This window comes from Euwallacea similis, chromosome 14, assembly GCF_039881205.1.
Source record: "Euwallacea similis isolate ESF13 chromosome 14, ESF131.1, whole genome shotgun sequence".
NCBI lineage: Eukaryota > Metazoa > Arthropoda > Insecta > Coleoptera > Curculionidae > Euwallacea > Euwallacea similis.
The window spans coordinates 3,398,443-3,542,621 of NC_089622.1; the positions used below are offsets into that span (position 1 = coordinate 3,398,443).

General features: G+C 35.0%; 9 protein-coding genes, 1 long non-coding RNA gene and 1 pseudogene across 16 annotated transcripts in view; 7 read left to right on the top strand and 4 right to left on the bottom strand.

The window, feature by feature from the left end:
- Nucleotides 1-4,564: 4,564 nt before the first annotated feature.
- Nucleotides 4,565-12,575, bottom strand: LOC136413402 (uncharacterized). 3 transcript variants are annotated; one of them, XM_066396933.1, is made up of 5 exons: nt 11,661-12,575; nt 5,323-8,307; nt 4,958-5,105; nt 4,756-4,904; nt 4,565-4,692 (listed from the first exon to the last, which is right to left on the bottom strand). In XM_066396933.1, the coding sequence occupies exons 1-5, from the start codon at nt 12,573-12,575 to the stop codon at nt 4,624-4,626; spliced, it is 4,266 nt and encodes a 1,421-aa protein (XP_066253030.1). In that variant the 3' UTR covers nt 4,565-4,623. The 3 variants fall into 3 exon arrangements, 2 of the variants coding, with proteins under 2 accessions (XP_066253030.1, XP_066253031.1); XM_066396934.1 differs by lacking the exon at nt 4,565-4,692 and having other exon boundaries at nt 4,806-4,911; XR_010752470.1 differs by lacking the exons at nt 4,565-4,692; nt 4,756-4,904 and adding an exon at nt 5,197-5,263 and having other exon boundaries at nt 4,954-5,105.
- A 617-nt stretch (nt 12,576-13,192) lies between these two features.
- On the top strand, nt 13,193-17,865 carry Mitofilin (inner membrane mitochondrial protein mitofilin). 2 transcript variants are annotated; one of them, XM_066396920.1, is made up of 11 exons: nt 13,193-13,488; nt 13,683-13,857; nt 13,914-14,153; nt 15,192-15,308; nt 15,388-15,746; nt 15,797-16,027; nt 16,082-16,463; nt 16,514-16,672; nt 16,758-16,904; nt 17,304-17,448; nt 17,543-17,865. In XM_066396920.1, exons 1-11 carry the CDS (start codon nt 13,438-13,440, stop codon nt 17,718-17,720), a joined length of 2,184 nt encoding a protein of 727 aa, XP_066253017.1. In that variant the 5' UTR covers nt 13,193-13,437; the 3' UTR covers nt 17,721-17,865. The 2 variants fall into 2 exon arrangements, with proteins under 2 accessions (XP_066253017.1, XP_066253018.1); XM_066396921.1 differs by lacking the exon at nt 15,192-15,308 and having other exon boundaries at nt 13,194-13,488.
- A 2,195-nt stretch (nt 17,866-20,060) lies between these two features.
- Nucleotides 20,061-21,738, top strand: LOC136413492 (fumarylacetoacetate hydrolase domain-containing protein 2). Its single transcript, XM_066397077.1, has 4 exons — nt 20,061-20,806; nt 20,890-21,106; nt 21,168-21,496; nt 21,545-21,738. Exons 1-4 carry the CDS (start codon nt 20,526-20,528, stop codon nt 21,696-21,698), a joined length of 981 nt encoding a protein of 326 aa, XP_066253174.1. The 5' UTR covers nt 20,061-20,525; the 3' UTR covers nt 21,699-21,738.
- A 1,569-nt stretch (nt 21,739-23,307) lies between these two features.
- Nucleotides 23,308-26,171, top strand: Slbp (Stem-loop binding protein). Of its 2 annotated transcripts, XM_066396863.1 has the most exons (5): nt 23,363-23,500; nt 23,768-23,797; nt 23,860-24,411; nt 24,662-24,796; nt 25,602-26,171. In XM_066396863.1, exons 2-5 carry the CDS (start codon nt 23,778-23,780, stop codon nt 25,750-25,752), a joined length of 858 nt encoding a protein of 285 aa, XP_066252960.1. In that variant the 5' UTR covers nt 23,363-23,500; nt 23,768-23,777; the 3' UTR covers nt 25,753-26,171. The 2 variants fall into 2 exon arrangements, with proteins under 2 accessions (XP_066252959.1, XP_066252960.1); XM_066396862.1 differs by having other exon boundaries at nt 23,308-23,500; nt 23,768-24,411.
- A 787-nt stretch (nt 26,172-26,958) lies between these two features.
- On the bottom strand, nt 26,959-34,417 carry LOC136413353 (4-hydroxybutyrate coenzyme A transferase). Its single transcript, XM_066396861.1, has 8 exons — nt 34,017-34,417; nt 30,508-30,670; nt 30,091-30,229; nt 29,755-29,845; nt 29,509-29,697; nt 28,914-29,162; nt 28,623-28,856; nt 26,959-27,893 (listed from the first exon to the last, which is right to left on the bottom strand). Exons 1-8 carry the CDS (start codon nt 34,189-34,191, stop codon nt 27,709-27,711), a joined length of 1,425 nt encoding a protein of 474 aa, XP_066252958.1. The 5' UTR covers nt 34,192-34,417; the 3' UTR covers nt 26,959-27,708.
- Nucleotides 34,418-35,389: 972 nt separating this feature from the next.
- Nucleotides 35,390-38,620, top strand: Vha55 (V-type proton ATPase subunit Vha55). The gene is made up of 6 exons (XM_066396860.1): nt 35,390-35,621; nt 35,852-36,139; nt 36,798-37,303; nt 37,359-37,554; nt 37,608-37,750; nt 37,805-38,620. Exons 1-6 carry the CDS (start codon nt 35,543-35,545, stop codon nt 38,069-38,071), a joined length of 1,479 nt encoding a protein of 492 aa, XP_066252957.1. The 5' UTR covers nt 35,390-35,542; the 3' UTR covers nt 38,072-38,620.
- Nucleotides 38,621-38,971: 351 nt separating this feature from the next.
- mino (glycerol-3-phosphate acyltransferase mino) lies at nt 38,972-51,247 on the top strand. Of its 3 annotated transcripts, none has more exons than XM_066396991.1 (12): nt 38,972-39,055; nt 45,950-46,115; nt 46,189-46,299; nt 46,566-46,897; nt 48,062-48,295; nt 48,350-48,516; nt 48,568-48,824; nt 49,498-49,657; nt 49,711-49,895; nt 49,948-50,289; nt 50,346-50,625; nt 50,682-51,246. In XM_066396991.1, exons 2-12 carry the CDS (start codon nt 45,960-45,962, stop codon nt 50,882-50,884), a joined length of 2,427 nt encoding a protein of 808 aa, XP_066253088.1. In that variant the 5' UTR covers nt 38,972-39,055; nt 45,950-45,959; the 3' UTR covers nt 50,885-51,246. The 3 variants fall into 3 exon arrangements, with proteins under 3 accessions (XP_066253088.1, XP_066253086.1, XP_066253087.1); XM_066396989.1 differs by lacking the exon at nt 38,972-39,055 and adding an exon at nt 44,257-44,500 and having other exon boundaries at nt 50,682-51,247; XM_066396990.1 differs by lacking the exon at nt 38,972-39,055 and adding an exon at nt 44,920-45,076 and having other exon boundaries at nt 50,682-51,247.
- On the bottom strand, nt 44,227-44,730 carry LOC136413435 (uncharacterized). Its single transcript, XR_010752471.1, has 3 exons — nt 44,596-44,730; nt 44,404-44,542; nt 44,227-44,354 (listed from the first exon to the last, which is right to left on the bottom strand). It is a non-coding gene; the product is annotated as an uncharacterized lncRNA (long non-coding RNA).
- A 35,526-nt stretch (nt 51,248-86,773) lies between the features above and the next one.
- Nucleotides 86,774-93,564, bottom strand: slou (slouch). The gene is made up of 3 exons (XM_066396975.1): nt 93,466-93,564; nt 92,891-93,405; nt 86,774-87,467 (listed from the first exon to the last, which is right to left on the bottom strand). The coding sequence occupies exons 1-3, from the start codon at nt 93,537-93,539 to the stop codon at nt 86,953-86,955; spliced, it is 1,104 nt and encodes a 367-aa protein (XP_066253072.1). The 5' UTR covers nt 93,540-93,564; the 3' UTR covers nt 86,774-86,952.
- Nucleotides 93,565-115,638: 22,074 nt separating this feature from the next.
- Nucleotides 115,639-117,185, top strand: LOC136413642 (cytochrome b5 domain-containing protein 1-like; annotated as a pseudogene).
- Nucleotides 117,186-134,203: 17,018 nt separating this feature from the next.
- Hmx (H6-like-homeobox) overlaps nt 134,204-144,179 on the top strand; it is a 10,345-nt gene continuing 369 nt past the window's right edge. Inside the window, exons 1-4 of the mRNA XM_066396892.1 lie at nt 134,204-134,634; nt 141,710-141,861; nt 143,003-143,426; nt 143,485-144,179. The exon at nt 143,485-144,179 is cut by the window's right edge and continues 369 nt beyond it. Coding sequence (XP_066252989.1) covers nt 134,291-134,634; nt 141,710-141,861; nt 143,003-143,426; nt 143,485-143,896 — 1,332 coding nt within the window. The 5' untranslated portion in view covers nt 134,204-134,290 and the 3' untranslated portion in view covers nt 143,897-144,179. The remainder of the gene's footprint in view (nt 134,635-141,709; nt 141,862-143,002; nt 143,427-143,484) is intronic.

The following is a 144,179-nucleotide window of genomic DNA, read 5'->3' on the forward strand; positions in this document are numbered from 1 at the left end:
ACTTCTCAAAAAAAAAAAAATAAAGTAATAGGAGATGATATAATTTCAAGGACAAAGGCACCTTTTACCTTCGAACTTTTTTGTGAGACGCCACTGTCCGTTAAAAAAATTAATTCTTTTCCAAAAACCGGGTTTTTAAAATGGTCTAATAGGCCGTAACTATAACACGAATAATTTGTTTTTGTTTTGATAATTCGTTAATTATACCTGAACTTGTGTCTACATGTGATTATGAAAATAAATAAAACGAAAATAGAAAAATTCTTAAAAATTAATCACGTCAACAAATTAATCGGATAACGAGGTATTCACGAATATATGTTTATGTGAACTATTTTGCTAATCATGCATAGATTCACCCCCTTAAATACATACTATTATGAAACACTCTGTACAATGTAGTGAATGAGCAAAATTTTTTAATAAAAGTTGGTAGAGAATTTCTTAATTTTGCTATTTGTAGTAAATTTGTGGAATATTATGTCAAACCATGGCAAAAGTCAGTCATAGATTAAGCAGTAAATTTCATTAAAAGTTTATGCTCATCCACTCTTTTTGCTGTTTCTTTTAAAGTAGTTGAAATATCAAACAAATTTTTATACAAAAGTTATTAACAATTTATCGAACTTCAAAATTCTGAAAAGAAAAAGAATATTTCTGAGAAAAATATTCTGCGGGCGTCGCGACGCCCAGCGTCGTTTGCTAAATTTAACTGTATAGATCATCCGTTTTGCCTTATGCACTAATGTACACATGTGCAACTAAGATCTTTTTCCCCCATACTGTCAGTCACAAAACGTTGTGCAGGCTCTAGAGCATTGCTTAGTATACAGGGTGTCCCAAATTCAAAGCACATCTCAGAGTACTTTGTGGGGTAACAAATTGCATAATTCTCTTGTAATTTAATTCACAGACTGAACACTTATGGTTCAGAGATTCCAATATGGCATGAGTTCTGAAACGCACTTCATGTACGCTTTTTTGCTCTTCATGTACGCTGTATGTACAGGGTGGCGCTTTTTCGATTAATTTATGGGGCGTTGGCAAATTGACAATAGATAGATGAAACACGATTGCACGTTCTCGGGTCCAGTTTCACGACTAACTTTATTCGTTTTTGATATACAGGGACTTTTGAGATATTTTTCACTTGGAAATGGCGCCGTTTCAGTTATTATAGAAGATAGAGCAAACATATATTATGGGATATTTTGAACGATCTTGGCAATAGCTTTCACGAGCAAATAAATGTATATTGTTTATATTTGCTTCGATGATTTACATATGTTGTTTATTGTGGCTTTTCGGTTTTCAGAATTGATGTTTACTAAAGAAATTATTTGCAGATTTAGATATTTAAACCACGTTTTCAATTTTTTTTCTGTGTAAAAATCTACCTCAGAGGATTTATAAATCATGAAAATCTACATTATACTTTTTTCTTAGGCCTTCTTTTCTACCGCTACAAACCTTTCTACACTATGCCACTGGCCGCTAACTTCCCGTTTTTCTCTTTAATATGTTTTTTATCCCTGTTACTCTTTTCAAGCAACTTGGAAAAAACTTGGAAATACTCCATAAATGCCTCAAATGGCATGGAGGATTCATGTTGCATGAAATCAGCTAACAATAGCGTACTCTAAAAGAGTTTGGGCTAGAAAACCATTTTTAACAAAACGTCGTTAAGTATTGCAAATTTTCATAAGCTCATAATGCGTGATTATTGACAATAACCTCGCAGCAGGCGGTGAACCATAAACGTAGGGCGTTGATTAGGCTATTTGCTATTTATCATGAAACGTCTGACTGACTACAGATAGGAGATGAAGTGATCCCAGACATGCCTGTGATATTATAACGCCTCCTTGGTTTTTTTTAATGGTCACACTTTATTAGTTACTTTTCCTATCGATAGTAACAATCCTCTTACACAAAGTTCCTTTAATTTAACTTCATCCCGTGGTTTCTTTAAGCCATATTTAAACCTTAAATGCACATAATTTTCATAACTAAACAGATGAACTAAACAACGAGAACATAAATATAATATCTCGTCGGATTTCATTCAATTAAGCAAAAGCCGGAAATTAAATTAAGACATAATACCAATAGACATACAGACTTCATGTGCTAAATATGTTTTAAATCAGGCATTGTATGGTAGTACCCGCATCATAACTGAGTTTAATGGGGATTTCCGAAATACTTTTTTGTATTTTTATGGGAAAATAATATTGAGCGGTTTATAAGGACGTATTTACAAAATTAAAGACCCCGATATAAGCAATCTTCGAGTTTTGGATAAAAATGTTTGTGTATTGACTGTTATAGCCATGTTTAAACAACTGGAACAATCATAAGATAGTTAACGTCGTTGCTCAACTGATATTTTTGAAAGATAAAGTGGTTTGTTTCATGAACTGATATGGTAAAGGGCGCATGCCAATCTATTTGAAGAAAATTTATACACTTTTGCTATCTCTTTGCCATTTTCAATCTGGGCGTGTTTAACAATATTATATTATTATTAACTGCTAATTAAAAAGTGAACATTTCTCTGTAGATACCCAGAATATATTCTTTTATTCAACGACGTTCAATAAGTAATTACATCGGCGCCCATGCTATCAGTTGACCCTCGACCCCGCTGATACCCTGACCCCCAATATGGTAGACATAGCATACACATGCCAGTAAGTGGATGTTTACTGTGAACCACTTTCAGTGTGGGGCTTTTCTGGCAATTCGGAAAAATTCATCCAGACATCTTGCAGGTTCCCCGATGCGCAATCATTTGGACAGCAGGTAGTACCACATACCGAATAAGCAGATGTTCTAAACGATCCTTTTATTAGTTGGCCGTTAATGAACTACATGCTTTCGTCACTGAAAAGGCATGTGAGTCGTTATTTATTGAGCTTTCTGGAAAATGCAAACAACCAGTGGCGCAGGAGAAATAACGTTGTTAAGGTGAGTATTTTATTAATGAAATTGTATATATAGATATTCACTTATGTTAACTAATACTTGATTTTTGCACTCACTTTTGTATAGGGTTCTTAACCTGTGAGGAAAAAAAATTACCGGTAAGATTAAAGTCAAGACGTCCGTTCATTAATTCATATCAGGGTCGACTTAGTTGACCTCTTTTAATAAACCGAAAGTGTTAATGGAACCCAGTGGGATACTAATAAACGTTCGGTTTTTGTATAGTCTTTGATTAAATTTTCGGTGATGAAGTCATTTTTCTTGGTTGGGCTTTATTAGGGGAAAGCGAAATCTATATTCAAACCTTATCGTAAAAAAATCTTAAAGCAGAAACAATGATTTTAAATAATCTACCCCTAACGAAGGGAGGCAAAAAAAAATGCCAAAGGGGAGATTAGAATTAGTCAAAAGTCTTTCAAATCTTGAGGTGGGACATTCAATCTCTGCATACTACAAAAAGTAGATGTACATTCCAATTAGATTTAAAAAATGATATAACGTTTTGTGTACCTCACCGCTCCAAAAGATCCCCAAATCTAAAATATAATTTTTTAGTTCCAATAGAGATAGATAAATCTTTTTAGATTAAGGGATATTTTGTAGTATTCAAAGATTGTATTTCATTCTTTAGAATTTTTAAGGGTTTTTCCCTAAATCCCCCTTTGCCCTATGTCCAGTTGTATGAAAATCGATATTACGGATTATTTAAAAAATAAAGGAAATAAAGTGCTAGTGCTGATTTAAATTAATCATGAATTAAATAATAATAATAGTAATAATATAATAAAACAATAATGATAATATAAAAATAATAAAATTTACGTAAAAAAATAGAATCTAAAGTCATTTTTCAGTTTTCCTTTCAACCAAGGAAGAAATCGGATTTTTTTGTATTTCAAACTTATCGTTCAGCATTATCAGCACACCTTTGCATTCATTTAACCATCTCCCTATCTTTTATAGTTATAAACATGGTATGCTAGTTCAATCAATGTATACTGTATGTAACGAAAGATTTGAAAGAATCTTCACCGAACTGTATTTGGGGTTGTAACATTATGTGTCGTTAAAAAATTGTATTTTATGTAACTCGTATTATAATGCGGGATTTCGTTTCGCTTATTTGACCATGTAATAGTTCTCAGCAGCTCAATAGTGCACCAATACACTATAATAATGCTGAATTAAAAATAAGCGAAAACGAGGAGAAAATGAGAAATCTAAGTGAAGTTCAAAACAGAAAACTATTAACAGAATTAAGTAAAAGAAAAGAAAATCAAGTAAAATTTATATTCATGTCGATGAAATGGAGCATTCCCATTATTTGGGTTATTGCCTGTGATAACTGCACATTTATATATATTTTTTATTTTATTTTTAGGTACTATTACACATCTCAATTCTATCCTGTTACTAAGTACTAGTGCCGCAGGAGGGTATTTGATCTCCTGCTGCTCAAGTGCTTATCAATAGGTATTGAAACTTGTCAGAAGGACGTTCCAAAAAGACTTAGCCGCAATAAGAACAAATCAACTAATATAGAAAATAGTGACTATATTTTTTTATTAAAAATGATTCACAATATAATAAATAATAAAACAAGTAAACCTTACAAGATTAAAGTCAGCCTTTATCTTACAAGTTTGTCACTGGCCTATCGATTGGAAAATTGCCTTTCCCTTTCAGCACCGACTTTTGTACTTTCTAAAAACAATAAATAAAAATAAATCAGCTTTTAATGTGTTTAACTGTATTTATTTAGATTACCTTCGCAAATACATTGCTAATTACCCTATCTGCTTGTCTCAATTGATTATTTCGCTGCATTAAGGCTTTATCCTGAACCTCTGGCAACTTTTTATAGTTTCGTTTGGTTATTTCCTTCATCTGCCGTCCAGTAAAAAGTTTGTATTTATCTAGAAACTTCACAATTAGCAAAATTTAAGTAATAAAAAAAACATGAAATTACCTCCAGCAGTTTGCTCAAAATTATTTTCCAAAAAACGTATTTTCAAACTATCCTTCTTTCTCTCCCTTAAAATTCTAGAATTTAGAAGCATTTGTCGTCGGTATTCTGCCGAATATACAAATCCCGGTTTGTTTTTTATTAGATATTCCTTGAAATAATAAGAAACAATATAATTTCAACCCTACTTATTACATCCTTTATCACAAATAAAATTTGAAAAGATCTATAAAATGTCTTACATAATGTTAACATGCAAAGCCAATATTAACTTGGTCATATTGTAAAATGAAGAAAACCATGCTAATTCTGAAAATGACATCACCGCAAAAGCTACCGTTATTAAGTATTACAAAAATGGAACTTACCGTCAGCGTATATTGAAGATCGTTCTCCTTCACTCCATTTCTCCCATTTCCATTCATATTCATAACACTATTCCCCTCTTCCTCCAAACCATTCTTCTTCTTCTTTTCCTTTCTCAGCGAATTCGTCCTATCAATACCCTCCTTTCTATCATAATTCTCCTTATCCTTAACACCCTTCCTACTCCAGCCATCTTTCACTTTCACACCATGAGATTGGGAATTCCTCCCATTCTTGCCTTCACGATTTTCCTTTCCCTGCAATGTTACCGTGTACTTTAGTCCTGCGAGTCTTCTAAGGCACTGTGAAACCTCTACACCACAACACTGACAAAACCTCATGCCATCTACAGGTTGCTTTCTTGATTGGCAAAAATTCCAGCATCGACACATAAACCTGCAATTATGGCTGCAGTAGCGAGGACGAGAAAAATAGCATCTACTGCAAACCACCAAAGAATCGTCGCCCTCTTGTACATAACTAATTTCGGCCAGAAATGCTTTTTGCTTGCAGCAGTAGCAAGTTACACGAGAAGACCCGTTTGTGTTGGTCTCGGATGAAGCTGTAGTGGAGTCTTGTTTAAGGCTTAAATTTGGTTTTGGTGCCTCTGTTTGTACCGTTCGAGATATTATTGGTTTTTGCTCCTCAGGCATCACTTTATCATCCAAGTCGCCTGAAGAGTGCATTAAAGGCTTTGCCTGAACTTGGACGTTGGTGCTTCTTGCCGATGTCTTCCATGCGTTTGTTGCAGTGTCACCATTAAAGTAAATTTCATCAGTTTGTATACACTGAGAGACCCTTTCTAGTGCTGTCTGCACTGCAGTTTCACTCACATCAACTCCGGTTTGAAGTTTGTGATCAGCCTTATTAACTTGAGTTTGAGCACTACCCAGCAAAGTTTGTTTAGTGGTTGCCACAGGAGTTGAATCAATAATTGCTTGTACTGCGATGGCTTTTTGGCCATTGCCTTCAGACTGCACTCCGTTTAAATCCTGTATTTTTAAAGTCTGCAGCTCCGGATGCTGACCATTAGTCTCTACTTGGAGTTTTTCACTTTGAATTTGTGGCCTAAGACTTTGAATCTCAGACCCATGGCAAACGTGTTTAGTTTGATTTGTAAATGCCGCATCCAATGATGCACTTTTGGACTCACAAATCAATTTGTCATGACACAAACTGTCGGTTTGCACGCATTCACTAATACCTTCAGCTTTCGTCAATTTCACTTGGAACTTGTCCAATAACTTCCGAACAAAACCACATCCGCAATTCGAATTTTTTGTGGTGCACTCACAATTTTTAAAAATTTTCTGTAAGGAATTATAGTCTTCAGGAGAAACTATGTCAAAGTCCGATAATAGAGAGGATACTCGATCTTTTACCGTGCTCTCCATATCTTCAGAGGACTTACTAGAAGCCGCAGCACTACACGCCTCCAAATCACTTTTTTTCTTGCAAATACACTCAATCATATTACATCCAAAGCACGGTTCTGGGTCCACATACTCTGTCAAAGATGGAGACTTGGATTGATTGATCCTCTCAGCAACACATATGCAAACCACCTTCCTACACTTTGAGCACAGGGTCCTTACTTTGATGTTTGTGTGATTATCATCTGAACTAACCTTAATGTCAGCTATAACGACCTTCTCCCCTTCACTGGAGGTTTTCTGAGAATCTGAAACTACATATTCCTTACCATCTATAAGGTAATTAATGTTGGATTGTGGAGGGAGGTTTAAGCCAGTTTCAATGACAAAATTTCGTTTTATTGCTTTGTTTTCATCGCTCTTCTGGGCCACATTGTATGTATTTGTGCGAAAAAGAGGGAATGGTTGACATCTTGGTTGAGATTGTTGCGAGTCCCTGTCTTTTAATTCTAGAATGTTCTTAAGCTTCGAGAGATGGGAAATTTCGTTTTTGATCCAATTTAGCTGATAAGCTCTTTCATTTTCTGCGAATCGCAGTAAAATATCATCAGAACTTGAACCTATATGTGTTTTAAGTGCTATGAATGTATCTACATTTGAAGAGGCGATATTTTTTGTGAACGTTTCAGGTGCAGATGCCGATTTATCACAGCTTATTGTTTCCTTAATCTCAGTATCGCTCCTCAAATTTGCACCTCTCCCTTCATGTTCTTCTGCCATTTCAATTAACCCACTGTTAATACTCGGAGAATCAGGGTTACTCCCTACTGCAGGTGCTTCATAATTTATTTTACCGGGAATCGTTTCCTTGCTCCCCTTGAAAGCCACCTCATGTTTTACTTTACACTGCACATTTTCTTTTGACGAATCCCTCTTGGGGATAAATAAGTCAGAACTACTGGTGGTTGAGTCACTATTATTACACGTGGCATCCAATTCCTTTAGTTCTTTAAGAAGTTTCTTTATATAACGCTTCTTAGTGCTGGAGTTGAACTTCTTAGTTTTAAACAGCTTATGAAGTATCTCCAAGTGTCTGTCAATATCCTCAGAACTGGCCTTTGATATATGGCTGGAATCTGTACTGGTCCTCATTAAGGAGATTTCTTTTAAAACCCCGGAAATTCCCGTTTTAGATTTAGTGTGTTGAATCTTTGCTTGCACTAAACTTCTATCATTGGCTAGAGCACCTTTGCGAAGTGATATATACTCGAAACTTGAAGCAGAATCAGCTAAAGCATCGGAACTATTCGTCTTTTCTTTACGTGAAGCTTTATCGAAAGATTTAGCATCAAAATTAAACTGAGTTTCTATATGTCTGTAGTTAACAGTTTCAGTTTGAACAGCTCTAGGAGTAAGTGAGACTATTTTTGGTGGCTTCTCAGCAGGGCCAAAAGAGGAGCAGTTAACATTAATAGGAGTCGAGATGCTCAGTTCGACAACTTTGATGCCTTTGCTGCGGTCTTTTGGGGCTGGTTGAAGAGGCGGCGAAGGGGTTTGTGAGCGGATTAATAAAGGTGGTTTGTGAGTTGATCTTCGTTTATAATGCCTTGTATCCTATAAATGAATGAAATCTCACCAACATTTCAATTAATTGGAAAACTTGTTTTTGTGAAATCAATTTTTTACTTACTTTAGGTACGCAATTTGAAAACTGTTGTAATATGTTAACTACATTTTTAATTTTTAGCAAATTTAGGCAAATAAAAATTTTTAATCTAAAATTTGACTGTTCAATTAATAACCCTGAGTATTGAATTTATGAAGTCAAGTCGTCAATCGCGATGCCACCGCTAAATGGCACCATGTCCTAAATAAAGTTTACCTTTACTCACAAACTTGTTTTAGGTGGTGTTGCCATCGAGAGTAGGTAACTTTATTCAAGGCAAAACTTAAGCTGACGCTACACCGTTTTATGTTAAATAAACCTACGATTTGAAAACTAGATTTCTTTCTAAGAGAATCATTTTTTTTAGAATGGGAGTCGTGTTCTCTGAAAATTTGACCCTTGCAAGTTGATTAGGCTTTTGCCTACAAAATAATGTTTTTTCACACTAACTAGAAAGGTTTCTTTAATGTTATAGATATATATGATCGGCAAAGAACCGGCTGAGCCAAAATCATTGACTAAACCACTTATATAAATACATATTATGTTATTTAACGAACCAACGGTAAATGGATTGAAGATACGGGTTGAATAAACATTTTAAAGCATTAATAACGAAGAAAAACAAATCAATTGATAATTTATAGCTGCGCAGATTTGGAATCATTTTTTTAAACGAAATATTTTGAGGTGCGTCGTTTTCCAGGCCGGCTATAATTCCGTATATTTATTTCATTTTTCAAAATTTTCTGAATTAATGGAATCTTGGAAATCCCCACTTTTCTCCCACCGTTTAAAGATCAAAACGGCATTTGGAACAAAGTGGTCTTCACGTCCAGGATGTAAAATGGTCTAACCCCTTTTCCGCGCTTCATTTGCACAGTGATTAATGCTGCACCATTCCAACTGTGCTGGAATTATTCTTTGCTATAAATTCCAAGTTTCATCTAGAAACACTGATTTTAATAATCATTGACCGTTATGAAGTCACTGATATTCCCTTTCAAAGGTAAGTCTGTTTTGAGATAACTTAGCTCCATAAAAAATGACCTATTCGATCTTACAGATTTCTAACTTTATAAATTTGCGATGATTGTTATAAAGCAGTAAAAAAATGTTCAATCTCGTCAATACCTATTAATTTTAAATGTAAATAGCGAGTAGTCACTTCTTCATCTAAAATATAATAATTGCTTTAATGATAATGAAAAGACTGTCTTAGATCCAACTAAAATTAAGTTCTAAAAATCTCATTCAAGATATATATGGCATAGATGTGAGACCTTATTATATGCCCATGCACTTGCACGCAGGAACAAAAAATGCTAGATTTTCTGCATAGTATGGAGACGTTCCCCCAAATTTAAAAGCTTATTTTTTGAATCATACTGGGAAATAGTGAGTAAAATTTATTTTATTATTATTTTAATATACACGTTGCATTGTACACGAACAGAAAATTTATATATGTGCTAAAGCCTAGATGGCCTTGAAGATCCCAGTACTGAGCTTTCTTTATACAAATCAGAGATAGTAATTTAACACATAAACATTTAAGTAAATGACATAATAGGCAAGCATGAAATACTTACTTTAGGCACTGCAGTTACAGGTAAGGGTAGTTGTCTTACATCTTTTTTTAAATTAAAATAATGAATTAGGTTTAAAATAAGCTTCCTCTCATTTTCAGAAAACTTAGTTCCCATTTAAATACGATTTTAATGAAGTGACAAATTGAGCACGAGTGGATGTCATAAATTATTATATTTTTTAGTATTTTTGATATTACTAAATTACAAATATTTTACCAACCCACAACATATGTACATAGGTTTATAGAATTAGTTTTCCGTTTTGTCAAGTAAATAGATGTACATACATATATTAGTGAGAATGGCAAACCTTTAACTCCACTTCACAAGTTAAATACTCTGACTTTACATATTATCCTGTGACACTAAGAATTAAGTCCATTTCACACTTTGGAATTCACTGAGGAATAAGCATGTTTCCTGAGTGCATCAGTAATAAGTAAATATTGTCAATTATCACTATGAGGGAGATTTTGCACAATTATTTATACAGGGTGGTCACTTTTACGACGCATTCTATGGGGATTTTCGAAACGGTTAAAGATACAAGGTTGGTTAAATGGAGAAAAAGTTTCGTATTTTTATGCTCTGCAAAAAGCTGAAAGCAAAATTGGAATATCTTATGTAATTACTAAGATATCAAAGAAATACCAAAAAAGTCGATTTTCTTTTTTTGTCTATAACTTGTTTATTTTTCATACAATCATTTTGAAACTTGGGTGTTCTATATTTTCCAGTTATTAAAAGTTGTATTATGAGCTACTTGACTTATGTGTCAAAGACAGTCAGTAACTTGGAAACCAATTATGACCTTGACAAATCCAGTGCTACTTGATTTTTTCATCAAATATTTAAATATTTTAATTTTTATTGTAAAATAGTTCAGAAGACCCTTGTATTGCACCTCGCCGAAACGGAAATCTTTCGTGTTTTTCAAAAATGCGAAAATCCAATATGGCACCCATAAGAAAATCGAAAGTTGGTATTATTTTCACGTAAACTAGTAGGCCTAGGATATTTTGACCTTTCCATATTGAAGACAGTAGCGGAAAATATAGAACACCCAAGTTTCAAAATGATTGTATGAAAAATAAATAAGTTATAGACAAAAAAAGAAAATCGACTCTTTTGGTATTTCTTTGATATCTTAGTAATTACATAAGATATTCCAATTTTGCTTTCAGCTTTTTGCAGAGCATAAAAATACGAAACTTTTTCTCCATTTAACCAACCTTGTATCTTTAACCGTTTCGAAAATCCCTCATAGAATGCGTCGTACAAGCGACCACCCTGTATAGATAATTAATAGTAATAATGAATTGTGCTCAAAAAGAAAACAAAGGATCTTATGCATTGGAAAATAAATAAATGTGTTGAAGCTTAAGTTGTGGATAGCTACGGTGCATATTTTACAATAAAAAAGTAACTTTTAATAAGTCAATCGCGTGCATATCAGCAAGTCATTGAATATTTTTTAAAGAAAAATGATAAGCCACTGGTTCCTTGGAAAATAAAAGTTATTTCTATTCCCTCTGTTCATTACTGATGCAAAAAATTCTCTTCTGGTTCTTCTTATCAAGGACCATTTTTAGGGCAACAAAGTATTAATATCTTTTTAAAATATGGGATTAAAGTTTGTGCATTTCTTACTGAAACATCCTGTATAAAAGTATGTGCCTACAAAAAAATTAATAAAGGCTGGAACTTACCTTTGCCAGTTTATAATCCTTTTTATCCACTACTGCAACATCTTTTTCCCGCAACTGCCATATTCTTTTTCCACTGTTTGAATCTATGCTCGACCCTTGTGAAGAGGCAAGACTTTGACCCATACTTTCAACTGATGACTGTGAAGTCCTGCATGTTCTATCATTCAAGTTCACTTTGAGATCTGCATTAGGAGTGGAATGAGCATCAGGTAAACCAATTTTCTTTTTCAAAAATTCAAGGTTTTTCTGTGCGTCTATGACCTCAGATTCATCATTGTTTGATGAACTACTCCTGGCTTCACTTTTTAATATATCATTGGAAGTTAGGCTGATATTTCTTGAGCAAACTTGCTTATTTTTCCTGTCTGGAGATGTTGAGTTTGCTGAGGAAGAAATTCTATCTTTTGGAGATTCATGTTTAGAAGAACTGGAGCTAAATACTGATATTTCAACGTTTTCCACACTGTTTAATTGAGTTGCAACTGTGGAGGGTACTGTCATGGGCACAGTATTAGAGTTACCTTGTTCAATAGTTTTTAGTTTGTGCAGAATAGGCAGAGAGGAAGTTTTTTTAATGATTTCAGCACTTTTTCTGGCAGAATCATAACCAATATCAGCCCCGTTATCCCATTCAAGCTTTTTATGCCCTGAAGGGCTTTCTGACAAGCTTGAGTGAGCTGAACTTTCATCAAGTTCAGCTTTTGCAATTGAAATTTTAACAACCTCAGAAATGAGAATAGGGTCATTGTGAATCATGGAAGAAGCTGCAGTTTGGACATCGGCTTCAGGGACTATTGAAGGTAAATAAGATACAGAAGTGCCAGAAAAGTATTTGGGAAGGTGTCGGTTTTGGGAATATCTCTGATAATACTCAAGGACTCGCTCTGTTGATTTATCATTTTCGTCGGAACTCATGTCAGCTTTATAATCAGATGGTGTCCCTATATATCGACACAACAATTACAAACTTAAATTTAAAAGAACAGAAAAGGAATTCTTACCAAGGAGTTAGAGTTAATTTTTCGTACTAAACTGCATTCGTAAATGTCACCTCTTGGACGTATAAAATTTACGTTCAGAGCACTCTTAAATACCTCTTTATTTCCTTATTATTTAATATGAAAAATTTGACTATATCAGTCAAAACTTTATCATTTAAACATTAAAATTTTTAAAAAGTTGTTTGTTTTGATTACTTTTGTCAGTTGGCCTAATGTCAAATTTCAAAATTACCGCCATCTGTTACACGTATATATAAGATTAAAAGCATAGGTCGTTAAACAAATGTCCCCAATGTCTATAATTGATTAAATTATGACTAAAAATATTTTTAGCCCTTTTTATTTATTTACATTTTGTCTTTAAAAAGGTAAAAACAATACCTAAATAAAACTTAAAATGTTGAAGTCCTTTTTGGATATTAAATTTTAATGGCAAAATACAATGTATATACATATCTTTGCATGGCCAGAGGGCACTGACCACACTCGCATCTGACCTGGCAAAAACATAACCTCAAACTCTCCTCTCCTGGTCAAAAAAAACTACAAAAATTCTAAAATTTAAAAATTTTTCAATTGATTACCATTATTTTTAACGTTTCCTTATTAATTCTCTTTGCCGTTAATCATATTGTAGATTCATACATCAAAATTTACCATAATCAGGTTAAAATACCCGTTCAAATTCGATGACTTCGACATTAGTGAATTGAGCCAGGAGAGGTTTCCAGAGTCAGAGGTCCATTTTTTAAATCCCAAGTTGCTTTTAAGGTACAATGTTGATGCTAAGAATTTTAGGAAGGCTTCTGAACAAACGAATTTCATGGGTAAGTTAAATTCTTTAAGCTAAAGCTATATATCATACAAAATCCTGGTCAAGGTTACTGTTATGAGTGTTATGTCATCTTTATTTTGTATTGAAACTTCAAACTTTTACTACAATTTTTTGGACATAAAAGTATCAATAAGTTTTGCGCTGCGAGATTTTAAGTATTTTATGTCACACATCGTCCTGTGACAGAAACTTCTGAATGCACCACAAGCAAAATGCCAAAGTTTAACAACCCCTACGAGTTATACAACTGTTAGCAGCCCTGGGATTCGGCAATACAGCAATAAGTCTATATATCCTCCAAATCAACCACCAAAACATGAAGAAAGTGGAGGAAGAGGAGGAAAATTGCTCTTAACTTTAGGTACATTTTGCCATTTTTATAATTACAAGAAATACCAAAGGTTTGAACTATTTCAGGAGCATTGACACTGGCCGGAGGTGCAACTCTAGCATATGCTAAATATGATGAGAACTTTAAAAAAACCTTAACTACATATTTGCCATTTACTGAGCCAGTATTGGAGTCAATTGACATCTTATCTCCTTCAGTTCTGTATGAAAACACTAAGAAATCTCTCATGAGTACTTTTTCTAGTGATGTTCAGACTGGTTTGCCTGCTGGTAAGCAGGTAATTCCAGATCCTAAAGAATACAAAGGTAATTTTTATGCCAATATAGGGATACATACAAACATAGTCTGAAAACTATGTTGAAATTTTAATTATTGAATTTTTTGTTGTGTTAAATGTTTTCATTTAATATATTCAAACACCTGCTCTAATATGCTATAAGTGTGAATCTTCCTACTGTCAAACATATTTTTCTGTTGAGGATGCATTGTTTTCTGCTATTGCTGTTTTTCTTGTGATCAGCAGGTCTTAATACAATTTTACAGAGTTCGCAATTTTTGCAGTTAATATGTTGGCAGTACTATTTGAAGGATTTAGAGTGAATAACACCATGCTCTGAACTTTACATGCATGATCAGGACTGACAAAAACCCATTTTCTTTTTGTTAAAAAAATTAAAATGAACCATTTTCTCTAGGGCAAGGATAATCACATTTTTTTTAATTCAAAAGGTTCAACCCAAGTAAGTTTTTGCTTTGGGTTCTTAATAGATTTAACCATTTAATCTAAAGCCTATCCTGCGCTTAATCAACTTGACATATTATGCCATATGGTAAATTTCATGGGTTAACAACTCTGCTGTCTACTTACTGCTATTCTGCACTTTATATCTTGCTTACTGGTAGACATAAATCTGCACAAATTAAGTAATTTTGACATTGAACATTTGATCATTTACCAACAAAACATAAAATACCCAAACATGTTTATATATAGGATTATCCAAATTCATTGCTCGTCATTGGGAAGTTAAAAATCGTAAAAGATATGAAGTTGAGTAAATAGAGGCAAATTTGAATAATTTTATACTCAACAAAACTACATTTTAAAAATCCAATTTTTTTGTTATCTTTTATTTTTACCGGAGTTTATTTGAAGATATTTCTTAAAATGGATTTCTTCTGTTCATGGGCACTTTTTGTTTAGAAGATAGCGCCAATAGATTTTTAATGTGACATTGAGTAACTCTGTGTCATACTTTTTTCAGTCCCACAAATACTACTTGGTTTGATCCTAATTTTGTTTGAAATTTAATTAACCTGAACTAACTAACTCTTTTGCATAGCTCCACCACCCATTTTACCAGTTTTAGAAAAAGAGGTTAAATATCAAGAAGAGCTCTATAGCGAAATTCGGGTGCAAAAAGAAGACAAGGATGGTGGAGGGTTTGAGCTTAATATCGGTACATAACATTTTCATTCTGCATGACCGGTTAATATCCATTGAATCACTCTAAGAGTAAGCGAATGTTATTTTTTTAGTGGGTAAGCCAAGGCCGTCACCTAGCTCTACCGACTCTAAAGCTTTAGGCGAACTTGAAACAAAACTATGCAAATCGGCGGAAGAAGCCGTCAATGCCTACAATAAGGCCATTTACGTCCTGCTGAGTTATAATCGCGATATTGAATACATCGTAGATGAGGCTGTGAACGAAATTAAACCGGATATATGGGATAATATTCGCGAAAAGACCCGGCAGAAAAATGAATGTCTGAAGAGAGCGAACGAGAAGGCTGAAGAAGCCACTAAAGATGTCAACAAATTGAAGGAGTTGGTTTCAAGTCCGGATTTTGACGCTTCTGAGAATACCAAAGTTATCATCAGAAATAATATTTCGAAGGCAAGTTTACAGAGGCGTCTTAATAATTTTTTATGTAATTATGAAATTAGGTACAAGACGACATTACGTCAGCTAAGAAAGCGTTGGATTTAGAGCTAAAACATGGGAGTGTGACTGAGAAGTATTGGAACAAAGTAGAAAAAGCAAGAAAACATTTCTCTGAAGAACTGGAAATTATGTTCCCAAATGTCGACATATCAAAGAAAAAATTTACCATCGATCCTGTAGACTTGGATTTATTCATCTTACACGTTTATGCCAACGTGTTATTTTATCAAAAGGTATACTACATATTACAGCTGTTCTCCATTCAAATATATTTCCGTGATATTTAGGAATTAGCAAAAATGGAAACTGTGCTTCAAAGTCGAGTGGATCAAGCCGTGGATCATGCTCGCAAAGGCGGTTTAGAACCGCTCACTGTAGTCCAGATTTGCGAAGCTGTAGAACAAGAAAAGAGGCGCCTGAGTACCTCCTTCCAGCAGCAGGTACTCAAGTTGAGAAAGGAGGCGGAGCAAGAATTACGCATGCAACTGAAAAGACAATCCCAAGCTTTTAATGACCACCTAGAGGAAGCAATCAAAGTTAGGGAATCGGAGATTGAGAGGGTCTTGTCTAGAAAGTTTGATGAGCACCTTGAGGAGGAACGATGCAGGTTTAAGAAGCAGCTCTCGGCCATGGTTGGAAGATTAAGAGGATTAGATGAGGCCATAAAAGGTCATTATAATAAGCAGTAAACAATAAGAGAATAATATAATATTTTTTAGCCAGAACCGATGCAGATGCTTCATCTAAACAAGCTCAAGTGTTGTGGAGTGCGTGCCAATCCCTATTGCGAGCTATCAAGGCTGGTTGTCCAGGCATTCCTTGGAAGGATCAAATTCGGCCTTTGGAGCCGGAAATTAACGCTGTTGTGGGGGCAGCAGGTAAATAAAGATTGAACTTTGAGTAAAGTTATTTTCACGCTGCTGATAAAGAATTGAGTAATCTTTAATAATTGGATATTTTCAGCTCCGAATGATGAACTTGTATCAGTGGTAGTTGGAGGCATTCCAAAAGAAGCCAAGGAGAGGGGAGTGTTTCCCGAAGATGCTCTTCGAGAAAGATTTTTGAAAGTTGAAAAAGTTGCTCGGACTGTAGATTTAATCCCCGCAGAAGGTTGGTAGTAATGAGAATTACAATAAAATTGATATGTCTGAAGAAATGGGAAAGTTGACAGATTGTTCCCTATATAATGCAAAATGCTTTTGAATAGGATTTTTTAAATTAATTATTCGATATAAATTTCATTTTTATTTTCATAAAATACGCCGCTCACCTTTGAATTTTCTGCCATTAAGTATTAGTTCAATATATTTTCAAACACAATAATATTGATTTGCCAAATAGTTAAATGTCAAGTCATTATGATCTAAATTAAATTTCTTGAACATACCAGATATGGACGCTTTTTTTATTTTTGTGTGCAACGGAGAACACTCAGTTAATTTGCCATAATATTGCAGAAACAACCAAGTTCGTAAGAAGTTTTTTAAATAAAAATGCAATGTCTCTTAGGTGCGGCACTACCCATCCACGTCTTATCATACTTGCAGTCGGTGTTATTGATTAAATCACCTAGCGCCATTCCACAGGCCGAGCTAAACGATGAAAAAGTCTGTTTCGGTAACTTAAAAACTAATGAAATTTTACAAAGAGCAAGGTAAGTAGTTGCAGTAGCAAATAATTAGCCCCACATTTCAAAATCTTATAGCATTCTTAACTAGAGCAATATTAAGCAAATTAGTTTCTTTCAGGTATTGGTTGGATAGAGGTGACTTCGCCCAAGCCTTAAAGTACATGAACCTATTAAAAGGAGCCCCCAGATGTGTGGCCCGACAATGGATGAACGAAACTAGAATCTTTTTAGAGACACAACAAGCGGCAAATACTCTGATGGCTCACGCAGCTTCCAGCGGGCTGATGTATTTGTAATTATCCGTTGTAAAAGTCAAGCGATATATATTTGTAATTTACCATAATTTGAAACCGTATATCATGTCTGCATTGAATTATGCGAAATTATTAATTTATTGTTGACCTAAAAATATTTTTTAATATATTTTAAACTAAAATACAACTGTCTTCAGTGATAATCCTCTTCAGCCAACAACATTGAGTATTAATTAAAGTAATAAATTGCAGTGTTTAAAAGGGGAATGTAAGGTTAGCCGCATAGCTTATTGGGTTTTCCAGCCTTCATTTTAAATCTGGCAGAAAAGGAAGAATTAAAGAGATTCTAGAGCAATCCTAAATTATAGTAGTCACCTTTGGAGCGACGATGCTATCAAGAATGAAAAATGCTGGCTAAAGAGAAAGACTTTCCTAATATCATATCTTACTTTACGATTGGCCACAATTAGTATGAATTCTTAATTTTTAAATGGCAATATATATTTTTTTAATTCAAAATCGAAATCTACAGAAAATTACCTTTTCAGGGACATTTGCCTTATTGGTCAATTACTCATACATTTATATTTTATGGTATTTGAACTTTGTGTTTGCCCTCTTTATTTAATACTTTAAAAACCGTATTTACTTTTCAGCGTTTCAGTTTCTTCTGCTTTTTCTGTGAAACGTGAATCAATAGTCACAACTGTGTCAGGTCACATAAGATATTTATTTTCTTTTAAAAATTGTTCAATCATCAACATTCATATTAATAATGTTGCTTGTAATTCGTCCAAATGAACTTAGGAATAGTTTTAAATACAATTCAGAAACATATAAGAGCATTTTCGTTTTATTGACCTTCTACTTGATTAAACGAATTAGTGATTACGTCAAAAGGAGCAAAAACATTTTTTACTCCGTTTGGTAGTAAATGATCCACTTTAGTCCCTGCTCAGAGAGAGTTGTTTGAAGACTCACGTTGCTACTATAGCCTTTGAAGTGTAAAAAAGAATATTTTCTTAATAAAAATCGGTAAGTGAATATATTTTTCACACTGATAAACCTTGACACCAGTTTTTTAAAGAACATTTAACACGTTTCAGCATAAATTAGCAAATTGTGTTCATAACACTGCTAATCCAAAAAAAAGCAAATGACCATATGTACAGTATGCCACTTAGTATTATAGTAATATTGGATTGTAGGAATCGTTAAAGATATGAGGTCTGTTAAATTAAGGAAAATCATGCTTTTGTATGCTCAATAATAATCTAAGTCAAGGTTTTTTCAATTGCATTCACACAAGAACACATTACCTCAATAATAGATTGACTTTTTAGACACGCGAGTTTTGTAATTTTCTAAACAAAATTGAGGTATTTAGTGGCACGCAAATCGACTATTTTTTAAAATTCATTAAATCCTGTAACAAGACAAAAGAATACTGTTTCAATTTGTCGACTATTTACATTCGTTTTCCATGAATTTTGATATTTAAATTAGAATCATTTATTCCATATATTGACTTTAATTCGCATTTGAAAGCCAAAACTTGTGAGAAAATGCGAAAAATTCCAAATTTAAACTACAATAACTGTGCTATTCAAACATATTTTTCTCAACGTTGAAGTGTTCAAAACGGTGGATAATACGAGGACTAACAGGTATGATAAACCAAGGACTTTTTGGGTATTAACGTCTTGATGTATTGTGTTGCTCTTTTATACAGTTTTCTTGTCCTGTTATTATACTTACGAAGTAAATAAGTTATAGAACGCTTAATTTTGTTAATTTTTTACTTTCATCTGGAACTGTCTTAAATTAGTAAAAGGAAGTAAAATCGGATTTTTTCTACGTTTTCTTAATCTCAGATTTTTCGTTTTGTCTCAGATCGTTTACTTCGTAATTTTCAGAAATTCTAAAGATTATCGCAAAGAGGAGTAAGGTCTCAAGAGTCTATTATTAATTTCTGTTTACACTGATAAATTGAAAACATGTAGGAATTCCTGGCTGTGACGCAAAAGTACACGAGCTGTTCAAAGTCAAACCTATTTTTAAAATTTCTCGGAAACCGTAATTACCGAACCTTTGAATAAATATCGAGCCTATTTTTGTTTTGATTTGCAAAGTTTTTTTCTGAGTAATTTTTTCTACTTTACGAAGAAAAAACAGCCAGAAATCGAGACGCTAACGGAGAGCAACACGAATAATCAATAAAAAATCAGACTTGCGTAAAATCTGCGTGGTCGGCAATATGTTTATCATTTACATGCTATATTAAATCTATTTATCAGGTTTTCGTCCCAAATCTGTATTTATATTTTCGGTTAAAAACATATAGGAATTCCATCAGTGACTTAGAAGTACATGTGTAAAATATAAAATCGAGACTATTTAAAATCCACTGTCTATGCACAAATCATTTAATAATTAAATTCCGTCTCATTCATGGATTCAGCACAAAAGCTCACCGGTTGGGGGGCCATTTACATCAGTTCGGACCCTCATTGAGAATCGGTTTTCATTCAGTTTCGACGATACAGCTTTTACCTGCGGACGCCGTGGCTAAAGATTCTTTACACAGGCTTAATCAATTTTGAATATCTGTAGATTGTGAAGACGTGCACGTTTTTATCAAAATTAGGCAACAGGTTGATAAATTAATCGAGATTCGCACGCGAACAGCAGTAACTCCTATAAAATTGTCCTTGGTTGCAGTACCGCTGCCGCGTCGGATTTTATTATTATTATACAACTAGAACCCAATCAAGTACCCCACCATAAACTTATCGCTAATTGCAACACCTACATTATATTCTTGAGTGTTTTTAAGTTGATGTTAATATGAACCCGAATTTGACGAGTATTACTGTGAATCTAAGCAGAAAGCTTTTTAAACAGGACATTGTATCAAATTTGCGATCCATTAGACGTTTCTCCGTATCAAGCACGTGCAACATGAGGTACGTGCAATATAGGAACAAGAATGGCGGCCAGCAATACTTGGGCGCTCAACTTTCCATTGGAGGGGACATCATTGATATTAGTTCCGTGGACTCCACTATCCCCAACAATTTGGTGGATTTTCTGAATCTGGGCCAATCGACCTATGAAAAGGCTAGAAGGTAAGAAGATTAAGGTTTGATGCTTTGTCTCAAACAATTCTAAAGGGCCATATCTCAGACACCTATATTCCTTCGATTTTTAGAATAATCGCTAATAGCAAATCAGTCACCTCAATATCAGATGCAATCCTCCTTTCTCCAGTTACCAACAGTGACAAAGTTGTCTGCGTTGGTCTCAACTACACTGGACATTGCGATGAACAAAATATGCCTTACCCCAAAGAACCCATGTTTTTCAGCAAGTTTTCCTCAGTTGTAGTAGGACCCAACGACAATGTTATAATTCCACCAATTACAAATGTATGGTGACATTTTGGTGAACGCATCACATCGTTAAATACTATATGATCATAATTTTTAGCAAGTGGATTGGGAGGTCGAATTAGCAGTAGTCATAGGCAGACAAGCAAAAGCAATTAGACCAGACCAAGCCCAAGAATACATTTTCGGATACACAGTGGCTCAAGACATAAGCGCCAGAGATTGGCAGAAGAGTAGGAACAACGGTCAATTTTTACTGGGAAAATCTATGGACACATTTTGTCCATTGGGGCCCGCCATCGTTACCAAAACCAAACTTGACCCCAGTAAATTAGCAATCAAAAGTTGGGTGAATGGCGTGTTAAAGCAGAGCGGAAATACTTCAGAGCTCATTTTTAAAATCGATTTTTTGGTCTCTTATTTATCTCAGTAAGTTTTAATAATGATGCATTTTTTTGTTTTAATTTTATATTTCAGGATTGTGACTCTGTATCCCGGTGATGTTATCTTGACGGGAACCCCTGCGGGTGTTGGTATGCACAGAAAACCTGCAGAATACTTAAAACCGGGAGACGTTTTGGAGAGCGAAATTGAGGGTATTGGGAGACTCAGAAATGTTATTAGTTCCTAATAAAATCTGCCTTATACATAATTATACTTATGTATGTATATTTTTTCCAACTTTAAAATAGAAAAAGCAATGTTAATAATAAAAATACAATTTATTTTATAATAAAATGACTCATTGAACATTCTATTATTACGACCAGGTAGCAACGTCCAATTCCTACAACATCAAAATACAAAACGCCAACTCGCTCATTCTATTTTAAACGGCCCTTAGTTTATGAGCCCCAAATCTGCCACGAATTTATTAATAATTGTATTATCCAACTTTCGAATTACTCTACCACCAAGAGGAATGTTTTGCCTTTACAGAGTGGAGTGTCTAGATCTGGTACTGTAACTTGAGGACGAATGAACGAACGATAACGAGATAAATTCAATAAATATATATTTTTTTAATTTTTCTTTTTAATATGGTTTTACATGTGTAGGACAATTATATTGGGTATGAGAGAAAGTAAGTTCCGTTTGTTTGGTAAAAACAAATATATGTACATTATTCAAAGTATGCTCCATTTGAAGCTATAGCCTTTGCCCACTTTTCAGGTAATTTGTGAATTCCATCCCTGAAGAAGTGAAGGAGGCGATTTAATTAATAAGCCAATTTTTGATGTCTTCCTAAGAACGGAACCGTTCTCCACTAAAGACTGACTGCATCGATCGAAACAAATAGTAATCTGAAGGAGCAATGTCGGGTGAATATTACTATGATTATGATTTCTTTAAATTATAAAAATATAATAAAACTTCCCGCAAATGGCGCTTACTAGGTACAAAACTAACCATTTTTAATCGAAGAAATATTAAATGTTTGTCGGATTTATAGGTGTTTGCGTTTACCGATGGTATTTGGAGTAACACGGCGTGTTGTAGGTGCTAACGGGGTAATCTATTTTTCCTTTACAAGTTGAACACGCTGAAGGGACCAGTATTCTAACCCGGCAAGGATACTAGTCCTAGATATAAAATACGTGCTGATACTGCTCGACTATCTTTATTTACACAAAACTATTGCTACGTTTATTATCACAGCCTGTATGTACTATACTGAGGGTGATAATCGTGGTACGTTATCTTGAGAAAACTAAGAGCAAAAATAAAATAAGAGTAAGAGAGCTTTTAAGGGTCGTTTTGAGTTTATATAACTAACAAACCCTTTCGCTATTTCCGCCCCTGCTACTCGTCAACTGTCATTCCTGTGAGTGTCACTTGTCGATGCAGGTTCTCGGAGTGAACTACTCTCGAGTGTATAATGCACCACATGTTTTAATACTTTCATTGAATGACAGATAGGTGCAATTTGACATTAACATTAAGATCTTTCAAATATATATTAAGCCGGTTCACGCGTAATATATACAGTACGCGTTAGGCCCTCTATTAGAAAATGGAACTTAATTTTTTCTCACACCCAATATATTCTTGACGAGTAGTAATCAAAACACATCTATTCTTATATCTGGAAAATGCCCCTCAAATGAACATTTTCAAATTACAGATGACATTCATGTTGTCAATCAATCTTTTCCCGCCTTTCCAAAAATTAACCTAGAAACGATTTCTGTTTGTTTGCGTTTGCTTGATTTAACTTTTTATGCATATGATTTCATCTTTTTTCCTTAAATATTCATCTAGAAGTAATATAAATGGATTTTGTGACGCGAGTGGCTTCAGGTTGTTGTGATTTTCCAGAAAAGGAACGATTATCCGCAAGTTTGTAATCAATCTCAACATTAGGAGAGAATGGATTCTGTACACAAATTAACTATGAATACTTCTTTGAAAAACGCCAGAATATTCGACGACGTACGTATTAAACTATTAACAAATTCACATCCTAAGGTTGATCGTATATTCACATGAGTAAGAGCTTGGATAAACTCTACTTGCCCTTAGTACCACATAAAAAAATGGCACCCATCATAACCATATACATTACCTTCATTCCTCCTAACAGGTACATTTCTCTTGTAATTCAACTTTAACTACTATTACAAGGTCGCATTATCTTTAATAAACTTTACACAATTTTAACAATAACTTGAGGACTTCTTTTAATTTCAAATCATTTAGGACGAATGGGATGACAGTGGAGATGTTCCTGTAAGGAAAAACAAACAAGTGTCTGGAGATTTGGACACAGAACATAACTCATCTTTTAATAGTTCTTCCCTACTACTAAACAGCATCAAAGAAGAACCAGATTCAGATAATTTCTTTACTAAAGAGTTAAAACATCAGATTAAACAAGAAACAGATTGTGAAATCTTTTTGCCAAAGCGAGAGATTAAAGAAAACAATAATAGTAGCTCAGAGGATGAATTCAAAAGCTATGAAACAGACTGTAATATCAAATCTGAGCAATCATCACCTGCATCTGTTCAAAGTACTATGCCACATACACCTCCACCTCCAGTAATAAGTGGTGAAGGTTCAATTGATAGGATGTTTGATGACTCTCCCTACAATAGGGAATTATTTGAAAGTTGCAAAATTAAAGATGTGACTCCTATAAAAGTTGAAAATGATGGGACAAGTGGGGATAACTTTTATAGTAACCAATCCTGGAGTTCAATGAGAAGTGCAAAACGCACAGTTTTCACCAGGCCATCACCATATAAAACTAGTGATGGTGAGAGAGGGGGCAAAAGAATTTCTGCCTTGAAACGACTAGGACCTAAAGTAGACAGACAAGAAAAAAATGATATTAGTGGAATGTAAGTAGGAGTGAATATTTTTTTCATTAATTTAAGTTATACAAAATAAATACTACTTCATAATATCATGCAATTTTAGCTTTAAAATTTAAAGGGGTATTGACATGGTTTGCTATTTGTTGATTATCACATAACCTTAAATAAACTAGTAAATAGTTTCACTTTATGTTAGCATTGCTATTGTCTATTATAAGTTAAAATTATTACAATCTTATTGTATATTACATAAGCGCTTCTTGTTGCCTTGTAGACAAAAAAAAATGCCAAGGCAATGTAGCAGCTCTGAAATGGAATCAGACCCTATTGTGCTTCAAAGAAGACAAAAGCAAATTGAATATGGAAAAAATACTATTGGCTATGATAACTTTACAAAAATGGTCCCCAGGTAAGCCCTTATTCTTATTATATTTTTTTATTTTTGGAAGTCACACCGATAGTAATTTAGTTTTTCAATATCACAAAATCACTTTTGAGTGATATAATTTGTGGCAACTTAAAATCATCATACAAAAAGTATGCTTTATATTGCTACGAACTTTGTTTGGTATTAAAATATTTTTCATCTCAACTGTTTTCTCCTTATTCACACTTATACCACTTCCTCGATAGCCAAATTCTATAAATCAACTATCAACTGCTAATCCCATTGATATAATGTCAAAATTTAACATATCCTAAGTTCTCAATAATATACTGATCTTATCCTCAATCTGAATAATGTCAGGTTTATATACCCCATCATGCATAAGAATTGGATACAAAATTGAAGATATGAAGTTCCTATGTCATATGTTATGTACATTCCATGTACTGTATAAAAACTAACAGCTATTGCCATAAAACCAATTTTCTATGTTAGGATATGTATTATGCAGTATAAAGCCAGCAATAAGGTCGTGAAATTCAAGGTTCCTTAATTTACAGACTTTTATTATCCTGACATCTTTTTATAAATTATGGAGTACAACTGTGTAGTATGAACCAGTTACTGAATGAAATATTCCAAAGTATTGTGTCATTGGAAATGAAGTATTTAGAGAAAAGAGTTCAGAATATTTATGTATCTGAGAACTTTTAAGTATTTAATCAGCAAATAACATGGGTCTTTTTAAAGGTGTTTTTGATCAAATTTATACATATAGAAAAGGGAGTAGGTATGATTCCTGAAAACACAATAATTGGTTTTTCAGATCTGAGCGAAAACTTGATGATCCAAAAACTCCTCCTAAATATGGCAAATATTCAAGAAGAGCGTGGGAAGGATTAATTAAACAATGGAGGATTAAACTCCACAAATATGATCCTCCGGAAACCAAATACGACCCTTCAGAAACCTCTTAATTGAAAAAATATTATAACCTCTACTTAGAATTTTACGTTTTTATTGCCGCGTATTATTACGAAGAATGAGAGATAGAGTTTCTATTGAAGTGTCAACGCTTACAATAAGCAGTCATTTTTGATATCCATCGTGACGATTTGCTGAGCTACTTGGTAGATACTTGAATACTGTTGATTACAGTATTTCTTAATTTAATGGGAATATTGAATTAATAAAAAGTGAGAATTGAATAGGTTTTAAGTTATTTTACCTGAAGTTAATTTGACTAATGTTTATTTTAATCAAAGTATGTGAATTGACTAGGTAAGAGTGAAAACTTTCATATGAATCACAATGTTCAGTATGTAGAATTGAGTTTTAATTTTTAATATATTTTAATGTCAACGAAATATTATTAAATTATGTAATGAGTGGCAGAGCTGATTTTTTAGTTGAGCTTCTAAGCTAAAAATAACTACATCTCTTCATTAGACTTCAAAGTAGCTATTTCTATTTACTAATGGCGAATTCGAGCATCCAAAAAGTGCGCACTCAGTCCAGCAATATTATCGCCAAAACTTCCTGTGGCTTCACTTAAGCATTTTGTCCTGAAAGAATCAAATGCTTCAATGAAGCAAAACAAAACTAAAATCCTTGAAATATTTGCTGTATTCACTGTGTTTGAAAAACGTATCAACATATTCAGCACAACAGAAAAAATAAAAATAAGGAAATTCTTTTGAGCAATCATCTACCGAGCGCTTATCATTTGTCTTCGGATAGTTTGGCGATTTCAGTTTTTTTTGGTCCCATTCATTATTAAATTTAAAGGTACACACCTTTAATTCAAATAATCTGTAATTAATTCAGTGAGTTAACGAATGTCGAATTGAATATTGACTTCGTTCAATGACTGTATGGTTAAGTGGAAGGTATCGATTGAGGCTTTTGTGTTGAATCTGCCTTCGATGGCGGTAAAAGTAAAAGACAGTGAAAAAATACGGCCGTATTGTTACACTTGGTACGCACTAGTGAGGAAACTCCGAACTAGCTCTAATTCTGTGTAAACTACAATGTGGAACTTTTCTTTGTATAGGAGTATAATCTCCTGTGATAAACATTACAGTTTGTGAAATCTCTGTGACTTCCGAAAAAAAAAATGTTAAAATTAGTGACAAGAGTTTAGTTAATTTGGTTGCGTTTTAGGCGATAAATAATAAAAATCATTCATTCTTTACAAATGTGTATTTTTAAAAACATAGAAATATGAGGCAATAACAAGGTTTGTACCACTTAACCTAAATATTTACAGGACGGCCGAAATAAGACGCCTCACGCTCCTATCTAGATATCTAACAGATTTTTGAAAAAAATGTTAAATACAAAAGTTCAGGTTTCGAAAATATTAAATACGAAAGTTAGTAGAGCTCATGTTAAAATTTACTTTTGCTTATAAATACGTTTATACAGGTTATTTCACAAAATTTTGCCATACAAAATTGACTTTTTTCTTTTTAAACTGTTGGTATTTTTAGAAAAATGACTACATTCATACATATGTCTTTTGGTAATTGAACATCAATTTGGAACAGATTTCTGTTTAAAATATAATATAAAAATTTAAAAAAATAACTTAAGCTTCACAACTTTCATATTTAGCATTTTGTTGAAAATTTGCTAGTTCTCCATTTAAGAGACCGGAGCATCCTATCTCCGTTATCTTGTACTCATTGCTTAAAAACATAAAACATTATTATTGTAATTCCCTATACAAATAAAATCAATCTCTCTAGCCCGGTTCATGATATAGTGTGGCTTAAATCTTATTTTAGAAGTTCTAACGTTTTTCGGTTTCAATGATTTCCCTACAATAACACAATATAATTAAAAACAGAAACGTTTGTGTGGTTGCCTATTTCTTTCGTTCATTATTACTGAATGACGGAGTTGAATTGTTATTGCAACTAATCGAAAAATTATGCTGAAGGCATGCATTTGAGGCGTTCAAAGGCCGCCTTTTCCAGAGCCTCTCTGTGATCTGGATGTGCAATTTGGATGAGAGCGTGCGCTCTTTGTCTCAGGCTTTTTCCAAACAAGTAGGCGATTCCATGCTCGGTTACTATATAGTGGGCGTGGGCTCTGGTCGTCACGACACCAGCTCCTGCAAATTAATATTACACGTATACTAATTTTCCCTCCATCCATAGATGGCATTATAAACATAGATCCTGAAAAGCTGCTGAAGATCTTTTTATTTTTTCAATAAAAAAAACTGTCATTTCTCAGCGAGAGAAGAATTATCAGTGTTTCACACATTTTACATATTCACAATTCATTCACTATAATTTCTGTTTTTAAATTAATTTTTTCCTAGGTTCTGAAGAGCCTATGCTGAATGTGTATCACTGCATGATGTCTTTGAAATGTTAACAAGGTATTTTATTTAAATTCTTTACAAAAGGCAAATATTATTGTCTCCTATCCCACCACTTCAACAATTCCTATGTGTGTGTAAAGCGTTATTTCCAAACAAAATAAAATAAAAACTTTTTATTTGACAATCTGACTTCGGAGTATTAGTCTATCTCATTTTCACTTTTTGCAAACCCAGTAAACAAGTAATCAAGTGCATGTTATCTGTATTCTGGGCTTCAACTTAAATGGGCATTTCCATTCAATTTGAAACTCTAAAATGCAAAGAAGTGCCCGAACTGCCTATTCCAAATTGGACAAAGATCCTATAACATAGGAAGAAGCGTTGGATAATTTTTAATAATGGAATGTATGTGGGATCAGAAATAAAACGGCAAATAATTTTCACCGTTAATAGAAATCAGCTTTTTTTTTTCGTATCTACTACATGATGGAAAGCTACACTAAAAAACCTTACCAGTTTTAATAGTAGGCACAATTTTGCTCACGCCTTTGTTTGTGGCGGAAGGTAAGGCAATAATGGGTTTTCCTTTACCATCGAAACCTTCGGCCGCACCCCTAATAAAGTCTACTTGGCCACCAAATCCAGAATACATCCGGGTTCCAATAGAATCAGATACAATTTGCCCGGTCAAATCAACTTCGATGCATGAATTGATAGCTGTCATTTTAGGATTTCTTGCAATAATACCTAAAATTATTTGTAAGGAATAGAATTCGAGAAAACACTTAATATCCATGAACTTACTCGTATTATTTACATAATCGACGACCAACATTTCAATGAAAGGATTATTGTCGACGAAATCGTATAAATCCTGAGTGCCAATCAAAAATGAACCGACGATTCTGCCCTTGTGGATAATCTTCCTGTTGTTGGTAATACATCCTCGATTTACCAAATCCACTACACCTGCGGCAAACATTTCTGAATGAATACCCAGGTCTTTGTGGTTCGTGAGTGCAGATAGAACTGCATCTGGAATGCTTCCGATACCTGAAAGAAAATTATTATTGTACGCACTGCAGATTTAAATCTATAGATACTATTCGTTTCATATTTCAATTTGTATGAATTCATCTAATTACAAAACGTTTTATACGAAAGCTAAAGATAGACCTTTGCCAAGTCTATGTTTTTGAATTTTATTGTAGGAACACAAGATGCTTCAAAATGTCGTAGGTATAAGATTCAAATATTACTATATTGGTGACTATAGCCGCAAATAATTTATGAACAACCCCAAAGTCCAAAACTACAGAAAATTTTGTATCATCATCATCAGTTATCTAGGTCCAATGAGGATAGCACAGTTATTGTACTATAGTAAATTTAACTATACCCATTTGTAAGGTAGCTCCATCATCTACGAGATTTTCAGCAATATGTTTTCCAATACTCGTTTCTACAGGAGTAGGCGGTTTGCCTCCGTGGATAGGTAAGGCGACATCCACTTTAACGGCATAGTCAATGTGGCTAATGTGAATGATTCCATCTCCAAAGGTTCGTGGAAGTTTGGGATTCACTTGAGCTACAGATACATTAACAAAAATTTCAATGTGTTCAATGTAAGCACATAACTTCTTACCAACTATAATTTTGGAGTGAGACATGCCCGCTCTCACACAATCAACACTGGTACCCAGACTGCAGTAGCCATGCTGGTCAGGTGGGGAAACCTACAAAGCACATCCTTCTCAAATTTAATGAATTATTGGGGTTACAGCGATATATTTACATACATGACACGTAATTTGTTTTAATGTTTTATTATTTTCTAGTTTTTATGTAGTAAGAGCATATTCCGCAATTCACTATAAACTTGTTCAATAGAACACTCATGTAAAATGACAGCTAAATTTTAAGAATTCAGCCTTGGTGTCTGATTACAATGATTTTATGAATGTCTCAAGTCTCTCCTTACTTGAATTACAGCAATATCCGGCTTTACGATGCCCTTATAAAACAAAGCAGGGATCTCTGAAAGGAAGATGGGGATAGCATCTCCCCTACCATCAGCGACAGCTTTCCTCACGTTGCCTCCCATGAAAAACGAGTTCGATCTAAAAAAAAATCCCCCTCGTACGTCAGAATATTCATTAGGGATAAAACGTGTCAATATTGAACTTTATTTTCCAAAAAACGGAATCCCGTAATCGGTACATCACATATATAAACAAGTGTGTCTGGCAGATAAGTTGTTTTCGAATGAGCTGCCAATAGAAATCCTTATTCTTGGCCAAAAAAACAATTTACCCTGGACTTTGAAAACTTAGATTCACCAATTTGAGAATCGGTGAATGACAAACTCAAGCGTCTGTGTGTTATGTAAGTGACGTACCTAAATATACCCTCACATGAAGGATCAGTGTAAGATGCCGGTCCTTCGGTATGCATGTGGCAAACAGTTACGTTCTTTAAGCCTTTCTTTTTGCCAACCTCAGTCATGGCAGTCAGAAGAGTCACAGGAGTCGCCGCGGCGCCCTGAGCAAATACGGTTTGGTCTGGAAAGAAGCGAAAAATTTACATGATTTATAAGGAATTTTCGGACAGAGGATAATGTAATCATATCCAGGTAGAGAAATCGGTAATTAAGCATTGAAGTTCTACCATGAATATATCTCAATAAATATATTGCCCCGACAAGTAGGAATGCAACGATAAGGATAGCAATTAAGCCCTCCAGATATTATTTCACGTATAATCAACAAGTTAAACAATGTAGCTGCCTCGCAATTGAAATTTAGCATGACGTTGAATGGAGAATAAATGATTTGTAAAGACGAAAATAGAAAACAGGACCGCTCATACAGGTTACACAACAGTAATTTTTGTGTTTCTATGAATGAGAATGATTGAAATTGTTGGGTTTGTTTAATTGCGATCAGCTGATCTAAGAAAATAAAACAGAAATAAAGTATCCAAATTTGTAAGGCTCATCTTAGGATAATTTCAAGGTATTTTTCTCCGTTGTTGAATTTTAAGATTAACATGCGCGTTGTACGAGTTACGAAGCACAAATATTGTAGGATTTTATTTATAGCTATCAGCAAATTTCGATTCACATTTTCAAAGAATTTATTTAATGAGTACGCATTTGAACTATCTGTGATGTAAGTAAAAATCTCTGTATCAAATTATTGATTAATGTTAGTACCAACTAATATCTAAACCATCAAAAACAATTAAAAAATACCAATCATATTACAAAGTCAGTTAAACTTATTTTGAAGAACAGATAATCTTTAAGGTAATCTTACAGTAACTTTACACCCCAATTTATTTCTTTACTTGCCAAAAACCTTGGCATATTAGATGTCTCCATGATCACATACTATTATATGTCAGTCCAGAGTTCACCTTTTAGCTTAACACTTTAAATCATTCAGCCATAATTTTTTGGCTTCTTTTTATTATATGTTATATATGTATATACAGGGGGTGACTTTAAAGGGTTTTTACTACGTTCTACCACAGTTTGCTAGGATTAAAACAAAACGTTTCAGCTATATTTGATTTAATTTAAAAGTTGACTGCAAGAGAGCTACAGGGTGGTAAAGTTCAAAATTAAAAAGAACTTTTAATCATAGCTTTTATACTAAACAATTTAAATGCACGAACTTAAGTTCCAGGGGAGTTATGAGGAGGGGAAACTTGCATACGCTAATCATTTTTTATGTTCATCGTAGAGTGTGCCACTTACGGTCTATGATCCTTGTTTCATTCATATTTTTTATCTATAATAGTAATCCACTTTTGAATAGAAAAACGTATTTATCTATTTATACCTTAATGTATGTCAGCGCTCTACCACACGATGCCGGCATTAAAATAAAACGATTTGGCCATATTTACCTTATGATTAATTCAGAAGTTAACAGTAGCAGAACTACAGGGTATCTAAGTTTAAAATTCCATTTTTAATGTTAGAAAGAAAAGGGAATTATTAAAGGAATGCTTGAATTTGCAGCCTATTTGTTTTTGTTCAAAAAGGAATCAGAAGATTGAGATTATCACCATATGTCCAACAACTTAATCACAGCGATTTGTTTTTATTAGTGCATTCTACTAAGTATAAATAACACGTGGTCATTGTATTCCCTAGATTAAAATGTGTAGATTATTCGTGTTTTTGGAAACTGATTTTTGAACTCTTACATACGTCCAGACCGATTTTAGATAAATTGGTTTGTTTATGTTGATGTTACATGTTTACATCCACAGGACCACGTGTAAACAAAACTTATAAGGACCAACAAAAAATATAAAATGTGGCAGAGTGTGGGGTCAAAAACATTTTTACACACTCATACACTGCAAACCTTAGAAAGTAAAATATGTGTGTGCAGTGAGACCTGAGAATGGCTTTATCCAGGTCTTTAATGTCATCATTTAATGTTATGTCTTCACAAAATAAACATACACATTTCTTTATCTAGGGGCAAGTAAATTGTTGATTTCAAACTGTTCTCTTGTCCTATATCATTTAAAATTAGGTATAAGGTGTTCTGGGAATTGTATACCCCTTTTTTGAGTTAGTCTCTATTTATTTCAAAAACAGAACATAACCATTTTGTATACTGATACATGTAGTTTCAAAATACTGTTAAAAAGGTGACTGAAAAAATATTAAAAGAACTACAATATAAAATTTCAAAATTTTGTAATGGAACACTCTGTATATTATTCTTGTATTAGCTTGATTTCTTCATGCTGGCTTAAAAAATATAGTTTTGTGCCACCTAACCAATTTCATTCACATTAGGATAAAATGTAATCCAAGACATATTCCATAATTTCAATACATAAAAAGTGTGAAATTGAAGTAAATTCTTTATCTTGCACATTATCCTTGTGGAACACCAATAATTTGTTTAAGTGAAAAGGCTAAGCTCTATATTTTTTAGATCAGTATGGAGAAGCCCATCTGATACAAGAATGATATACAAGATGTTTCAATACAAAATTTGAAATTTTATACCATGGTTCATCATCATCTTCTAACACACATCATCTTTTTAACAAAATGGTTACTTCAGTTTTTTTATTACATACAAGAAAACACGAAAAAGTGGGCTGTTCAGTTCTCACTGAATGACTGTGTATACACATGGTATGTTATGTATTTTTTATTAGGAAAATAGTTCTAATTTTGTGACATTCATATACCTAACTAATATAGTCAGAAATATGACTCCTCAAACTCATAAATTAGTGTTCCTACCATTTCATTGTAATTGTTCCTAAATAGACTTTAATTTGGAACTAACTAAAACTTCAATGAATGATTACAAGAATTGGTGAAAGCCAAATGGGAAAAACTCTTTAGAAAAATAGAAAATAAAGTATACCTATTACTCAAGTGTTAGCGTATACATGAGGGGCAGATCGCTGAGGTATTTTAGAATACAAAAACTTTATTAAAACTTTACTAAAACTCATTAGAGCTCTATTCCTCATTTGACCAGCAAACTTGGAGGTCATTTATAAACATGAGAACTTTACTAAATTTTATTTAATTGCCTCTAAATACATATATTACCAGCTGTTCAAAGTCCATCATATTGAAAGCAGAAAAAGTGATAAGTTTCAGTGCTGCTATCATGTAAAGAATTTTCCCAACATGTATAAAACAGACAACTGAACAAATTGAGAGATGAATAGGCCTTAAACTTGAGCCCTTAGCTTGACTTTAATGGAGAGATCAATTCATTACCCAACATGGATGTAAAGATGATTGATCAAAGTTCAGACTAATTATTACTGATAAACTTAACAGGATAAAGAATCTTCCACTATTTTATTTACAATATTGTTTAAAACTGGGAGAAAAAATTTAGGGATTCTTACTAGATTGTAAATCCTGAAAGGCTTCTTCAGCAGTACACCACTTCGGTTCTTTTCCCTTAATAGGCTGGGCTGGTTCGTTTACATAAGTGAAATAGGTTCTAGAAGTTGAGGCAATTTTAAGAGGCGAAAAGATGCCCCCGAACTTGCAAGACAAACCCCGAAGTGACACCGCCATTTTTTTTGCTCTAAGGGCTGAGACACCTAAATTTAGGACTCAATTTCGAAAATAGCGGAGCACTGCGCGTTAAGCTCGACCACCGGTTAAACAGAGACTGAGTTAAGCAGGCGCTGGCGGTTGGCGCTAGAGAAGTAGAAAGCGCGTAATCAAACCGAAAAAGATAAAAAAACTTGATAGCAGCTTTGAAATGGCAAAAATCAAAATTTTGTGTTTTGACGTTTATTAGACCTCCGTAAACTCAATAGTTCTAGCCATTCTTTGTTTCCAGCTTTGGATTTTTAGTGGAAAAGTGGAAATTACAGAGAATTTTAGCTAAAGCAGAGGGAATTTTCAATTTTGAGTTTCTTTATCTGCTATTGTTTGCTTTGACGTTAAATGTGGCCAGGGAATTGAGAGGTGCAAGCTAAAGGAAAACGCTCCATACGCGTTTTCCTTTCTTACATGGTCCTGGTTAAGGTTGACAGAAATTATAGAAGAATTTTGACAGCGGCCCAAATTGGTTTCAAAATGACGTAATGATGACGACATAACAAATTCGAAAGAAATTCCACTAGTAGTTCTGTTTTGATTTAGTAATCTTCTTTTTGATGTTTAGTATACAAAAGTTTTGATTAGTAACTTTAAGAACCTTGAAATGTGGAAAGTTTATTTAAAGTTATGAAATGTTTGGAAATGAAGTGAGGTTGGATCTTAAACTGTTAGATCAAATGAGGAAAAATACACTTTAGAATCGTTAAGTTCAAATTAGTGCTTAGCTCAATTTAAAATTTTTTTCGCACCACTTTCGACGTTGTCACATATCAACTTCATAGTGTGCTATTGCTCGTTCTTAATTTCAAACCTTATGATGACGTTATCTTATGTCAAGTGGTTTGTTTCGACAAGCAATCCATGAGAGTTTGAGGATTTTTACAAATTTATTATAATACTCATGCTTGAATCGTAACTGTTTTAAACCGTTGGAATTGAAGTCCTTGCAAGTCGGTCGTGGAAAATAAATTCTCCAACACCCAATTTGTAAAGAGTTTTCAAACCTATCTGATAATCATCGAACTACCAGCAAATTCCTTGTCTGAACAGTAAATCAAACAGTCAGAGTTTTGGATATTCTCTGTTCACTAAACGCGCAGGTCTCTGATCATTAGTCAATGTTGCTGACTGTTGCTAAAACATAACCCCTTCAAATCATATCACATGATAAACGTCAAGCACACGTCACGTGAAATCAACTCTTGGGTCGTTTAGCTAGCCCATTTTTCCCGTTTTCAGTCGAATTTCTTTCCTTACTAACGTATAATCAAGTTTTGTGAGTTTATTTTGCGCGACAGTTATAGGAAAAGGCATCAAGATGTCCTTAACAAAGCACCAAGCTGCCAGGGAACACGTTCTGGCTGTTTCCAGGGATTTTGTCTCGCAGCCAAGATTGAGTAAGTGCTCCAATGCACCAACCTCCCTTTATCCTCGATAAAACTTTCCTTGGATAAGTCCTATCAGCTGAATCTTACCCTTTTAATAACCCCGAGAATACCTTGGTTAACTCCCTAATTCAAGAAATTTTTCATAAACCAAACTAAATAATGAAGTCTTAATTAGTCATGTGACCATTCTTGTGACTGCCACTCCTTGCCCTAAAATATTCAAATTTTTCATTCTTCAGCGTACAAAACCGTCTCTGCGGTTAATGGACCTTTGGTCATTCTGGACGATGTCAAATTCCCTAAATTCTATGAAATAGTGGAGCTCAAATTGGCTGACGGGACCCTTAGATCCGGTCAAGTACTGGAAGTCAGCGGTTCTAAAGCTGTTGTACAAGTCTTTGAGGGAACATCTGGTATTGATGCCAAAAATACACTTTGTGAGTTCACAGGGGACATAATGAGGACACCTGTATCAGAAGATATGTTGGGGCGTGTGTTTAATGGATCAGGAAAACCTATTGATAAAGGTAAGTTTAGTGTTAGTTGGTTTTAAAAACATAGTTAATTTCTATAGTACTATTTTGTTTTTGTAGGTTTTTACATAATTCACTATTTTAATTAGTCTTTTGTTATTTCAAAGTCACCTGATTGTTGTTGGTGTTGCTAATTTAGTCAACTGATGCTGACATTGATCATTACTGATAATGCATTATTCCTTTAGACACACTATTCTATTTTGTTTTAAATCATGCATATAGTAAACCTGGTACAGAAAAAGGGGTGTTGTCTACAATTATGTGATGCTACTTTGAAAATACAATAGGTGAAAGCCTGGAAAAAACTATAAAACATTCAAATTTAAAATGATAGTTTGTCACTATTTGGAACCTAAAATAGTAAAATAGGCACAATTAAGTTACAGCCATAATTTAACAGAAAAAAAAAACAGAAAAGTTCGGCAAAAAACGAGTTTTTAAAAAATTTTCCTAACCTTTAGAAGAGTTGGAGAAATAGGGAAAAACGTTAAAAACATAAATTGAGAAAAAGTAGGAAAACATATTTCTAGGAGTGTTAAGGACATAATTTAGATACTGAATAGGAAAAAAGTTATATATACATATAATTATTTTCACAAAATAAGTGCATCAAACTACTTAACATCAAGTCACATTGTCTTTCCTTCAGGACCCCCAATTTTGGCCGAGGACTACTTGGACATCCAAGGTCAACCCATCAACCCCTGGTCTCGCATCTACCCAGAGGAAATGATCCAAACCGGTATTTCTGCCATCGACGTGATGAATTCCATTGCCCGTGGTCAAAAGATTCCCATTTTTTCGGCTGCTGGGTTGCCCCACAACGAAATCGCCGCTCAAATCTGTAGGCAAGCCGGTCTGGTAAATTTGCCCGGAAAATCCGTTCTTGATGACCACCAAGACAACTTTGCCATCGTGTTCGCCGCTATGGGTGTCAACATGGAAACTGCCCGATTCTTCAAGCAAGATTTCGAAGAGAATGGTTCCATGGAGAACGTCTGTTTGTTCTTGAATTTGGCCAACGATCCTACCATTGAAAGAATCATTACTCCGCGTTTGGCTTTGACCGCTGCCGAATTTTTGGCCTATCAATGCGAAAAGCACGTGTTGGTCATCTTAACCGATATGTCATCTTACGCAGAAGCTTTGCGTGAGGTAAAATGTTTGGGTCGTAACATGGGGAATTGGCAATGCAGGGATGAATTTGCAGGTGTCAGCTGCGAGAGAAGAAGTGCCTGGTCGTCGTGGTTTCCCTGGTTACATGTACACGGATTTAGCCAACATTTACGAGCGTGCTGGACGTGTTGAGGGCAGAAACGGATCGATTACTCAGATTCCCATTTTGACTATGCCCAACGACGATATTACCCATCCAATTCCTGATTTGACTGGTTATATTACTGAAGGTCAGATTTGATTTTGCCATCTTTCTTTTGTGTTTATGTAAGAATGTTTTTAGGGCAAATTTACGTCGACAGGCAGTTGCACAACAGGCAAATCTACCCACCAATAAACGTATTGCCTTCTCTGTCACGTTTGATGAAATCTGCCATTGGTGAAGGCATGACTAGGAAAGATCACTCTGATGTGTCCAACCAGCTGGTAAGTTTTAAATCTAAATCAGAGTTAAAATATTCATTTTTTGCTTTGTCTTAGTACGCTTGTTATGCTATTGGTAAAGACGTTCAAGCTATGAAGGCCGTAGTGGGTGAAGAAGCCTTGACCCCTGACGATCTTCTTTACCTAGAATTCTTGACGAAATTCGAAAAGAACTTCATTGCACAAGGAAATTACGAGAACAGGACTGTATTCGAATCGCTGGATATTGGGTGGCAACTGCTGCGTATCTTCCCCAAGGAAATGTTGAAGCGTATCCCCGCTGCCATTCTTGCAGAGTTCTACCCAAGAGATTCGCGTCATTAATTCTCCTCTATGCGTTGGTTTTGATTTGTAGGATGCGTTTATATCGAGGCTTAAAGTCTCCAATTGTATGAGATAACGTTAATAGGTAAATATATTTCTCACTCCCCTTTCTAGTACCCATTATACTTCATATCCTGTAACATAAGTCTTGTGCAATTCTCCGTTTTATTGTATTATACCTAAAGTTATTTCTGTTTTTAACCCAAACAAATTACATAATAGGTAATTAATGTCATTTTGTAGATATTATATTTCGATTCCACGTGGTTTTACCTAGGTATATGATATAAGCTGAAGTTTGTTATATTTGTTCTACTCATTATTATATTTTTTTGATCCCGAGCATGTTTTTTGGAAACATTCCACTAAGATTTAATTTTTGTTTCAGAGATATATATCTGGTATCGTTCAGTATTCCTATTGTAGAAACGTGAATTTTGCGTTATAAATTTCGGTGTTCAAAAAGAAGCCTATATCGTTGAGTAATTAATGTTGTTAAGTTAGCAAGAAACTGTAAAGATGATATTGTGAATAAAACAGTTAAGAAAAAATGGATTTTTGTTTATTTAGTTATTAAGTGGAAAAAAAGTAAAATAAGTATTACGTGTTTTTAGTAAATTACTCGTTCTTGAAGTAGAAAGTTACTTTTTGAACTTCCCTGCTTTATATTAAAACGGGGGGGGGGCTCATGGTGTCACCTGACTTACATCATCGCATCATCAATATGATTATGGATTGACTGAGATGAGTTTTGTTTCCTTTTAATTGTTACTACTAAAGCGAGATGCACATATTCTGGAGTAATAGAGAGTATGTCCCGGCTTTATTTATCTCCTCTACCGCCGTCCGCAATTCAATTAATGAAACTTAAAATTGTGAGGTTGTGATCGCACTACTTTCACCAATTTCTCGTCAAGAATCTAGATTATTGTTAATTTTGTTCATATTTTACTATTTCGTGGCATATTAAGTTATACGTAAGATGTAAGTAGTTGGGTTTGTAGCATTCTGCAGCTAAATAAGTTTCAGATCAATATACAATTGGTTCTATTTATTTTTTGGCTTTGGCTTGTGTAATAAAATGGCAATCCCTACCTAATTCAAGAATTCTATAAGTTAAAATTTGAACGAAAATACAATTTAGCAATATGTTTTGTTGCTATGAGCAATCTAAAGTATAACAATATTACAGTTCCCTCAATAAATAACTAATAAATTAATTCATCCAGTTGAAAACTCTAGGACCAGAAAAACAACCTCCAAGGACTAAAATTTGTAATAAGATTACTAACAAACTTTTAAAGGAAATTTTTTGTTTTATGTTCATTGTTGGTTTTCCTGGATATCACTCATAATTTTATACACTTGTGCAGTCATAATACTAAAATATTTCACTATATATAGTGGTTCACTATATATAAGGTGACCCAACTTTAAATGGCATAATTGAAAATTTAGATTTTTCTGATAAAATTAAGCATATTTTGTTCTATAAACTTTTTTCAGTTCTTCTTCCTTTTCAAGATATTGACAATCAAAGATTTTTAACTCTTTACATGTTTTCAAACCATTATACTAAAATTTCTCAAGAACTAAACCTAGTAGGGAAGTCCTGATTGCACGTTCTGAAAGACGCTTAAATTCCTTCTTTCATCATGTTAAACATGGCACTTAACATTACTGCTATCCATTTTTAGACACATTTAAACAAGGACATAATAATTTTTTCAATTATTCACTTTTATTTCAAAACGCTGTAGATAAGCGTCAGAAAAACTTTAGAGTTTGTCCTTTTCTGGAAATCCTATTTATCATGAGTATCTTTGATTAGTTGCCAGAAAATCATTTGAAACAGTTTGTTATTAAATTCTTTATTAAATTAAATTATTAAATTAATCCTGAGGAAACACTTTAAAATGGCCTCCATTTTGTGCTAGGCTACTTCAACAACTTCGAAGCACAGAATGCGTTGCATTTGCTATTGCACCTTGTCTTATCAGTTGAGAAGAAGCCTGGATTGATGCAATTAGTTCTTCTCTTGATTCAGGAGGATCTCTGTAAACCATCTCCTTTAAAGTTCCCCAGAAAAAAAAGTCAAGTGGTCCATTTCTTCTAATCCAGTGTGGAGGATAGTTGATATTCAACCAGTTTTAGACAAGTCGGCTGTAATGAACAGGACCCCATCCAATGAGCGTTTCCTTGGGATTAATTTAATAACAAATTGTTTCAAATGATTTTCTGGCAATCAATTGAAGATACTCATGATAAACTAGTTTTCCAGAAAAAGACAAACTCTAAAATTTTTCTGACGCTTATCTACAGCGTTTTGAAATAAAAGTGAATAATTGAAAAAATTATTATGTCCTTGTTTAAATGTGTCTAAAAATGGATAGCAGTAATGCTAAGTGTTGTGTTTAACATGATGAAAGAAGGAATTTAAGCGTCTTTCAGAACGTGCAATCAGGACTTCCCTACTAGGTTTAGTTCTTGAGAAATTTTAGTATAATGGTTTGAAAACATGTAAAGAGTTAAAAATCTTTGATTGTCAATATCTTGAAAAGGAAGAAGAATTTAAAAAAAGTTTATAGAACAAAATATGCTTAATTTTATCAGAAAAATCTAAATTTTCAATTATGCCGTTTAAAGTTGAGTCACCCTGTATATGTATATATAGTATCTTTCTTGTTACAGCTTTCAAAGACAAGATTTTTTCCTCAACTTTATGACATATTAGGAAATGTTGGTTAGTCCTTACTTACATGCTTAGAGAGATATTTGTGCAATTCAATGCAGATTCAGTGTGTATTGTTGCATATTTAAATTTAGCCAAAGAGATTGGGACTGATCAAGCTCTACTTGATCAGTTCTGCAAGTATAACAACCAAAGCAATATTAGGCAAGGGTGTTATATCTAATGAGTGATATCTAAAAAATACTTATAGTAGGCGCCTACCATAAATGAGACGGCAGTTTTTTATTAAACACAAAAGGCAATACAACCTAAACAAAATACTATTAAAAAATATCTTTCGTGCTTATAGTTTGGATAACCTAATAGTAAATATATTTTTGGCTCTTGGGTTTTATAACTAATAAAGTATAAATAAATTTTATTCTATAAATTATTAATTTAATTAGTATTAGATATTATATTAAATATGCTTTTCATTCTTTTAATACTAATGACCTTTACTTGTACATTATTTAATTAAATTTACTTATATTGTAAGTACATTATTATTTATTAGCAAAATAATGTTGATTTAATTCATTTAAAAATTAAGATTAAGGAAGAAACTTTAGTGTAGTGTGTCTATGTATTTGTTGTTTAAATTTATGTGATCCCGTATCTGCTCATTCAGGATTGCAGTAGGTACTTAGCTGCAATCTGGGTAATCTATCTAATTAACCTTTATAAATAAATAAGTACTTATACCTAAATGGTGTCAAACACAGTCTGCGCTTGAAAAAATGAGTCATTATACTTGGAGTCATCAATAGACTTATTGGATTAGCATTGAATTGGTGGATGCGCCAGAATGCTTAATATGAACTTTTCCTTTTTTTAAAGAAAGAGAGCCCAAAATATATATACACACACGATAACATTGCGCTTTAAGTTCTATAGTTTATTATACAGGGTATTTCAGAATTGCACAGCATTATTTGACGTATGTACTTTCTAGTATAAAACAAAGAAAAAAGTTCATATAAGCATGGGCTCGATCTCGATCGGTAGCGGAGTTACAGGGTGTTAAAAGTTACAAAAAAATTAAGTTTTTATTTTATTATGGTTGATTTACTTCAGATAGAGATCTTAAATTTTATTTGCGTATTAGGTCAAAAGTGCTGTTTAAAACCAGAGTAGATTGCTCCCAACTACCATACAGGGTATGGTATTTTTTGAGGTGTTGGTTCATAAAATTCTTTAGAAAAATTTGCTTGTACGTCACTAGTGAATTTAAATATTTTTCTCAAGTTCTGTAATCTATTATCTAAATTTTATTTAATGAGATTTTTGACGAAATTCTGTCCACTTTCCTCATAAATTAATTAATTTGTTATCACAGAGTTTTCGTGTTTTCCCGGAATTTCGGAATTCCATGATTTTTTTATTCTTTTCACATCATTTTTTAAAAACTTAGTCATGTTGCCTTGGATGTGTCCAAATCGAGAAACATCCTTGGCCTGTGATCTGATAGATTAGAGTGGAGCCGAAAGTCGATTGTTTAGTAGTTGCTTTGAAAGTAAACGAGAGCCTGACCCAAAAACTATCCTGTATATTGTCTACTTCAATTTATATTATTGATTTGATATTGATCATGTTTATCCTTAACAGTAGCACTCACCTCCAATCTGAGTAAAGTATGTATATCACATTCTCTAGAAACTACAAAAGGTCGAATACTATTTTCAATCTTTAACACCCTGTATTGTTGCAGCTTGATAGGAATTTTTTGCTTATTTTCATGTTAGTCAATTCCTCCCAGACTTACGTTTACATACAAATTGATGTTATTTCAATTTCTATCTCTCACATGTTTGCGGTAAAGATTGCTTATTTTGTAGATTTTGCAAAGTTTGTAACCGATAGCGTAGGATTTCGTGACATTCATTTATAACGAATTTCACAGAATCCGCTTGGATTTTCCAAATTTCACGACGATTTCGATAATTATTATTGATTTCGTGACACGACTCCTAAGACTTCAATTTTAACTCAACGATACAAAAAGTATCATTAGAAATTACAGAAAATAAGAGGTGATCGGTAAAAAAATTTGTTGTATTCAGTGAACCATAACCCTAGGACATTGATTAAGTCTGGCTACTCACCATCAAGCATTTGGCAAATAGATAACAGCTGATAAATTTATCTAAGAAATTCCTCAGGTATTTCAACTCCTATTTGAGGTTTTTTAACGACCACCCATTACATGGAAACATTAATTTTAGCTAAATTGGTATACAATTTACACACACACTACAAAATCAACTGAACTATCACCTTATGAAATGTGTATGGATATTTAATTGTTCAGCAATATTATAGTAAGTGTGTATTAAAATATTACACGAATGAAGCAACGTATTTATAGCCGTGTCAAACAGAACATTCTAAACACCTTTGCCTCTTTAGATTCAAGAATTTCAAATTACACGTCATGTTGATACATTATAAAACATTTACAGTGATTTTGTCTGTCTTTCATTTAGTGACAATGAAATATTTGAGTTTTCTGACGTATACAGGGTGGTCCAATTGCTGTGGGCCACCATTGCTTTTTTCTAAACCGTAAACGTTGCAACTTCGGCTAAATTAGACAAAAGCTGTCAAATTTGATGACAAGTTAAGATCTCGAGGTAGTGTTGCCAAAATTTTTGATTGGTTTCGGAAATATTGGAAAAAACCGAAATTTTGCCAAAAACGTGTTTCATTTTCTTATACTTTTAGGTTTGCCTTTTGGAAACTATACATTTTATTTTACTCTAATCCTAAAACTCTAACGTAGAACAAAATAAATTAGGTACCTCTGTTGAAATAATAAATTAAATTAATGATCCAGATCATTGTTGAATTGAATCCAGGTCCGTATTTAAAAAATTAAAGTTAGTTTTGATATCTCATAAACTAAAAGTGTTATTTTTTAAAGCTTAACATTCGTTTGTAAGGCTTTAAAAATCAATAAAATGTTGTAAGAACAACTTTTTTCGAAAACCCTTACTTTTCGGTTTATTTACAAAAAACGTTTTCGGCAAAATGTCGTTTTTCCCAATTCTTCCGAAACCAAACAAATTTTGGCAACAGTGCCTCAAGATCTTAACTTGTCATCAAATTTGACAACTTTTGTCTAATTTAACCGAACTTGTGACATTTACAGTTTACAAGATAACAATAGTGACCCATAGCAAGTGGACCACCCTGTATATCTTAGAATAGGTGCAGATAGGCAGTTGAAGAGTAAAAGTTATCGAGAGTAAACCAGGCTCCCTAAGATTTGCTTTGGAGTGTCTAAAGTCGTTTAGAGGCCAAATTTCGATAAGCCCCGCAAATTAATTACAAAATCAGAGATCATTATATTATCTTATATTAAACGTAATATTTTCTAAACTCAAATTTCTTCTTTGTGTTACCAATGTTAACTATCATGCCTCCTTAGATTTATCCAGGTCGTGACCCTTGCGTAAGTTATCTCTTTCCCTATATTATCAAACATCAGCCTTCTTTCATCAGAAGTGCACATGGTGAATCAGTATCTTGGTGGTGTTAAAGCTGATCTAACTCAAACTTAAAATGTATTTCACCCTTGGTGGACTGTTATGCAGCATACTTATTTTAGTTCGGACAGGATGTCTTAACACGGTTTATGGGAGCATCCAGCTTTGTTTGGTCCTTCAGTTCACTTATTTTTTGTTGTTGGTTAGAGGGTGAGTAGACGATTAGGGGTGCGCTTGATCTATCTGCAAAGGCTGAATTTGTTTTTTGCCTTTACTCCATGTAACAGTGTTTAACGTTCACTTACCTAATAGTTTTCTTCAATGACATCATGATCAATGCTTTATGTGGAGTACCATGGCACAATTTTTAACGGTAAGATGTACATTGAAGTATTTTTAGGTCCCAATCGCAAAATTCTGTATTTTCTCCATAATTTTCGTTTCTCAAATTTATTATCAGTTAATGCTTAATTGTCGTGCTTGGATCAGTTCATAGATCATAAGGTAAAAGTTCAAGTGGGAGAGTGAAAATATTATAAATTTGAATGTTTTCCTTTTTTTTTGTATTCAAATATTGTATTCAATACGAACAATTTATTGTATCCGTTTATCAGTGTTGTTTGAGCTGTGACTTGTGTAAAACCTTATTTACCTGATAGAGCTATTTGGTTAAAAAATGAAGCTTTATTTTATTTTCCAATTACTTAGCTTATATTCTCGCACATATTTTGGTAGCATTTTGTTGAACGTTTCTGGTTATCGTTACATTTCAGCTGTAAAAAACTGGTGAGTTTTCCTTCTTCATGTTAAACGCATGAAAGCGATTTACGCAAGTTAAAGTAGCGCTAAAACAATTACTCTTTTTCAAACTATTGTATTTAAGTAACAAATTAGTTTTCATGTGGGTAATTCGAAGCTTATCACAATATGCAATGTATAACTATTTCATAGTTGTACATGCATTATTTCATAGTTCGAACCTCAGCGCTAATGGTAATACATAACTATCGTTAGAATACTTTTCGCGGTTTCCCATGCAGTATGTTGATGTTTCAGTTAATTATGTTTATGTGCTGGTTCATAATATTTGTGCAATGTTTTACATTATATGATTCTGTGCATAGAATGTAGGTATATCTTACTTATATTTTTAAATTCAATGGCATCAGGTACAGGAATGCTTCACTTATACTCCATTGGGCCAAGCCATATGTAGCTCTCAAATAAAGAAATATGAAGAGGGCCTTGTGAGTGTATTTCCTTAAGAAAATCGCTTAATCGGTTCAAGTATTTGTAACTATTGAATGCCTAAAGATTATTTATAGGGGTTCTTGCGTCAACTGCTCTGAAACATACTTAAGGTCACAATACCTATTTGTTATCATATTCGCTTAAAGAAACTGGCCTGATTTTAAAGTGTTTTAGGCATTTAAAATGAGATTAAAGTGTAAGACACTATTTTGGAGGGAAAAAATAGACGTTAAATGGTTTAATTACGCCTTAATGTTGTAATAAAAATAGAAGAATCAAAGAGACACACCTCCTAACGTTCTGGTTGCCAAAATTCCTAAGTTTGCAATGCGTCTTAAAACTTTGTAGTAACTTGTTCCGCGTTGTCACCACGCACACACATTAAATTTTTCTTAATTTGCTTTCCAGTTTCAAGAAGATGGTCGACTTCCTAACAAATCGGTCATTTCAAACTTACAACTACTCCTCTCCTTTAAATGGACAGGACCAAACGTTGTCTTCGTTGACAGCATTAAAGAAATATTCCCAAGAATGTAAATACCGAAGGATATTGTCCAGAGAAGCCGACGCAGGTGTAAGTACATTAACTAGTTTTTGGCGAAGACTGTTTATTAACTAAATGTGGTAATTATTATTGATATTCGTAGATTAGAGACAGACAGCTCCTGCATATAAAAGAAAGCGTGCCTGAAGTACATGTGACGGAAAGAAGACCGTTTATGGGCTTATGTTGCCAAAATTGTACTTTGGTCAGTAGGGTGAGTACTGCGTTAATCATCTTGTTTTTGTTTTGCGTGATCCATAATTTATCCTAATTAATACATGTTCAAACAAAAGACTTGTTGAATTGAATATTTCTATTAACAACGGATTTTAATTCTGTACACAATAGTTCAAACTAAAAATAAACCAAAATCTATTTTTACTAACTGGAAATGTTCCCTACGCAGTTTTTAAGTTGATTCAACAATTACTTAACCACAAACATTATTCAAAACCGATGCATTTCTTCTATGGTCTACAGGAATCGTTGGTAAAGAAAACCACTCAAAACGTTGCCCTTATTAATATATTGGACTATCAGACTTCAACGCCACAACATGGACTTTTGCCTAAGATATTTTCGCACCTCCATCAAGTGTCGGTACTCAAAAGATACCTTTATCCTCAAGTGGCCCCTTTAGTGCTTAAAAACGACAGGGTGAAAACTGCAGTCGAAAAATCTGCTGTGCAACAATTTAAAGATTCGGATAGTAACGAGGATGAGGATTATCAGGAATTGGTGCAGAAGAACTTTGCCAGGGCGAAGAAACTTACATTCGATATGCGGTCTACTTTGTCCGATTTTTTATTACGGTAAGAATTGTAATCAGGGTTGGAAAAGTTTGAGATTGGTTGTTATGGATTGTGATTTATGATCAGGCTTACCCTTTGTTTTATTTTTAGCAAGGCAAATAGACAGAGGTCAAAATTAGCCAAATCTATTTATGTTCTATTCCTAAAATTAGGTTACATTTAAGCATTATTTTTTCAGTTTTTTTGCTAATTGCCTGCTATCTTGTGTCGGTTATCACTATCTCATGTTCCTAGAAACTTAAGTTCGATAGTTTCTCAGCTATTTTAGGCCTTAAAATTGAAAATGTTCTATATCATTTTTTAGTTTTTTGTCCAAAAATTAACAACTAATTTTTTTCCTTAAGTTGATATTTTTTAATTTGTAGAAAGTATTTTCAAAACAGAAATGCATGTTTAAAGTTTATTTTTGTGTTATCTATCTGGGTTTAGGAATGAAATAGTGAAGTATTTTTTACTAATAGTATGAAAATGTTGATTAATTTATGGACAAATTGGCGAATGCCACATTTCCTCTGGGAATGATAAAAAGCTATCGGCTCTGGTGTCATCTCTGATTAATTGCGTAAACTTCCAATCACTTCTTGACAATTTAACGAATATAATTTCTCTTAACAAATTTCTCACCTAATATTAAAGACTGCATGTGTTGATTCCATATGAGCTGCTCCTTTTTGGGATGTTCATACTCAACTGAAGAAAATAGAGAAATTACAAATTTAAAACATTTATTTTGGACGTGGTTTCTTATTACACGTACGCGAAGATGACGTAGATTAGATTGTTTCGATTAAGAATGATCGGAAATCGATTTTCGAGCAGGAATGTAAATAAGCCAAAAAAGTTCTTTAGAAAATTTCCAATGAAATTAGAGAAAATTACCTGTAAGAATCGAAAAATAATAAGGAACATTTTCATCCATCGATTCTTATACTTATTTTGGATAACATTCCAATTATTGAAGGTAAAACACTTTAAATTTTTCTGACCCAAATGCAATTTTAAAGCGCTCTTTCTGTTTCCTACCTGGCTATAAAGTACTTTACATCTGCATGTAAAATTCTAACGTGTTCTTGCACGTTTTAATCAAGCATCATTAATAAAGTCAAAAAATTAGTCTAACTTTATTGAGGGAGTATCAATTATAAATCGTCGTTCCCTGTGCAGGTTCACCTCATGGATTTTATACAAGCTCCTACCATGCTTCCTCACTTCAGTTGTAGTTCATCCTGGCCAAGTGAAGATGCTAAATGAAGCCTCAAAAACCAACCTTCCTCTTATATTTCTGCCCTTGCATCGTTCCCATTTAGACTACATCCTCCTCTCCTTTATTTTGTTAAACAACAACATCCGCTCTCCTTTAGTGGCCGCCGGCGACAATCTGAGGATTCCTTTCTTTGGGTGAGTTTGTATTCAGCATTCTCAACTGGATTTTATGCTCAAAATTGTATTTAGGTCTCTCTTAAGAGGTTTAGGAGCTTTTTTCATTAAACGTCGTATAGATCCAGTAATGGGCCGCAAGGACTATGTGTACAAAGCTGTTTTACATACTTACATGAACTTGTGCCTTAGGGCCGGACATAACATCGAGTTTTTCTTAGAAGGAGGACGCACGAGGACAGGTACCAACACCTTCAATTAAATTTTGAGGTAGTTTAAAATGTCTCTGTTAGGAAAACCGTGTATGCCAAAATATGGAGTTCTAAGCGTGATTGTGGAAACTTTTATGGATGGAACAATAGAGGATGCTTTGTTAGTGCCGGTGAGCATCAACTATGAGAGGTTGATCGATGGGAATTTTATTAAGGAGCAGCTGGGGCAACCAAAGAAATTGGAGACTTTTGGGGATGCCTTGAAGGGAATTTGGCACGTATTGAACAGCAACTATGGAATGATGAGGGTTGATTTTAATCAGCCTTTTTCGTTAAGAGTAAGTTGAAATAGAATGATGAACTTTTTGTCGAATGGTTGATTTTATACGTTGTGCGCATAAAAAGATAATTCCATAAAATTGTAGGGTAAAAATGTTTTACTGATTCTTGGATCCATGCATGTCTGTTTTTTCCCACTCGCGTGCGGAAAAGGGTACTTAGTCATACTAATTTGGATGTGAGAGAGACTCGTTGCGTTCGTCATATTTTCAAGAAGTATTGTTTTGACCTGAAGCACAATTCTTTTATAAATTAGTGGATGGCATAAAATAAAATACTATATACGTCCACTAGGTGCTATTACAGTACTCGTTGACATTTTTAGACTTGGCTCTTGATGGCGTCTTCTCTGTAAAAAACTTGTATTGCAATAAATCATCTTGTAATTTAAATAACTATTTTGGCACATTTCATATAATAGGTAAACTTATTATAACCCTCTGAGTAATCTGAAATGTTGGATATGTTGTATAAAATGTATCTCATTTTTGGTTGGTCATACTGCATACTTTCAATTAAAATGTATTAAAAAATCACGTAAACGTATACAAATGTTTTCATAAAACTGAACCCTACTGATTTAAGACGTTTATACCGTATTTGCGCTGTATTTCGTAAAATTTTGCAATTATTTTAAAATTTAATAATTAATATTGCATTTTATTTATTCAGGAACTGATCGATACCTTCAATTTAAATACGAAAACCTCCAAACCTAATAACAACCGCGTCTTGAGGTCAAACCCTTCCACTAACAGTTTATATGGTACCGACGTGGTTTCAGAGGAGCACAAAAGCTTGGTTGAAAACATTTCCAAACATGTCATTTACGGTACTTTACAATTAACTGAAATTGAATAATGTGTTTACGAAGGACTATTGTAGATTGCACTCAATCTACTTCGATAATGTCCACAAATGCCTTGGCTTTCATTTTGCTGTCAAAGTTTCGTAATGGGGCCTCTTTGGAGACTTTGGTTGCCGCTTTGGAGGAGCTTAAAAAAGACTTGAAATCTTCAAATAGAGATGTAGGATTTTCTGGGGATTCTGTTGATATCATCAATTACGCTGTAAATTGTTTTAGATTTACCTATAGTACAATACTATCTGAGTATTTTACAGGTTCATTTATTAGGGCCAGCCCTAGTGAAAAAAGAGAAACAGAATAATGAGGATATAATCAAACCCATAGCGATCCTGCCCAACGTCATTGAACTTTCGTATTATAGCAACAGTGTTGTGCCTTATTACGCATTGGAATCTGTACTTGCCCTAGCAGTTACTCATTGTATTTCTACAAAAAATGGGTCCTTCATTAATCAAAACGATTTAATGGAAAACGCTTTAGAGCTGTGCTCAATTTTCCAGTACGAGTTTCTATTTTGCAAACCATGTCAGAGCCTAGAACAGACCATTATGGCCTGTGTAGATGACCTCTCTGTGAATAAAGGAATATTTGTAACCGTATGTATTGTAATCTCTCGAGGTTAACAAAGTCGATATAGTTGCCGATCTTTTAGGAGCAAAAAAACAATGAATTTACAGCGCGAAGTAGAAAAATCGCCGCTCAGTTTGATGACGAAGAATATGAAGTGTTTCAGAAACAGTATCAGGTTGATACGGAAAAATTAGACACTATCAAGCATCTGGCGAACGTTTTAATGCCTCTTTTGGAGGCTTATTCTATTACCGGTAAAACTTTGGATAAGCTAGTGCAGAAGGAATTGCTGGAGAATGAGCTGGTTGAGGAGGTAATGGAGGATATGAAATTTGAACTGGGAGAAGGGAATATTAAATACGGTAGGTAGTCTTTTTTGTTGTATAGATTTATTTGTCTTCTAAAAATTCGATTTCAGATGAAGCAGTATCAGTAGATTCAATTAAAAATGCCTTGAAATTGTACCAGAAATGGGAAGTCTTGGAATGTCGGCAAGAGTTTAGACTGCGACTATATTGCCTCAAGGAGGCAGTTGATAACTCCGAAAGCGTTAAAATTTTTTACAATAAAGTTAACAAATACCGGACTTATGATTCTTCCATAAAACAGAATTCAAGTTAATGAAATGTCAACTAATTCGTGAGAATCTCGTTAATTGAATCATGTATTTCAGATTTCCTAAATAGGTAGGAGATATTTTTTGAATGTATTTTAATTTCGTATTCGATTATGTTATTGGCAAATTACAATACAGAGATTTTTTATTTATAGAAAGTGCATATTGTACGAGTTATAAGTTTTATAAACTTAAATGTTCTTGTTCTGCAATAAGAAATCCCAGAAATGACTTTTAAGTTATAAATGTTTTAGTAGATGCGTAATGTAAATTTGTACATTTTACATGGAATATTTTGCCGCTGTTTGATTAGTTTTATGAGAAATACGGGTCTGTGATACTGATAAATAAATCTTTTTTTATTAAAAAATATTTTTCAATACTAACCCCGACAGTCCGCAAAATTTACCACCTGTTATCTGTATCTGTTACTCCTTAAGTAAGAATGAACGTTCTTAAAAATGGAATATTTATTAATAAGTAAGCGTTGCAGATGTTGCAAATAATTAACTTTTTGTTATATTAAAATCAGACTTAAGAGAGCATAATTAATTATCTTAGCAAATAGTTATTTTTACGATTATTAAGAACAACAGGACTTCATTTGCTTTTCCAGATAACTCGAAACGTAAAGGAACTTTTGTGTCAAGTTTAAGCACCGAAATCCACATCCCTTTTCTACATCGCAAATCATCAATATTAGGTACACCATGCTCTTAAACCAGAGGCCATAAAAAGCGGCCCCATTTCCCGTCTTTCCAGGAAAAAGAGTTTCCCGAACTAAGCAGCCATCGCGCGCTATCTAAACGGGTCGTCTTAAGTATCGCTTACGCTAAAGGACCGTAAGGTGTCGTTAAGGAAGGACAATTCGGGTACCGTTTATCTGCTAAATGAGCCACAACAAGTAACAAACGGCCGTTTTCGTGCTGTCTGAGCGAGCGCGTTTTTTTATCGGCCGCGCAATCCGACCGGAAAATGAATACGGTCCCGCGGTGACAAAAGGGCGCTCCATCATTTCTGGAGATATGGCCGCCATTAGAGATGCATAGATGTGGAGCCGTAGCGGATTTTATTGTTATTGGCGCAAATGATTCGGCAAATTGCCGCTCAATCGTGCCAACGTTTTTGAAAGATCTAATTTGGTCTTTGGAAGCAAATCGATAGATACTCGAAATTATTCGAACTGATATTATTCTGTCTAATATGTTTGTACATTGAATCTTCTACTGCGTTTGAAAAATCTTTGACAAAGATTATTTATATTTACAGTCGTAACTCTCTATTTAATATCAAAAATAACATTAAATCCCAAGTAGTAAAAACTGTTCTGCTCAAATTGGTGAATCCAACTTATTGGAGTAAGCCTATGAATTATTATTCTAAGTGAATAACAATAATAATTGTTTGTTGGTGTCAATATACACAACAGCATTTATAAAAGTCAAAATATAACGATAAAATAAAATGATAAACACTCACATGTTAGTTCAATATGGAAATCTTAAAATTTTTGAATACTCTATAAAGCTCCTACAAATAATAGCTCTGATCCTTTCCTCGAATTTAGTGTATGGTAGATGTTTAACGGATATGTAAGTATGTATGGTAAGAAATGTATGGAAAAACACCCAGGGATATCCCCATATCTCCGCAGTTGGTGGTACATTGGTACCACGTTGTTGTAAGTGTGGTGCTCATGTATTTTTCCATGCTCCCATGCCTGAGGGATTCTTTTACAGGTGCGGGTTCCTAAAGCCTTGTATCAAACCTTTTTATCTTATTCCTGTACAGATTCTTATGCTACGACACTCTGTGCGTATACCATGTAAATCCGAGGTCCAAGCAAGCTATCAAGAATCTTTCGCTCTCACCTGCATCAGATGGCAAACTGCAAAAATCCTATGCTCAGTCTCCGCCTAGTTTAGAAATAATGCATTATAATGAAACCATGTCTCTGAACACAATAGCGTTATTACCAGTCATTGTAGCTACAAGTTGATATGCAGATGACCAAATAGCTGCGAGGCTTCCACGGTGGTATGCCGATCTGGTCTGTTGCCTGCCATATGAAAGGAGCCGGGTCTGAGTATAGGGGTTTAGATAGGTAACTATTTTTGTATTTACCTAAAAACGAATTACGAGGCCTGAAAAACGGTTTATTTTCATTTTAAGCATTGAGCATTGCACAGACCAATACGCGAACGCTAATTACTTGTTATTCGCAATTTCTGAATGCCGTATGTGTATGTCCTAAAATTCCTGTTATGGCATCATGATTCCTGCGAAAACCAAAGTGTGCATATGTGAATAAGTTGTTGGATTCAAAGTATGAAATAATCTGGTCTATCTTAGAGAAAATCGAGAGACGTGATATGGGAGTATGGTTGGCAACATCATTAGTAGTACCCTTCTTAAAAGTTATGGTATTTATTAAAAAATCCTGTACCTATAAATCAAATTAGGGAGCATTATTGTCATAAGATTAGTACTGTTCTTATTATTGTCAATATTTCCAGCAATACTCCGTCATCTCTAAGCTTTAACTCAACCTGCTCTTTCAACCGAAGTAAAAACAAATCGGCACCTGTGCAAATACTGCGAGTTGTCAGTAATATCAAATTAATGATGTCTTAGGGACTTTAAGACCCCAACTCATGAGATTGGGCGCGCTAGAATCTTATTCTTAAATACCACCATGCTTTGGTATTCATTTTCAATCGCATCGTGATTGAACAGGGCGCGTATGGGTGGCGTCCTCCATGAATCGTTCTCCTAACTTTCCGACTACGTTTTTTGTATTGGCCGATGGGTGGCACTCAAAGTGACTTTCTGCAATTGAAATAAGTGCCCGAGGTACAAAAGATCTCAACATTTTCTTAATTGAAGCGATACGTATCTGGTAAATCTGAAGCGTTCCGCTGGTCACTTGGATGATTTAACTGTTCTATAAATTTAAAAATCAAATCGGGAAAAAGAGATCGGGACAGGTCCAGTAAATCTGGCGATTTTCGCTTGCTCTTTCGGGAGCGTGTCGTGCAAAATCGTTCCGTCTCCGGGCGTAACGATTCAATTTGCCGCTCCCTTGGCCACCGCGACTCCTCATCCAACGCTCCATTACGTCACCGGAAACAAAACGTGCTCTAAATGGTCGTCCTGAAAAATGGTCATACCGATCACTATTCGAAGGCTTTTCCGGCTTTAATTCCCAACAAATCTAGTCGCCAATTCGAGACTAAAGTTGTTCATATATTGCTTTCAGAGCGCCGCAGCTGAAGAAAACCTGTTCCCCGGTCCCTAAATTAACCAAATCATTTAATTCCAACAATGGCAGAGTCCTACTCTCGGCCCCACTACTTATTCAATTCAATTAAAAATAAATCTTGCAGTAGTCCCGGGCTGCGGATATATTTCATTCCCGGGGCCACGCGCGTCCATCCCTTGGGACACCGACCCGAAATCTCGGTGGCTTGTTGCCTCGACCGTCATTTGTCTAACAGCTGTTCACATATCGTCGAATTGCGTCATTACAAGCGATCAGCGATTGTCTAACCCCTCATTATTGAGTCAGCACTGTTGGCCTTTTCCCTTGCTTTTTTAAAATGTAAACATTATTTAGGAATCATTTTTTACGTAACAGTTAATACGCGAAGAACCACCATGTCTCTAATAAGGGCGATAGCAATGCAAATTTAAACTTGTCAATGCTGTGGGAGATCAAGTTGTGATTTACGCAAAAATCTTAGGATAACATCCGATAGGTGTCGCTCAGTTCGATTCGAAAAACCATATTGATTAGCATGATTACAGCCAGTTTTTATTTATCATCAACCGTTTTAAATTCAATTCATATTATAATCACCACGTGGATTTTTGAAATCTCGAACATAATACTCGTGAACTGTTGTGGCCTAGCAGCATTGTACTGTTATCTGGGTTGCAGTCATCACGAAAATGAACAAGCTGTTACAACTTTTAAACTATTCCGTCTGCTTTATTCTGTAAATGCCTCTGGAAAACTTAGTCGATTATGTCAAAAACCCCGAAACAACACAACATTACCGTTCCAGATATTTATCCCAAAGGTTGCGCGATTATGAGCGCTCGCGGCCCTGTTTTAATCTGAAAACTTTCCGCAAGAACAAACTTCAATCCGAATTAAAACAGTACAATGAATCTAATTATAATAGGTAATTAATAAATCGGCGTTCCAATTAAGTTACAGTACTTAATTAACTTACTAATCGGGCGAGAGCAGAGGCGGAAACGTTCCCGGTTTGCCGCTTGCGGATATCTCGGGGGAGAGCTGGAAACTCTAAAAACTTAGAAACTTTTTTAAAAGCTTATTATCGAACGCTTTCAGGGAGTTGAGAGTATTTTTTACGTAAGTTTGCTTTTTAGCGATTTAGGGAGGAATTGTGCTGGTTAATTCGAATATTTGGGAGGTGTGCATTTCCCGGAATATTGGGTGGATTGGGGTTGGACATGAAACAGGAAACATTTTAAAAGCGCTAAAAGCTTTAAAACTTGAAAAAAAAAATCATTAGATATCCTCAATAATTTAAAGTAAAAAAGCTGCATAATAAAAATTATCCGGTTAAAAACGGTTTTACTAGAATTTTTTTTTCAAACTTCTTCTGTAATACTCCCTAGAAGGACACATGTTTTTGCATTGATTTTGGTTCACTTCTATATCTTTTGGAACGAGTTGTTGAATGATGGTTTAAACTTGGCCTATAAACACGACTTTTGCAAATTTTAATATCCATAAGAAATGCGTTTTTGTCACAATATCAATCAAACATATTGGTGATTCCAAAGTTGGAGTTATCCTATCACCAGTGAATAGCGCTTCAAAAAATAAGATTTTTTTCTTTAACGCTTTTTCGAAAGTTCAACATCACCGGAGATACAGGGTGTTAAAGTTTTATTTAAAAAATTAAAATTTATTAATAATTGCCAAACCACTTGAGATAATTAAACACAATTTTGTGAAAAAATTATTAAAATAATATTATTTATTAAATAAATATATAAAAATATATAAATATATACCCTTTAAATTTCACCGTGTTCGCATCTATCCAGGGTTGGACTTAGCAAAACTAAGATTAAGCCCTGCTTTAACACCTCAAACTTAACCCTTTTGATTCACTTTTATCCTGCTGAATTTGGTTCTCTCCTGGGTGGTTTTATCTTATTTACTCTTAAGAACTCTATATTCTTTAGGGTCTGTTGAGGTTTTGTATTGGGGTTGAGTGGAACTCAGTGGAAGAAAACCGTCGCAGTTTCTGGTATATCACAGCACATATTCTTTCGAGATTTAGGAGTTATTTGAGGTCCAAAATGGGGAGCCAAATCCCGAATAAAAACCCTTTTGAAGACGGCGATCATGTTCTCTTTTTCTTATTTGAGGTGCCATATAGGAAGCTGAATTTTATTATTGCGGTTCACTTTGAAATATCGCACCAAGAACCTCAATACGACATAAGTAGTGAATAATTCTTAGGCTACACATACCCATTTAAAAAGGGAGATATGAAATATCTGGTTGCTGCTGCTGCTACAGCAACAATTCCATTCAAATCTCTTCTTGCATGGAATAATTGCAGGAAGTTATGGGTCGTTATTTGTTTGCAAAGACGATAATTGTCAACAGGGCTCCGAGTAAAGCGGAGGATCCCCTTTGTTGGCAACTTCTCTTTTGTCGGATAAAACGCTTGCACTCCCAGACATAAATATGGAAGTTGGAAGTTTACCGGAGTGGAGTTTACCACTTCGGTTACAAAGTTACGTTTGTAATTGCGCCCTAAGTTTAGGGAGCGCCGGAAGCGGAACGGCGACAATGAGATGTGCAGCTAATTTTCCAAATTTGGCCCAAGTGGATTCATGAAATGATATAAAGATAAATATATAGTTGTAATAAATTCTCTTTGCGCAATTAAAGATAAGAGCGCAGTCGGAGATCAAAACCCCGTTAAATTCCTTCCCCTTTAGCTTCTCGGGATTATTGGCAAGGTTTTAAATCTGAACCAAATCCAACTTAAAATGCCATTTCATAGATCCTACCCCGTCCGATGCCGTAAGTGCTATACTTGCCGGATTTAGCGAAAAAGAATTTTAAATTCTTAAGTGGCAGTGCTCCATCCTTTCCTCGCGCGGCAGCACTTCCAATTCTCCGTCTCTCTTGGAAAAACAACAGATTTTTAATTCCCACAGTCTTCCGACGGCTACATATATATTTTTCTTGCTTTTGCTCGTTCCCACTTTACCACTGCAGGGTTTTCTTTTAGGGGATTTTCCCAGACTCCATTTTTACGTTTAAATTATTTAAAAAAAAGGGGATATTTAAGGGTGAGGCGCATGATTCTTTTGGGTATTCAGAAAGGATGACAAAGCGAAGGAAATGCATGGAAAGTCATGGAATACGTATTAATTTATGTATATTCATTCTAAAAATTCAAAGGAATTGCGCCGAATCCTCGAAGGGCCCTCATCGGACAGTGATTTTTCCACCAATATGTTTCTTCTGCGCTTATTTTCTCTATCGAAAGCTCCGTTCTTTTTAGCCACTTTTCGGGGTGTTCTAGAAATTAGGTAAAACCTGGAGATGCCCAAAATTGAGAGCTCATTTAATCGATTGAAAATCTTGCTCGTATGAACTTCCCGGACTAGCCAACTAATGTTTTTGACAACATTTTTTGCAGTAATTCCGTTTCGGACGAAGGAATGGATGGATGATACAATATAAATTATTCTTGCAGAAACAATAACCTCTTGCCCCATTGCAATTCAAACATCACAACACACGTACCAATCCCAATTATTTTAAAATTAAGCCCCATCCCTGGTTTTGCCAAATCAAGATAAATTCTCTGCGGCATTGTCGGTGCTTGTTTTTTGACGTCTTCGGATGATTGATCACATAATTGCACTTTTTAACTTCGATTAGCCATTCCTGGCCATGGGCGATAACCGCCCTTAAATCACAGCTGGAATAGGATAATTCCTCATCGAAATTAAATAAAAATCCCGCTGATGTAACTTTTCCTAACAACTCCATTGCGCCTTTCCCGGAACAACGAATAAAGGCTCATGGGGAGATAATTAAAACGCTGTTAAAATTGCGCCCTCGCTCGCCTTGAAGGTAACAAAAAAATATCTAATTACGCTATCTAACGAAGCGCGTGGAAAAATGAAAAACTGGATCTCTAAAAAATTGCTAATTATAATCTTCTGGAGGCGGCAACCTTTATTTTCACTCGTCCCTACCATCGCCAGGGACGTACCAAGGCAATTGCCCGAAAATTTACCCTCAAACTAAATTTATTCTGTCGCTTTCCTTACGACAATAACGCAGACGTTAATTGGGATAAACCCAGCTTGGTTAGTTAACGCCAAGATGAGAGCCTCCGGTTATTGTCCCGAATATTCAGTAATTAAGCAAAGTTATGGCCCGTTACATTGTTCGCCAAGACGATAATTACTAACTTTATCTGTCTCGGCTCTTTAACCTCACTCTGTAGCTAACTTTCGACTGGCTGTTTGCTGAATTCAGATCAAGTTTCCCCAAGCTCTCTTACTTAAATTGATCGCTAAAGTCTTCAGATTTAACTGGAATTAAGAAACGTTTGCACCATTTAGTCAGTTTATATTTGATAATAGACACTTTCCAAATATTGTTATCTTCTTACATTTAATGGTGGATGATTCAATTTTTTTTGTCCCTGTTAATCTAAATTAACATTTTAATTGTTTTGTCCATAATGGTGAATCTCAGTTCGGATTAGTTTTCTCAACTAGGTACTTTCATTAAACAAAACAATAATCTATATTTATTAACTTCTTTTAGAATTCCGCAGATTATACAATTACTTTTTTTCAGCGTCATTTATTTTCCCTATAATATAATTTACAGGGTGATCGATTTTGATTGATTATTCTGAAAAGTGACTAACACCACTAAAAATATGCCACAATTTTGATTTTAACTACCTTCTAAATCTATTCTTCAATTTTAGTGATTTTTATGTTTCATTATAGACCCATTCTTTAAGAACTACATTATGTACTTACATTTTTTGCAAAAGTATATTATCATTGCACACCGGGTGAAATAAAGACACAATTATTTCTCCACATTTTGAACCCCTTTATCACCTATTTTGAAGTTTGCAAAATATCGCATTTTAGATCATATTAGAGAAGCATTTTTTCCTAACATTTTGCTTTTTAGTTCACTTTGATATTTTTAATAATAAAGGAGTTATGAACTACTGGACAAAATTAGCGCATTGTTCCTTTGTTCAAATTACTTGTATATATTTTTATTGTCAGGTGTGTATTAACCTTTATTTTACTATCCATTTTATTTGGATTACCTGCGTGCTCATTACTTTATTCTGACATTAGTGCGATCCTGTCCAATGATTTCTCGATTTCGTTTCGTGTTTAAAGATACAAAAAAATCAAAACTTTGAACTAAAATGCTCTAAATTTGTTGTGGTTTCAGTTTGAGGTGCAAAAAATAAAAAATTTCTATAATTTAAGGAAAAGGAAAAAAATCTGGGGTTTTAATTTGAAACAGTAAAACTGTTCTAAATTTTGCGTAGAAAATAAACCTTTTTGGGATTTCAATTCAGGGTTCAAACAGGTATTTGGGTTAAAAACTATAATTTCAGGGTTAAAAAAATTAAAATAAAAGAAAATTTTTCTTGATCTGTAAGAGAAAGTAAATTGGTTTGTTCGAGAAAAGTTATAAATACATAATAAATGTAAAAATTATCTAGAGGTGGTACGTGCAATGATTTCACTTAGTAAAGAGAATTTCCTTTTTAGAAAATTTGAGGGCAGTTTAGTTGACAGTAGCATTTTACTGCACGCATATCGAAGTTTCATGCGTTAGCGACCAAATTTTTGTACGTTTCTTAACGAGTGCGGTAAAATGGTGTACTTAACACGTATCAAAGTTTTTACACGCGTTAATTTACCGCACTCTTATTGCAATTGACAAATTTCAGCAATTGAGTGCTGCAAGATGTCATTTTCACACGAGTTAGATACAATAGTTTTCATACGAGCGCATATGTACAAAATTTATTATTTTCGGTAAATTCAATTCAATAAAGGCACTTTACTGCGCGATCGTAGGAACTTCGTTTATTGCACGCATGCGTGTAAATATTATACCGCACGCTAATATTTCATTGAACTTATACAAGACAATCGGCCAAATTTCCTAATAGTGGAAGTCTGTTTACCAGGCAATCGCTTCTTGGATACTTCCTATATTACATATTTACAGCGTTTCCTGAAAAAACCCAATTTATTTTCTTCATCAGGCCAGCCCGCAAAATAATTGGCTGAAGCCGAAAGTTGAGGAATGAGTGTTTTTAATTACCTACTGCTCACACTAAATTAAACGTCATTTTGGGAGTGACATGTGTCCCTGTTGTCGATTTTTTGCGGTCGGCTCTGATAGAGACACGTCACGCCTCTGGAAGCGGCTCTATCATGTATCAAAGCACATTAGCGATATCGTCGTAACATCTGTTATAACAAACACACCGACGAAGGCGATTTAGGAAAGAAGAAGATCTGGAGGTGTTAACGCGCTCAAGTCAACCGTGAAGACTTTGCTGAAGTGTTGTTTTCGTTATTGGTGCTTTGAGATCGTTGTTTTGCTTCAGCTGATTTATGGAAGCACGTATTTGTCTTCTGCAACTTTATTAATAGAGCTTGTCAGGAATCTCTCAGAAAGGCTTTGGTGACTGGTTGGATCAACAAACTCCCTGATGAAAGTTTTTATGTCTTGTGGAAACGGACGTGGGCTAAAAAATCATTGTGATACTTGAAACCCTTAGAATAAAATGTTTCCACTCCATCCACATCAGATATAACTGCCTGCCGCAACTTAAGTGTACACTACAACAAGACAAATTTCGGGTACACGCAAAGCAATTAATTCACTTTTAAAGTTAATTTATTTGTAGGAATGAGCTCGAAGGCAAGGCAGTTACTTAATCACGTTAATTAAAACCTTCTTCCGCAAAGATGTACGCAAATAAGGGCTAAAACACTCGAGGGACTCCAGATTACCTATCTCATTTCTAGTGCGTACAAATACTGCAGTGTTTTCATTAAAATTTTGATACAGAAGGCAGCAAAAATGAGCAGAAAATGTCGTAATAATTTTTTTGTATTTAACCTACACTGTAAATTTTGCCATTCAAAAGGTTCCACCGATATAGGTATAATACCAAAAGTTCCCACACTGTTCATTAAATTTCATGTTAATGAATGATTGAGTTAAATAGATATAATATTATGCTGGTACAATTTTAACAACGTCATATCCACGTGATTTATATTATGCAACGTGAGCTTATGACGTGATCAGTCTGCGATGTTCTGTAGTCGTTTATACGTCTTTATCAGTGACGTTTAACTGACGTAGAGATCATGAAACGCATGCCATGTGTGCATAAAATGGCATGTCCGGTGAAATGTGACGAAAAATATTTTTTCTCACGTTTTAGAATAATACACATTGAGGTGACTAAGAGATTGCAAATAAAGAACAGATTTGTAATGGTTGAATAGTAAATTTTGATTATTAGTTGAATACACTGATCACAACTAAAAAGGAGCCTCTTGTAAAAATAGTCGTAGTTAAAAAAAATACGATTACAATTTTTTTATATTATTCCATCTAGAGCTTTCCGTTATAACTCACTTACGCTTTTTATTTTATTGAAAAAAAAAATCTGGGAAAAATGGGAAAGTGATGAATGTGATAAATGCAATTTGTGATTTTAATAAGTTTATGAACAAAAATGAAAAATAAAAAATAAGGCATTAATAACGTATACTGGCTCCTCTAACTCATCGAACTTCTACACATCATCGAGGCATGCTTTCAATGACGTTTCTCGACATTCGTTGATCGAACTGTTCCTATTCTTCCAGAAGAACATCTTCGACATGTTGAAGATTTCTGAGTAGCTGACGGTGGAGCTAAACGCCGTCCAAGTGTATCCCAAATACGCTCAATGAGATTTAAATCGGGACTATTTGCTGGCTAATCCATAGCTTCAATATTATGGACAATAAGAAAATTCTGCACTATCTTGGCCGTGTGCGGTATGGCATTATCATGCTGAAAAAGAAATCCTGGACCCATATTTTCAGCAAATGATACAACATGTAGCTCAAGAATTTCGGTAATGTACCTCTGTGCCGTCATCGCACCTTGTCGAGCAACTACCAAATCAGTGTTGTCATTTAAAGTTCTTCTACCCCAAACCATAATTGAGCTACCTCCAAAAGCTTGTCTTTCTTGAACTGTGGAATTCAAAAAGCTCTCACCTGGTCGTCTCCATGCTATAACACACCTATTCATACGGTTTAAAAGAAATCTGGACTCGTCACTCAACATAACATTACTCTATCGATCCATGGTTGAATTTAAATGTTCTTCTGCAAAGAAGCATCTCACTCTACGATGTGCAGGACTTAAAAGGGATAGTCTAGCTGGCCTTCTTGCATTTATTCCACGTTCGTGAAGTCGATTTCATATAGTTTGAGTACTTATTCTTGAACCTATAGTAGCTTCTATTAACTCATTTTGTAACATTCGAGCAGTACTGCGACGATCCCGAATGGCCCAAATTCCAAGAAGATGATCTTAACGAGCTGTAATCGACCTTGCACGACTAGAATAAGCCTGCCTTATAACAATTCTATGCATTTCATATCTCATCCACGCTCAGTTTATTGTAGCACGACTAACATTGAGGATTTCGGCAACATGCCACCTTGAATGGCCTTCTTCAATTAATGTATTGGCAATTTGAATTTTTGTTAAATACACTTTATGTCTCCGTGACCTTCCAAGAACATCAACATTCATTTTTACCATTCAATAACTTTGACGTGGATTTAAAATATAGATAAAATATAAATAAACAATATAATAAATATAATAAATAAATAATACAAAAAATATATTTTTTAAATACATAAAAATTCAAAAACCAAGTCAATGTGTGGTTTCATATACTTTATTTTTTGCATTTTCTTCGATAAGAAGATAAAAAAAAATAAGAACATAGTTCTATTTTTTCATTTATAAAAAGTATTTGTATCTACAGAGTGTACTTAAATTTTTGAGACTTTCCTTAAAGTAGTAAAAAAATTATACTAAATGAAAATTAGTGGCTCCTTTTTCGCTGTGATCAGTGTATTATTCTGAAATGGATCATACAATGGCGGACAAAAGTATGGAAAGTTTTTTATTTCGCAATTCATTTAAATAAGCTGGGTAAAATGGCAACGATTATTTGTTTACTATTAACTATTTGTTTAGTAGTAAACATTCCAAAGATTTTATATTTGAATTTTCATGCATTTCGTTTTTATCAGAATTTTTTGTTAATGGTCTAGTGAAAAGAATGGATTTTTTAAATTTCCTTCATATTTATTGAATGTCCCATAAGTTTAGTTTCTCCCAGAAGATTCTATCGTGCTGGTGCTTTAAGCCAAAAAGTGTTAGAAATGGGCGAAAACAAATATCAAACAGAAAATTTGCGGAATAGAATTGTAAAGTTGTATAACGAGGGCCTCAAACAGCATGCGATAGTAAAGTCTCTGGTAGTGGCAGAAAGTGCGGTCTCAAAGATATTAAAAAAGTTTAAAGTACTAGGTACTATAACAAATCGTCCAAAGTTTGGTTGACAAAAACGACTCCTTACATAGAAAAATGTATTAAAAAGATCTCTATAGCAGATCCCCATAAATCAGTTCGGTAGATTAAAGAAATTTTTTAACATTATAATATTAATGTGACTGATCGAACTGTGGGACGACGCCTATGCGAAGTTGGTCTTTTCGGAAGAGTTGCAGTTAAAAAACTGTTAATTTCAAAAAAGAACCGGAAGAGAAGAATTCAATTTTGCTCAGAGGCACTTACTGTGGACCTCTCAAAAGTGGAACACAGTACTATGGAGTGGTAAAAGTAAATTCCAAATATTTGAATCTGATGGTAGATCATTTGTCAGAAGACCAGTGGGCAAAAGATATGATATTAAGTATCAGAAACCTGCCATGAAACATGGAGGTGGTAGAATAATTGTTTGAGGTGTTTTTCTTGATCTGGAATCGGCTCAATATTTAAAATAACTGGAAAAATGGACTGGTTCATGTACCGAAACATTTTGGAAAATACGATGCTGCCATTTGCCGAGGAGGAGATGCCTCTAACATGGAGATTTCAACGGGACAATGATCTCAAACACTTTTCAAAAGTGGTAAAAAATTGGTTTTTGGAAAATATCGTGAATATTTTGGAATGGCCTGTCCAATCACCTGACCTAAATCCTATAGAACATCTCTGAGAATACTTAGACCGGAAAATTCGATTAAGAACTATTCATGATGAAGGAGATTTATGGGAAGTGTTTCCAGAGGAATGGCGGAACGTTCTTGTTGAAATTTTTCAAAATCTTGTGGACTCAATATCTAGAAGATGTAAGCTGTTTTTGAGGTAAAAGAATATTCCATTAAATATTAGGATTTTTCCTGCAAAAACATCAAAAAATAACAATAAACTTTTCTTTCCATACTTTTGTCCAGGTGCATTTTTAATTTTTATTGTCAAAATTTTATATTTAATTGTTTTGGAAATATTTATGTAATAAATATTAAGTTGCTCACTGGTGTTTTATTTTATGGTTTTACTTTTATTTTAATAAAGTAAAATAAACATATTACTGAAAAGTAAAATTTTTAATGCCATGTTCTTTACACTTAAATATACGAGTTTTTTTTAATTCCAGTATTTGAATTCAAGTATGTACTTGAATATCGATGTAAATTTGCAGTTCTAACCGTTTTCGCGATTTCCACACTTGTTCACGAATTTGAGCCACCTTGTATTATGTAGAAAATTTTACTACTAAAATTCTTATTTGTCATCACTCTACCAATGTCATCAAATCAAATTCTGCGTTCTCTACAGCTTCTACCCCGCATTTCTAGAAAATTGATGTTTGTGTTTTAGTTTTAAGCTAATTACTCCAGATTGCTTCTATTAATGCTTGTTCTAATTATCAATATTTCTACAATTTCAGTTTTAATTCTGGAAGAAATTCAGCCGCAAAAAGCGATAAGATATAAAGTTCGAGATCACTCTATTAGCAAATATATGTATAATATGCATATTTTGAGTTCAAAATGTTCAATTCTTAAAATTGGTCGATAATCCCATTTTTAGTTTTTATTGTCTGATATGGATAATAAAAAAGATATCACAAACAAAAAAATATGAATATTTTCTCCATTGTTGTTGTACTCTGGCTAGTAGCCATCAGCTATCACCTCTCTCATACCATAAATAATTCCAACAAATGGCACCGCACAGAATCATTGTATAGGGCCATTGTTTCCTTGAATTTAAATGACCTTATAAATATGAGATTTTATCATTTTATCGCACATTTGGCGAATTTATTGTGGTCGTTAAGCTCCAAGTTGATATGGAAACATCTGGCGTTTCGTTACATCGGAAATCACGTAACTACCGGTCGGTTAAAATGATCATTCAAGGGGTCAATTTCTGCATCCAAAATACCGCATAAAAAGTAATACGACTTTCAGTGAATCCTGTAGGTCCTAAGATAAGTAAATCGCATTCGAGTATTATCCGAAAACCAATGGATTAGGACAAAGTGGGGTGTGATTGTTTTTGTCGTTGTAAGAAGATTAGTGTCTGATCCTTTCCGGGAGTGATGTGTGAACCGACGCCCGGCGTCGCTATGCCTCACCCTCCTCTTCTCGTCAAATCCGGTGCCATTAGCTCATCACTTTCGCATTTTAAATTAAGGACTTCCAGGGGCAATCCTGAAAACTTTGCGACGCGGTTTCTGGAAGCGTGTGTGTTTTGCCAGAAGTGCTCCGCACGAAATGCTCTTAGTGTAAAAGGATTCGTATTTTTCTAGGTTTTATTAAATCGCCTCTCATGAATCCTGCATGGACTTGGACGTGTATTTTCTCGCTTTCAAGTCTCACTAATGATTTCCTCCTTCCTATAAATCAAGAATGAAAACAATGCAGCCACCGGTATCTCCGGATTTGGGTCCACTTGTGCCCGGGCACACCCTCGTTCACGGTCGGCCGCTTTGGCTCTTAAGCCGAGCCAGCGATTAACCGATCCCGAATTAGGCGACAAAGGACGCGTTCAGACATTTGACAACTTTAAATTGGTTTTCGCCGATCGCCATTTAAATGTAAATTACTAAGTTGCAGTCAAAATATTAAGCAATTATGCTAATGCCGAGGGACGGAATTACGAATCGTATACGTCCAATTTTCTAGATGAGCAGCCGATTTTACGGATTGATTGCTCAATCGTTTGACTGCCCTATATCGAGCTTTGACAGTTCTACCAGAGGCTCATGGGTCGATAGATCAATGTAGTGGTAACTTTAACTGAAAAGTTCTATAGAACTAGCTTTGCTAAGTTTCAAGGACATCAAATTCCTAATAGTTTAGAAATGGAGCCTAATTTTTGCCAGGGTGGTAATTTTCATACAAATGACTGAGTAAGGACAAATAGTTATTTAGCTAATTTATTATTGGTTCTCAGATAATCAAGTCAAGATAAAAACCTAAAGCTAGAGGGATTTCTCTGGTGTTAGCCTGGTGATTTCTCAAATTCTCATTATTCCATGAAGCATTGTATGAGTCATATCCATAGAAGAACTATATCTGTACTTAAGGTTACTAGTTCCTCTCTTTACTCCTCTCTTCCCTGCTTCTTAAATATTTTCTTGCATGTAGGATTTCAAATATGACACTACTATGATGTAGAAGAGGAAAGTTGAAATTATGAAATGTCAACCCTTTTAATTACCTCGCCAAATTAGGTAAAGAAAAAATAAAAAGTTTTTCCAAAATTTCAGTTCTTTTTGAATATCTTTAAAAATGATCGGATTTTTCTAAATTTTGGAACGTGATATTTTCAAATTTCAATTTTACTCCAAAGAGTACCCCCCATTAAGATAGTCAAAATACCTTTTGATCTAAATTTAATTTTATCGCATTTTATTTGCTGTTTCTCAACTTAAACGGTTTTTTACTACTTATAAAAAAAAACGTCTTTAAACCTTCAATAAATAGTTACTATTGGAATATAAAAAATACATGAAATGCCTAAAAAAACCGAAATGTTTAATTCGATATTGAAAAAAATGCTAAAAAATTGATTTTTTTGCATTTTTCAATATGGCGCAGCCTAAAAAGTGACACATTTTATATCAAAGTACGGGCCGCTATTTAAGGGACGTATTCTACACATTAATATAACATAACATTTTAAGTATTTTTTTTTTAATCGTTTCTTAAAAAAGTTATAACGGTTTAAAGATGGAGGCGGTAAAGTGGTTTCTTGACCCTAATTAGTGAATGGAAAGTCACTAAGTATTGAAATTTGGTAAGTAGCCATAAAATTGGATCTACAATGCTTTTAAAAAATAAAATGTTTAAATATAATAATCAGTGGCGTAACGGGTTTGGGGGACTATACGTGCTTATTTTTTTCATAGAAATTTTTTGTAATATAAAATTTTGACGCGAAAATATTATATTCGTGAAAAAATCTTTTTTACAATAAAAAGGTACTCTTTCTCAAATTCGTTCAAACTGATGGTTTTCGAGAAAAATGGGTTTTAAAAATTGTGTATAAAATTTTATATTAGACAAAAGTTCTATTAAAAAAAAAATGTTTGCAAAGATATTTCAGATCCATTTTCAGGGCTATCTACCAAATTTCAACACTTTGTGATTTGCCCGTTCACTAATTAGACTCAAAACATCATTTTACCAGCCCCATATTTCATAACTTTTTTAAGAAACGATTTAAAAAAAAAGTACTTAAAGCTTTATCTGATAATGTGTGAAATCGCTCCTGAAGTAGCGGCCCGTACTTTTGAACCACCATGTACACACTTACATTTGCCATAAAAAAGCCCATCGTTAGAAGAAAAGAATGGACCTGCAGCCTATTTAAAAAAAAAATTATTCTGTGTTGGAATTTTAAAAATCGTTTTTAAGTTAGAATTAGTAGGGAAAAAACAAAAAAATATGGCGAATGCGCGAGAACTTTCTATATATATGTGTGATTTTTTCAGATTTTTTGAAAACCCAGTTTTCAAGTTAAAAATTATAATTGAGAAGATGGTGGTTTAAGGTTTTTTTTGGTCTAGGGAGTGGGAGTAAGGGTATTTTGCACAACTGATTTGCATTAAGGATTATAACTTATATGCTCATTCAGTTAGGTTTTCATTTTAGGTCGAAGGTCATTTGGACTATCTTAATGGGGGGTACTCTTTAATCGATCTCTTATCTTCTATGGCTGCCCAGATCCCCATGGTTGAGTTCAATAAACGATCACCTTGTAAAGACATTTTTACAGTACAAACTTATCAGTCTCGCACCGCACTAGAAACTTATCAGTTCGCACTACAATCCAGGACGAACTAAACCCAAATCATTATCGTTTACCTTTATAAACTCATCCAACCCCTGCCCACTATTTACAAAAGATCGACCCCAATCCAAACCCCCTTATCATAATCAAGTTTATTTCAGTTGTTAACACATAAACGATACTGGCGAAGCCAAATTAATAAAGATCCTTACTGTGGGGTGGCGCGCAGCAATGTTGATCAACGAATGATAGAGATTGATTAGGGGTGGGAATGGTAAAATAATTACCCCCCGGCATTCGGCGTTTGTTTGAGGCCGTCGATTCAAAAATGGATTAATACATTTTTAATGAGGACTGTGTAAACGGGGTTCTTTATTAGAGGAGGCACACCATTCGCCGGCTGCTGCGCTGGTGTTTGCATAGTTCCGGTTGCTAAGGGTGCGTTTTTTTGTGTGGATTGTGCTTTTAAATCGCTGCCGCAGAACAGATTAAAAGTGTAATCGATGCTGTTTGTTTTGTTAATGGGTTTTTGATTGATTGACTAACCTGACTCGGCATTATCAATTAATCAGGCCCTTCCGCAGAATATTCGGGTATTGCAGGATAAGAGGCTATTATAAATTTCTGCCTCTTTTCAAGTTTCGAACATTATTTACCTGGGGAAAAGAGCAAATATGAAATAAAATTGCCAGGGCATTATGGCCTTTCAAATTTATATCAAAGTATAATCATGCGGAAGCGTGTGTTCAAAGGCAACTCAGAAACTTTTCTGTCGAGCGTAACGTTATGCAAACATCTTTTCCCCCACGGTTAATTTAACAAACCTGACAAAGCTTGCCATAAAACTCTCGCGCTATCTCCCAAATTCGCCACTTAATAAAGGAATAATGAAGTGCCCCCCTGAGCTGAAGGCACTCATATAAACTTTTCTTATTTTGCAGGCGTTTTCCGAGTCCAATTTACAAGCCGACATTTTGAAAACAAACTTAAATTACAATTAACTTTACAACTTTTTTCCTCTCTCCAAAAAAACTCATTTCTCCCTCAAACGCCCAACAAAACAGCAGACGATTATACGACTTCTTGAATAGCATTTACATTAAAGCAAAGCGCTCAGACAGACATGGCGTTTAAATATCTCTCATAATGAGGCGTGGCAACTGTATAACCAATTTAATATTTCCTGTTGACGATTGTCGAATCTAAGAGTGACGACGAGATCAAAGAGTGAACACACATCCAGCTCTTAAGGGGCATTATGGCCAGCATTAGTCACACATGTGCAGATCGTTTAGGCACCACCGTGTCTGCTTTTGCGTGGCCAATATGCCGCTAATTGCCTTATGTACAGATAAAAAGAAAAGTCACGAAGTCAAGAATCAATCAACGAAAAGTTGCGAAGAAAATGTCAAAGAGTGGATAGCAAATTGCGGTTCGTCAACCCTGTGAGTTTGAACATTAAAAAAGTGGATGTATTCAAAGAAACTTGATTTCTATCGGAGGTAAAAGGAAATTGATGTTATCATTTGCAGCTATATTTTCTGAAACTCATAGTCTAAGATCAAAGACAACATCTCACAGCATTTTTCCATTTGCTTCTGCGAACTTCCTATTTGTGAAACAAGCAATTTAATGATTTCCCTGTTAGTGGAGAACAGTGGAAACAGTTAACGACGATTTTGTATAGTCCGAATTAATTTAGTAAACAAGGAGAACTTGTAATTTAAATGCCTTATACATTTTATAATACTTTTGTCGCAAAAGTCGGCATTTGATAGAAAAGAAAGAAGAAATCAGGGACTCGAGCAATAGTACATATCAATTCAGATTTCTCTTCGAAACCCTCGTGAGGAAGAAAATCTTACCTGCGCTAACCTGAATACAGTCTTAAGATAGATGCGGAAAATGACCGATGGTTCTACATGTCTGTAGATACATATACTCTTGAACTCTAAATTCCGCAACTTTGTGCCAAGTTAACTGACCGGATATCTTCGATGATTGTTAAGATTCCCATGATTCAGTTTCAGAAACAGACACCCTCTTATGTAATATTGATATGCATTTTACTAAACAAAATCATCTAATATCAAAAACCGCCTCACTTCATACCTTTCGAAAACCGATTTCCTGTCAATTAGCAGATGTTCTGATGGCTAATCTTGATTATAGTTTAAAAGAATTTTTAACTGTACCCCTCAATCAATCGTCTTGGTTGGTTGCATTGCTATTGATGCGAAAGAATATAACGATGTCAATCTCGCAGGTGTGCTGTGTAACCCCCTCATTTGTCAGCTCAACAAAGATGCTCTTATAACAGGATTGTAGTCATTTGCATGTTATGACTATGCGAAATGCGGCAGGTTTTTTTATATAAAAAAGTGAATATTAAAAAAAACTTTTAATTCAATTTTCTGTTTTGTAGTTTAAATAGTAGTACTGGCAACGATGTTTAAGAAAAATACTATATAAGGTGTTTATAGTCTTGTAATTTTATTTTTAAGGGGTGAATGAACACCTTAAAAAATGTGATTAACGCTAAAACGTCCTAATAAAAGTCAAATAATAAGAGAGATATGATTTGGAAAAAAAATTTTACGATGTTATTTAAATTTTTTTTATCGATCTGTATGAAGACCTGAATCTGTAGGGGAGGTCCGGTTCCATAGCCTCTTCGGTCACCCGACCTTACTCCACTCGATTTTTATTTATGCGGCTTAATGAAGACCATGGTATACACCAATAAAGTACTTGACTTCGAGGACCTTCATAACCGTGTTGAAGTAGCTGCGACAATCATTCGACAACAAGGCCTAGGACTTGGAAGTTATGCCGATTCATGGATACGTCGAGCTTTGTGTTCAACAACAGGACGATAACTTTGAGCACCTGCTGAAACGCAGTGTTTTATTAATTTTTTAATTACGTGTTTGCATAATTTTTAGAAATAAAATCGTAAAATAAAAAAATCGTATCTTTCTTATTATTTGACTTTTATTAAGGCATTTTAGCGTTAATCACATTTTCTAAAGGTGTTTGTTCACCCCTTTAAAATAAAATCACAAGACCGTAAACACCCTGTGCATAATACTATAATAATAATGAAACTTGTTATTATTCCGAAGTCGCTAATGGTTTGATAATATATTTCGTATAATCGTATAAAACTTCCTCAACTATAATTAATTTGCCATTGAACGTTTCCATTAATATTAGATAACTCACATTATCGAGATCACTCGTTCCCTTATAGTTACTGTGATTAAAATTTCCTTAAGCCTACGAACTAAAAGACAATATTGGCAATTTCTCTGTTAAAATTATTATAGTACCTAAATGGTAGAAGGCAGGCAATCCACCTTCCACTCTTGCATGGTTGCTTGGAGAGTTGCAAGAGTACTCAAGAGCAGGTAATTTTATTCACAAATGTACATCTTAAATCTTCAGGTCTCTCTTAGTCCTTGAATTGGGCAACTAACCTTTTCCGGTTTGAAGGTATGCTACTTTGCCTCTTTCTAAGAAACTGAGTCCTTCGTCACTTTCCAGTGGTTTCATTCAATTATTTATTAAACTATTATCGAAAAAAAACCGACAATTTTAAATTACATTCTTGTTTGGTGCTTTGTTTTGCTTCGATCACACGACGAAGAAACATTTCTAGACAATACACGGTTGTATGTTTTTACGACTTTTTCTATTAGGTTCATTATCAAATTTCGTAACCTGAGCTTCTCAAACCACAACTTACCCCCCTAAACATTATCAGAATAAAATTTGCCACCCCCAAGTGCGTCGGGAAACGGGCGAACAAACGCGGTCCCCAGTCGCTGTCATAGATATATCCGGTAAGCGGCTGATTTCACCATGGTTACGAGGACAATGGTGTTTATTTATCCAGCGAGACCGCTAACAACGTGACAGAGCAACCCGATAAGGAAGAGAGCGGTGGCGGTGGTGGCGGCGGATTTGCTTGCACACCGCCCCCGCCGCCCCGAAAGAGCCAATCCCGATTAGCCTTTGTTTAGACAGTCATGCAATCTTTGTCGATATAAATGAATCCCCCGTTTAGATGGAGGGGGGACTAGGGGGAGCACGAGCACTTTGTGTCACGTGGTTTTAGCTAAATTAGGTGTATGACATATTTGAGTGCAGGACTGAAGACATGAGGCTCTCCATTAATGGCCAAAAAGAAAAACAAAAAAGGGTGAGTCGTATTTAGTAAAGTTATGCATCTCCTATTGTTGCTTGTGTCATATGCGGTAAATTATGAAACTTCGCCTTTATGCTTCAAAAGGCGGCGTTAACAAATTGTTTATGGGTATAATTGAAATCGATATCTATCGAAGGCACGTCGCTAATTAGCTTGTCTCAATTACCAGCCAAATCACATCGCTAACGGAAACAAATCGATTAATTGGCGCGGTTTGTAATTTTAATGCGAAAATGAATCAACGCGTTTAGTAAATTATTTTCGCCTCGCTGCTTAACACTATTATATGCCATTTAAGTGTCTAATCGATATCAAATTTAATTAATTAATGGGATTCGCTTCATTGGAGAAATCCGGAGCGATATCTGCGCAATGTGCTTTAGTTGACAAGTCGACTTTAAAGCTGTAGGATTTTGCGAAATAATGTTCTAAAGATATAATATAAAAGGGCTATTAAATGGCAATTTATCACCGACATAGCAGGCTCCGCCCGTCCACAAAAGAAGACAGCAGCAGCGTCGGGACGGCTGTTTGGGGACGATAGGACCGACGTGTCATCGGCGTGTGTTTGGATTTCATTAGACCGCGGACCCACATCACTCAAATGAGGATGACACGGAAACTTATATCTTTGCGGCCAAATGTCGAATTTAACGAATAAAACTTTTCCTCCCTCTTTGCGAGATATTCCCAAAATATCAATTTGATAACAAGAAAATAGAGACACAATCCAGGCTAATGTGAGAAAGAACGGTCGGCATCGCTTAACGTGGGGATCCAAGCATGAAATTGAATTATACAAAAGACTGCCGCACCATCCCTCGTTTCCAATATAGTCTACATATAAACTGCCTAAATATTTGACACCGATCAGATACACACCGATCCATACGAGCGGAAAATCCAAATCGAAAAAGGTCCCGCGCTAATACTCCAAACCTTCCTTTGATAGGATTTATTTTGTTTTTCGTTTTTCTGCTATAGATCCAGGCGTTGCTGATAAAAATGCGGATGCCATTAATGATAATACGCTTGAAGGAAATGACTGAGACTCCTCTACGTTTGGATCGTTGGATTTCTGGTTTAAACTCAAAAATTATGGAAAATCGGCAAATTTTGGCTCGATTTTCAAAAATAAAATAGACTATCGTCAGAACTTTCATTCCAACACACTCAACACTGCGACTGCTCAATTCTAGTGAATCGACAAAGTTTCGATTAATTTAAACAATATCGTTTCAGAAAATAAATCAAGTTGATTTTATATTAACCTGATAAGCGTTCCTGTTACTTTCGCACACATTTTATGTGGGTTGGATAAGTCATCAGTCTACTTTGATTAAGGAATCGTGGAACCAGTAGTGGAAAAGCTCATAAAATTGCTGAAGTATGTGTTAAAGCAGTTGAAGAATCTCTGAAATTAATCGAAAAAGAAAAAAGAAATGCTAATTGGTGTTTCGAAGAGGAAAAAGATTTAGTTAAATAACAAATAATCGAAGCTCGATAAATCTCTTGATAGGTCAAAATAGTGCTTCCTTAGATATTTTTAATGAATTACCAGTTTTCTCTGGTGAAGAGATCCCAACAAAAAATTTTAAAAATTGGCTGCCACACAGAAAAAATTAAGACCATTACTCCTATGCGGAAAACACAAAACAAATCTAATACCTTTTTTACTCACATTAAATTTCCAATTGCTCAAAGAAAATTTATCGAAGCCCCAACAGTTTTAAACTTAACGATATAGGACGTGGAATTAGAACAGTACTATTGGCTTGGCAGGATAGTTTTAAAAGGGCTAACAAATTGGAGTACTGGCAACTTTATCTGAAAGACAAATCCGTAGAATAAAAGGCCCAAGTCAATGCCATTCTTTATTTAATCGTTTCCATACATATGGATTCCGCTTGGGGAAAGTTATCAGGCCATTGATTTGTCGGCAGAAAGTGCCCCTACATCAATACCCAGAGATCCTTTGCGATCCAGCCAGTTTCCATAGAAACGTTGAAATCAAAGCAGAGGATTTGCTAATTACTCGGTTCCCATAGAAATCAGCCTCTTGTGCCATCATTCTCCCCAATAATTGAAACTAAACCTAAAATACATCACCATTGGGTTTGGAAAGATGATTTCAAGAACAAAGACCATCTAAAAAATATAACTACTTTCGAATCAAGCGATGCTTTGGTTATCTTATAAATAAAGAAGCTTTGCTGTTCCCTTAATAAGAAGCTCTTAGGAGTTTCTTTTTCGCTATCGAAGCTCAGAAATGGAAAGAATGTAAAACGATTGAGTAGCCAACATGGATTGACTTGACTCTGAAAGAGCGGAAATTGCTTGAATAAACGTAACTCACTGGAAGAAATTGTTACTTCAAGATAGTTCCAAAACAGACAGGATGATAGAAAGCTTGAGATGAGAATTGGGGGAGTTCAAAATTGTTAAATTATTCGCTCAAGTCCGAAGATCTATGGAATGAAGAAAGACCTGTGGGTCGAATGGTGTTAACGAAAATGAGAAGCAAGGTCTTTTTTAGTATCGCTGACAGTAATTAAAGCTAAAGAAAAAGTTCGCAACCTTTGGCTGGGGTAGAACCAGCCACCTCTAGCATTTCGGGCTAGCACTCTACTAACTCAGCTTCAAACTGATACGTTCGGCCTATGGGTGTATCCTTTTACGATAAGTTTAAGATTAGTTATACAGTGTGTTTCAATTTGATACTTGAAAAATTTGTATTTCTTAATGGAACATCCGATTTAATGTTTTTTTAATATATTGTACTTAAAGAGCTCTACTTAGTGATGTGCATTATTTACATTTAGGCCCTTTACATGGCCTGCTATGGTATAAAACGTAACCCAAATATATGTAGTATCGGGTTTTGATACTACTGTAGATATAGGATGGTGTTTATATCTTATAATAAAATCACAGATAGGAAAGGACTATAAGTATGTGTTTATTAATGTAAAGTGAACAAAAGAGAGTATAAAGTAACTTGTGAGTTTAGCGAGCGCGGACGCGACTTCTGAGTTACCAACGACAACCGAACCCAGAAGAAAAGAGGGCTTGTATATGCCCTGCAAAATCTTAAATACTAAAACCCATGGTGATAAACCATGGGCGTACCCTGGCTAGGGTGCCGTCTGTACCACCCGCCGCATTAAACCGTTACATCTTAAGCTGGGAATTGGAACTGCCACTATAGGACCAACGAAACTTATCAAGGGCAGTTCCAATGCCGACCCGGTTTATTGCGGGGATTTCCAACGCCGACAAGGCATGGCATGGGAAGTTCCCATGCCCCAACTAATGCCCACCAGAGTCATACCCCAGGGGTATAACAATCTTACAGTTAATTCCTACTATCTAATATGTATCCCATTTAACAGTAACACCTATCTACAAGGGGCGCGATCCTACATATGTATACAGGGTGTCCCATAAGTAATAGGACAAAGAGGAACGGCAGATTCTTGACATCAAAATATTAAGATCCAGCGCAATTGTTTTATTCCGAAAGTTAATATTAACAGAGGTACAGGGTGTTAAAGTTTAAATTTTTTATTTTTTATTTTTTTTTCGTATCTTCAACATTTTTTGATTTATGGTACTGAAATTTGGTATACGGGGGTTTTTAGACTTGGGAAACTGGTTAGAACTGTCGGTTTCATTATCGCTAATAGGGGGCGCCACTTTAAAACGTCTTGGTTAGTTAAAACGGCTCTAATTTTTTTCTACGTAGCTCCAGTAGCCCCATTAATTAAAATTGTTATTCTGTTTAAAATTCTAAGCAAAAAGGTATACTTATTAGAAGTCTGAAAATTTGACCGTTTTCGAGATATTCCCTAGATTAATACCTCATAAATGTTCGTATTCTTGTATGTATTCTTGGATAGAGCCGAAAACTGGCGAAGTCAAAGGAAGTAAATTTACATGGGCGCCATTTGTCAAAATCGCTATTAATTTTTTCTTCAAAATTTACTGAAATTGAAGTTTTTCTGTTAGTTGTAACGTATTGCACATTATGCCGAGACATAATCTATTTTCAACTGCAGAGATGCGAGATATGGTGTGTTGTTACGCTCAAACAAACTTCAATGGACGAAAAGCTTGTCGCAGGTATTTTGAAATTTATCCAAATAGAAGGCAGCCCAATCATAAATTATTTAAAAGTATTTATGATCGGTTGGGTGAGACTGGATCACTGCAACCCAAACGAGATACTACGGGTCGGCCAAAAGTTATTACCCCAGAACAAGAGGAAGAAATTTTATTTCGAGTAGCGGGAAACCCTAAAATAAGTTCGAGGCAATTAGAGGCAGAAACCGGAGTTAGTAAATCATCGATAGTTAGAATATTTCATGACAATGGTCTCTATCCATACCATTTTACACCTGTACAGAATTTGCTACCAGCTGATCTTCCACGCAGACTTATATATTATATATTATACTTATATACACATCTGGAAGAGAGTGGTAGGTAAGATGATTGTGAACGTATTTGACTGCATATACTATTATATAAAGTGTCACACATTTCGAGATATCGCAATTTTTCCGAATTTTACCAAATTCGCTGTCTTCTTCCGTATAAATTACAATAAAAATTTAATCGAACATTTGTTGTGACTCTAACGCGTATAAACTTGAATAAGTATTTTATCGATATCAAACATGTAATAGTATCTACATATGGAAAAAAAAATTGTGACCTTTTAAAATTCTAAAAATTAATTTCTCGAATATCAAACTTCGACTTTGTAAGCGAATAAAAAGAAAGATACAAATGGTAGAGTCGTTAAAGTATCTTTAAAAACTTCTTTGACTATTCCTCTTTCGAATGATGTATTGAAAGACGCAGACTTAATGTTTCATAAGGTATTTAATCAAAAAAGAAAAAAAATTGCATAAGGAATGTATATGGCGATTTAACAAATTGGATAAAAAAATTAATAAGTAATTATTATTTATGCAAATTATACTATTTGCTTACGACTAATTATCATGCTTAAAATGGGGACTACCGTTTTCGATATAATATCGACATCTTCGTTTTATCTCTGTTGTGGTTACTCCTAGCCTCATTTCAGCTTTCATTACTTCTGCTGCCCATTAATTTTTTGAATGAGATGCTCTCGATCATGAATTTCCACATTGTACACCAGTTCCTTCATTCGTCTCCAAATATGATAGGTAACTGAGGTCAGATCCGGTGATCTGGCAGGCCATAATATCGGCCCATTTCGTCCTATCCATCTTTCAGGAAATTGACTATTTAAAAACTCTCTTATTGTATGTACTCCGATAATGGGCCGGACATCCATCGTTTTGAAATATGATTTCCGCTTTTATATCTAAAGGCACTTCGTCCAAAATATCTAGCAGATTATTTCTTAAAAATTCTAAATAATTTTCGCCATTTAAATTGTCTGGCAAAAAATATGGGCTGAACAAGTGCCTGCCTATTATTCCAACCCACGTGTTTACAATATATTATATTTATTATATTACAATTATTATCTGTCATTTAGTATGGCAAATCTGGCATTGAAACCAATTTATTGGCGATGTTTCGTCAGCTATCTTAATTTGCCTTTCGAATTTTTCGAAATTCCCTGATAACTTAATATTCACCGACACGCACAAACTTCATTTCAGTCACAGCCCCTCTTTCTCAAATTTATACATGTAAATCACTTAAACACGATCCTCAATTGGAATCCATCAGTGGTCCAAATCTCCCAAACATGAGACACAAAGTGCTTCATTAAATCGGCGTATCCCTAATAATCGAAAACAATCGCGACTTTAAGATAAGTAGCGAATAAAAAGCTCCCGATAAAGGCGTCCCGACTCTTATCTCGTTCCCGAAATATCGCAGTCCTTGTCTTTCCCACAGGAACTCCGTATATCGATCAGACGCTACCGAGTTTATCCTAATAGGATTTCCTAGTAGTTGATTACCATTTCAATAGAGGGATTTGTCATTTTCAATTAAAGTTGAGTCCTGCATCTCCCAGTTAGCCCGGGCTTTTAGCGAGAAGCCCGAAGGCAATCCCGAAGTGGACGGTCGGTTTTTTTTCCGTTGTCCTCCTCAGTTTGGAAGTTTGAATGCTGATGACCGTTTTAGCGAGAGTCTCAGTTACATTTCAACGCCGTTTCGACGCAGTTTTCTGCTCAAAATCTAGGACGGAATAAATCGGGGAAAGGTTAATTATACGGAAAGGGGGACATAAAACAGAAAACAGATGTGGTTATCGTGTTCCTCTACTTATCGCCCTCATAATGAACGCAATTTCCGTAACAAAAGAAGTAGGAAATTTTATTACCGAGATTGCGGTGGAGCCGTTCCCTGCTGAAAAGATCACTATTAATATTATTTAGGCGACACTTTGCGGGACATTAATGAAGTCCCTCGTGTAATATCCTCGACTTCGTGTCATAATTCAACCAACTCCAACGGGACGAACGCGTGTCACTAAATAAATTGCCCTCTACTCGAGTGGGATTGCTGATATCTGATCTCCACCAGCTAAGCCACCCGATAAGAGGAAATCTTTCCCGATTCAATTTATTATCTGATTAGGTTTGCTAAAGGCAATTTGCGGATCATATTTTTCGTTTCGGCGAAATAGATACCGGTAACATAGAGCTAGAGATTCAATTCCTTTTTGAGATCAACGTGGAACTTTAATCGAGTAAATAAAGGAAGATTAGACTCGTTACATAGCCGCACCAGGTGCTTCTTTGCTTGCATACATACATACGTTAACGTCACCATTGTCGGCAGCCATTGCTCCTGGTGCCGCAGGAACTGAAACCGCAAGCAGAGCCGGGACGCTCCTGTTGACCGCATCCTAATTCACGCTCTTAGAGCCATTAAACATTCACACTTCCGGCTAGAAATCGGATTTTCACCCTAAAAATGGAAGTTCTCGATTAATAGTGTAGGCCAGTGAAAGCTCCAATCCCGGTATGAACAGGAAATGTCTACAGATGTAAATATTCAAGATATTGAACCAAAAAATCTACGAAATTTCCGATCGAAGACCTTTCATCTCCAATGGTAACGTGCCATTTTGAACGGTTCGAACGTGAGGATATGTCCAATTTTTGCGCATGCGTAAATCTATTTATTCCGGGGGTGCGCTATGTATTCTGAGGTCCTTTTTGCTGATTTTTTCCACTATCACTTAGGAAATCCATAACATGTACTGAATTCGGGCTAGAAAATTAACAATATCTTTCAGCTGTAGGTTGGAGAATTATAATCTAGCAGTTGCTCAACTGTTATCCTAGCCGAATGCTGTTAATAACCTACATACATTCGCGTTTAATACTGGTGCCGTATCCCCAAAAATCGGCCAAAACTATGTGCAATACGCATCTGAAAACCTCATCTTTGGCCTACATTTTGGACATAAAACTTCAGACCACAATCAAAATCCGGTTCTGCTCCAGCATACATAACCAACAAAAAACTGGGGCCAATTTCATCGAAACAGTACTAAACTGGGGGAGCGAATCTTTTCGTATTGTTTTCAGATCAAATTGCCAAACACGCTTTTTTATTATCGGTTAGGCCGGAAGATTTCGAAAACAATTGCCGGCTCAGACAGCGGGGCTATTCGATGCTCGTTTATCATCCCTCGGCAAGCTGCGCCCTATCACAAGAAGTTGCTAGGATATTTTTTTAACCATGTATCTCTAGCCCTTGCCGCATATGTATATATGAATTGACAATAATTCTGTCGAAATTATATATATATTTTTTACAATCCTTAAAAGAGGAATGGCAACACTGCGTTTGTCTTTTGTCAGTTGAAACATAGGAGGATCCTGATTCTGAACTGACAAGTGAGAATCTCACCTTTGAGAAAAGTGTCATCAAAACTCAAATCGCAAACATAAAAATTTGAAGTTTCGCGCTTCTTCGCGCATGTTCTCTTTATTCTCAATTCATGGACGTTAATTTTGATCCGAAACAAGCGAGACGAAATCCTGAGACTAGTTCTTTGATAATTAACACATTGTACATATATTCTCTTCGCGAGATTCTCGCACAAAGAAAGAGAATGAAGACCAAGAAAAACAAACAACTGAGACAACTGTATCTTACAGTGTTGCCACATCTTTCGAATAATCATGAAATTCATTTAATTTGGAAGTTGTTGATGTGAGCTAGCCTGTTTAGTGCTTTAGCAAAAATGTGATTTCAAACGATTTCTGAAGTGTGTCGTTACCTTGTTGCCGCTGTTGAACTCAGTTGTGCTGACCATAATCTGTTAGTTACAACTTCATTATTACACGTTCCAAAAGGTAATAACCACCAGAATTCTTGTCAAGATCACAAAGGCATTCGACATGGCCTTACCCCTCAGTTTCCCTTTGTCATCGACGTTAATAAATAACCGCTTACGACACCCGGGAGACCATACAACGACACTAAACGATTGTGTTGCATTACGGCCTTATTAGCGCTCTAATGGTTTCTATTTATATTATAATTGCGGAATTTTAAATGAGCGACCGAAACTTTATGGGGCGGAACTCACTGGGTTGTTATGGCAAACTTTGGGTCTTGAATATAGAAAATGACAAAGCTTATTGAAGTCTCAATTGTTTAACTCTTTTTTCTGGTTTTCGGGCACTTTTAAGGCAAATTTACGCGAATTCACGAAAAATGGTGTTGCCACACGTGAAATAATTGGTTAAATTTACAAAAGACGGCAAAGTTAATTAACATGCGCTCGAAGGAAAAATATTGTGCCTGAAGGTTCGTGCATACCTGAAGATTTAGGCACAATGAACAATGCAACGAACCGAACACTGAACAAAACATTAGTTTGTTTGCAGATTTGCAAATCTTACAGGTTTGCTGCGCCGCCCAAATTAGTGTTTTATTCGAAGTCCGGTTCATTGTATTGTTCGTTGAACGGTGAAATATTCAGGCCCGTACGAAGCTTTAACAGGTGAGAACGTGCGAGAGCGTTACCGCACTCTACTGCAACTGCAACAAGCGCGCGATAAAAAATCACCTCCCGCACTCGTTAGGTAAATGACTATTACCACACTAGTCCAGAAAAGCAAAAATCTACACGCGTGTAAAGAAGGGAACCTTGCGGCACAATGCTTCTTAACATGGAATATTGTGGTAAATAATGGATAGAAAGCAGCGTCGATACGCTGGCGTCGCTTCGTATTAGAGCTGTTTCGCGGAACGGCACCTGGGAGGATACGGAGAAACGGCCTCCTCAATTATTCAGGGTCGAAAGCGCTGCCGCCAACCCCATTTAAAATGAATAGACTCGCATGGCACATTGCTCAACCACTTTAGGAAGCCCGAGGACTCGACGTGTAATCTGGATTCGAGAGCGACCTATTTTGTTTTCCTTATTATGGCCAAAGCCAGCATTCCAACGGAATTTTTTGATGAGTGCCAGGATCCATCTAATCTTAGACAAGTACCCAATTTCCTTCGCCGATTCACCCAGTTCGATCGGCAAGGAAAACCAATTAACCGGTACAAGTCCTGATAGCACCTACGCAAACTGAACCCCTCCAGATAATTGATTTCGCTTTATCCCCGTATTAAATTTAAATAATCAATGCGGAACAGCTCGGAACTGCTCGAAAATGCTAATTCGACTCCGCTCTTCCTCGGAAGTGGTTAAACTGCACAAACAGCCTCGTCTATTATATGCGCAATGAGACTATCCGGGCCATAATACGATCTCGATTTAGTTTAGTTCCGCTCTGTTACTCGGGTCGCGTGGCAATTGCACATAGGCGGGGAATTTACAAATTGTCCTTAAAAATATGTATAATTCTAATATTCACCAGATAACAAAAAAAAAAAAAATCTATATCTAGGGGTTTCCGCTTCTATCGCCTTAAATATCCCCAAAAACTGTTAATAACGAGAGTTCAACGGGCGAGTAAAAGAGTAAAAGAGAAACTTCTTGTATAGTATAAAACATCTAAGAAATCGGCATGAAAAAATGAGGAAAAAAAAGGGTGGAAAAATTTAGATGGCCTTTTTATTAATGAGTCGAACATATGGATCTCCGTCATTTGAAATTGTAATGAAAGAACTATATTTAAAAAAAAAAATAAAAAATAAAATATTAAAGAAGAAAAAGCGGCTAAAAATATGCGACTTATGGAGAAAAGTTCGAATTATTTCGGTTATTTTTTCAACCAATTTTCAATCGATTAAAGTTTCGGATCCATTCATCCGTCACACAATAATATCATTCTGAAGACCATACGACGTTGAAAAAACTGAAACAGTTTTAGTCCAGTAATTTATGTACATTTTTATATTCAATTTCATCTACAGCGCCTGTAAAAAATTTTGCAACACGTCTATAACTTTGATAAACCCGATATTTCAAAAAAATGCTTAAATACGTATAATTGTATTCAATATACGTGAAAAAACATACGTTAAAAATTTTATTTTTTAATTAAAAGCATTTAATGCGTAATTTTTCAATATTCCAATTTTCCACCCCTATGCAGCTACCCCTACTAACTTTTTATTTTCAAATGGAAAAGTACCCAGTGTAGTATATCAAATGAAGGGTAATTCAATAAGAGATACAACGATATACTCAGAACTAAAATTGGATCCAGAGTTTCCTTCAAAAAATAAAATTATTAGATAGAAAATAAAGTAACTTATTTAGAAACTATTACATGGAGTAAAATTGAAATTCCTCAATAAATGCTCAAATTAGGCTCCAGTAACAATTTGGCAATGACTCAGTCATTCCTTAAACTCTTATGCAATTATCCAGTGTTGCTTCTCCAGTGTTAATTCTAATTTTATTTGGACTTTAAGACGTAAATCATCTAAATGTTGGTTATTTTTGCAAACAGGACATTTTAAGTGACCCCACAAAAATCAACGGACTTAAGATTTGGAGATCATGGCGGCCATTCTATTGCGCCTCTTTTACTGATTCATCTCCTAGGGAAAATTTTATCGGAATACTCTCTCACTGCCATAGCATAATGTGGTGATGTACCATCTTGCTGGAAGCAAACATTATTACCTACTTGTTCCTCATTTCCCTCAAGAAAAATTGCAACAATTGATGGAACCATTTCATTTTTGCAATAAGCAATTAAAAAAAATGATGAGTTGTTTAAATTCCCTTCTATGAAAAAGAGACCGATAAATTGGTGGCCGATTATGCCCCTCCATAGATTGAGTTTTTGAAGATGTTGTGTATGCAAGGTCTGCATTCAATAAGGATTTTCTGTAGATCAGTAGCGACAATTATTTCAATGAATAAATCCATTTAAGCAAAACGTTGCTGCATCCGAAAATAAAATTCTAGAAAAGAACCTATTACCCTGAATGCTTTTTTATTGTGTTAATTCCAACCTGCGATCAAAATCTTCAGGCAACAACTCTTGGGTAGAAGAAATTTCATATAAATGAAATTATTCTCGTTTTAAAAGATTGCATACTGTTTTTGCAGATACATCAAATTCATCGGCAAGTTAGCTAGTAGACCGTATGGGACTGTAATCAACAGATAAACAAATGTCTTATCACCGCTAGTTGCTCTTTGATGTCTTCCAATTTTGAAGCAGCTTTCACCCTACTAGGTTGTTAAAATTTTTTATTAATCGGATCAACTAAATTTCTATCAATAGGTGGGTCTGGATATTTCTTATTAAATACAAGAGACACCTCTTTATAAGTTCTTTTATCCCCAAAAAGATTAAAATTTCAATTCTTTATTTTTCAGATAAATGATCCATTTTTTTGATATTCTAACTGTGGTAGACGTCTTACAACTAAATTCAACTACCTATAAATCCTATGAAAAACAAACATTTTGTGTCTAAAAAAATGTACGTTAAAAATAATTTGGAATTTCTGCATCTTATTACCATTTTTCACTTAAAGCTATTAATCTTTCTAGGAAATGGATTTTGTTCCTTTTTTTAAGAAAACTGTAGATCCAATTTTAATCCTAAGTGTATCGTTGTATCTCTTATTGAATTACCCTTCATTTGATATACTACACTGGGTACCTTTCCATTTGAAAATAAAAAGTTAATAGGAGTAGCTGGATAGAGGTGAAAACTTTGAAAATCGAAAATAATGCATTAATTAATTTTTTTTAAATAAAATTATATGTATTTAAATATTTTTTAGAAATATCGGATTTAGGAAAGCTATAAAAATGTTGCCATACTTTTTACAAACACTGTATACATTCATTTGAGAAATTATTATCAAGGGAGGTATTTTAAATCGAACATGAGATGTGGCACGTAATCCGTAAGTGTCATCCCTTTTTGGACTCGCTTGCAAGTTCTCTTGGCAACTGATTCGTCTCATGAAAACTTACATTAAGTATTTATTACATAAATAATTATTGCAATTTGTCTCAAGCAATTATAATGATTTCTTATATGATAATAACACTGAGCGTTTCGAATATTACTCCACTACCACAATAATCTAAAAAAACAATATTGATACTCAGCCTGGTACAACTGCAAAAATGGGACCAAATAAAATATTTCAAATTTAATTCCAGGGCCTTACAGGAAAAAGTGACTAATTGTTTTGAATATCTAAATCCGCAAGCAATTACCTCAGTTAACGTCAAAAAAATTCATTTAAATTAAGAACATAAAATGAATCGAAATAGAACATTTATTCGAAATAAAAGATCATTTGAAGTAGTTCCAGTAAACTGTTTTCTTATTTGAAATACATTAAGTAAATCCCAGTATTTACTCAACATGGGAATTTGACATTCTCAAGTCAATAAAAGAGTTAGTTGAATCAAGATGAAGCTTTAATTCAGCAGCATATTTACTTAACAGAAAAGCAGACAAGACCATATCGAAGAAATTTACTTTCGCAATTCAGCGACATACTTAATCTTACGAATTTACTCCTTACAGTGTAGAATCCGTTTAAATTATAAAGTTATTTGATTTCAGGTTAGTTCAGGTTAGTTCAGATTAGTTTCAGGTTAGGTTCAGGGAAGGCTGGAGTTTTTTGTAACATCAGTTATAGATTTTTCCTACATTGAACTGTTTTAAAAACTTTACCAAGGATGACCCTGAATTTCACAAAAATAGAAAAAAATCAGGTTATTAGGTTAGTTCGGAGAGATCGTTTCAATTTGATATCTAGTCAGTTGTGAAGTTTGTTGAAGAAGAGAACGTATGTCGATAAAAGTAAATAAAGCAACATAACCTCACCCAGCTCCTTCATCAAAAATGAATTTTAACGTCATTTTGCGGAATAGAACAAGCTACGACCTTCTTTTTATCTTCTATTTCTCTCGTGTAAAATTCCACAGCTGGCTAGATATGAAATTTAAATGATCTCATAGTAATGAAGGAAACATGGGGCTCAGAAACGGCATTAAAGTTAGTCGTTGTAATTGCGCCGAAAAACGAGCAAATGATTTAAAAATTTCAATTTTTAATTCATTTTTAAGCTCAGAACTGTTACCCGATCATATACGAATGTACCACAAAAATAAAAATTCTCCTCAATATTTTATTATCTATATTTTATTATATACAAGATTACTTACAAATAAATATAAGTAAGGTAGGGTAAATGTATAATGAAGGTGTGAGTTATACGATAACATGCAGCCTCGAAACGTGAAGTACAAGTATCCGTCTTTAATTATTCTCAAAAAATTACGTATATGTACAGTGAAAAAGTGAACCACTTATCGATTTAAAATATCGAAAATGCTCTCAAAAAAACAGTTTGTTACATAAGTTTGAAAACACATCCAAGATTTTCATTAAATGTCGAAACTTTTCTTAGAGGGGGTTATCGTTTTTAGGACTTCAAATACTGAAAAAATGTTGATTCTGTTGAATTTAGTCCCCCAAAATCGAATATATCCGCATTCCTCCTTAACTTACGTCTATTTACATCGCAATATGTACATACCATAATTTACAATATTTTATACATTAAAATCATCGAAGATCATTCAAATACAGGCAATTAAATAATTTGAATATACTATAGTTGAATAATTTAAGTGAATAATTTTCATAATAAATTTGACCCATAATACTACGTGAGATTAAGATGTTCTTCGCTTTCCTCTGTTTACACTCTATCTCTACATTTTGCGGAGCCTTTATCGATAGTTTTACTTCTAAGCGTAGCTATAAACATTATGAGGATTTTAATAGCTGCCACATTAACTTAGCATTGACTTAAATCAAATTGTGCATATGAGCTGTCTTCGATGTCGCCTAAGAATAAATATGCACAAGCTTTTGCTCCTATGTGAACAACATTCATATCTCTTTCATCCGATGCATTCCTACGATACAAAACTTGTTCTCCCTAGCGAAATTTCACGACCCCAAATTATGCGTATGATTCGCTAAATGAAAGTAGGGGGTATAGCCCCCTGAACTGGCCGCCTGCAACGGGTAAACGCTGCCATAAGGAACGTGATGGGAGTACAATAGTCCTGAATGGCTGTGGTGTCCTGGAAACCCCGGGAAACCACCCCCAGAACCGACACTTGGAGGGGGCACTGTAGGGCTATTAACGTCCATACCGGGGTTCTGTTTCTTCCACTTGGTCCTGCGATTCTGGAACCAGATTTTCACCTGGGTCTCCGTGAGACTTAAACTAAGAGCCAAATTGAGCCTTTCGCACACACTAAGGTACCTAGTGGTTTTGAATTTGTTCTCTAAGGCCACCAGCTGTTCGTAGGTGAAAGCAGTCCGAGCCCTTCTAGGCTTTCCTCCGGTGTTCTGAGATTTCGGGTCGCCCTTCTTCTTCTTGGAGTTAGGGTCTTTGATGTCGTCGCTGCTAATGTCGCTCCGGAGGTCGTCTTCATCATCCGACTGATGCTCCTTGCCTGAAACAATACATTTCCTTAAAATTCTTGGGAATAATAGTAAATTGTGTGTCTATAGAATACGAGCAGCTCTAATCCGGGGGCTCCAGATGATTAAAGCGCGGTAATGCGAGAAGATGAGCTCGGCTCGTGAAATCAATACCATGTGACAACCGTGTTAACCGCATTCATTTGCGTGCGAAAACCGCGAAAACAATACTCCTATGGCGAAAACAGGGGCGTAGCAATGTTGAATTTCAACAGCTAGATATGTCAGTAAGTTCGTCCCGAAATTATCTATTACTCTTGGAAGTGTTCAGTTCTATTAAGTTTCATTCATTCAAATTCCGGAGCATTCCAAGAAAGTTTGAAGAAGACAATTGGTACTAAGTCCGTAAGTTTCAGTTGCAAGTTGCAAGAAAAATTGCCAAATGTAAATGTTGTTCTAATTGAGCTGATCATTTCATGAAAGATTCTTACTACGTGCCAGACCTCGGGCCAGCTCGCCTTTTTCTGATTTATCGGATAACTTCAGGCTACCCTCAAATGGAATAATTACCTGCAATTTACCAGGTATGTCCACCTCTACAGAAAAAGTCGTATTCGAAGTTGGTTAAATTGGGACAAAGTCGGGCTATTTTGAGTTCGGGAATATGCGGTTTTGAAATTTGAAAAATTTCAATGAGTTTCGGAGGGCAGGAGGTTTGGGGGTATTCGAAGAACATTGAAATTTTGCCAGAAACATTTAAATTTTTCCTTTCTGATGGTTAAAAATTAAAAAAAGTTAAGTCCCTATTTAAAGAAAATGTGGTTGATGACGGTTCCGATACGTTGGAATACGAATCCGATGACTCCGTCTTGAAGAAGGCAAAACGTGCTAATGAACAAGTGACATTTATTCTTAACAATCTTTTTAAATAAGTTGAGAGTAAGATTAAAGCCATTTTATGAAATATTGAGTTTTCCTGATTATACCTGTTGGAATTACTTAAATTTTAAAACGTAGTATTGTTGGGCGCAAAAAGGCCCAAGTTTGTCCACTTAAACTGACTTTTTGAGATCCCAATGGTGAACAACGAATGTGAATATCCTATGGAGAAAAATAATGATGAGATGATAGATTACAGTAATTATAGATATCTTCAATAATACTTTTTAAAGTGAGTGAATAGAGTTGAAAATAATTTGAGAAACTTTTCTGTTTCGCCAACTCTCATTATTTTTTCTGATCCTGTTTAACGATCTCGACTAATATTAAAACACCAAAAATTTCAATAATTCCCATTTATTTAGCATTACAAACCGAACTGTCCAAGTCTACTAAAGTAGCCTTAAATAATTCCGCAGACACGACGCTTAACTTGGCGACAAAGTGTAAAATAGCCATCTCGGAACAAAGATGAGGATGACAATGCGCGCCGCCGTCGGAAAATTAACAGCGTCGTCGACGTCGCGGCGTAATTGGCTCTTGGGCTCGTTAGCAAGCCGTGAACTTAGTAATTAATCCTTAGGTTGTGTTCCCAACCCCACAACCCCTTTTCCGAGTAGTCTCTGATGGACCGAATGTTCTAAGGCTATCTTCCCATATTTGTGATTGTTTTGAGATAAAAATTATATGATCGACGGTAAAAATCATAAGTATATTATACATTTAGTTTACACTAAGATATGTTTGACTATGGGTACTATATATTTTGTATAAATGATTTTTTGAACCAACTGCGGCATTTTTGCCGACTTTATTTTCCAATTAACGATCTGAATCGGATCTTAAACGGGGGGGTCGCGTGCGCAAAATATTATCCTCAGCGGAGCGAAAAATTAGGGGAGTTATACTAAGACCCTCGTACGACATTGATGTATCGTTACTAGTAATCTGTCCCCCTAAATTGATTGGTTACACTTGCTAAACACATAAAATGGGCATCGTTTGCCGATTGTAACGCTGACGACTAACGCCAGAACGAATCTATTAATTAGGTCGTTAAATATTTTTACCCCTTGGTTGTCGGGGGAGGGGGCAATATGCAGAGTTGGCTTGCAGAATATTACGAATGCTGAGAATAAGTTTTGGAAATATGGATAAAAGCTCAAGAAAACGAAATCAGTGCATGTTTTGGATTAAACTATTGTCAGGATAGAGTTATAAAATTGAAAGGCGGAAAAGAATTGCTTTGAGACACATTATGATCGTAAACAAATATATCTATCTGTTTCACTTTGGCACCACAATTCACACTCTGCAAAAACAGCCTGTGTGCAAATCAAGCAGAGCTATAAATAATTTTTTATATCTCTTGTGATTTTAACGATCAGAGAATTAGGAGAAACCGTGAGAGGACACAATCAAACCATGATATCAAAAAAATTTGTAAAGTATTATTTTTAATTAGAATTAGCTTCATTTCCATGGTAATTATGGGATATGCAATCTTAATTGTAAAATCTAACTAAAAATATCTTTTAGTTCATTACATAATAAATTTATTGAAATAGGAATAAAATATAATAAATTAATAGTCATTGATGAACTATAGGTTCCAACCAGCCTCAGACCAATTAACTCACGTTGGTAAAATATAACTGCGTCAGAAAAATGCGAGATTTGATTCGTCGATGACGTTTCAAAACGTTACAATAAAAAGCGGACGGCGACGAACTGGTCTCAGTTTTTACTTTCGTTTTTAAATGGGTTATAAAAATATAATGCTTTATTATGTGGATTACATATAGATTTGTTTTTATAGCAAACATTTTAGTTTTCTATTCCAAGTAATGTATTGTCGTTGAAAATAAGCAAAAAAAGGTGAAACACTATTGGATCTAAGAACATGACAATTTTTTATTCTTTAATATCATCAACAAAGTTTTCACTTAAGATTTTAGAAATATATAATATTTACCATAAAAATTCAATACGGTTTTGTTTTCCGAGAGTGTAATATTATGAAATTTTCTGCTTTCTGATTGATTGACACCTAACACGTTATGGTTCTAACGTCCGGCTGAAGGATATTGCTAGTTTTTAACACTCATTAAATACGTATTATAAATACGTGTCATGGACTTCATAGGTAGTTGTAAAAAATAGTTATTTGTTTAAAAAATACGGAGAATTATCATTTATCACACACTGAATGTATTGTTTGCTGATTGCACTTCTTTCGAGATATAATCGAACAAGCAGCATGTGTTTCATAATTTTTAAAGTAAAATCGCTTACACACATGACATGAAGACGCGATTACGACATCGTCGGTTAGGAAAGGGGACCGCCACTGGGGAACGTATCGGTAAGGCCAGCAAAACCGTGAACGCAAGTGGGTTCAGAGATCGTCCTCAGTAAAGACACTTTCACATGTGTAATATGTTAAAGGAATCGTCTAATTTGCTGACCCGGGTGGAATACATTATAGTACACATAATTTGGCTGACCCATTAGGAATTCTTGTTGACCGATATGCAAGATGACAGCTGCAACTATTCTACATGTTTTTTGCAGATATAGTTAAATTATACTGTTACAAAACGCACCATGAGATACTTACAGGCAAGAGTGGAGTGCACATTAATTTAACAAACATTCTTAAATTAGCCTTAAGAATTAACGAAGGAATTGTTTTACTGAGCCCTTACTTTTTGTACTTTGCGTTAAAACAAATTTGGTGAAAATGTGTTAGAAAATTAGCTAATTGCGGTCGTGTGTAATGAAAATACCCAAGTCGACTTTGAAACTGTCGTCTAACCTCAATTAACCCGCCCTCAAATAAAACGGTGATATGTGGTCATTTTGGTGAATTCCTAAACGAGCTCCGCAAACATGAACTGACCAATTAATTCAGACTAAGTTTGTCTTCCTCAAGAAGTACCAGCCAGTAAAGAAAATGATAATAAGACTCTTTATGATACTTTTATGCCCCATAAACTGATTCATTGTTATAATCCTGGTAGAATTAACAGGTAATAATTACCTTCTGAACATAAACTCCCTTTAATAGGTGATTAAGGTAAACGTTATATGTAATGCGTACGTAATGAGATTTTATTTGCCTAATTCATTTATGGACTCGTTCGACCGTAAACCGATTCGACTCATAAAACCCAATATTACGCTGAAAAAAAAAATGTTTTCTTTAAATTATTTAAAATAGCTTATTTTGTTCAAGACATTATACAAGAATTTTAAACGTAAAAGCTTTAAAACATGCACATAATAATCTAAGTAACACACATAACACATCAATTGTAGCACGGTTGTCATGGTTATATGCTAATCTATCAACGTGTCTTAGCTGCACACTGTTTGGTAATATAATTACGCACAACTTGAAGCTTCATTACACACACTTCTCTCTAATTCATTACACATAGACGCCTTCAACTGCTGATTATACATCATTTGCAATTTACTGATGGAGGAATAGAAAAGCAATTTTAATAAATACTTAGATATCAACTTAAAGACTTAAAAAATGGTTTATTGGTTACGAACCATCGATCGACGCATTTTAGCGACATTCAGAAAACGATTTGAGTATCCTCCGAATACGGGTTCTAGAATATGGAACCACAAAGCTTTAAGAAGAGCACTACGTGAACATTCTACTACATCAGTTAGTTAACTTAAAATTTTATGAAGTTATTAAAAAAATAATTGAATTGTTTACGTATTCATTTGGTACATTATCGGTCATTCTCACTCTATATATCAAAAGTGCCAACTCTCACTGTCATTTATGTCATATATGCCACTCATTAAGTCATTACTGAAGTCAACTATTACTTTCAAAAATTTTGAAACAAATTCAATATGACTTGTTCCCCTTACTCAAAAATTTCTGCGATAATTTAACAATCGGATAATTGATATTTTATTTTATTTCAGAGTGAATAGTAGCTATCTCTATATTTTTGTAATATTTTTTTTTGAGAACAAAGTGTTTTTTGTAATGTACAGCTTTAAATTATATTTAAAAGCGTTTAAAACGGTATACTTTGCTCAACACATACTGAAAATAATGCTTTAAAAACAGATAGTTTTAAACATGATAACTTTGACACTTTCTAATTGTTAAAATCTAAATTTATCATATATCTTCTCGGATAAAAATTAAAAAGGCCCGTACGAAAAAGTTAAAGCTGATAAAAAATATAGAAAAAGGAAATGTCAAAGAGCAAAATTTTCACTATCTACCTGTAATAGACAGGAGGATGAAATTAATCTAAAATTGAGAATTCGAGTTAAAAAAAAACAAATCAAATAATTTACTATAGAGCTGTTTTATCGTTCAGTTATTCTCTAAACTATTATATGAAAGTTTGTTCCGACCACGTGCATTATTATCATTAACGGTTTTATTTTGGATATACTGTATATCAATATCTGTTAAATCTAGTTTCAAACATCTAAATTTATTTTATCAAGATTACGTCGCGAGACTTACCTAATTCGCTTCCCTCGTAATCGGCCGAATCTCTCGAAGATTCCAAAGGTTTCCAACAACAAATGCCATCACTAAACATCCCCTGCCGCCCAGTAAATTTGTTAGGGTCCAATATATTTTCAACCGAAAACGCCAAACGTCTCTGAGGGTGCGAAACTACCACCGACGGACTAGGGTCCCTCAACGGGCTCCTACTCCTACTCACGTCACTACAAACACTCTCTGACCGTTTCTCTTCTTTGTAGCTACTAAAGTCACTATGAGAGTCACTTTTGGGACAAAATGAAAATTTTTCCCTCCGCGTGAGGTCCACTGGACATAAGGAGCCTTCGTCCTCATTCTCCACGTCCACGTTCAGATCCTCCTCCTCCTCCTCACACATCTCCATGTCCCTGGAATCTTCAGATATCCTCGTCGGTTGGAGGTAGAGATCCTTCTCAGGCAACACCAGATCCTGAGACTTGCGAGTGGGAGACACTAAACGTTCCATCATCAGCATAGTCATTTTGTAAACACTAGGGCATAGTAGTCAAATTACTGGTGTTGACTCTGTTATTAGGCCCTAATACACTCACTAAACTCTGCCGGAAGCTGCTACATGCAGAATGGATGCTGCGTCCCGACGATCAGGGCGGGCCCGGCGTCCCATTGGCCGTTATCTCGTTTTCGATTGGGCGTCTCGGGCGTCCATGGGCGGAGTTTTAGGGAGCGCCGGTGGCTCTATTTGCTTTGTAATTATGAATATGATTTGTAATAACAGAAGGAGTCGCTGGAAATTAGTCGGTCGCACAAAGGCACTTATACGCCGCGGCATGATGAAACAATTTAAATTTAGTAGCGGTGAAAATGTTATGGTCAACGCTTAATTGGGACCCGATTGTGTGTTGTTATTTCGGAGAACTGATGGGCGCTTATCGCACTCAGCTTCGCTAAATGGGACAAAGCGTTAATGCATCCCTTTTAATTTTGCGATTAACGTTATTCGGAGTTTTACGGAAGTTGGAGGTTACGCTGGAAATATAAAATCGTGGTTTTAATGTGATATAGCCTCATAAGTTATGAAATTATTCGTATCAGACTCTTTAATGCCAGGCTTTGAAGCTCGAAATAATATTTTGCAAGAACGATTCTGATAAACCCCAGAACATTTTAATTACTTTTAGAACGACGAAAAGTGTTCAGAGAACGAATCAATAATGCTTTATAGTGCATATACGGCATATACCCATTATGCTGTAAAGAGTGATTCTTAACTCATATGCGCATAATCAGCTAGCCGATTGAGCACACAAAGAGCTGTTGTAACTAAGAAGAAAACAACGTATAGGTACATGTAAATTTGAGAAATTATAATATAAGAATATGAGGCAAATACTGACAACAAAAAAATTAAAATAAGGTACTGAAATGTTTTTAGTTTCGCAGCGATACGACAAACATACTGATACCTCTAGCACCATTAGATACTATCTATGAGGTTTCTTCCTAAAATAATTCATGACACTTCCGATGAGCGATTCATGCTACAGTTTCTCATAGACGTTGGAATTTCAACAAATTTCATGTAAAATTTGAGAGTTGGAAGTTACTTTGACCTAAGAAAGGGCCACTCCAAGAAAACATGAAAAATGTAAAAAATTAAAAAAAAAATATCAACGACTTTGAATACAGTAATTTTACATCTGTTTCTAAATACATGATAGGGGATATTCATTTTGACAGAATGCACATTCTATCACACTTTATTAATAATAAACATGAAATAAACCAAGCCCCCGTAACTATGTCTCCCCCCGGAGTAGGCTTAATAAAGTTTCCATATGCATAATGACCGTCAGCGTGTTTAGAAGGCCTGAAATATCAAGTTTCAAGTCAGCAATCATGAAACATCTGATTATTATAGACTTTGTTGTTAATTATTTAGTGATTTAAAACCAAATGGGTAAGAAATTTTACTTGAATGGAATTATTAATGGTATATTTATCTATTAGGATTTGAGATTAGAAGGTAAACAACAATGGCTTGTTTTAACAAAATTATTTAAACCCCATTTTTAGCTAGTATGGGGAAAGTACGCATGTTTACCCACACTCGTATATAATGAGCATCTTCCCTTTACGAGAATTGCGCCACGAGCGAAACAATAACATCAAGTTGTCCTTGACATTAACTCGATTTGATTTTACTAAGATGGAAATATTTGTGGATATTCGGAGACTCCATGCAGGTATGGCACTGTGTTTCAGAATTATTACATACTGTTCACAAAAACAACGTTTTAGTTTATCGTTTAAGATTTCGTGTATTTGTGAAAACGCCCCTAGTTTTTATAAAAATTCAAATACCAATGACATATAGTATTGAGCGCTGTAAAAGTTATCTGCAATATGGAAAATGGGCATTTGATGCGTCCAAAAACAGAGGCGTGCAAAAAACAATTTTCAAATAAGATCCGGCAATAACAAAAAATTAAGCTGAGCATATAAATTTCAATAACTGAAAGATTTTAAAAGGATGTGGTACGCTATTGATTTAATGTAAGCTGAAATTGAAATTTTAATTTTTTTTTTTTTTTAATTGAAATTTTAATTTAATTTGAATTTGTAAAAAATTGCATCTCATTATTAGAGATGCTACAGTAAAACCTTTTTTAATAACTACTTATCGTTATGAAACACCCTGTGTGGGAAAGTGGCTTTAACCGTATTGCCTCTAAATTGCTAAAACTAGAACTCCAAGGCCCTTAAATGGGAAGTTCAACATAAAGAATTCGAATTAAAATTAGTGCAGGTAGTATGAACACTCCCTTTAACCGAAAACAGCACCTTAAAAATTTTAAATATTTTCTCAAAATTCTGTCGTTCATCTAGGTGCCAATAACTCGTCTTTTGAAATAGAAGGTCCTGTACGTTGTTTTGTCTTCACATACTGCTTTAAAGGAAATCACCAAGATTCAAAAAATGTCTTATTCTTCCATAGAATGTTCGAATGAGAAAGTGCCTTTTTGTTTTCAACAAATCTCTAGTTCATAACTTACGAGTCTGCCCGAGCTTCTTCAGTTTATTGCAGGCCTTTTTATACAAAGCTTTTATTTGCCCGCCAGAACAAAACTGGACCTATATAACAACCCCATTGTGGCCAGTTAATGAGAGAACAGTTAGTGAGAGAAAAAGCGAGTAAAGTCTTCATCTAGTTATTTTTTATTTAGCCCAATGAAACCATATTTCAGTAGTCTCATTCTGGGCTAAATTGGCTCCGAGAAGATAACGGGCCGCATCCATAAAACATCGGAATATTACGGGCGCTCATAAACAGTGATTTGAGGGCGGGCGCCATTACCCGCTTCACAACTCATCAAATATTCATCAAACAATCATCATTCGGCCATCAAGCGCAACATGGCGGCGGTCGCCAGGGACATGCCGAACTGTTATGAACCTCGCTTAAATATTTATGCCTGAATAGAGATACCTTTTAAATTCGCTGCCGTTTTGGCAAGCAGGGCCTGGAAAACTACAACCGAAGCCAAGCGATGATCGGTTTTGTTACTTTTTGATGATGCATGTCTTGGGGTAAAACAGGAAAAGTTCTTCATGTCTGTGGAGATTTCTATAGGAAATTCTGAAGGTGAATTTTGACAACACTGGAAAGAGTCATAAGTAATAAAATTCAAACATACATATATTTGCATTAAATTAGTTGAAATTGCATTATATAGGTTTCAAAACAGGAAGAGGTGCGATAAATGTATTCCATCGCCGTAATTCTCTCACTCTGGAAATCGAATTTAATAGCCAGATGATCCAAAAATATTTGCTTTGAACCGAAAACTGAGTCTGTTTGATCTCAATAATAGTTAATCCAATAAATTAGAACACATTGTTGAAATGTGTTTCGCCGGATATGAGAATCTTTTGGGGCGAGGATAACTTAACGACGTCTAGTTAGTCCATCTGAAATACCCGGAGACATATTTACAACTCTCAGTTTATATTTACTTTGGGGTTATTTCCAGGATTATGAGCTTACTGATTTTCTAATTAGGTTTTAACTTCCCATAACTAAATTCTCATTGCCATTATACTTAAAAACGGGATAATAGAGTAAAGAATTTTTTAAAAAACTTCCAATTTTGTTTGTTTAAACTCTCATTTGCCATCACTATTCACATCGATCTACGACTGACACCTAACGATAACTGATGGATAGCATTTTTTGATGCATACTCTTAAATGAAGACACAAGATATAACGTATGTGTCAACTTCATTTCGAGTTTACTTGACTACTTAGGGGAGAACGGTCAATCCGTAGCTTTCATCTTCGTCTACCTTCCGATCATAACAAAGACGACTATATGATGAGGGGTAGGTAGCGCTGAACATGATTTGATAACATTAACACAGTGGTGGCAAATGGAAGTTTTCACAGCCAAAGCAATTTTTCTTATACGGGGTACGACGAATAATACGTCTTTATAAATACCTGCCAGTATAACCATCTGGACAACGGTCAGAGACATGAATTACCTTCGACTACTTACGTCAAAATGCTTCAATTCACTAAGACCCAGAAAACAAATGATAATTTCAAAAATCATCATTGAAAGGCTACAAGGCATCATATCTTGGATATTTCTCGACGAACTTCACTGTGAGTCAAAAAGCTCGTAAATGGGGCCAAGTGGATTGCGAGGACGAGTCGATAGCGTTCGTAAGTAGCAGATGTGTCAATTTCATTTCAATCAGGGCTAAATAGGGCCGGTAATGGAATCGGCCCTCGGTCTATTTGCCGACACTCGAGCCTGTTTGATGTGTTTCCTTCGGCATTATAAAGTTTAATTCGAACGCTCGCTCCTCTGTTTGCAGAAGGTCTTTACGCCAATGTGAGGAATAAGTGGTTTAATAGGCGTGGTTGTGTATGGTGCTCTCAGGAATTCGTTTTCCGGTCTCGAATGGTATGAAAACTCGAGATGTTTTTTTTCTAGTCGGTTGTATACAATATTCAATCAGTTGTCTAGTATTCAGTAACTCAAACATATTGATATAAGTATGCTAATTTTTCAAAGGAAATACTCTCGACAACCAAAGGAGATATACCATAACCACAATCCCATTTCGGGAGCTCAGGGAACTTATTGATATTCTTATATCATTATAGGCTAATTCTTCTACAAATTTTAGAAATTGACGAAAACAAAATTCTTTTATAAAAATGACTACAAAGTTGGTTTAACGTGTTATAGATTCACATTTTGTTGATATTTTTGCCATAGATTTTAACCAGAAGAGAACTAAAGCACTGGTAAATTAAGATTTTCTTATAGTACCATTATTCCAAAGGGTAGAGGAAATGGTGGAGCACCATCCAGATATTTTTACGGAGCTTATTCAAATACATTCTGGTTTCCAGGAAGTGATTTTTAAAGAATTTTGTGCTGGGATTTTTCAGGTATCTCAAACGCAATTTCGGAGAAGTATTTTAATTTTTAAGGAATTTTCAAGGCTGGGGTTTCTAAGAATCGTCAAAGGAAATTATGAAATTGCTATTGATTTCCCAAGGGAATTTATAGTCATTTTCGGGAATTTATTTAAGGTCTGTAGAGATTGATAGGGATTGTTAGTGAATTTTTGCAGATTTCAATTGGTTTTAACTGTATTTATATTTAATTTTTAGAATATCATATACGTATTAGCCCTGAGTCGTTATATTTCGATACGAATACATGGTAAATAATACATTAAGCAGACAAAATTGGAGATTAAAAATTAAAATCTTAAAATCCATAAACAAATTAAAGAAAGAGTCTTTTGTCGAATGATTTTATTGATAATTTTTCTCTTTCGCAAAAGTTTCTTTAAAATTGATTTTCATTTTTTTAAACCGATTCACATTGCTTCTGTTAATACATTTTCTAACAAATACGCAAGTTTCCGGCTGTGAAAGAAAGATACATAATCAGTAGAATGGATGAAACCCGATTAAATTCCCAAACAGTAAAATCTGCTTGTAGTTGGCAATTTAGATGTTTTCGGACCTAATATTATGGTTTCATTAACGCCATTGTACTGGGTTTGATTTCAAGGATCAACTATAAATAGTGCCTATTTCTCGAGTTGATTAGTTCCTCACATCTGTGGGTGCAGTTTGTTCGCTTTGTGTTATGAAAATCGAAAACTGCATAGTCAGAAAGGCGAACAAATTTGAGAATCACAAGAAGGAAGTAGATTTATTCTGTAGTTCTAATTAGGTATTTAATTCAAGAATTAATTGATACTATTTAAAACTTAAGGAAGATACAGTCAAATCAAGAATGCTCTTACCCGAAAGTAAACTAAATTGATGTAAAAAATACCCCAAAGTGAAACGATCATATTAATATTCCTATGGAGGATAATAAGTTCCGATATTCTTTCTCCAAATTGAGAAATGGAGAAATTTATGTCTACCTAGGTAACATTGAAAAATATTCAAAGAAAATCTTTGTCACTCTAGAAATGGATCCATGTGTAAAGCATTGTATAATTTATTAGTTTCAAAATTGGAACTAAAATTCACTTGAAATGGGTATACATTTCATTTGGCTAACAGTTTATAACACAATTTAATACATTTCAAACATTTTTGTCTTTTGGCCGGTTTCTTGACTAGCAATAGACAAAATTAGGTCGTTATTGGGTCAATAAATAGTTTGGCATGAAAAGTATTGGCATATACAATACTTTTCATAGCAAACTAGACACTACATGATTTTTTTGTTACAAGAGCATAGGAGATTTACAGAAAATCCATTGCGAAATTTCAGAACTTTATACCTGTGCCTTTCTAGCATTCAATAATATTTCATCTCCAGCGTACACTGAAACTTCTCGCATCTGTAACATGCAGGACACGCATCATGCAAAGCAAGTTTTCAGGCCGAACGATCATAAGTTTCAGACAGTCAGGCCTCATGGATTTCAAACACTGAACGTATTTCAAAGACAAGTAAAAACCCGAGCTCTACCTATTCGTGTCAAGAGGATAAATTAACGACAACTAGGAATGTTCAGGGTAAACGAGAGAAATTTAAATATGAATCATAAAGAGGGTTATAATGGAAAATGCGCAGTTTCGAACTATTCTACAGCAACACCGTCAATTGAGGTTTTCATGAGTTTTACTTATTAGTATATTTTTATGTTCGCACTAATTCAGAAAGGTACTTAAAGTATATTTGAGGTGTTAATAACACCTTCAGCGTTGTGCAGGTTTCATTAGATTTCACACTTGATTACCTTTTTCTGTGATTGTTAACTATCGCCGCTAGATGGTGCCACTACAAATAACCCTCCATCAAACCTAGATTCCCTTTGGATAAATCTGGTGTGGACTTTTTCTCATTCATTTTTGGGTCTTTGTCGATTTTATTACTTGAATGAGAAACCCAGTCCTAGTTCGAAGACAGTATATATCCACGTCCAATTACCATCAACAGTTAGGAAGTCGCGGCGGACTAATTCGGCAATTTGTTAGTCGTTAAAATTCCCAGCTGTCTGGATCTGTCATTTGACGGTCGGCTGATTTAGAAGTCGGCCGCGAACACGTGTGTCGTCGGTTCCCTGAGCAGGAGTGAGATATTTTCAGCCGAAAATCGACGAAGAAAAGAAACCGCCATCAGTTTGTGTACTTAAAAAAAGCTCTTCTGCAATTTGTTGACATTAGTTTCGTATGTAGTTCAGACATTCCAAACACTGAAGTCAGGTGTAGCTTTAACTGAGAAGATGGATGTTGGCACAAAAAATTATGAATAACTAAAACAAAGAGCATGACGAAAAGCTGTAAAAATCTTTTTTTAATTAGTTTGATAAAATTTAATCTCGTGCAATTTTTAACGTGGTAACATATACAACAAATCAGTGATTCGCAAAATCATTTTTCCTTCTTGCATAATTCACAAACCCATCATAATTAATAGAGATGGAAGCGATCCTGGATTATCAAAGCAATTACCTAAAATTCTTGATTTTTTTCTAATAACCATTATCTTCAGTTATCAAATTTCCTTTAGGTTCGTTTTAAGCCTTATTTGGCAGGTACATGCCTGATGAAACTTTCTTGTGAATTTAAAATTTTAAAATTAAATTTTTAGATATGCAACTTTTTTGAGTCTTAGCATCAAATTTATCAAAACATTGGAAACATTTTATGACTTCGACAAGATCAGATGAGAGTTGCCCCTCAGGAGTACTAAAATCTGTGAATGTGTGTGTCTTGTGAAAGCTCTGAAGTACCTCATAACTCAACGAGTTAACATATTTTACCTTTTATTACTTTTTCCACTTTTCCGGTGTCTTTGGACCATAGTGGATTTATTCATTCCCTTTTGACTTCAACTGGAAGTAAGAGGTGGAGCGAAGTATGATAGTTAAACAAGGCAACATACCTGAATTTTGGAATTAATAATTATCTTTTTAGAAACTGATTTGCTGCCCGGCATTTACAACAGTTGGCTGGTAGTTCTATGTGTAAAGACGTCCCATCAGAAGTTTCACCTTTAATTATATTATTATTTTATTATTTATATTTTATTTATATATTAATTATAAACATTAAATTTTTGTTCGTTTCACTGTTTACAAATTTCTTATTCTCTTCAACGGTTTTCCCATATTAGCGTACGTATGTTGAAGTGATGGCTTTACTTGATTTGAAGGTAATTAATGGTTGAAAAAATTCTCTCCGACGTGCATATTGGGATTCATTCAGAAACATCGACAAACGAATTAATTAAAAATTAAAAGTTTTTGAACAAAAATGTCCTGATTTTATTTCTCATTAGGAAGCTCTCAAATTAGCTCGTTAAAAGTTTTTGTAGTTAACATTGCAATTTCGAGGTAATTGTTTAATACTTTTTTCCATTTACTTGTTTTTTTTTGTTTGGTTTTAATATTCAGGATCTCATCATTTATGGCAACGCACTAAAATATCAAATAAGTATCTCCATGTATCTATATGATGCTATTGAATGATTTCTGGTTCAGCATTGCAGTTAAGACTTCCTGAGGAGTTATATGAGGATTAAAACTTAAATGAAGGGTAAATCGAAATTCTTGTCTCACATTTGAGAATTTTTGAAATTTATATAATATAAATAAATTGCCAAAAACTTTATTTCATGTATTTTCACAGTGATTGAGGTATTTTCTAACAATTCCATAGATCTACGAACAGTATCCGTTTAAGATAACAATAATAAAATATACTGGGCGATCCAGAAAAAAAAATCTATATTCTTTTTTATACAGAGTACTATTTAAGTACGTGGTTGTAGTAAACATAAGTATCACTTATAGCTGAAAAACATAAACATGGGCCATGGCGGGGTGACCGGGGAAATAATGATGATGAGGCAGTAGGTGAGAGACTGTGAAATAAAGCGGTGAAGTAATTCTGAAGAGTTTGATTTCATGATTCGAATATAGGTAGTGATAGACTATTACAGTGATCAGACTTCAAGTCTTTGAGTGGTTCTAAGACGAAAAGTTTAAATAAACGTAGGTCCGGTAACGTTTCGTTTTGAAGATACAGGATGTGAATTCTTTTTTAAATCGTTACATGTTAAAAAATACTTCTAAATAACGAGAAAACGTAAACTAAGATGAGGTTGAAACTTGGTGACATTTTTTAATGTAGTACAAAGGAATCTTTTAAGCTAGTAATTGTTTGTCTTCTTTTACTAGTGGCGTGCACAGGGGTAACGCAGGAAATTTAAGAAAAATTGAATGAGAAAAACGTTTTGTTAAAACTACACTTAATCAACTGGTTCGCAATTTTATTTAGTAAAAAATATTTAACAATAAGTAAATGCTAAATTTCAAAAAAACCGGCTAAAGGAAAATTAAGATTTTTATAAAAAAACAATTAAAAAAATTGACACCCTGTATCTTCAAAACGAAACGTTACCAGACCTATGTTTATAGAAACTTTTCATCTTAGAATCACACAAAGAATCACCCCTTGAAGTTTGGCCATGTACTGGCCATGACTATACTACCTGATATTGCGTGATCTACTACGAGACAACTAGACACTTACTGTTTTATGCATTCACAATTTATTCTTATGTCAAGTTCAGCGAAATAGATAAATTTTTAAATACTATTATATAATAATCTTTTTCTAAATTCAGCACGTGATTTAAAACAAATTGGCGGCGATTTAGGGTGTTTAGGGGATATTATTGGCAATTTAGCTTAATTATGTGAACGTTCTTAAGCAGTTGGTAAAATTAAACGCAATGTTTGAGTTGTGTACAAATGGGTTCATTAGGACACAGTATATCAAAAATAATGCGGATCTGGACGGGACCCAAAAACAATTTGCTGTATAATGGCCTGGGACCGCGAACGCTTATGTCGCTAATAGCTAATTAGTGGTACTATTTGTGGAGTTACGATTGGGCTATATCATTATCCAAGTGGTGGTTTATTAAATTGGAAAGTGTAAATCACGAGATACAAACTTAAACAATGGCAATGAAATTGATGAATGGAGAATTAACAACGGTGATGGAGAGTTTTCAACCATTATATTTATTTAAATAGGAATTAACTAAATAGTTGGAACTTTTAACGACCAACTGGCACTACTGACGGCAGGTCGGCAACTTAAATGAGTTAATTGGCAGCAACACCTCGCCGGCACTGATTGATGATCTGCCGATTTTTAATTAGCCACCGCAAACCTCCCGAAAGACATGTGACGGCCCTTTGTCGGCGCTCCGGCGGTGGGAGGTACAAGAATGTTTGTCATCGTTTCATTTGGAGCCTTCCTGTCTCCCAAATGGGATTGGGATCATTAAATCATCGGAGAATGACCAATTAAGTCGAACGGAATTTTTTAAATACCAACCTACTCGAATTCAAGTCAGGGTTAACTGCAAACAAGAATAAGAAGGGAAAGGATGAAGGGATGGTATTTTCTATTTCATGCATTTAAGTAAGCTATTTTATGCAAAAGCGGTGTTGTTTTGGTTCAAGTACATTTAATTAGTAAGCAAAGTCAAGATCCTCTTAACTCCGAGCAACAATTTCTACTTTCATGTACAGAAGTGCAGTTTTCGTTACAAATGTGAAATAGTATAGTTTGCAGTTGATTTTTGAGGATAGAAAAAAATGTTTTTCGTAGTAGAGGGCATTTTTTATGAAAAGAATGTTGACGGCAGCATAAAAATAGTAGCTACATATATCGATATCGGAAATATACAGGGTGTACTTCTTCTATTTTATTTACCCAAAAAAATATCGAAAAGAAACTGTGTCCAATCCTGTCACCACATTACTTTAATAATTAACCATCTGCCACGCCAATATCTGCATACCATATTACCTGCAAAATTTAATAAAAATACATACCTATGGTATTTGTAAATAGGAGAAATAAATTTGGAAAATTCCTGAAAACAGGCAGTCATATCTAAATGATTCAATGTTTGGTAACTGCTATAATTGTTATGTATAATTAAAAAAATATCCTATAAGTATAATAAAAACAGAGACCTGTTAGGTGTAATTTTGAATTGAGACGCGGCGAAGGGATTAGAGCTAGACAAAATCACTTATAACAAATTATTAATTTACAAACATTGTGATACGATAATAACATGCTATTTGATAACAGCAATAAGAGCTTCCCGTCATTTTAAAAAATGAATTTTAATCCTTTAAAAAAAGGGATGGAACACTGTGAACAGTGGCGCACATTTCGGTATTATGCCTAGAGACCCAAAGCTCCTTTGATTTTACCCCGCTGACTCATTTACCTATGGATTCGCCAATGTCAAAAACATACGTTTCTTTATTCTTATTTCACATGAAAAGTCCAAACCTCCACAGTTTTCTCAGCAACATTCGAATTTTAAAAATTCAACCACTTAAGAATTTTCAATAGTTTGTGTATTTTTAAAAAAGAGAGAATTTTTACCAAGTGACGTAATTGATATCTAGAGATACCTCATTTTTTGTTGGATTCACCTAGGCCCTGGATATTGTCATCAACTCATAATTCTATTAGAATAATTTTCCAACGAGTTTTTCGCTTATCCACATTAAGCAGTAATAATTAAATGTATATCATGGAAAATTCAAAATTCTTACTCTTAAGACTTTAGACATTAAATCGGGTTATAACGAGCTTCCAATAGTTCCGGCTTTAAAAGATAAATAAATAGAAGAAACTTAATAAATCAACAGTACGAAAATCTAGTTAATGAAACCTAATTTGGACAATTGACAGTATTTTCTAATGAAAGTCATCCTAAAGAAATTCATCTTTCATTAAATTTTATACTTCTCTCAGTATTTCGGTCTTCTTTAGCCTCTTTGTCATATTGTAGGCCCAATTCTAAAAGAGACGTTATTTTTAACACACCGACCAAACTTTATGTCCTTAATGGTTACCGTACCGTTCATTAATCACGGCGGATAATTAACCACAAACAAATTGCCAGTGCTTCTCGAAATAAAAATTTGTCACTCCTTCGGGATTTATTATTTCGGGAATGTCTAAAATGTTAACTAGCGCTTAAATATAGGCTCACACCATTAATAATCGTAGACCACCTACAAGTTGCAAATTATTCCAGCTTTTGCAGAGGAAATCTTTGAAGTGCTGTTAATTATCTTTCAACTAATTAATTATAAACGATCGATTGTTGAGAGTTAATTAGGTGTTAAAATTGAAAACTATTTTTAGGTTTTATCGAAAAGCTTCAGCCATCTAGTACATGTCCAAGAAATAACGTATTTCAATCCTACAGAGAAATCTGAATTGAAGGCATGTTTTGCTATCGATCACTAGTAGTGAGGCATTTCGAAGGGAATTCTGTTAAGGGTTGGTCCAGGGGTTGAATCGATACTTAAAGGGCACTCGCATCAACGAAGCTACACCTTAAAAGATGGCAGCACCAGGGAAGTGGAAGAATGCTGTCGCCATCTCGGAACGTGGAGCATAAATATAAAGCTGATGGATTTTATGAATTAGATTGGTATTCAATTTTCAAAGGAAATCTTTTTCCTTTATGAAGCCAAATTAAGTTATGTGAATTAACTTGAAATACGTTATAAATTGTATGATACTTTTGTACACATAAAGAGTGGATGAAATAAGTATATGTATACGTTGACTGTTGAGGGTGACTATGATTATTCTTGCTTCGCCTATTGTCACAAAGATGGCCATTTAGCTTTACTCTTCTTTTGAATTTTGATGCCATTTACCAAAAGGTGGCGTACGTATTAAGGTCGAGAAGAACATACTCCATGTGGAGGAGTTTTTAATCGGTTCAAGAATTAACTTAAAAATATTTTCAAGTAGAAATATGTTTTTTAGTCTATGAGATATAAGATCGTTTTGATATCTATTTTCTTGATTTCCATCGCGCCAACTTCAAATCGCGCACCCTAAACCTCTAGGATCTCATCTGAGGGACACTTCCAGTGCCGTAATAAGATTGATACTGTCAGGCTCTTAAGGTTTTAATTGAGTTATCCAAGGTCAATAGTCTCCAAATTATCCATTATAAACGAAAAACAGATCTCTAAAATTAGCAGAACCCCAATTTATCAATTTCATTCCAATACTAAAATTTAGGTGATATTATCTAATGGAATTTTAATATGCAAACAAAGCTATCTTTCCTGTTTATTCTGACTGACTTATCCAAATCAAGCCCCTTCACTCGACTCTCCTCTAACCGAATGATTTGCCCTATAACGAGTTAATAACCCAAACAGGGTCCGGATGATGAGCCCTTATATTTTTTGTCGCGATAATGCGGAGGGTGGCTCTTCCTGTCAAAACACCACATACATTTTAATTACATGTTTCACTTTATATCGGGCTCTAAAACCTTTTGTGAGAAGAGGCTCCCGGGAGGATTTACCCCTACAGGGTGAATAACTAAACAAATGAATAAGGGTCACTTTTTGTTCGAAAATTTGGAGCGTTATTAAAGTTGTAATTATTATTGCGAACTTCGCATGATAAACTGCTGAATCAGGAAATCGGAATTTTAAAGAGATAGCTACTGCAGCAAGTGAAATTCCAGGGAGAAATTTTGAGGATTAAAAATGCCCAAAAACCACCCTAAAGGACCCGAATGAAATTCGCCCGAATTCCTTATGACAAATGGTTGAATTTTTGAACGATTCAACATCATCTACAGGAAAATCTGAATAATTTAGGGAATTAAAATCTCCACCTGGACCAACTGGAGCTTCGCCCGAATTAATCATGGAAAATAACTGATTAGGATACTATTTATTTATAGTAATTCCTGCAAGACATCGAGCCTTAAGTACTGTGTATTTTGGACTACCCTGTAAACCACATTGGACTAATCGCGCGGTGTTGGGGTGAAAGAATTAACAGATGTGCCCGACAGACGGCGCGAGCGGCGGTAATAGGGGGTCGTCCCAGGAGAATACTTTGGTTTGCTGCCTCGTTGACCATTCCATAAATGCACCACTGGCTTATTTAAAGCTAAAAATCATCTGGGGATTCATAATACAAAGCTATTAGGCAGCTCCCCTTAATTTCCCCTCCGCCTCATTGTTGTAAATAGCTTCCCAGCTTCCAAATATTTTCTATATATTCTGCAGTGGAATCGCGTGACTTCCGATCATGATAATCCACTCCGGATAGTTTAGAAGTGGCACATATAAAAATGTTGTTTCGCGTGTTGTTCGCCTGAACGGGGAAATTAAGAACCTAATCTAATTAACGCTTTTATTCGAGTAGCCTTTTTGCCCTTATTATGGCCGTATATCAATGATTTCGTAATTAAGTGATTGTTTAATCCACTTAGCCGACCATAATGACCCGCACTACATCATCAGGCTCTCGGTAATTGCGTAGGTACATAACTTAAATACCCCTTCTAACACGAAACTCTCAGGAGAGGGTTTTCAACAAAAAAATTCATAGATTCAAGATTCATCCCCTAATAACACCGCATTGCGCCGAGGTCGCACCGTGTATGGGAAAGTATTAATCCTCGCATATACGTGTCCCGGTAACAAAAAGCATTAAACCTGAGAGCGGGGATTCATAAAAATAATTAACAAAAGATAAAAGAGAGCGAAGAATAATAAAAGCGAAGCCTTTTCGAAAGTAGTAGTCACGCGAAAGCCCACTAAACATGTTAAGATGAACAAATTACATTAGCGGCCCCGGGATAAGCCCTCCCGATACCCATTAACGAAAAAGCTTTTTTTAAGTTTGCGTTTGTTTATGAATTCTTTTTGTATTTTGAAGCCTATTGAGCTGAATTTAAAATATTGACATTAAAACATGTGCCAGAACGTATGCGTGTGTGGTCGATCGGAGGGAAACAAAAACGAAGAAACCCTTTTGAGTTCCAATTTGTTGAATAAGTCCTCGGATCTAGCACAGACGTTTCTAGGGGGTGAATAGATCAATGCCCTTATATTGCCGAAATACCGCAATGTTGCTAGACCGCCAAAAACTCAGCTTACACCTCATCCACAGCTACTTGATGATGCGTTCAGAATGGGCCAACGAAATTTTCACTTTGATCGCGTAACCGATAAACGCTCTTGTGCGTTTAGAGCTCTGAGGGAGACAATAAATATCAGTTTATCCGCATACAATATCAGTTCATATTATATTACTTTTATATGAACATTTCTGCGCGTCCTTCAACAACAGTTGAAAAAATTATCATTGGCTTTATCTGCAATGAAATAAAAGCATAAGCTCCACCAACCCACACCATACATGTAATTAATTTTATAGCAGTGCCGTGTTTTACTGGCGTAGTTAAACTTCAATTTACTAAATTAACGGAATAAATTTAGTTTTCCATTTATATGGTGAAAAGTCCAATCATAATTGAACGACATTAATTCATTCCATCATAAATCAAGTTTACAGTTCTCTGCTGAAAGTGAAAAAAGCTCTCAGTGCGGTGCTCATTTACTGAGAGCTTTTGCAATTAAAATAACATCACACACATGTTATATAACTTGGTTACATCGTTCTTGTGGTTCCAACTTAACCTGGCCTTTAATCTAGCAAATTGAATGTCTATTAAGACGCGCCCTGTTTGTGATTTTTATGTGCGCTTTTGAGGCCGCGTCGAATATTGACCGTTTTGTCGGACATCAGAGATTAGAGACGGACCACGTTTGTGTTGTATGAAACGAGTTGATAAGGAAATTGAATAAAGGAATAGAAGAAAAAATAGTCGTCTGGGATGCTTTAGAGCCTGTATAGATTTTCTACAAATTTATTAACGAAGTATGAGCATATTGAAGAACACCTCAGCTGAGAGAATCTCCCGCGTTCTCTATCTAGGACCAGGTTCTCGAATTTGGAAAATATTTCCAAGGAAAGTATTTCCAAGGAAAGTATTTCCAAGGATGGATCTCAATGTACTGGATGTTTATTGGCACTGCAGATTGCGGAAATGTTTTGTTACGTCACTTTTATGTTATTCCCCGGGGACGTTCGACTTTCGGTATTCGAGGATATGGCCCCTGATAGCTCTAAGCCCAGCGACAGAAACTTCCAGATTTTAAAATTGAATCGTATTTAAAATAATGCTACATACTTACAAATCCTCTCCTATCATTTTTAGTTCTTTCACTACGGGGGATTTGTCAAAACTTGTTATTCGTAGGAGTGTCCGATAGCTCGCCAATCCAGGATTGAACCGATAAATAATCGATAATTTCTTAAGGGCACTTTTTTTAAGTAGAATCTCTTGCCCTCAAAAAAATCATAGATTCCTTCGTTTCCGAGATATAATTGTAATTGCCATTTTTTTTTAATATAGAACACCCTATAACTTTTAAGAGCATTTGATTACATTTTTAAAGATTAATCCAATCATACAAAATACTTCAATTTTGATAGTTTAAAATGTGTTATTGTATTTGAATAGAAAAATTATTATTTTGAAATTTTTGAAATTTTCGTCAATTAAATTGGGACTTATTTTACGTGGTTAAATTCCCCTTTAGAAACATAATCGAATGCTCTTTAAAGTTATAGGGTGTCTCATTTAAAAAATTAAAATTTTCAACATCTGGTTGTGGAACTGCAAATCTTCCACAAAAGTCAAGTTTTGCAAAACCTCCCGTAGTGAGAGAATTAAAAACAATAGAAGAATACGGTTTGTATTAATCATTTCTTTCTTAAAATCACTCCAGGAAACATATATGAGTTTTTTAATGTCCTCCGCGTTTTGAGAAAACCCAAAATGCCATGAAATTTGGACATCTAAAAGGTGGTCAATTGCTTTTTTCCAAAATATTTCCCAAAACTCTTGAAGGTAAGCGCCGTACCTTTTAAATATTAATATGTTGAGACTGTTTCCTGCAGTCCCTTAGGGAGGCCCTCTTGTTTAAAATCTAAAATAGAAAGGGGGACTAAGTCGCACCTCGTTTCAAAAGTCTCTCAATTCCTTTTGGGACCATATTTTTTAATGTCTTTTTTTGTTTATGTTCTTTTGCACGGGTGGTTTTCAAATTATTTCACTTAAAAGCTAACGATTCCGACTTTCCTCCCATTTAAGATTTTATTGGTGAAAGCCTGTCTGGCTGAGGGGCTAACAGGAAGTATGTCAACATATACATCGAAAACTTCACCCTGGAAGACAAAATCGACGGTTATCGCGGAATTTGATTTCTTATTTTTTAACCTAATGATATTAGGGATGGAAAAGTTTCAATGGATTCCCCTGATATGTACAGGGTGTCCCATTTTCGTTGTAATCAGTTATTAGCAAAGACAGAGAAATACGATTTTCGCGAACCTTTGTCACTTTTTAGTGAAACTAATGCTATCTTAGTTTTTGCACTAAAGGGCGTTTTTGAAAATATTGTATTTTGGGATCCCCCCTATAGTTTGAATATGCGTCAAGTTATTGAAAATTTAAAAACAGTGTTAGATAAAGATTTTTACATAAAGTCCAGTGGCGTATTCAGATTTTATTTATAATTCATACTTTTCGAGATATGGACCGAACTTATGTTTTATAATCGGACAGTCTGTGTATTTTTACCTATTCTGATTCCCTTAGTTTTCCCTATTCTAAAAATACAAAACTCGATATGGTTATTTCAAATAATAATGTCAAAATTGACATTTTCTGAAAGTGGGCATTACGTATAGTGTGCCATGGTCAAGAGTCAGCCATATTGAGATATACAGGGTGTTTCAAAATTGGAGTGACAAAAGCCTAGAAAAAATTCCTCTGATCAAAATTTAAAAAAGGTCATGTGAATATGGGTCTGCAGCTGCTTTATTTTCGAGATAGAGGATGTTAAGTTAAAAAATATATATATATATGTATTTGATTGTTTAGAAACGCAGTTACCTATTTGAATAAATTTTTGGCGGTTTATTAAAACAACTATTATACACCTGCTGGATCGGTTAGATTAGATCCAAAATTTCCAGGAGCGTACCTAGCGAGCAAATCGGTTGTTTTTTTGCAAGAAAACCTATCACCCTGTATTTTTTGCGGTTTTTATGTGATATTCAGATGACTAAAAATAGTACATTTTTGTCTCTTGACTTTTTTCCTGTCTTGCTTCGTTGTCGAAAAAAAATTACATTGCCATACCTCGGCACATCCCTAAACTTAAATAAAAAACAATTTTTAGAAATTTATCAGAATTTTCTTTAATTAATAAGTGAAAACATTATTACAACAAATGCTCAAATTGAAATTGCATTATTATTTCTCCGTATGAAGTTATAGTGGCGTTATCTGAATATCATATAAAAACTTCAAAAAAATACAGGGTGACAGATTTTCCTGCAAAAAAACAACCGACTTGCTCACTGGGTACAGTCCTGGAAATTCTAGATCAAATCTAACTAGTCCAGTAGGTGTAAAATAATTGTTTTAATTAAGCATAACAATTTTATTTAAATAGTAGGTAAATGCGTTTCTAAACGATAAATAAAAACCTTTTTTTTTAACTTAACACCCTGTATTTCGAAAACAAAGCACTTTCGAATCCATGCTCACGTGAACTTTTTTTCTTATTTTGGTCACAGAAATCTCTCCTAGGCTTTTGTCATTACAACTCTGAAACCCCCTGTACATAATTTATATGTATATGTATCGTAGATTTCTTTTTATGGGGGTATTTAAAAAACGGGATTTATTGAAGACAACACGAAAATATGGATGGTTTACGCATTGCTACAGAGGAAGCTTTGTAATACTTAGAAAAACACCCGGCAATAATTTTAAACAGAATATCCAAACTATATGAAAAATGTTTGGATATGAATGAAAACGTGGACGGAAATCAGTTTGAACATTTGCTTTAATTTACATCATTGTGTAGTTTTAAAAAAATGGCAAATTCGTTTTTTTAGTAATATATTCATATTGTAAAAATAAGATTATGTATTGAGCCCTTTCATAATGCATACCGTTAATTAGTGTGTGATTGTTAATATAATTATTGACAATTATAATTATCACTAATTACTTTGCTTTAAATATGGCTGCCTCTAGTAACTATTCTAGTAGAAAGTATCAATTTGTGACATTATTATTTGAAGTAACCATATCGAGTTTTGTATTTTTGGAATGGGGAGAATTAGGGGAACCAGAATAGCTATAAATATACAGGGTGTCCTATTTAAAAAAACGGAAGTTTGGTCTATACCTCGAAAACAATGAATTATAAATAAAATCTGAGTATGTCATTTGATTCTACTTAAAAATCTCTATCCGACACCATTTTTAAATTTTCAATAACTTGATGTATATTCAAACTATAGGGAGGTTCCAAAATACGATATTTTCAAAAACGCCCTGTAGTGCAAAAACGAAGATAGCTGGATCAATTCTTTCAACGTTATCGTTAGTTTCGCTAAAAAGTGACATAGGTTCGCGAAAACTACATCTCTCTATTTTTGCTAATAACCGAGATATCTCCCAATTACAACGAAAATGGGACACTCTGTACATTGTGTAGGTATGAAACACAAAGTGGCGTAAAACTCGATTCCCTAACACTGTAATTTTGTGTGTACCTAAATGAAAAGAATTGATTCTGCTTGTTATGTTTATTTAGGCATTAATTTCTTTTTGTTAAGTAGCGATAATAATAATAACCGCACCATAATACTGACCGCCACCAGAGGCGTAAAAGTTAAGTAGCTTTTATTTTTCCAAATCAACCCACGAAATTTTCATTCCATGAAATTGAATAAAACCCGTTTGGTCACCGATTTTGATTCAAAAAACTGTCACTTGATTCGCCAAAATAAGAAAAGGTTTTTTTCCCATTGAAAAGTGTGGGTACCGATGATACCCACTGCACCGATATAATGCGATACTCAGCCCATCAAAGAAACCCGGTAGCAGGGTTGTTATAACACTCCGGGAGGTAAACTAAAACCCTCGCTCTCACGTTAAAACTCAAACAATTACAATTAATTGTATAAAAAAGTGTACCCCCGAGGCTGACAATGGGGCGGTGTATCAATAGCAACGAATCATAATACCACTTAGAGACGACCTTAGCCGGTCCTTGGGTACGCGTGCTGCGCCCTAATTGGTGCCCTTCTCACACGTGTTTGTTAATGTAACGTCCATTTTCGCTCTGAAATTGTATTATATTCGCTTTTGTTCCTAACGAGCTTAGGCTCTTGGACGAGTGCGGTCCATTTTTGGCCGAATTAACCCTATTTGCGCGATATAGGATGATGATGCTCAAGTTTCGAGGAGAGTGCATAAACAACTAGTTATAGAGAGACTCTTGAGTTAGGTCATAGGTCTGGAATAGTGTTTTACGTCATAAGTCTAGTAAGTGACGTTTTACAATGTTTTATGGATGGCCCGTGCCTGAAGAATGTAAATTTTGGAATTTTCTAGAAGAGGAGGGATTCTTTTAAAAATGTAATGAATACAATATTTGTGTAGAATTGTTACTCTGATGCATCGAACGGAATTCGGAATTAACTGAAACCTGCTAGTATCATATGTCTCTACCATTTATTTATAAATATTTTTGACTATTTACATGCAAAAAAGTAAATACTGGAACGTTTCAAATTATTTTCAAGTCAAAATTAGAGCCATTTATGATCGTAATAAGAAAAGAATGCTTAATTTCAGTAACTGCAATTCTTCAAGCGATAGGTCTCGAACTAGAGCACAGTGAGGTTGCTGCGCAACAAAATTACACTACCACTGCCTGTAATGTTGACCTTACCAGCACCAGGCGGTTAAACAGATCCAGATGGTGGGAAATAAAAACATATTTCTGACTGGTTTTACTATTCTTGCGCGCTCGAATATGACTGAGTCTAACCCAATAGGTTTTGTCACTCGTTTGAAGACAACATTTTTTTTTGACTTCGTCGTACAAATACGTATTTATCCTTCCCAGAGTACCTATGTATCTATATCTTACAGAGCTTTTCCTATAGAGGTATATGGTATATGTCAAGATCCGTAAATGTTGATGATTTAGCTAGGAATTGAACAAATAAAACTCCAATTATTTATTAGAAAACTGTGGATTTTTTGCAATCATCTAACTGAAACTTGGAAGAAAAAATTAGCGCTATTACTACAACCGCAAATCCAAGCGTTGAAAAGATCAACGTAGATTTAACAATTTTCACGGTTACTTAGCCCGCACTTGGCACCTCCCCAAATAACTCTTTTATGCCAGAAACCACAATATCCTGAATTTACTAAATGAGACATCAGCTGGTGATTTGAATCCTCCTCCAACCTTTACTATTACTCAACCTCAACTTACCTTTCTCTTCGTCTATATTTCTGATTTCCCATATTTCTTACTTCTACTTCAATTAACTGCTTAAACGATTGCTTCGTTGTTAACTCACCTTTACTTGCAGTACTTACACCCAAACGTGTCTGAATCATTTTATGGGTGCCTAAGTATGAAATGAGAACCCCCTGGGGTTGTGGCTAAACTCTTTTTCTGCCTCCATAATCCGAACTTGTTATTTCCCTAAAGAAATCACTCGGGGGTGGTTCGAGACTTTGAGACCTCGAACTCCCTCTGTTTATATTAAACGTGCTTTGATTTTATTATTTCCCTCAGTTATTAACTTCATTTAAATTCAGCAGCAACCGCAGGAAACTTTTGATAGGATATTATGGCCTCATGCAAATTTAAATCAGGTTGGATTCCGAAAGTCGTTTTCGATATTCTACGTGTAGCATCCAATAAAATCACCCTTCAACCCTCATTAATTTTACAAACATTCATCCTCAGCAAATAAACTGTTCTCCAACCAAATTGAAATCATCATTTACAAACTTCCTACTAAACCGAGCAATTTTAAAGTTTTGTACTGAAAACGCGAATAGCAGAGATTTAATTGGCCTCTTCAGCCCCAAGGGCCAAACCTTTATATAGCAGCAAACCAGGAAACATGGCTTTACTTGAAATTGGACGTGGTGCTTCTTTAACGATCTTTTCAGTTACGTTCCAATGTAATTCGGTGTTTGTATGCGATTCAAGTGCTGAAGAGCTCATCTTCCCAATTAGGGTTAAAACGATCTTACAACTCGAGAACAAATAAGGGTATTTTAAGCCGGAAACAAAGTCTACGCCGACAAGCGAACAATAGAAAGATGTTCTCTTGTCTAACGTTTGTTGCAGCCGCCCTTAGGCTGATTTCGCCCAATTAAGAATTCTGCCGCAAATTCATTTAACGTCATTTAACCATAAATGACAATCTTGTCAAATTTATCAAAATTGACTAGAAGAAGCAGAAAGGGTGGTCCATATTCGCGTCTTGAAGTCCTTATTAATAGCACGCCCTATGATCCCTGGATATCCTTCCTGAATAAGGTCTTCGATGTTACCCAGTTAATAAAGTTATACGAAGGACACGAAGATTCATAGAACCGTTGCTTGCCATGGCAGGCAAATATGTAAGCCATTAGTTCGATGTGAGAACATAGGAGACTCAATATTATATTCATCCAGAAACTGGAGTATGAGTGCCTCATGGCCCTTTGCCCTGTGTAGCTATTGAGGCTCCGGGATTTGATTAAACGCCTCTGGAAGGGTTGTCTTGGTTGGCGGATGAATAGTATTAAGTAGGTTTGGGCTTTTGCTTTAACGTAGAAACATATCTAAAAGACCTCGAAATATATGTATGTGAAAAATATAAACTCAGTAGATAAAGAGTCCTTTCGAGAATAATATTTCAGCGAATGTAAAAGAGTTTTACGATGGAGATTTTTCATTAAAGACATCAGAAAAGGTTTTCGTATTTTTGAAAAAAAGTAAAACCTACTTTTCCTAAACTAATCTATGCACATCGGGGAGTATCTCCCCCAGGAGTGGTATAAATTTTCAGGTTGCTTTCTAACTGAGAAGAAAGCCTGAGTCATCCTATGTCCTGAAACATAAGCAAATTATTGGAAATAAGATCGTTTACAGATATCATAATCTGAGTTAATTTGAACTAATCCAATGATAGCACATATCCAAAAATCCTTAAGACCCGAACAATCCTTTAAAAACTTCTAAAATAGGGGCATGGAACAGGGAGAAACATGGGAAATTGAACAGGGAGTTACTTTTGAGAAAATTATAAACGTTTTTTGGTTGGATTTGTCTTTTTACCCATTTGTTCCTTAAAACTACACCTAATTCAATTTTTGAGAACTATTCCACACCAACGTAACGAAGAAATATATCTAGAAGATCAGCAAAAAATTGCGAATTAAAAAAAAAAGAATTTCGAGGAAGAAAGGGTCCTCTAGAACTAATCGAAAATGTACAAAAATTTTTGGGAAGTTTTTGATGGTTCTCGAAAAGAAGGAGAGTTTCTTCAATTTGGGTTTCTCATTTGGATGTATGTGAAGTAATAGCTGTGAAAATACTGTTCTCGTTCCCTCGTGCATTTACTTTAGTTCCAAGATCAGATTGAGAATGAGCTTTTCTACCCGTAATTGGTAAAAACCTCGTTTTTCTGAAATGAAACATTTTACATTACATTTCTCAACAGAAGAATCCGTCCCATGAGATTAATAAACACGCTCACCCATTCCGAGATCACCATAAAAGTCTGCTGTGAAGACACATTTTCTCGCATTTTAGAACCTTACAACATGTTCAATACCACCGCCAACAGTTACACCTGGACGTGCCTAGACAAGAACATCGACGCATTTAAACCCATGGAGGAAAATGGAAAAATTCACAAAACGGGAGCTGCCGTAAAACTTCTACTTACCCAAAATTTTGCTTTACTAAGGCGTTGAAAACAATTAATCTTTAGTGGCCGGATTTTATGTACAAATACAAACTTTACTCCAATTTCCTCATCAGGTTTCAACTTTCGTTTGAGCAATTTATTCTTGGGGCACAGCCATTTCTTAGAGGAGACAAAGTAGTTTCCACAAACAAAAGGCTATAAAGCTTTCAGCGGGCAAACTTCTTACGTGTTTTATTAGGTTTCCCGGTTGTTCAAGGGGAAAAGCGAAACTCGACGGTTTTAATAAAATTGCTTGCCTTGTTTCGGCTTCTAATGGCCGCCTCAGACGTATCTAATGGAACTCGGGCGTTTTTAAGTGGAACGAGTTACCAAGTCTCGAACTTCGTTTGAAAGAATTCCTATAGTTTTTACTTACAAGAAACTTTAGGCCTCATCAGGGTTAACGAGGAAATTTACGTTATGATAGTCAGAGGTCTCTAATTAAAGCCCCAAGAAAATTATCATTAAACGGAATAAAAGCGAGTTAACTTTTAAGTAAAGCTCACTTTATCATTCCATTTTGGGTAGTCAGATTTCGGCTTTAATTAATGAATTAATGTAGCTCGACTCTTAAGCAGTGTTTATGTCACGATAATTACAAGAGTTTCTGGGAGCAGATTATCTCCTCGACAGGACCGGAGTTAAGACACACTTTTCTGCGAACATTAACAGGAAATTTAGTTAATTCAAAATTAAAGTCTAACCCTGTACATGTTCCTCTATCTTTCTAAAATTGTGCCTGAGGAGGAGGTTAAAGTGCAAAAAGGGACTTAGATCTGATATTGTCATAAAAGGGGGAATTTCGCGGGGTACAAAGCTTCTAATTAGAGATGTAAGGCTAATTATTATTTATTCGTTTGTCATGTCTTCCTCGAGTTAATAAAACAACGTTTTATCTTTAGAATGGCGGTGTAAAGTCACCTTTGCTAATGGTTCAAGTGAATTAATCATTTCAGCCTAATTAGGGAGTATTGTTGATTTCATGGTAACATCTCCTTCCTCTCAACAAAACTTATTTGCAGACAGTATAGCCAGGATATTTTATAATTATTGATGTTAATTACATGCGTTGTAGGGGGAAAATCTTTGCCCAGTGTAGACGTACCTCATGTCGGTAAATTAACGAGACATCAGGGATAAATCCCTTTTTCAAAGCCTTTTAGGCCCCTTATTTAAGGGAAGGAAGTAATTTGGCTTGGCGGGCAGGTCGACTTGTAGGATCTTTAATAAAGTAGTTTAGTTTATGTGTGAGTGAGTGGTAAGACTTAATGAATACACCCAAAACGCCAGTGGCAGAGGGGCACAAAAATGGTACAAAATAAGAAAAATAACTTATGGCTTTTCATATCACTAGTTCACCTAGTTTTTATTGACTTCCATCTCTTAAGTATTTCTGTGTTAATTTGAGTTAATATTTAATTAAGTACTTATCCTCTGGCTTCAATAGTGGGGGTTTCCCGTACAGCTGAGTTTGCCTAAATTCCCTGTTCATCTATCTCCTGCTGTAAAGAAGTAGCTCTGTCTGTTCAAGATTGGCAGACAGTTCAATCTCAGTAGATCATTGTTTTATTGTCCTACACGTAATTTCCATTCAGTCATAAATGCTGCCGACGGACTTACCCGGTATCATCACCAACATGTCGTAAGCATACGCCCATATACGAAATCCCTCAGCCTAAAACCTCTCCAAAACACTATCAATCAGAAGGTATCACAATCGCAGTGATAAACAGCTACCCTATGGGGAGCCACTATTGACTTTGATTTTCTTCTGGAGGTCTCTCAGAGATGCCGTAACTTTGCTATTCCAAAACGCCGATTTGATCCATACCACCAGTTGGAATGAGGTGCCCTGGAAAAATGGAATAAGGGCATCGCAAATGTTGTCAGGTTTTTTTATATCAAAAATGTATATTTGCACCACCTCTATGCCTGAATAAGTTTTTTTTAGTTGGTGCACTACTCAACAGAGAGTTGTTTAGATCGAGCTTTCCTTCCTATACGTATACTGACTTGTGCTGACGAGCTGTCACCCCAATGTTTCTTCTGTTCACTAAATATGATGTATATTTACATTATATAAATATAGCATACAATAACTGGGTTTGTTACACGGCTGTTCATTTAAAATTTTTCCATTTACAAATTTATATTTAACGAACAAGTCTATTAATGACGGCTACTAACAGTCAAGACCGTATAAAGAGTGAACGTAGCTACCGCTTTAAGTCACTCTACATACTTGAAGTGGACTTGTATTTTAGTTCAAGATTGAAAACTTTTATGTTATAAATTGAAATCTGATAAAAAAAAAGCTATTGTGACTGGCCAGACGCAAGCAGTCATGACCACATCAAACCACCCTCAACGCGTTCAAAATTATGCATTAATGGGGATCATTAATGAACTATTTTGTATACTTCAAAAAACTTGTTAATACTTAATGGACGGAAAACATAAGTGTGCATTTTATACAAAACTTAGATACGCATTTTCGGTACAACCCCCCTCCCCCCAAAAGTGCGCCCTTGTCGTTTTGCCACCCGAAAAACTTTTCTCCCGACAAAGTTAGGGGAACATACCTTACAGGGGTGTAGGCTTACAGCTAACAGGGTGAATTAGTCTAAGATTAGGGCACCACCCTTCGCTATTCACCGCTCTGATATCAAAGATGGCTGATTCTTTCTTCGACCGACTTGATCCCCGGTTTAAGAATATTAAACGGATAAATCAGATCTCTCCGAGGGCCAGCCAAAGGATCGTAGGGGTTATTCTCTGTAATGTCTATATTTACTTTTAGCCTCCGGCTGTGGGTTATTAAGAAGCCTCCCTTATTATTTGGTTGTTGTGAAGTGTAATTGAGTGAATTAAGGAGGCTTTGCTGATCCTATTGTTTTCCGGCCAGGTGTCTGCTTTCCCTCTTTATTTAAATAAAAAGTGAAACGATGATTTTTCGAATATAAGCGAGTGTCGGTTACACAAAACATTGCCCGCTTGATTGACTCTTAAAAAGAGATCGTCCATCAATAGAGCTAGAGCCGCTCTTTGATACAGCAAAACAGTAGTGAATCTTTTCTTTGTTGCTGCCCCCCTTTGTGTCGCTGTTGACATTGTAAACAGACACCCCATAGTGCCCTAATCGCGGCTAAGTATACCGGCCCTAATCAGCTTTGCCATTTTCATTCGGGGTTTTTATCTGATTCAGTTCTTCCGCATAATCACGAATGAGCTAAAAAGTTCATTTTTTAGTTCGCAAAATTTACACGTGTTGTTAGGCAAATTCTCCTCTAGACTTTGAGCGAAAAACTCCAATAATGTGATTATGGTTGAAAGGTTGGATTCGAAAAAGAGGTAATAAAATCCCATTAATTTAGATATCCATACCTGGAGAGGAAATAAAAATAAAAAAGCCTGCTTCTGTCGGGATACGCAAAAAGCCTTCCCTTTGGCGATCAATCACATGTGTAAACCCGGGAAAATGTAAAATGGAGGCCGCATTGGCATCGCATCGAATAAAAAGAGCAATAAAACGATGATAACTTGAATGCAACATCGATGAGATACGAACAAGAGGCGGAACGATGTGGAATTAATCACTTTTTGTGCCGTAAACATGCGCACATGTGAAGCCATCTTTATCCTGTTCATTATTATTCCATAACGCGTGAAAGTCTGATGCTGGGAAGCTGCAGCCATAAAATGGAGAAATCATAGGAAGTATTTGAAAAATACTTAAATTTCGAAATATCCATTCAAAAACATTAATTTGACGAGAAATTTTGTAAGAAAAAGATCTTGGCATGCTCGCACTAAGAGGTGAGCGTTCAGGTATAAGCGGAAAAAGGATGTTGGGTAATCTGGCGGCGCGTGTCTCTACTTATTGGCTTTATCAGGATTGTATGCGTATAAAGTAGATACATACACGCATCATGTTCCGCATGCCTGAAGACATACCTGCGGATGTAGCCTAGAAAAAATGTAAGGAAAAAGGCGGAATCATAAGCGGGCATTAGCTCAGTCTTTTGTGGAAACATGCATAGTTTACCTAATTTGGGGGATGCGTTCAGAATATCGACAGCAGCTTAGCCATGGATACCTGTTGTGATTCATCACATCATTCCTTAATTATTGATATATTGAAATTTTCTTTCATTATTGAATGAAGAAAAATCCTTAATAAAATAAAGATTAGTCACTACTAAATGTTATTAAAATTTCAAAATTTTCATTTAATTTTTAAAGGTTTCCAAGAAATCATTGTAGTTTTATTTGGTAGTTACAATTCTTTGAAATATCCACTTGAAGAAGACTGACGTTCTGTGGTTAAAATTTGGTGAAATGTCGCATAAATGACCTTCATTTTCAGAATTATTTGGGATACTTCAGCTACAGAATGTAGACATATTGTTTTTCAGAGTCTCATTAACAAAAAAACTATGAACAAAATCTGGAATATCGCTACAGAATTTTTCAAATTTTTAATTACCATAAGAAACTGAAATTTGCCACAATGATTTCAACTGAGAATGTACGTTCCATACCATATGACACAAACATTCCCATGATAAATCGCTTTAGTTATAATTTGAAAGAATATGACACCCACCTTTTTATTTCGTGCTATATTTTTAATTTCAAGCATCGTAATCAGTGCGGTTGTTTCCAGCACACAACGTGGGACTATTAGCTGAAACAAAGAAAACGCGACAACACTGCTAATTGCGAAATCGTGTCGTATAGTGGTCACTGTGTACTCCCCCCTCTTTCTCCCCTCATAGAGCGCATCGTCGCAACTTGGAGCCGACATTAAAATGGAAATTGGCCGTGCTACGGCAGCTTACATCAATTAGCATATTTCCACCTAAAGCTCCGCCCCTGAGTTCAATTAAGCTCTAATTAAGCGGAGTAATGTCATTTCGATGGTCCGTTTGGTAATTAGGATTTGTATTGGCATCAGTAATTTGGTAGAATTTACTAACGGAGCATGGGTTTGAAAGCGATAGAGAATAATTGTATCGGGGGTTTCTGGGAGCGATAGTGCCAATTTGCATAATTGAGTGACGTATATAATGCACAGACGTAAAGCATAAAACTGACTTTGCCTGGCGATACAAAATACGAGGACGTCGGACTGTAAATAAAAATGTCCGTCTCAGCATCGGCAAAGCTCTATCCAAACACACATCTGTAATGCTATAAAGAATCTCGTATAAAATACATATAAGACCGCTACAAAGGAAATAAGCACATTTCGATGTAAAAGCCTCTAAAGCCCCTGAGCCGTCGCCGGCTTCCAGAAGAAAGACTGCTAATAGAGCTTTTCCAGAGCTTTTACCGGGCGCGCTGAAACCCAATTCGTGATCCAATAACAAAAGACAACTATATTACCGACCGCTCGGACAAAGGACGGACCGTTTTGCCTGAGATTGGATCATGTCGGCAGGGAATGTTCCCCGGACTCCCCTTTTTTAACGGGGGACTTATCCGTCCTTTCGGGGAGTATACGAGGGCGGTGGTAATTATGGTTAGACTTGAGTTTTTTTGATATTTCTTTGGCTTCGAGGGATGAATTCTAAAATAGTTATGAAAATTTTTGTAAAACCAACATTGACAACCAGACTTATTTATGTTTTTGAACCATAAAGAAACTCTTCTATAAATGTCCATGAATCAATAAGCCCGTAAATGTATGAATTGAATAAACCATCATTCCATATGGGTTACATATAATGTTTTTTGCCTATTGATTTCATATTAATTTATTATTAACTTTAACTTTTGAATTAAAATGAAAATACCTCCGAAATACCTTAAACACCTGTTAAAAAAATATGTGTTCGGGAGCCACTATTTACACTACAATGAATCAGTTTATAGCCTTAAAATAGTATTACAAAAAGCCCTTTATAATAAAATTAATAATTAGACATAAAATATATTTTTTCATTCCCAGCAAATATTTATTGTCAAGATTATACGATTATTTAAAGCAATCTAGGCTAGGAATTTTCAAATTTTTGATTCAAAAGTGGGTCATAGACTGAAGATCGACTAGAATCAAAGGCGTTAGTTTTTTTTTATTTCAATAAGATCTGTATATTTATACACAAAAAGTCTGACAACAGATCCTCGAAAACTGCTCAATGTATTTAAAGAACAACTTATACAAAAGAAGGAAAATTTTAAAAGTTCTACCGTTATGTTGTGGTGAGTCAGCAACTATCCAATTCCGATTCTATTTTATTTCTTTGTTAGCAACAAATTACATTTACCAATTCTCCTTAAGCTTAAACTAAGGTGGGTGTTAAACTTTGCTTAGACACTTGCACCAATTAAATTGGTAAGAGTAATACACTTTTAAATTTAAATGCATGTTTGACAACAATATAGTTGGTATGGAGATTTTGAACTTACTTAACATTTTAATTTTATTTCAATTTGGGTACAACTAGCACAAATGATCTTAAATATTATATTATTAAAGAAAACCATGTTACTCATGTTATTTCTTTTTAATGACACCAGATAATTTTGTTTGGGATCCGACTCTATAAAAATATATGACAATGAGAATGAAAACATTATCCAATAAGATAGATGAATAAAATTATTTGATAAATTCACAGTGACATAACTTTTACCTCTACTGAATGTGATCGTTATAGTAGTGAAGTGAACTATTCTGTTTCATTTAATTAAAATTGCTATTTGATAAGAACATGTTTTTTTTGTAAACTTTTTATAATAGGTCTTGGTGTTGTTACAATGTCCTCTTTATTTATGTTAATGTTGTGAACATCAGGTTAAAATTTTATTTGAATGTAAAGGTAAGAAAGGCATTTGGAATTCACTTTTTATGGTACAAATTTTTCATAAAATGTAGCGTTCGGCCAAGGGATTCTTTGCCAAAATACGATTTTTGATATTTGCTCCAAACTGTAAAACTGAATGAAGCTTTACATATGAAATATCATCGTAATCAGAAACAAAATTCATGATGGTTGCTGAAAATCAGAAAGTAGGATCTGAAATACGACATGTTATAAAATAGGAAAAGTTGCATTAATAAGGTGTCAATACATATGAATTACTTCGTTAAATAAGCTTATGGTTACCGAGATTTGCATGATTGAGGTCCAGAAATTCTGGCTCTCTCTATACTGCAGTTGTGGAATACTTATGGTCCTCATACCTTAGAGTTAAACTTAACGTTTGGATCGCAATGATTAGGAATATTTTTATTGAAACACTTGCATTGTTTTCCGAGAGATCAAGGCTAGGAGTTTTCAAATATTTTAAACTGGCTCGACATAGACTAAAGTTTGACTAAAAATACTCCCTTTAAATTTTCTCCAATCCAACAAGGTCTGCATATTTATATGAAATCACCTCAAGGCAAATCTTCAAGTCAAATTTTTATGAGAAAATTAATCTTATCGCAAAAATATTAAGTTGTTAATTGTCGCGATTTTTTCTAAGAACGATTTTTCTTCTTGTGATTATTCACTGTAAGATTACGTTATGATTTAGAGAGATGTAGGCTAAGACTGATAAAACTTTCTTAATACAAAATTGGTGGGTTGACCTGGAGCTAGGTTCAGGAAAGATGTCAGATTCCATCCGATCCAATATGATTTGCATATTTGTACGACAATCCCCTTAAAGATTCCTCGAGGGAGGATTTTTCTATCAACCCCAATCCGAAGAGCGACACCCCGAAAATAACAAACGACAAACTTTTGATACTTATTTACATAAAACAAATGACTGCGCTCGTCCATACGAAAAGTTGGCTAATATTTCAGCGCCGAGGTGTCTTGGCGTCACCTTCCCAGGCGTCGAGGCAGGTATATTTCCCTGGGGAACCGGGATACGCTCCACGGGGTTGACGGGTTGTCGCTTTTTTATATTTCCTCGCCACATCCGATGATCTGTATCTTAATTTAAAACTGTCAATTTTAAGGCTGCGCAGGCGGCTGACAAATACGTGACTTGATTTAAGGGCGATGCAGTGTTGGGTAAAGAATTTTGTCCGAATATCGAATACGACTGTTCGAAAAATGGAAATTTTATAGCTAATCTCCTTTCCGGCCATTTCATTGATTGTAATACATGATAGGATGGAAAATAATTGGAGGAGACCAACCAAAACAGCTACTTCGATGGCTTATACTCCCACGGTTATTGAACTACTCTTTTTATCTCAAAAAAAGTAGCAATGGTAAAGTAATAAAAGTAGTAAAAAAATTAATAATAGCAAAGATAGTAAAAGTAGCACCTATGTACCCTTGTTTGCCTGAGGCATGGAATATAGTTCAACATCAGTAGGCGCATTATAGCTCTCTAAATAGTTACATCTGTTGGTTCCTTCTAAAAAATTTTTCACTCTTACCTTTTCTGTCTTCTTTCCATAACAACATTGATAATGTTGAAGGATGAAGCAAAGTCAAACATAATTAAAAATTTTATTATTCAAATTTAGTATGAGAACAGACACTTATAAATCAGGCACACTTTAGGATCTGCAGAAAATGATTTCATTTTTAGTACCTCGATCTTCTTTTACTTTCAGTGAGTCTTTTATAAAGTAGGTAAGTTTTTTTTATTAATTTATTTCATATATCGACTTCGCGTCCCATTTCAAAACCAAATCTAATCTTCCGATTTTGTCAAATTATCGATTCAAAAAAATCGGGAGGGAATCTGCAAGAGGAGGGGCTCTTTTCTTTGTTATTAACTCGAAAACGGCGTTATTAAATAATTTTTTGACATTGTAGTTCGTTTGAGAGATATGAAAAAAAATTAAAGATAAAAACTTTAACATCCCATATCTCAGAAAGTCTTAAGAGTAAAATTTGACAATCAAACTCGTGTTATTTTTCGATTCTCTATTCTTCAGGACTTTCAGAAACACCCGGTAGATACAAATCTTAAAATTTTGGCACGTATAAAAAGCAAATTTTTCAATTATGGTCATCCAATGGCATTAAAATGGACCCCACAAATTCAAAACCTACTAACAAATTAAACTGCTAGTCATAAGAGTAGATATCGATTGAAAAAAGACAACAATGAAGGCAAATTGGGGCCCGATTGTCGGGCCTGATTGTCGTCGTTTACCCCGCAGCGGCTTTTGATGTCGCAGCTCGCTTTTTAATCAGAACGAGAATACAACTTTGACATTTGACTGAGTAATCCGCCTTTTATTCTCTACTCTCGTTTTAGATTACTTTTCTATCTGTTGGGGGCGAGCGGCACAATACCAATCCAAGTACTTCCTTTTAAAATTACAATTTATTCAATTGATTACTTGAGGGAGGAGATCTGCACCAAAAAGCGGTGTCGTTTATTTGATGGTTCGACCATTTTGCCCACAAATAAAACAAAGCAGCATCGCAGTAATAAAACGAGCAACGGTGTCATTCCGAGGGCGACGCAGTGAGAAAAAAACAAACGACGGAGGCGACGCTCGTTTGTTTTGTCAACATCGACAATTTTAGTCCGCCTCAGGGTTTTTGCACATCAAAATTTCACTAACATTTTTATGACGTAATATAAATAATTTTTCCCGGAAAGGATCATTTCTAGCATCAGTTTATTGAAAAACTAAATAGAGGTTAGTTGCCACACATCTGCTATTTTTCGATTTGTGTTCCGGACTATTTTGGATTTGAAAGAACATAATAAATTTCCTTTAGACTGATATACCCTATCTAAGTCTCAAAAGTTCATTTCAAATCTAAATATTCACTGACATAGATCGATGGTTTTTCCTCTTTTTCGAACTGATTTCGTGTTTTTATTGTTCCGTAAAATGTCATCTGGGCGACGCCACGATTTGTTGATGCAACTAAATGGAAAATTTTCTTTCTATAGAAAACATTTATATTTATTTTCTTACAAAAATCTAGTGGAATGTGTAAAAGTTTCTTCTTGCAAATGTTTAAAATTCGTTCATTTTTAGACTGATTTCATGGTTTTATTGTTGTACAAAATGGAGGAAACGGCACTGCTTCTATTTTAAGTAGAAATAAGCGGCGGTTTTTTCTGCTTATAGAAGACATCCACATTGTGTATATTCCCTGAAAAAATCAGTCGTGTATGCAGATTATTCCTTTTTTATCATTTGAAGGTCGTTATATTTTCAAATTGATTGTATGATATTTTATTGCCAAGGAACATTCATGTAGAAAACGCCACTGCTACTGTCAATATAAAAACTTTCTGTGCGCATATAAAACACTGACGGTTATTTTTGTCAAATAACTCAGTGGCGTATGCCAACAATTTTGTTTTCAAATTTTGTAGATCGTCTCCTTTTCCAAATTGACTTCATATTTTTAAAAATTCATGTGGAGGCCGCCGCTGCTCTTCAAAATTTAGGTGTCTGAACATATTTCTGCTTATATCGTAAACATTTGTGTCTATTTTACAACAAAAATTCAGAGGCGTATGTCGAATACACTTTTTGTCGCAAATTTTCCGAATTCGTAATTTTTCAAATTGATTTCATTTTAAGTTATTTATTTCTAACAAAGATTTATGGGGATAACGCCACAGCTTTTCACTAGAATTGGCAGAAACTTTTCGACCCATAATAGACAGTAATGTCCTGTCTTCTGGTCATCTTGTTAAAAATCAGTGTACCACTTTCCATACTTGAACATGTAAAACATGGGTTACTAAACCGCATTCACACACCACAATACATTGCTGACAATAAGTAACATTCAGAGGTAGTTGAAGCGTGTATAAGTGATCATTCTCGTTAGTTAGGAAAACACGTCCATTGTCACCTATTGTGCCGAGAATGGGCTCTTAAGTACACTTCGATACACTCTTCAGGCTGCCACACAAAGGGCCTAAGAAGCGTATTAGGGATTAACAGCCTTTAGAAAGCTCGAGGTGGAGATGTTTACGTAGAAGGGACAAATTGAGTATAGATGCTTAGAGAGGCTGTTACGACTAATTTAGTAGAAAAAAATCAAGTAGTGGCAACTTGGAGATGTGCATGTATAAAAAATATATAATCGAAGCCTGAAAGGGGGGAAACTCGTTAAAGAAAGGTCGTGGAGATCGCATGTTTATCATCCCAATTATAAAGCTGCCAAAGAAAACGTTAAAGGGGGACTTCGTACAGAAGTTTTGATTCGAAAGATATCTTTTCAAGTCCTTCGTTAACTCGGCGAGACATCAAAAGTAAAATTAAGGGAATCGTCGTGCCATTCAGCGCTTTGATCAGCGATGAATGGCCCAGGCCAGAGGAAATGAAAATGGAGATGATTACCAACTCTGGAGGATTTTTAAAAGTTCCGGATTATTTTTGGAAAGGCGCTTTTAATGACGCCTCTCCTCGTCTAGTTGGCTTATCCCGTCTGAAAATGCATGCATTAATAACACTTTCAAAGTAATAACTAAAAGGAATTTTTCATTAGCGGAAAAGTAATTATAGTTTCAAAGAGCGGTTTTTTTATTCTTCTTTAAGTATCGACCTTTAAGTGTTTCACAAGGCATTTCGGGAGAATTTGCTTAAGCATCCCGAAAGGTGGTACTTAGGGCGACACAATGGGGTGACAATGGATCTGTTTTGCTAACGAACGATCACTTATGTACGCCTGAATCGGTTGTATTGTATGGAGAGGATTAGACGTTTAACCCAAAGTAAGTGGTTGTGTGTCGGCATTCGCACACCTTAAGCACCTTTAGTTACGTTAATGCCATTGTGCAACGCCTGATTTAGATATCTAATGCCTCTATTCACACGTACCGAGAAGTTAGAAACAGCTTTAGGACGGGATTTTGGGGAACAACTATAGACCGATTTCGGACCTGAAGAAGTTGAAGAGAATCGTATGAATCTGCCTATTCCGATGGAAACAATTTAAAACTTATTGATCATGCTCTAAGCTCATCATCGCATGCTCAGATTTATTCAGTACTTACATAACTAAGTATGTTTAATGCGATTGAGGCGGATTGCTCATCCTTTTTTTAATTTTTGCGAATAATGTCTCACACGCAAGTAGGAGTGGCTGGAGAGGTGGAATTGCACATTACTCTCAGTTAAAACTAACTGAGAATAACGTTTATCCTTTGGTACGAAGACGGGATAGAACCTTCGTTTTACTTTTCGGTGACAAACCGGTGACCATCTTCAAGACATAGGAAAAATTGTCATAAAAATGAAAATTAGTAGCTAAGTAAAATGCGTGGAAGGTGAAAATTCACAATTTGTGAAATACTCGAAAAGTCCTCTTCTCAGTCGCTAAGGAGTTTGTGGTTGACTGATAGATTTGAGGTAAGTGATTTATACTTTATCACAGTACCTTATTTAACCACTGTTTTTTTTTTAATTTAATTTTCCGTGTTGAGTTCCTTTTGGTGTACCCGAGGCTGACCTCTCGCTTAAGCGAAGGTAAAGGTGTTGTCTACGATTAAAAAATTGAAAGCCTTTTAGATGACGACCATAAAAGTCTTAGAGATACAAATTTATAATACTTAAAAAAACATAAAAATAATTTTACGGATATAGAAAAATACAAATTGACATCTTACAAGCGTAAAACACCTCTTTTGTATGGTATTCCTAAAATCGACAAAAATTATATATCCTTAAAACTTAATGTTATGAGTACGTTAACTCATTCATCACTGACTAGATTTTTATTAAATATACTAAATCTATTAGTAAGGCAAAAGAAAAAAATTAAATAATACAACTTAGAGTAGTCACCAACACAAAAAAAATTTTTTTCAAAGAGACAGAATTGGAGTTTAAAATTGGAATAAGATCTGCGTTATACTATATGAAATAAGTTGACATTCATATCATTCTTATCATTGTAACGTACTTGCTCTTTTGGTTAAAAGATGTTGACGATCGCGAATGTAGTAAAGAACTGTTTTTATTTAGTCTTGACAACTACTTAAATAAACTAATTTGACAAAAAGTAACTATTCGCAAATACTCTAAAAAATAATAATAATTGGTGGTTTGCCAGACCTATCTATGACAACAACCAAATTATAATACACCTATAAATAAACTAATTATTATCAATTAAAAAGGAACAAGTAAGGAAGTAAATCAGGTACTCACAATCAGCACCTGACCTAAATTACGTGCACCACATACTCTTAAACCAGACACTCGGTACCACTAACGCACCCCCTGTGTGTAAAAAACATCATCATTTTATAAAACTGTTATTTATAGAATATTGTGAGATTAAAAAAAGATTTTGTAACGAATTCAGAAAATTTCTAAACAACATTGTAGCAAAGTCGAATTCGAATCAGAGAAACTTATAACACAAGAAATTGCTAATTATAGTTTCAATTTTATTAAGCAACTTTTTCAATAGTTTTGAGATTCGTCACATATAAAAATTAAAAATCACGAAATCCTAATCCATTAGAATAACACTTTAGCCCTGTCTCTTATTTCTCGGCAATCTACATGACTTATGAATTAAACTTCCTGCCTCATCTTCAATATAAAGCCATCCCGACCCAGAAACGTTCGTTTTAACTTCCACGCTTGAAGAAAAAAAGAGAAAAGAGTTGTCTTATTACGAGAACTAAAGATAATTCATCAGGTTCCAGCCGGCGCCATCATTGTCTTGGACCTATGCGAAATTTGAACGGCTCATTTCATGCGGTCCGTTACAAAGAAACCATAGAACGGTACCAATTAGTGCTGACAACTCGAATTAGGTTCCGATGGATACGTTGCGGTTGTTTTTCGTTTTTACACAAAAATGCAGAAGCCGAAATTGTTTGCTTGAGCGTATAATGAAGATGGAAGAAGACATGAATTTAAAAGGGAAATGTATCATATTAGTCAGAATCGATAATCGTGATGATTGTGAAGGCTTAAATACAGCTCAATACCCAGCAATTTCGTTGGGTTGAAACCAAATTTTGTCAAAAGGGTCGTTACTTGGTCTACAATTTCTATTCGTGATTTTTCAACAGTGAAAACTGGAGCAGATGCCAGTTGATACATAATAGGTTTGAGCAGATATATGACCGAAGAGCTGTATACTAAATGTCTTATAGGGTAGAAATAATATTTAGACAATATGGATTTGGGGGCCAATGATTTTTTTGTTAAGATATTATGGAAATTTCGAAAATTTAGAGCGACTTTGTAGAATAAATTTCAGTGTTCAGGGGGCTACAGATAATGGTTAAAATACAATTTTCTAGGAAGTATTATCAGTAGATAAAAAAACTGTTTTCTGTTCTAAGATATGCGTAAGTATAAGAAATCATGTAAGTTTCGATACATCTGTGTAATTAGTAATGGCGACCAATAACTTTTCAGTTCAGTGCTATGCTCACATGAATTTGCTTTACGGTGACACCCACTTACTTCTCGATCGATATTTTCAGGTTGGCTATTTCTTTCCTGTTTTGTCTTCCCTTATGTCTTCTAGTCCCATTTTGAGAATCTCATTAGTGCATTGGGGGACACACGGCCGGGTCCTCATGAATTTGCTTTGCACCGAGAGTAGAGCTTACCCCTAGATGTTTCATAATGTACTAAAAAGTTTCTAAAAGCGCCCGATAACGTCTTCCAGCGATGCACGCTCTTAATTTTGACATAATATTTCCTTTGATATTTTCCCTGAGCACTTTCTCTCAGTATTTTCCATGCATCCTATACTGGATTTTCCTTAGTTTCAATAGCCAAAGGCCAATCAGCCAGACTGGTAATCAGTGGCCGGCGGCTCAAGTGTCTGTCGGTCGAAATCGATCAAGCGAACTGCGGCGGTCTTAATCAATTAGTGCTGATTGAACTCAATTGCTGCGGGTCAGCAAATGGCCGGCCGCAAATTCACCCCCAACCTCCACCCCAATCCTGAACCCCACAAATCAATCTCGGCCTTAGTTCGATTTAACGCAGCTGCAATATCTACTATCAAACTTTAAAAAAATATTTCACCTCATGATGCGCTCGAACCCTTACGATGGCAACCACTAACAGCCACCCCCGCCATCATCATCATCACCGTCAACAGGGGGGCAATCAGCCTAATTCCCCAAACCCATTCAGCTAAACAAGGAAACATCTGAACGGCGGCGTCGCGCCTTTCATCCCCTCTACGAGAGGGGTTGGACCCTCCTCCGTGCCCCGCACCCCACCGGCGTCCAATCCCGTTTAAGGCCCGATATTTACAACTGTTGCGTCGTCTTCGGTCGTGCGATAAATGGCCATAACTTAACGCGTGTTCACATGCCCTCACTCTTCTGATAGTAGTTGCATCGTCAACGAGTTGATTGCGATCAGGGGCGCGTGTTCTCCTATAATCGCTCAATTGCTTCATTTTGTAATATCAACTTTTATGAGTATGTATTTATATTGGAATTGATTTCTTGATGATTATGAGCAGAGTTACATGGTGAAAATTATCGTAATGATGATAAGCAAATAAATTCTACAGTGTACCCACTTAAAATTGTTCCTAGGGGCGTTTTTGTGAGTCTAACATTTTTATTAGTACCGATAAAGTGCCAGGGTTTGGTTGCTTCTAATTGCGTTTATACTTTCTTAAATATTATTCCATAACGCCTCTCTGCTGTTAGGTATACATTATATACTAATGACTTCGAAATTTTAAAAAAATCTAATGGGTTTAGGTCGAGATCTCGTGATGGCCACAAATATTCCACCAAACCATCGATGGGAAAAATTAATATTTAAAATTCTCTTGCATATACTATAGGGTAATGAGCATCAGATAATGCTTCAGAACGACTATTTAACAAAGCTATGGTTTTTATGGTCTACCTCGTAATGCAAGCGGTCAATGAATTGATGGTATTCATAAACCCTTGAAGGCGTAACTTCAGCTTTCATTGTGTAACTAGTTACAAAATGAAAGCATATACTTTTATTTAATAACTCAGTTAACAAATTGGACCGGTAACACACAAGTGGTTGCTGTAGTTCAACACACACAGGTCATTCTGTGAAAATGTTGAAGTTTCTGTTTTTTTCTTATTATTTCTTCATCGTGCGGTAAAACGATGAAACTCTTAGAAAATGCTATGTTATGGAATTGGTGTCATATTGCCTGGTAGCTCGCTTCGCTTATCCCGCAAAATCTCACTTGTTACATAAGACTATGTGCTTCCTAAGTAATTACATAAATAACTATAACGCGCCAGTTTATGATTCTATTAATATTTCTCAGAAACTTTCAAGAAAATAATTTCCGATGCAGTTTCAGGTGCGACATCTTGTTTGTATTCTTGTTACAAGGACTGATACATTCTTAGTTCGAGGAATATGTACGTTTCTGATATAACTACTTATTTTTCCGTCATTCTATAAGATAATGGTCTGACATAAAACAGTGTGTAAAATTTCAAACTACCGAATCAGGACTGCTAAAAAGTTGAAGAATATTTGTGGATATTTTAATAATTAATGTGATATAAAGTAATTGACGAAGGTAATAGGTAATATAAGGAAGAAGAATCCTTAAAGACATAAGGCAACAAAGTCACGTCCTGTTTGAGAAACTCTATCCCAGAAAAAAAGTATCACATTTAACAGCTTAATTCCGCTAAAAGAGTGGCAATTTCCCGACAAAACCCCCGGCTCGTAAGCTAGAAAACAGCCAATTTCACAGCTCGCCTCCCCGACAAATTAGGCAAAGCGAATATGGCATAATCCTCGACACAAAAATTCCCCAACTGCCAAGAAACACCACTTTAAAGGCCGCTGACTAAACAGAGATGTCAAATAACTCACCGACCAAGTGCGAGCGCAACATAATATAATAGAGCCCCATCGCGGAGCTGGGGAAGAAATAAGAGGGCGAGAAAGAAACAGCATCAGCAACCCCTATATCGTCGACATGGCAGTCGTAGTGTCCACGAGAAAGAAAGGAATAAACTAGGGGTGGTTCCCGGTATCGCTTTGTACAGGGGTGTGTCCTTCGTTCGTCCGCCCCAAGCGAGCGAATGCAATCTAAACAAACAGAAAGGGCTATTTCACGACCGGCTGGAACAGTGGTTGTTCGTCCGTACGCGTTTTTTGATTAATGTGTAGAACTACGTGCTCATCTCTTGTCTTCTCAGTGGTTTCGGTGGCCGATCATGAGCTCTCCGGTTAGGGATATCGAGGTGAACGTTGTGTCCTCCCCGGATTCATCCAACAGCAGAAACAACTCGCCGGAGCCGGACTTTGGCAGGATGGTGAACCATCACGTGACCACGTGTTTCCCGGTGATAAGGACGAGTGACGACGAGGAGAAAAGTGATAAAGACCCTAAAATTACTGCCACGCAGAAGATATCCGGGAGTTCCACAAACTTTTCGATATCGAGTATCTTGTCCCGCGAGGAACCCACCTCGAAGAAGGCTGATTTTAGTGCGAACCCCTTGGCGAACGGACAAAGTATCTTAGATCCCATCAACCCTAATAGTTCAATGTTGTCAAGGTAAATATAAACCAGCAATCATCATTTAAACGGGCTTTATCGGGACAAAATCAAGCATTCTTGTTTCTTTTTAATTTACCTCAATGAAGTATCGCAATCCGCTACTTCAATGAACTACTCGACTATAGAGAAAAGCCCCTATAACTGTGTCTCCAAATATGTTCTATGCATTTAAGGAGGTTCTTTCATTCTTTTAATATTTGGGAATAACGCCTCACACACCAATAAAGGTTGTAGATATCATTCTCAGTTAAATCTAACTGAGATCCCATTCACCCTTTACTAAGGGCTGGGATAAACACGCTTGTTAACGTTTGGGTGACAAATTCGTCACCGTCTTCAGACTTAACAAAAAGAGCAGAAAAACGAACATTAACAGTTAACTAAGATGACCATTTAAATTGTCTGAAACACGGAAATCTCTCTCATTAATCGATGAGGAATCAGAGTTTCTTGGAGTCATGTCCTTATTCTAAGAAGTTGCTTTGAAGTGATTGCTGTTTGATTGTTATATTTAATTAAATCTGTCTTTTTTGTAAAATTTCATTTTCTGTGGTGGTTATTACTCTACGTGGTATTTATTAGTGTTTAGTTCCTTTTTATGTGTTCGAGATTGACCTCTTGTTCAAGCATGGGTAATCAAGTGTTATCCATGCTCGCTGAACAAGAGGCTACACGTCGATTTTTATTTACGCTTCTTTGATTAATACGATAATCAAACATCAACAATTTATCTCAAATCAATCTTTGGGAATAATAACATGAATCACCTCATAAAAGTGGCATCCCTCGGCGGTTAAGAAGAATTTCGGGTGTTTCACATAATTTAAATATTCACCTCTCATATATTTATATTATATATATTTATTGTTCACCGTTTATTTTCGTATTTCTGTTCTCTTTTTCTCGGATTTTGAAGACGGTGGCAACTTTGCCACCAAAACTCTAACAAGATTGCTCGGCCGAGCCTTTAGTAAAGAATGGATGTTATTGTCACCTATTTTTAACCGAGAGTAGTATGCAATTCTAATAATCTCAGTAATCATGACAAAAACATGAAAAATCATGTGAATCAATCATTTGTCATTAATAATTGTATAGAGAATGTCGATAAGGTATTTGGCAATAAAAAGTTGGTATGGCAAAAGCCTCTTTGCGTTACCTTGAAATCAGAAACCGGGTAGATTAACAGCCCAATCAATTTTTTCTGACTTACAGTAATAGTAGATGTCTTAATCAATCTGCAAGAAAAACTCTGTTGGGAGATTTCTACAAAAATTGCCTCGTTTCTCAAATTACCAACTACCAATCTCTACACGGGGGAGTTTAGGAGAACATCTGTTACAATTTAGCAGATTCCGGCGCTAATATAGGACAATTGAAGTGATTGAGGGATTGTAGAAGTCGATCTGTTACTGAGGAATATGAAAATAATTCAAATATTAGCAAGCTTCTTCTACTTCTTCTGCGACACGTGAATAGGTAGATAAAATCATATCTGATTAAATTGAACATTTATTTCCTTTTAAGTATTGGTCAACTACCAATATAATTTGCAATTCGTCCAAATGATCTTGGTATAGTTTTAAATATACTTCAAAAATATACAAAAACGTTTCCGTTTCCTTGACCTTTTATTTGGATATACGCATGAATTATTACGTCAGATGGGGTAATTTTTTATCTCCTTGTGAGTAAATCATGCCTTTATCATAATTCTCTTTAGTCCCTGTTCAGAAAGACCGAAGTTAATAATTTAGTCTTCGAAGTGCAGGAAATATGTTTATTAATTGGAATTCAAACTCATATCCCCCGGCTATATCTGAGGTCCTTCGGATGATTGAAACTTCTCCATCAGCAATGGAATCAGCTCTATTCAAGCCTCCTTTTGAAATCATTTTATAGGTACTTAATTCTTTGAATGTGGAGGGGCACGGAATACAATGTGTTTATGACAGAAATCCATAGCTCACCATACAAATTCGAATGGCTCTATATTCTCGATTCCAATAACTTTCATATGGTGCACATTGAGGACTTCATACGATAATATATACTGATGGCAAACAAGTTGAACTCATCAAATTTTTAAGCCGGGTGTATAAACCCGACGTGGGATTTGGCTTTGGTGCCAGATCCGAACGTCGGCTGAATTCATAACATACCTTGACAGCCTAATCTATATTCTTGAAGTTGGATTTGGCGTTGCACTGTGTCTCTCACATCTAACATATCCGTTCATTGTATGTTTAATATATTTACACTCGACCGCTGCAAATGATGTGGATCAGCTCGACGGACCGATAAAAAAAGGATTGAAAAATATTGTAGAGATGAAAAATTTTAAATTTCAATAAAATAGAGAGTGAAGAGCAAAAATTATAATTAATAAAATCCAGCAACAGAGAGTTAGTTGATGAATCAATTTGTCAATATTAACATGTCCACTAAATGATGGATCGTTACATAAAAAAGCTATTTACACAAAATGCATATTCGTTTTGTTACTATAGCAACAAAATTACACGATCATACTATTATAGATGGGGAGAGTAAAATCGAAACATACATATAATATATGTAAAATTAGAAAATAAATAGACGCCCAAATCTTTGAGGCTCCAAATGAAACTATAGAGCAAAAAAATCCTTAAAAACGGGAAGTGCATTTATGATAGAAATATCTGTTTAAAAGTAAAAATCGCATTTATGTATTGTTAAGTTAAGCAATAGTTAATTAAAATTATGTATTAAAATATATATTCTTTAAAAGCTATATAGCCGTATAAACAATTAATAGACAAGAGCCGGTGTTTAAATTTTACATTCCAGTGACCCTGATTGCACCATTCCTATCGATTATATGTAATTTATTGCAAACTCAAAATATCCCTGCAATTCTAACCGCATGATAGTAATTATTTTAGATGTGATTGAAATACACATTTATTCATTGCTGCGATCAATATATTTTGAGTTTGTGTTATATTTCTGCAGGAAAATATTAAAAGTTCAATAAATAATTACGATTTAGGAACGCACAACTAATATTATTTTTATTTACTATACACGTTAAAAAAGTAATTAATTTTGATACTACACATAAGTACTTTGGTTAGGAAATCGAGTTTGAACATTAAAGTATAACTTAATCATCTATGTCAACTGGTACCGGGTTAATGATGGGGCGAGGGTGGGCGACAGACACGAAAGGACGACAGATTTTATTGGTCGGCGGTTTTTCTTGGGGGTATAGAGACAGTAATTAAAAATGTCGTCCAAGGCACCAGATTTCTTAACCTGGCCTTGATGTCAACTCTTTTCAAGAGACACAAAGCTTGTTTTCTAAAAGAAACTAGCAAAACCATATGCTTTTATCTTCCTCTTAAAGTATTGCTATTTTCTGCAAGTACGGGCCTGGAGAGAACGTAATCCCACAGTTTATCATTTCAAGATCTTCATCACATTTTTCTTCCCGAAGAAAGCCACTGCCATTTTCCCCGTAGCTTCAGAAGAATGCCAACCATTTGACCCCTATGTTAATGTTTCAAAAATGGTAAACTTAGTTACTTGAAAACTAGATCTAGAGTAGAGAAATGTATAGGTATCACTATAGAATGAATATTTTAAAATATTTAGTGATGTATTGCTGAAAATCAATCGCAAGGACTCAAATACGAACCAAGTTTCCTAAGTAACTATAAAAATGAAATTTTTGCAAATCCTCAGATAACTTGAAAATTTTTCAAGATTAAAGTAGTAAATTTATACACAGGGGAACGAAAATTCGCAGTCCTAGAGATTACTTGTAAATTTTCGGAATAAGTACTGCAAATTCCAGTGAAAATGTGCAATAGCCCTAAAACGTTCTGATATCTCATTTGGGTATCTCATTTGAAAAAAAAAATAGTTAAGGAGACTCCATTTTCCTGCCAGAATTGCAAAGCTACAAGAAGTGAATATTTTCAATAAGTCCTCAATAATAACAGCAAATATATCAAGATACTCATAAAGAGTAAAAGAGTAATACCAAGTTTACCAAATTACTAAAAACGTAAATTTTCAGGAAAATAAACAAACAATTTGCAACTTAGAACCAAATATTTTCTTCACAGGATGATCTAAAGAGTTCTGAGTCGGTAGCTGAATAGCTGAGAGAACAGCTCTTTCCAAAAACGATTCCTTGAAAATCAGAACTCACACAAACTAGAGGTGCTGAGATTTCCTGTCATATTTTCGATCCCTTTGAACGTTTCTATTGTTTATGTTGTGAACATATGTAATTTTTAGTTTCAACACAAAAAATATTTGCAAATTGAAGTATTCCAATCAATGGATCATTTGAAAACGTATACTGGATCAAAGGGTGGTCCTATACAAATCCCAAACGTTTGATATTAATGAGTAAATATAAAATTGAATTTGCGCTTTGTGCGCCCACTATTATTCAACATTTTGTCGACTTTGTTGGAATTCCACACATAAAGCTCCAGACCAATTCATTAATTTACGATTGATATTTTTCTATGAAATGGTTTCAATTTAGCTTCGATTGAACCAAACGAACGCATCAACTGGCAAAATTATTGAAAACTGCGCTCTGCTCTTTGATAATAATAATGGCCGGTTTGTTTATTGCGATATTATTTCGCTATTGGCGAGTAGTTTATTTCAAACTGTGCAATTTTGACGGTTGGCAAATAAGCTTTCAAGCGATTTTTAAAGCAGCAATTTCGGCGTTTAGCAGTCTTACATGGAACGATATATCGGAGCACTTAAGAGGGTCTGCATAAGCCGCTTACAGATTCAGCGGAAGTTGCTGCTTCCGTTCAAGAAGTTCTCCTGCTTCTAGGGAACACTGAAACTTGGTGCTGCAAATTTAATGTTGCCAACTTCGTTGGTAAACGCTGTAGATGGACCTGGTTAGACAGAGGCGTCCTAGCTCGTCAGGCTGGGAAAAAAGTAAAAAATTCAATTCTCAACATTAAAAAAATCCTGAGAATTAGTTTTACGTGAGCTCTAAAGTCTCATTAATCCAGGCTTCTCTGCTAGAATCTTTAATCAGGTCAAATCACATCACTACAAGGTCTTCCAATGGGTTATGGTCATCTACGTGCACTTATGTGGGCGTTTTCAAAAAACTATTATGATCATTTTTAGGGAAAAAAACTAGGCAAATTCTCATCTAGAATCTCTTTAATAACATATCAGTGCTATCGACTTTCTAGACTTCTAGTGTTCTAGAATACAGATTGTTCAAAAAAATTGATACATTTGTTTGTGTAGTTTAGTAAAATATTTCAATTAGAGATATTTGAACAAAAAAAAATCTGTTTGAAGATTTTTTTAAGCTTTGATCAAAACATATCTGTATGTAACGATTTTGATATTAAAGCAATCTATTAAATGTTCAATTATTGGAATTATTAAATTATTATTGTAATATTTAAATTATTAGTACAATTGTAAAACTCGAACATTATAGATTTTTAATCATCTCCTAGAGAGTTAATGAGAGATGATAAACCTAAACTTAATCTCTCATTTCATCTAAAAAAATTAAGAATCTACAGCTGCTTCAGTTCTCGAGATACTTCTGATTAAAATGCGCACGACTGCATATCACAAATTTTTGTCTACAAGGTGATACTTTTTCAGGAGCCAAAATCCCTTTTACTACCTCAAAAGTATTTGTCGAGCGCTACTGACCCTTTTTAGTTCTCGAAATGTTAATTTTTTTAATTTTCGATCTTTTCTTTGAGACTTTTCAATCTCTTGCATTATTTCCGTATGCATCACAGTTTTGCAGCTATTTGCAAAAGTATACACATGAGTTTCCCCTAATAAGTGTATAATATCTCAAATGTCACCTTGGTCTCTCGAGATCTAAAGCAACTATGATATAAAATTTGAAAAAAAATTAACTTAGCACCCTGTAAATGGTTAAAATCCTACTGCAAAAAAAAAGATATATTATATATTTTTCAATCTCCACTGAATTTAACTCATTGTACATATAATCCCTTTTCTGTTAATATTTTAGCAGAATAATATCATTAGAAAAATCCGAAAGCAATTAATATTGAACGGAAAGCTAGCTAATGGGTCTAAAGTTATCGAAAAAGGAAAATCGTAAAAAATGTAAAGAACTGACATTTAACCAAAAAAGAAGAACATTGCAAAGATCTTTCTAGATGATGAAACAATTGTGAGCACAATAGTCTCCTATGTGAGAGAGGATAAACCAAAATTTGGAAGTCTCTAAAGTACGGCTCTGGAGAAAATATCGATTGATATCTTAACTTCTAAATATTTAAACGTGATTTAAGAGTTTTAAAACGCGAACATCAACGAGACGAGCCGATTTTCCCATCTGGGAAGCACTAAACGTCGGGAAATGGCTTTTCGCTCTAAGCCGAGCTTCGCCGTCGGTTTTAATTATTCCTTTAACTTGTTCTAACCAGATTTCCCAATTAAGCAAAATTTCCGAGTGTTGGCTTTTAGCGCCTTTTCTAAATTTTCCTTTAAGCTTATCGTTGCGAAATGAAACAAACCACCTTCCGATTGGAATCACTTAACTGTCTTCTATAACTCAATGTAAATCTAAGCATGATCATTGAATCGTCAACAACAAAATACAACAAATACAAAGCAGCAACAGAAATAGGTTATCTTCAGAAGAACTTTCCAGATTTCTACTTAAAAAAAATAGTTTCTCTAATTAAAATCTACAGAAGAAATCACAATCTAAACAAGCACTTCTATAAAACCAACCTTTGAATTATGCCAGGAAGCTTCCATTCTCATGTATTTTCTAATCCGTGGTTTAACAGGGTTTCTAGAAGAATATTACGTTTTTCTCATAAAAGCAGTTTTATGCCTGGGAAATTAGTTCCACTGAAATCTGCCACTAACGACGTCACTCCTCCAACCCAAAAAAAGACAAACACTCTTGACATAATACGAGTTATTAACTTGAGATTATCCCTACAAAGAACTTTAGAATTCTCAAAAAATGCTCCAATTTATTATCAGAAATAAATATTAATTACTAAAAACGATTCGTTTATTTCAGATTAGGAATCATGACCCACTTTGGGGCATTGGCGGCAGCAAGTAGCAGATACGCAGCCCTTTGCGGGGCAACTACAGACCCTAGAACTTTGCCCTGGTATTGGGGGCGCATTCCTGCACCTCAAGTTCCACGCGAGAAGCTCAGCCCTACAGGTACTACATTACAATTTCCTTCTATTGATAAACTAATCCCTGAACATTCTAAAGATAATTATATTTAACGCTTCCGAAGCCGTCTAACATGCTAAGTAATCGGCTGTGTAGTTTACTTTGGGGACTTCATTTTCCACAAACACTCAAGCGATTATTTTAACTCCAGTCAACCTGTAAAGTCGTCTAATTCTTGGTTGTGAAGTCAAACATGAAAATGGGTTTTTAAGGGCTTCAGGAAGGCCTATGGCCTTGTCCCTAAGGACGTAAGTATTTTAAATTAAACTGGCTGTTTTATGTTCTTGTGAAAGTTAACCAAAGAATTCGTTTTGAAATGCAATTTTTAGCAAATGATCGTTTTTGGTCGACTTAAAAAAATAATCAATTTATTGTTATAATAAAATAACAAAAACAATGATATTTTTGGACTTGGATATTACAACTTTTAACAATGTTCATCGTATCGATTGATTTTTCTTAATTTCGCTCGACATTAAAGCTTGTATCGTTCTTTAGTTTCTCCAAAATCGAATATTTATTCTTCCGCATCATCTCCCCTGAGACTGACGTCAAAATAGTTCAATCAACACATTTCAACCAGCGGCAATATGACCAAATAAACGTCATTTTGACGTCAATCTTCTGAAGAGTTTTACTACCCATAACGGCCATGTGCCTTGTAAGTGATAAAAACTGATCTTTCAAGATAAAAACTGATTTTGAAAGATCAGTTTTTATCACTTACAAGGCACATGGCATTTCCTGAAGTTTAACATTTTAACAGAATGTGACAACTCCTCGTTCTTTCTATTTATAATAATTTTTTCCGAAAGTCCCGAATCTCACTTTCAGAAGGCCGTAGTTCCGCCCCAAATAAAATTACTATCGGTCTGTCTTACATTTCCGATTAGTTTTGACGTACATTCGCCTCAATAATTCCTGCCTCGGGGCAGATTTTCTGCAGGAAAATTTGAACTGAGGCACCGAAAGGTTTCCGAAGTCTTACGTCGAGTTTGGGATGTAATCGAGGGAAACCCGGTAAAAGCGTCACCGTCGGCGTAAAGCTTAATCTTGCCAAACAATAAAAGCGTTTTCTAAAAAGCCGATTGCTTTATTAATTTCCAATGTATTTTCTTCCTTATAGGTGGCTCGACGAACGACGATCAAACACCACCACCCTCCCCTCGGGGAGCACCCAATAACGAAAGCCGATCCTCCAGACCTTCCTCACCTTCAGACCACCAAAGATCACCTACTACCTCACCATCCCCTATGTTAGCCTCGCATCCGGCTTTCATGGATCCAGGCTACGGGAGACGCTCCAAAAGTCCCATGGAAAACTATGGTCGTTCAAAGAGCCCTCAATTCCGTGATGGAGACAATATGGTTATTGATGAAGACGGCGAGGATGAGGAGAGTGATTACGACAATGAGAAAGACAAGAAGGTTCCAGGAGGCGATGGCATGAGCCCTGGAAGTTCGCTGGCCAATAAGAGGAAAAAGAAGACTAGAACTGTGTTTTCTAGATCGCAAGTGTTCCAGTTGGAATCGACATTTGATATGAAGAGGTACTATTTTGGAACTTCCCAGAAATTGCAATACTTCTTTTTTATATTTTCTTTTCAGATATCTCTCGTCTTCAGAACGGGCAGGCTTAGCAGCAAGCCTCCACCTCACAGAAACCCAAGTCAAAATCTGGTTCCAAAATAGACGCAATAAATGGAAAAGACAATTGGCTGCAGAGCTGGAAGCTGCCAATATGGCCCATGCTGCCCAGCGTTTAGTGCGAGTACCGATTCTTTACCATGAATCAGCAAACTCATCTATCAGACACCCCTTCGAGCAAAATCACGCAGCACTAAGTCTGCATCACTCCCTAGATAGCAGGGAGGGAGCTGGTAGTGCTGGGTCTCCAGTAGTGGGTGGTTCCACTGGTGCGTACCCCAGCTCCTTGTATTACCACCATCAGGCAGCAGTGGCGGCGGCAGTACATAGTTTACCTTCTAGTCCTAGGCCACCGATGTCTGGATTGGTCTGAAAGTTGACTTAGAAGCTTTGTGGGTACTGTGCAAAAATTTTTATGTGTTTGAACTTGTGAATAATTCGATGAGAAGTGAGTCATATCAATGGTTTAAGCTCATTTAAAATTGTGTATTAGATTTCGCTTATTCTGTTGTACCCCTGAACATTCACGTAATAAGTTTTGCGGAAAACAGGAAACATTCATGATTTTCATGTGGGAGTACTCTAGAATTTTTCTTAAAAATCAATTTTTAAATAATTTCGTAACTAGTTAGGAAATGTACAGTTTTATGCAATGA

Coding starts and splice junctions, on each gene's coding strand:
- LOC136413402 (XM_066396933.1), bottom strand. CDS start 12,575: ATGAGTTCCGACGAAAATGATAAATCAACAGAGCGAGTCCTTGAGTAT. Junction 8,308..11,660: donor AGGATTATAAACTGGCAAAG/GTAAGTTCCAGC, acceptor ATTCATTTATAG/GATACAAGGCATTATAAACG. Junction 4,905..4,957: donor TTTTGAGCAAACTGCTGGAG/GTAATTTCATGT, acceptor TGAAGTTTCTAG/ATAAATACAAACTTTTTACT.
- Mitofilin (XM_066396920.1), top strand. CDS start 13,438: ATGTTGATGCTAAGAATTTTAGGAAGGCTTCTGAACAAACGAATTTCA. Junction 16,673..16,757: donor CGCTGTTGTGGGGGCAGCAG/GTAAATAAAGAT, acceptor GGATATTTTCAG/CTCCGAATGATGAACTTGTA. Junction 17,449..17,542: donor GAAATTTTACAAAGAGCAAG/GTAAGTAGTTGC, acceptor AGTTTCTTTCAG/GTATTGGTTGGATAGAGGTG.
- LOC136413492 (XM_066397077.1), top strand. CDS start 20,526: ATGAACCCGAATTTGACGAGTATTACTGTGAATCTAAGCAGAAAGCTT. Junction 20,807..20,889: donor ACCTATGAAAAGGCTAGAAG/GTAAGAAGATTA, acceptor TTCGATTTTTAG/AATAATCGCTAATAGCAAAT. Junction 21,497..21,544: donor TTGGTCTCTTATTTATCTCA/GTAAGTTTTAAT, acceptor TTTATATTTCAG/GATTGTGACTCTGTATCCCG.
- Slbp (XM_066396862.1), top strand. CDS start 23,438: ATGGATTCTGTACACAAATTAACTATGAATACTTCTTTGAAAAACGCC. Junction 23,501..23,767: donor ACGCCAGAATATTCGACGAC/GTACGTATTAAA, acceptor CAAATCATTTAG/GACGAATGGGATGACAGTGG. Junction 24,412..24,661: donor AAAAATGATATTAGTGGAAT/GTAAGTAGGAGT, acceptor GTTGCCTTGTAG/ACAAAAAAAAATGCCAAGGC.
- LOC136413353 (XM_066396861.1), bottom strand. CDS start 34,191: ATGGCGGTGTCACTTCGGGGTTTGTCTTGCAAGTTCGGGGGCATCTTT. Junction 29,846..30,090: donor CGGATATTGCTGTAATTCAA/GTAAGGAGAGAC, acceptor TGTGCTTTGTAG/GTTTCCCCACCTGACCAGCA. Junction 28,857..28,913: donor CGATTATGTAAATAATACGA/GTAAGTTCATGG, acceptor AAATAATTTTAG/GTATTATTGCAAGAAATCCT.
- Vha55 (XM_066396860.1), top strand. CDS start 35,543: ATGTCCTTAACAAAGCACCAAGCTGCCAGGGAACACGTTCTGGCTGTT. Junction 35,622..35,851: donor TGTCTCGCAGCCAAGATTGA/GTAAGTGCTCCA, acceptor TTCATTCTTCAG/CGTACAAAACCGTCTCTGCG. Junction 37,304..37,358: donor ACGCAGAAGCTTTGCGTGAG/GTAAAATGTTTG, acceptor ATGAATTTGCAG/GTGTCAGCTGCGAGAGAAGA.
- mino (XM_066396989.1), top strand. CDS start 44,367: ATGTATTTCACCCTTGGTGGACTGTTATGCAGCATACTTATTTTAGTT. Junction 44,501..45,949: donor TTTTTGTTGTTGGTTAGAGG/GTGAGTAGACGA, acceptor TTTGCTTTCCAG/TTTCAAGAAGATGGTCGACT. Junction 49,658..49,710: donor TTCCAAACATGTCATTTACG/GTACTTTACAAT, acceptor GGACTATTGTAG/ATTGCACTCAATCTACTTCG.
- slou (XM_066396975.1), bottom strand. CDS start 93,539: ATGGGACGCCGGGCCCGCCCTGATCGTCGGGACGCAGCATCCATTCTG. Junction 93,406..93,465: donor GCAGCTTCCGGCAGAGTTTA/GTGAGTGTATTA, acceptor ACTATGCCCTAG/TGTTTACAAAATGACTATGC. Junction 87,468..92,890: donor TTACGAGGGAAGCGAATTAG/GTAAGTCTCGCG, acceptor GTATTGTTTCAG/GCAAGGAGCATCAGTCGGAT.